The sequence below is a fragment of the Oryza sativa genome, chromosome 5, assembly GCF_034140825.1.
Source record: "Oryza sativa Japonica Group chromosome 5, ASM3414082v1".
NCBI lineage: Eukaryota > Viridiplantae > Streptophyta > Magnoliopsida > Poales > Poaceae > Oryza > Oryza sativa.
Window position 1 is genome coordinate 639,502 of NC_089039.1, and position 139,655 is coordinate 779,156.

General features: G+C 44.4%; 16 protein-coding genes and 1 long non-coding RNA gene across 21 annotated transcripts; 9 read left to right on the top strand and 8 right to left on the bottom strand.

Moving 5' to 3' along the window:
* The first annotated feature begins 1,130 nt into the window (after positions 1-1,130).
* On the top strand, positions 1,131-4,305 carry LOC107276386 (putative protein phosphatase 2C 46). Its single transcript, XM_015783003.3, has 4 exons — positions 1,131-2,601; positions 2,888-3,001; positions 3,190-3,454; positions 3,998-4,305. Exons 1-4 carry the CDS (start codon positions 1,315-1,317, stop codon positions 4,111-4,113), a joined length of 1,782 nt encoding a protein of 593 aa, XP_015638489.2. The 5' UTR covers positions 1,131-1,314; the 3' UTR covers positions 4,114-4,305.
* Positions 4,306-5,350: 1,045 nt separating this feature from the next.
* Positions 5,351-10,440, top strand: LOC9271801 (pectin acetylesterase 5). Its single transcript, XM_015782240.3, has 12 exons — positions 5,351-5,725; positions 5,823-5,905; positions 6,435-6,564; positions 7,192-7,271; positions 7,357-7,446; positions 8,023-8,147; positions 8,706-8,766; positions 8,843-8,893; positions 8,980-9,057; positions 9,140-9,245; positions 9,337-9,482; positions 10,058-10,440. The coding sequence occupies exons 1-12, from the start codon at positions 5,485-5,487 to the stop codon at positions 10,178-10,180; spliced, it is 1,314 nt and encodes a 437-aa protein (XP_015637726.1). The 5' UTR covers positions 5,351-5,484; the 3' UTR covers positions 10,181-10,440.
* Positions 10,441-11,503: 1,063 nt separating this feature from the next.
* LOC4337598 (E3 ubiquitin-protein ligase XB3-like) lies at positions 11,504-14,977 on the bottom strand. Its single transcript, NM_001402476.1, has 8 exons — positions 14,696-14,977; positions 14,535-14,594; positions 14,299-14,370; positions 14,087-14,208; positions 13,849-13,989; positions 13,628-13,735; positions 13,071-13,332; positions 11,504-12,945 (listed from the first exon to the last, which is right to left on the bottom strand). Exons 1-8 carry the CDS (start codon positions 14,876-14,878, stop codon positions 12,541-12,543), a joined length of 1,353 nt encoding a protein of 450 aa, NP_001389405.1. The 5' UTR covers positions 14,879-14,977; the 3' UTR covers positions 11,504-12,540.
* A 5,326-nt stretch (positions 14,978-20,303) lies between these two features.
* On the bottom strand, positions 20,304-22,450 carry LOC9270026 (probable clathrin assembly protein At4g32285). The gene has a single exon (XM_015782476.3). It carries the CDS (start codon positions 22,262-22,264, stop codon positions 20,519-20,521), a length of 1,746 nt encoding a protein of 581 aa, XP_015637962.1. The 5' UTR covers positions 22,265-22,450; the 3' UTR covers positions 20,304-20,518.
* Positions 22,451-29,768: 7,318 nt separating this feature from the next.
* Positions 29,769-31,908, bottom strand: LOC4337599 (dof zinc finger protein DOF3.6). Of its 2 annotated transcripts, none has more exons than XM_015782769.3 (2): positions 31,613-31,908; positions 29,769-31,240 (listed from the first exon to the last, which is right to left on the bottom strand). In XM_015782769.3, the coding sequence occupies exons 1-2, from the start codon at positions 31,691-31,693 to the stop codon at positions 30,263-30,265; spliced, it is 1,059 nt and encodes a 352-aa protein (XP_015638255.1). In that variant the 5' UTR covers positions 31,694-31,908; the 3' UTR covers positions 29,769-30,262. The 2 variants fall into 2 exon arrangements, with proteins under 2 accessions (XP_015638255.1, XP_025881094.1); XM_026025309.2 differs by lacking the exon at positions 31,613-31,908 and adding an exon at positions 31,380-31,607.
* A 20,870-nt stretch (positions 31,909-52,778) lies between these two features.
* LOC107281038 (uncharacterized) lies at positions 52,779-53,564 on the top strand. Its single transcript, XR_001545926.3, has 2 exons — positions 52,779-53,017; positions 53,252-53,564. It is a non-coding gene; the product is annotated as an uncharacterized lncRNA (long non-coding RNA).
* A 4,646-nt stretch (positions 53,565-58,210) lies between these two features.
* LOC107277489 (uncharacterized) lies at positions 58,211-59,463 on the top strand. Its single transcript, XM_026025557.2, has 2 exons — positions 58,211-58,705; positions 58,810-59,463. The coding sequence occupies exons 1-2, from the start codon at positions 58,211-58,213 to the stop codon at positions 59,461-59,463; spliced, it is 1,149 nt and encodes a 382-aa protein (XP_025881342.2).
* A 1,186-nt stretch (positions 59,464-60,649) lies between these two features.
* Positions 60,650-63,183, bottom strand: LOC9267034 (uncharacterized). The gene is made up of 3 exons (XM_015782114.3): positions 63,092-63,183; positions 62,828-62,928; positions 60,650-61,501 (listed from the first exon to the last, which is right to left on the bottom strand). The coding sequence occupies exon 3, from the start codon at positions 61,451-61,453 to the stop codon at positions 60,950-60,952; it is 504 nt and encodes a 167-aa protein (XP_015637600.1). The 5' UTR covers positions 61,454-61,501; positions 62,828-62,928; positions 63,092-63,183; the 3' UTR covers positions 60,650-60,949.
* A 364-nt stretch (positions 63,184-63,547) lies between these two features.
* On the bottom strand, positions 63,548-64,564 carry LOC4337600 (cysteine-rich repeat secretory protein 55). Its single transcript, XM_015782112.3, has one exon. The coding sequence runs from the start codon at positions 64,523-64,525 to the stop codon at positions 63,707-63,709; it is 819 nt and encodes a 272-aa protein (XP_015637598.1). The 5' UTR covers positions 64,526-64,564; the 3' UTR covers positions 63,548-63,706.
* Positions 64,565-66,993: 2,429 nt separating this feature from the next.
* Positions 66,994-69,702, top strand: LOC4337601 (pentatricopeptide repeat-containing protein At2g35030, mitochondrial). Its single transcript, XM_015784575.3, has one exon. It carries the CDS (start codon positions 67,181-67,183, stop codon positions 69,164-69,166), a length of 1,986 nt encoding a protein of 661 aa, XP_015640061.1. The 5' UTR covers positions 66,994-67,180; the 3' UTR covers positions 69,167-69,702.
* A 4,574-nt stretch (positions 69,703-74,276) lies between these two features.
* LOC4337602 (ACT domain-containing protein ACR9) lies at positions 74,277-78,105 on the top strand. Of its 2 annotated transcripts, none has more exons than XM_015784577.3 (6): positions 74,277-74,662; positions 75,478-75,696; positions 75,790-75,895; positions 76,027-76,366; positions 76,692-76,976; positions 77,048-78,105. In XM_015784577.3, the coding sequence occupies exons 1-6, from the start codon at positions 74,434-74,436 to the stop codon at positions 77,201-77,203; spliced, it is 1,335 nt and encodes a 444-aa protein (XP_015640063.1). In that variant the 5' UTR covers positions 74,277-74,433; the 3' UTR covers positions 77,204-78,105. The 2 variants fall into 2 exon arrangements, with proteins under 2 accessions (XP_015640063.1, XP_015640064.1); XM_015784578.3 differs by having other exon boundaries at positions 75,481-75,696.
* A 6,235-nt stretch (positions 78,106-84,340) lies between these two features.
* On the top strand, positions 84,341-88,783 carry LOC4337604 (cation/H(+) antiporter 20). Its single transcript, NM_001420038.1, has 3 exons — positions 84,341-85,667; positions 87,149-88,087; positions 88,170-88,783. The coding sequence occupies exons 1-3, from the start codon at positions 84,456-84,458 to the stop codon at positions 88,551-88,553; spliced, it is 2,535 nt and encodes an 844-aa protein (NP_001406967.1). The 5' UTR covers positions 84,341-84,455; the 3' UTR covers positions 88,554-88,783.
* Positions 88,784-89,014: 231 nt separating this feature from the next.
* Positions 89,015-91,592, top strand: LOC4337605 (actin-depolymerizing factor 7-like). Its single transcript, NM_001420040.1, has 3 exons — positions 89,015-89,191; positions 90,889-91,154; positions 91,257-91,592. Exons 1-3 carry the CDS (start codon positions 89,189-89,191, stop codon positions 91,405-91,407), a joined length of 420 nt encoding a protein of 139 aa, NP_001406969.1. The 5' UTR covers positions 89,015-89,188; the 3' UTR covers positions 91,408-91,592.
* A 333-nt stretch (positions 91,593-91,925) lies between these two features.
* Positions 91,926-94,660, bottom strand: LOC4337606 (uncharacterized). 2 transcript variants are annotated; one of them, NM_001420063.1, is made up of 3 exons: positions 93,681-94,660; positions 92,447-92,718; positions 91,926-92,358 (listed from the first exon to the last, which is right to left on the bottom strand). In NM_001420063.1, the coding sequence occupies exons 1-3, from the start codon at positions 94,020-94,022 to the stop codon at positions 92,190-92,192; spliced, it is 783 nt and encodes a 260-aa protein (NP_001406992.1). In that variant the 5' UTR covers positions 94,023-94,660; the 3' UTR covers positions 91,926-92,189. The 2 variants fall into 2 exon arrangements, with proteins under 2 accessions (NP_001406992.1, NP_001406988.1); NM_001420059.1 differs by having other exon boundaries at positions 91,926-92,370.
* Positions 94,661-110,999: 16,339 nt separating this feature from the next.
* LOC4337607 (probable histone H2A.6) lies at positions 111,000-111,871 on the top strand. The gene is made up of 2 exons (NM_001420065.1): positions 111,000-111,288; positions 111,368-111,871. The coding sequence occupies exons 1-2, from the start codon at positions 111,073-111,075 to the stop codon at positions 111,620-111,622; spliced, it is 471 nt and encodes a 156-aa protein (NP_001406994.1). The 5' UTR covers positions 111,000-111,072; the 3' UTR covers positions 111,623-111,871.
* Positions 111,872-112,437: 566 nt separating this feature from the next.
* Positions 112,438-115,758, bottom strand: LOC4337608 (soluble inorganic pyrophosphatase 4). Its single transcript, NM_001420064.1, has 9 exons — positions 115,524-115,758; positions 114,376-114,520; positions 114,262-114,290; positions 113,959-114,024; positions 113,744-113,851; positions 113,431-113,496; positions 113,221-113,341; positions 112,861-112,942; positions 112,438-112,763 (listed from the first exon to the last, which is right to left on the bottom strand). The coding sequence occupies exons 2-9, from the start codon at positions 114,509-114,511 to the stop codon at positions 112,721-112,723; spliced, it is 651 nt and encodes a 216-aa protein (NP_001406993.1). The 5' UTR covers positions 114,512-114,520; positions 115,524-115,758; the 3' UTR covers positions 112,438-112,720.
* Positions 115,759-131,386: 15,628 nt separating this feature from the next.
* On the bottom strand, positions 131,387-137,675 carry LOC107276788 (type I inositol polyphosphate 5-phosphatase 8). 2 transcript variants are annotated; one of them, XM_015782966.3, is made up of 11 exons: positions 137,470-137,675; positions 136,641-136,697; positions 136,455-136,536; positions 136,265-136,351; positions 135,822-135,918; positions 134,974-135,090; positions 133,763-134,240; positions 133,438-133,646; positions 133,222-133,333; positions 132,951-133,105; positions 131,387-132,025 (listed from the first exon to the last, which is right to left on the bottom strand). In XM_015782966.3, the coding sequence occupies exons 2-11, from the start codon at positions 136,668-136,670 to the stop codon at positions 131,800-131,802; spliced, it is 1,593 nt and encodes a 530-aa protein (XP_015638452.1). In that variant the 5' UTR covers positions 136,671-136,697; positions 137,470-137,675; the 3' UTR covers positions 131,387-131,799. The 2 variants fall into 2 exon arrangements, with proteins under 2 accessions (XP_015638452.1, XP_066167159.1); XM_066311062.1 differs by lacking the exon at positions 137,470-137,675 and adding an exon at positions 136,963-137,063.
* Positions 137,676-139,655: the final 1,980 nt, after the last annotated feature.

Below are 139,655 nucleotides of genomic sequence, written 5' to 3' on the forward strand. Positions count from 1 at the left end.
AAAATCTTAGACATATTATTTTGGACCATTACATTATATCTTTTCAAAATAAAAAACATATATAAAATATAAGAAAAAAAATATGACCATTGTAACTTTAATCGGTAAAACAATTATTTACATCCGATAGACCAATCCTTAAAAATACAAATCCATTCCACCTCTCTCCCATACATAATCACTCGTCTCTCCACGATATCTGTACGTACATGCAAGATATATATCTTGCATATAACAGAATTTTAAAAAATTACCATCGAGACAATCGTCAAGCTACTAATGCAAAGGTTGTTTGATTATTATTTGTCCAGATGATAATTTGATCTAACTGGGTTAATACATTTTAAATTTTTTACACTCTATCCAAACATCCATTCTATTCCATACTATATTTTAAACATTCATTTCTATCATATTTATATACCATTTTCTTTTCTTTTCTCAAAATCATTTATATACCATTTTCTATTATTTTCTAAAAATCCTGTGTTACAAAGGAAACCCTAAATTCTTTCTAATAACAACAAAAATTATGATAGTTTAAATAATATGCCCGCGCAACTGCGCGGGCTACCTTCCTAGTTATTAACTAAATAGTAAATTAAATACACCACCAACAAATTAAACCAGAACAATTAAGTGCTGCTTGTATTGCTCGTCAGATGGTGGGTCACGAAACTCAATTGAAAAGAAGGGTACAGTAGTGTTCCGCTCTACTCTCAGTAAGAAGATGGTAATTAAGTGTGATGGATTTGATCAAGTGAGATTGTGCTTGAAACTTACTGACAACAGGCGATGGCGATCGAGTTTGACCTGAACACAGTTGATGATACAAATTTGGCATTTCACATGTGAGACTTAATATAACAATCGATATATTAATTTCACTTCATCACTAGCTACAGGGCGTCACGACACGTCGTAATTAAAATTAATTAGACCAGCTCGCTAATTAACTATACTCTTCGATACAAAGTCAACTCCATGCGCACAAGCTAGAGACGAATGCGAAGAAGAAGAAGAAAACTTAGAAGATGCAACTATATATCAAACATATATATAACGAGATATATATAGTATTAGCAAAGAAAGAGAGATAAATTAAGGGATATATAGATATATTGGTAGATCCTTTTGCAAGGTCAACTCCATAAACAAAGCATTGATGCAATGGCAATGTCAACGCCCCTCCCTCGCCGCCCATTTTTGCCTTCTCCCGCCGCGCCGCCGCCACTTCGATCCCCCCTCCGATCGATGCGCGCATCGGATCGCCGCCGCCGCCGCCGTCTCGTCTGAGTCGTCCTCATCACCACCATGGGCAACAGCTTGGCGAGCCTGGCGACGCCGTGCTTCGCGGACGCCGCCGCCGGTGGTGGGCGCGGGCGCGGTCACCACGCCGCCGGCGACGACGCCGTTGCGTTCGACGACGACGACGCCGCGGGGGGCTGCAACAGCATCGGTCACATTCTGAGCTTCGATGGACGCGATGCGCCGGCGTTCGCCATCCATGGCGTGTTGCTGCCGTCGAACCCGTCGACGATGGCCTCCACCGGCGGCGGCGGCGGCGGCGGCGCCTCCGTCCTCAACGACGGCGCGCTGTCCATCGGGTCGTCGTCGTTCGACAGCTCCAACTCCTTCTCGTTCCGGACGCTCCAGCCGCGGCAGTACTCCGGGCCACTGGAGTACTGCACCACGTCGCCGTCGACGTCGGGCGCGTCGTCGTCGCGGCAGCTCGGCCCGCGCACCGACAAGCAGATCCTCAACGACATCTACGCCAACCGGCAACGCCGCCGGTGTCAGGGGTCCAAGGGGCCGCCGCTCCTCGGCCGCCTCCGCAAGGCGGTGGCGTCGCTGCTGCGCGCCGGGCCGTGCGGCTTCCCCGAGCAGGAGGAGCCCGCCGCCATGATCAACGGCGTCGGCGTGGTGAGGAACGGCGAGGAGAGCATCAGCCGGAACGTCGACGCGGCGGCGGCGGACGACGGTGCGGAGAGGGTGCAGTGGGCGCGCGGCAAGGCCGGGGAGGACAGGGTGCACGTGGTGGTGTCGGAGGAGCACGGGTGGATGTTCGTCGGCATCTACGACGGCTTCAATGGCCCCGACGCCACCGACTACCTCGCCGACAACCTGTACGCGGCCGTGTGCCGCGAGCTCAACGGCGTGCTCTCGGAGGACGAGCCGGATCCACCGGAGGCGGCGGCGGCGGCGGGGCGGTGCAACGGGTGCGGCGGAGCGGCGCGGCACCGCGAGGTGCTCGACGCGATGGCGCGGGCGCTGCGGCGGACGGAGGAGGGGTACTTCGCGGAGGCGGAGGCGCGCGCGGCGGAGTGCCCGGAGCTGGCGATGATGGGGTCGTGCGTCCTCGTCGTGCTGATGAAGGGCGCCGACGTGTACGCCATGAACGTCGGCGACAGCCGCGCCGTGCTGGCGCACCAGGCCGAGCCGGACCTGTCCCACGTCGTGCTGCCGCGGGGCAGCCACCACGATGGCGACGGCGACCTCGCCGGCGTGAAGGAGGCGATCAAGCGGCAGTTCGACGAGTGCGAGATGGGGGAGCTGGCGGCGCTGCAGCTCACCATGGATCACAGCACCAATGTGTACAAGGTTATTATACTCCCTAGTATTCACCATTGCATTCAGGGTTTAATCTTTCGGTTTGGACGTTTCTATTGAAGGGTGCTGAGATACCAACATTTTGAAAAAAAATTACACAAATTTAAACAAAATATTGCCAAATTCACAAGAAAAAAAATAAAAAATTTGGCTGAAACTATATCATATTGTGGGGAGGGGTCTGAAATGACCGAAATTTTGAAACTCTGATTGCATTGACATTGTATTGGTTGGTTCTGATGGAACTAATTGATTGGATCGCCATTGAAATGTGTAGGAGGTGAGAAGGATCAGGAGTGAGCACTTGGATGATCCTGGCTGCATCACCAATGGCAGGGTGAAGGGTTGTTTGAAGGTGACAAGAGCGTTTGGAGCTGGCTACCTAAAAGAGGTGTGCATATTTGTATCTAACTAAATTTTATTCTTAAACCACATATTAATCCTTTAGTGACTAACTATATCAAGCCTAACTATAGAAGAAACTAACTGTAATGACTAGCTTGCGTACATTTCAAGTTAACTTTGATCAAAGTCAAAACAACTTATAATCTGAAACGGAGGGAGTATTTGGTGTTGCAGCCCCGTTGGAACAAGGCTCTACTAGAGGTGTTCCAGGTGGATTATGTGGGTAGCTCGCCGTACATCAGCTGCCGTCCGTACATCCGACACCACCGGTTAGGGGCGCAGGACAAGTTCTTGATCCTCTCGTCGGATGGTCTGTATGACTACTTCACAAAAGAGGAGGTGGTGGCACAAGTGGAGGCCTTCACCGCCGGCTACCCCGACGAGGACCCTGCCAAGTACCTCAGCCACCAGATTCTCCTCCGGGCCGCCAATCAAGCTGGTTAGTTTTACTCTCTATATATAAACTCCCTCAATCTTAAAATATATAACACCGTTGACTTTTCGTATAACGTTGGACCATTCGCGTTATTCAAATTTAGTAATTCTCTCAGTATCTCCATTACAAGAAAACCGACAATAGAAAAATGTGATACTTCCTTAATAACCGTAAAATCACTCCTTCTATATATGTTGCTATTTAGTTGGCAATGCTGTTTGTTGTTGTTTTAACTTTGACCAATAATAATCGTAATAGTGCTTGTAAATTTACTAAAATGAATGGTCAAAGTTTGAATGTAAATGATGCTTGATGACAAATTTTTAGGAACTGAAGAAGTAATAGAACCTTTCTTTCTCATAGTTATTGTAGAAGAAAACATACCTGAAATAGCTTGTTAATTTTCTGGTTACCTCTATCTTGTTAGTTGCACTCTAATCAAGTCTTCATTTTTTTTTCTTTCAGAGTCAAGAACATGTAATTGTTTACTTATTATTACTTAGGGTTAATATTGATTTTAATTTTTTTGATGCATTATTTGTGTAGGGATGGGGTTCCATGAGTTGCTAGAGATTCAGCAAGGAGATCGACGACAGTACCATGACGATGTCTCCATCATTATCATCTCCTTGGAGGGAAAAATTTGGAGATCATCACAATGAACTAATCCTGTCCATGTACTAGTGATTAATCTCTACCACCAATATTGCATTGGTAGCATACATGATGCAATCTACAATGTACAAAGGATCAATCAATCACTGAGGGGGAGTAGCACATGCAATTTTTTTCCCCTCTTGTAAGTCAAAATCAATCACAAATCAATGAGCAAGTTTTGGCGGCAGTTTATTTTTTAATCTTGCTTCCATCGAGTTTTATGAAGGGATTATACATGATACTTCATTTTAGGATTTCTGTTTTGATTCTCTGTGTACTAGGTTAATATAGGTTGCGTTTAGTTCCGTGTCCTAATTTTTTTAAGTATATGGACACACATTTGAAGTATTAAATATAGACTAATAACAAAACAAATTACATATTCCGACCACAAACTGCGAGACGAATCTTTTGAGCCTAATTAATCCGTCATTAGCACATATGGGTTACTGTAGCACTTACGGCTAATCATGATGTAAATAGGTTCAAAAGATTTATCTCGCGATTTACATACAGCCTATGCAATTAGCTTTTCTTTTTATTTACATTTGATGCTCCATACATATGTCCAAACATTCGATGTGATGAAAAAGTTGCAAGTTTGAAGAAAAAAGTTAAAATCTAAACACAGCCGTAGTAGTTTTTTTTATCTCACCTTCTATATAAAAAAGGGAAACAAACAAAAGAGCTTTATCAAAATGACAATAATTTGTATGTAAGCAGAAGACAGAAAGACACTTAGATTTTATACTTCGGAGATTTGATCATATACCTTCTTTTATATCGAAAAGGTAGGCAAAATGTGAGAAAAATGAACCAAAAAGCAGAGCTGTTCCCATAAGCAGTTTTCCCTCATTGGCCTAAAAAAATAAGTCAAAGCTAAAATTTTAAATTTTAAAAACTTAATTTTGAAGATGTTTTTAATGTAGTTTCTTTTTAGCACTGACTTATAGATCAAACACGTGTATAAAAGTTTTACCCACATTGTTTTGATTGCTAATAAACCGTTACGACTTGGGTAACTGACGAGGCTTAAAACCTATGTTACTTAAATAAAAAAGTATTATGTTTTCAACAACATATAGGAGGGAGCTATGTAAACGGGTTTGATTTGAAATTAATTCATCTAAAAATGTTTGAATTCCTCTAAAAAACGAAGGAGTTTGAATTGAGTGCGAGCAGCTCACTTGGAAATTGGAATGTCCCAAGCTAAAACAAAAAGAGTGAATCCACTAGTGTAGTGCTCCACTACACTCTTGCAATAGCAGAGCAGGGTATATAAAATCTGGCGAATCGAGAGGAGGAGGCGATCAATTCGATTAAATTCACTAAAATTCAATTCGAATTCAGATCGAATCGAGGGATCCCCCATCCCCATGGCGTCGCCGACGTCCTCCGCCTCCGCGCCGGCGAGCCACCACCTGCGCCTCTGGTGGCGCCGCCGCGGCCGCGGCGGCGCCGTCGGGGCCACCTTCACCGTCGCGCTCCTCGCCGCCGCGCTGCTCCTCGCCCTCTCCTTGTACGCCTCCTCCCTGCCCCGCGCGCCTACCACGCCCTCCTCCTCCTCTAACCTCGTCGGCCTCACCCTCGTCCGCCGCGCCAAGGAGAAGGGCGCGGGTCAGTAGTCCTCTCACCTCGATTTGATCCCCTTTCGTGTTTTGCAACATAGTTGGTCAGGTGGAGTGTGTTTATGCTTTTGAGTGTGATTTTGCAGTGTGCTTGGATGGGAGCGCGCCGGGGTACCATCTGCAGAGAGGCTCCGGCACTGGATCTCAAAACTGGCTCCTTCACTTGGAGGTGAGCAGCCTTTTGGATCTAGTTCTATTGATTTAGATACAGAACCATGAATAATTAGTTTAGTTTAGAGGACAATGCATGTTTCGTGGGTTTCAAAACCCTTGAAATTTAAGCGCTGGAATAACTGCACTTTCGAGTAAGAGTTGCTCATGTTGTTCATGTCATGGTATGATCTATAAACACTCCGATTATGATAGCCTGACACAAACTTTAGGCATGATTTAGCTGTAGCTGACTCGGTGTTGATGAAACAATGGGCCTAGAATGGTTTTGCAGAAAACTAATGTTTGGAGCATATCAGCGTATAGCAATGCGCTGGTAATGGCACAGTTAGATTATTCATGAAATGATAGTGTTGTGGTATCTAGAGGGCTTCTTATTTTTACCATTTTTAACTAATGGATACTTGCTAATTGATGCTCCCGAGCTTCAGTTTCTTGTCTGCCCAGTTTTTCTTGTTTGCGTTATTGTCTTTGCCATTCTTGTCAGCTTTTCAATTTCCTGAATTATCGTGTTCCATGAGCTTTAGGGCGGAGGCTGGTGCCGGAATCTGAGGTCATGTGCTTCACGTCAAAAATCGGTGTTGGGTTCATCGCAATACATGGAATGCCAGATTGAGTTTGCTGGGATCTTGAGTAATGACAAATTTCAAAACCCAGGTAGCTACATTTTATTTTTATACTAGCTGTCTGCTCCTTTTATTAATAATGTGATCCAGTATTCAAACTGCTGTATTGCATCATTAGTACAATCTACAGTGTGTACAGTAGTCCCAGGTAGCTACATTTTATTTTTATACTAGCTGTCTGCTCCTTTTATTAATAATGTGATCCAGTGTTCAAACTGCTGTATTGCATCATTAGTACAATCTACAGTGTGTACAGTAGTCGTGCCTTCTGGTAAAATAATCATGTCCAAATAACTCGAGTTCTGTTGTTGCAACAGTTTTTTTACAACAGTGTTTTCAGCAGCATGAACAAGTCCTCATTGAGACTTTGAAAATTTCTTGGATAGTTATTTACTTACTGTATTTTGCAGCTTAACCTATCGTATCATATTTTACTGATTGTTTCTGACATAAATAATATATTTCACCATCATCTGTATATAACTAGCAGTTCATGCATTTGTATCATGTGTTCAAACAGAACTATCCATCTAGTATTTACTTGGTGTGAGATCAGGCCAATTGTTGACTACAGAACAAATTCCTTGCTCCTTTCAGGAGTAATATTTTTGAACTCCTAAATACTGGTAGTCTCATTCAGCTTGCCTTCCATGTGCAGATTTTTACAATTGGAATAAAGTTAAGATAAGGTATTGTGATGGGGCATCATTTTCTGGAAACGTCAAGAACGAATTGCAGGTCTGATTTGCCCTTTTTTTTTTCAATAGATGTTCTTAGTAACTCAGTATTTGTTCTGACATCCAGGTATTGTTAATCATTGCAGAATGGCACAAAATTCTTTTTCCGGGGCCAGCGTATCTGGGAGGCAGTAATGAGCGAACTTCTACTAAAGGGACTCAGGCATGCCAAACAGGTAATTCCTAGCAAGCACAACAATGTTCTTTTTTATTATTTTTCAAGCGTATTCATGATTCAAATGCATGAATCAAACATCCATCTTAATGTTATATTGTTGCCCTGCATGGATATATGCATTTTTAGCTGAGGTTAACTGGGTAAAAATATTCTAAGAACAGAATAGGTCCTTTTGGCTCATTTCTTTGGTAATCAATTGAATGACACAAAGTTTCGGTGTGTTTCTGAAGATATTTGGCAATCAATTAAATGTTGTTTACTGAAATATAATGTATTCCAAAGAAACAATATGGCTGATTAGTGATCGATAAATAACATGGACCCGCTACATATGAAGTATTGACAATGGTGTCTAACTTTACTTTTCTGTGTACCCAAGGGATCTCTTCACCATTGTCTATGAAGCTCTGTATAACTACTTGCTGATCTTTACTGTATGTTTTTCTTACCATAGTATGTATTCACATGCTTACAAAATGACCGTATATCTTGATCTAATATACTATGCTGTTTTCCATATAAGAAATTCAACTGTTGTACTGATGGTGTAATGCTGATATTTTCCAGCTTTCAGGCTTTTCTAACAGGATGCTCTGCTGGTGGGCTAGCCACTTTCATTCACTGCGATAATTTCCGTACACTGCTACCAAAGGATTCTAGGGTTAAGTGTCTTGCGGATGGTGGATTTTTCCTCGATGTGTATGTTTCCAAATCACCTTTGCACGTGCTTTGTGATTTTCAATATTTTTTTCATGCATGCATGAAGTACTTGCTAGATATTCTGTGTCAATCTGAGTATTTGCAGCTGTAGGCACAAATAGTAACTAGAAGACTTCAAACATCCAAACTATTTGAGTGTATGAACATTGAAAATCTTGTACTGACGTATATATAAAATGAAATCGTCCAACGAGATGATATTGTGTTATTCTTACTCCGGTGTCTTGTTATAAAATCATTCCTGGACTGGGCCAACTCGAGGTGGTACATATGCATTCATTCTGACCTTTCAGATTAGATTTTTTTGGAGTTTGCACTTCCTCTACGGCATCACCTAAGTCACTAGTTCATTTCAAGGCATTAATTGTCAGCAAGCAAACATGTTGCACACTCCTTCAGCACTAGCTGATCAGGAATAAGAAAGTATATTCAATATGCCATTTTTTCAGAGAGAAAAAAATATACTGTAATAGAAAATTGTACTGCATTATCTTCAGCTTCTATCTATCTCATTATGTTTTTTTTTCTCCATTACAGAGAGGACATTTCTGGGCAAAGGACCATGCGAGCATTCTACAACGATGTTGTCCGTCTTCAGGTCTTTCCCTTCCTTCCTCCTATAAAGTTATCTGTTTCCAATACTCAAATCTCTTTCTCGAATGTCCTTTTTTCAGGATCTGCGTGGAAGGTTTCCCCATTGTGGTCCAAACATGGATCTGGGCCAGGTTAGTCATGGTATGCATTTATATCAGTAATCTTGCTATCCCTGATCTTATGCTTTACTAAATCCTGGCCATTAACTTTGTTCCAGTGCTTCTTCCCAAGTGAAGTTGTAAAGGACATCATCACCCCAGTATTTGTTCTTAATCCAGCGTATGATGCTTGGCAGGTATCCTTATTTCCACCACTAGAGTTCTCCAGTGTTGTGTAAAACTATCAGTGTCAAATATTCTTAAAAATTCCCATTTCAGGTGCAACATGTGTTGAGTCCAGTAGCATCTGACCCTCAACATTCATGGCTAGAATGCAGACTGGATATTAGCAAGTGTGATTCGAACCAACTTGAAATTCTCCAAGGTTGAGTCACCTTGTGTCTTATTATATAATTAACTTATCCGCCTTTCAGGATTTTGTAGTCATGTTTTTCTATATGAAACATACTTTGCAGGTTTTAGGAAAAAGTTACATGATACTATAAGTGAACTTAAGCACAAAAAGGACTGGGGCTTTTTTATCGACTCATGCTTTATACACTGTCAGTCGTTGAACTCCTTGACTTGGCATTCTCCATCTTCTCTTAGAGTCAACAACAAGGTAATGCTTTCATCCTCTAAAAAGAAAACAGAAAGAAAAAAAATGTCTACAGTTCAAGGAACATTATATATTATGTCAAATTGACAAATTGTAGGTTAGCCTGTGTTGAGGGCTAGCCTTTGCAAATTTATGGTGACCGTCAGCTGACTTAACATCTAGTATTTACAGTGATGATGTTCTTGAGATTATTTATGTGTTTTAAACTATTCGATGTACAAGAAAGAAAGGTGTCCTGTTAGTCACAAGATAAGAGTGACTCTATAAATAGTTTGCCGAGGATTCAGCCTATAAAAAAACAGGAAGAAGCTCCTCAGCAGTCAGCTGTGCTACTGCTGTACATGAGTACATCGTCTAAGCCCCATAAATATATTATTTAATGTAACATCACAGGACATCCCTTTGTAGGTCATCTGTTGTAGATTGCATGTCTCCACTACGGCATTACCTCATGTTAGTTTAATTTCCTGCACATGATACTTACTGAGCTAACCATGAAGGTGTCAGTATTCCTCCAATCTTCTTGGTTTACTTCTTCAATATTTTGCTCGTGGTCTAACGTTGAATCTGCTGAATAGACCATTGCAGAGGCGGTTGGAGATTGGTTCTTTGACAGAAGAGAGGTGAAGGAAATTGATTGTGAATATCCCTGCAACCCGACTTGCCACAACTTGGTTTTTGCCAAGCCTTTCAAGGCATGATGAAGTTCTAAACACGTTTCTCTTTTTGCCATGATATTGTAAAACAGGAAATTTTATATCAATCATCGGTCATCATGTAATCTTCAGACTCGTCGGGTGTTTGACACCCAAAATCATACATCTGAGATAGTTAGACTGGCCGAATTTTTTTTCCACGCAATTTATGTAGGATTATAAGTAGTTTATTCAAAAGTAGAATTGTATGTGCTGTACTTCACAACTTGTTTTCTATAAAATAAACAAAAAGTGTATTTCTTGTACTGTTGTAGTATTGCCTATACATACATGTCTGGTCAATCTACCCTATCATAATTTGGACCCTGTACCTGCCATCAATCAGCTTAGATATTTTAATTTTCCATACGATTAACGTAATGATTTCTAGCTCTTGAAAGCAAACATGTCGTTTTCTTCTGACCTTTTGACCTTGTTCTAATAATATGCGTGGCATATTGATTAATTGAGGAGATGATGCAATTTAACTGACAATTCCATCTCACGAAAAGGCCAGCCATGGGCTGTCATTTGAGATAGATGGGCATCTAACCTGTCATTATCCGTTAAGCAGTGGGATTACTGATCGTTTCCATTACAGGGACGCGCACGAGGCAGCCTGAGAAAAGAGAAGGAAGCTAATGAAAACGAAAGCGGCCAAGACCAAGAAAACGAGTCGACGGTGATGCCGCGTTAGGTCGCTCATCAACAGTTGTCTCTCTTTCCCTCCATTTCTGGTCCAGCCATAAACACCATTAATACCGTTTTTTTATCCTCTTTCCAAAGGAAAATTTGCTCAATACTTGACTGAAGTTAACATGACATTGTTCATCACTCGTTTTCAGAAAAGAAAACAAAAAAAAAAGAGAGGGGACATTATTCATCACTGTAGTGGTAGTGTGCCTATAGGCACGTCACTGCTCTCCAGGAACAAAACGACACAACCATTGTCTCCTAATTCAGCGTCTATTGGGACCCAATGGGAGCACAAGTAAAAACAGCCATTGGGGCTGAGTGATGAGCCATCAGAGAGTAATTAATCGCACTTTGAAATTATTAGTTAGTTTCTGTCACATGATGAGGTGTGGCACCAAGATATTTTTTGCTTGAGTGATCATATGGACTATAGAATGGCCAAAGCTTCACAAATATCTGTCCGTGTTATCGTCAGTTCGTCACAAGAAGCAAAAGAACTACTAGGTCGATCACCAAGCCTGACGTGGAATTGCAGCCATGACTTGGAAGGTTTCCAAATTCCAAGTTGTGTGCTGTGTCCTGGTCAAAACAAACTACAGTAGCACTTGGCTTGTGTCTCATATAGTCATCTCCTAGTCCTTAAACTCTGCATAACAACAAAGCTTTTGCCACAAAAATTCTTGTTATCTCCATGAATTTCTTTCAATCTAAACCCAATCCACACGGCAGACTTCAGTGTTAATCAGAGTTGGTCCTCAGTCTCACCTAAACCTATGATGCTAAGTCCATCTTTCCAAGTGAAATGTAGTGGTATGATTTGTCGATAGAAAAATTATGCTACTCCTGGATCTCACAATATCACTGCAGGTAGGAGCACAAGAGAAGGTACAGATCGCAAGGACAACCATACAGCTACAGGCAACAACAGTCTTCATTTTATCAGCCTGAAGAAAAGAAACAATCTGATGCTGATGCCATCACGAACGAACGAAGGAAGCCAATTACTAGCAGTAACAATCCGGCTGTAACAGCCGGACGACGATGGACAGTGGCACTGACAGAGACAGTGACACGCCACCACAGTTCAAAGAACCGGTACACACTGGAGTACGGTACATACAATGTCATCACATAGGCAGAGACCGCAGCTGCTGAATTCATGGCGATCCAATGGACCACCCTGCTGATGGCTGCAGCATCACCAGGACATGAACTCGCACCATTATAACACGAGACAAGGGCCAAAAATGGGGGCATGATTCATCACACAGAGGAGGAGGGGTCAGGCCGGCGCAGAGCTCACATGCCATGGCAGGCTAACTTTAGAGGTGACGAACATGAACCCCGTTTCACATCTCTGCTGCATGCATCCCTTAACCACACCAACACTCACTGTGTGATTGATGATGAATTGCTCTCACTCACTCACTCACTCTCTCTCTGGTCTTTCAGAGCTCCTATGCATATGCTAAGCTTAACCCGGCAAGCCGAAAAATAGGGTGGGCACACAGACAATGGGGAGTGGAGGGTTCTACTTATTTAGTCCCTATCTATTTAACTTTCCATGGATCAAAGTTGCTCCAAATTAGCCATTGGATTTTCATCTGGGTTTCTGATACCAACGGATGTTTTGAGGATGATGCGGCGATTGTCCGTGCGTTGTTCTGCTTTCATAGATCGTGCTCAGGCTTGTCCAGGTTGCTGCTGTCACTGTCCGCCATGCGGCTCGAGCCACGGCCAAGCTTTGAGAAGGAGCCCATGGCCGAAGGTAGCCCTTTGAAGCTGCTGCTGCCCTCACTGAGGTTGTGAGATCGACGCGACCGCTTCCGGGTGAGCTGCAGGGATGACGGCTTGTCAGGATCACAAGCAGACCTTGTTTGGGCCACCACCAGCCGTGAGATGCTGCCCCGGCAGAATGGGCAGGCCGGTGAGGGCGGTGTCAGGGTCGTCGGATTGGGTTTGTTGTGACAGCACAGTGCCAGCGTGCACGGTGCACACATTTGATGTCCACAGTCTTGCACCTCAATGGTGCAAGCCTGGTCGAAGCAGATGCAGCAAAGCTCCGTGTCGCTCACCTGTGCCCAAATGATCAACACAGCCATTCAGTCATCATGCAAATGCACAGAAAGCTAAATTACACAATGTGTTTATGGGATCCCAATCTGACAGATAACACTGAAATTGTTCAGCACTCAAATACCTCTGAGCATGCATCGTCATCGGCACTGTCATCACCGGGCGAAGGGGATGGCAGGGAGTACTTTGTGCCATTCAGGATTTTCTTCTCCCTCTCCCTGTTGGCTTCCATCAGAGCTGCTTCCAGGAGAGCCTTAGCTTCTGGTTCAAGCTCACTGATGAACTTAAGTGGGGATGGCCACACCATGGGCTCTGCTGATGTAGGGTTCAGCAAAGCTGCACATGCTCCATGGTTCCGTTTCAGCGCAACAGAATAGGGAATTCTCCTGGGGAAACAAAAACCATTAAAATTAAAATCAGTGGCAGAGCATGGGCAATTCAGCAAAAGGACAGGTCAAGTTTGAGAAGAACAGCAAGCTCATGTGAATTCAGCAAATGGTCAGCGAGTTCACCTGTTACTACTTGCTAGACTGAGGTCTACTGTCTAAGAACTGCAGGGATTCTACTAAGCACCTAAATTCAACACCTGAACTTCACTAACAACTATGCTTGATAGCACATCAATGTTTTCTTCTATATGCGCCAAGACAAAAACTGAAGGGGGAAAGATCTAGTTCTCACCCAGCCGAATCCCTTTGGAGCCGATCAGCTCCCCAGGCAAGCAGCTTCCTGATGCAATCCAAGTTCCCGCTACGAGCAGCCAAATGAAGCGACGTGCTTCCAGGGAAGCTGCATCAAACAACACCACCACACGAATCAGCACTGGTAGCAAGGAACCAACAGAGCTGAACAGCTGATCACCAAACATTAATTTGGGATGCCACCAAGATCAGCAGCATTACCCATATGATCCTGTCAAAGCCGACACAATGGCGCCGTTCTCCAGCAACACCTGCACGCACCCCGGCCGCCCCTGCCTGGCCGCGAGATGCAGCGGAGTGGCGCCGTGGTCGTCCCTGACGTTGACGAACCGGGCGAAACCCCTGCCAAGCTTCGACAGCAGCAAGTGAGCTCACAGAGACATCCAGAGCTATTCTATAGCTGTACCAAAGCCACACGACAGGATGAGGATGATCTCACCATGAGTCGGCCACCGGCGTGGTCTGCGCGGCGGCGAGGATGGCCTGCAGGCAGTCGACGTGGCCGTAGTACGCCGCGTGGTGGAGGCAGGTCCTCGCGTGCACCGAGTCGAACATCAAGATCTGGTGCGAAATCGTAACTGTTACTGATTTTTTCAAACAGAATTACTACAGTATTATCAGTATACTGATTTTGCAGTTCTTTTCTCTCACATTTGCGTCGGCCTGGAGGAGCTTGAGCACGCAGTCGATCTTGCCGTGCATGGCCGCGAGCATCAGCGGCGTCTGCAGCATAAGCAGAAGAAGAGCAAAGCAAGGTGAGAAAACAAAAGGACAAGACGAGATCTTTCTTTTTCATTCAAAATCAAAATATGATATTTTCAAGCAGATACTAGTAATTCGAAAAACAGTAGCAAAAAAGAAGAGAGATTTTGGTGGGGATCTCGCACCTGCTTGTGCCGATTCACCGCGTCCGGCGGCGCCCCGCGATCCAAGAACATGGAGAGCACCTGGAAGAAGAAGAAGAAAGAAAACAAGAGAGAAAGGGTGAGACAAGCAAGTCCCGGAGACCGAGGGAAGAAGAAGAAGAAGAAGCAGTGAGGTGAGCGACCTCGATGCGGCCATTGGCGGCGGCGATGTGGAGGACGGAGAGGCGGTCGTAGAGGGTGGCGCGGCGAGCGAGGGAAGGGTCGGCGGCGAGGAGGGCGGCCAGGGCGTCGAGGTCGCCGAGCTGCGCCGCCCGGAAGAAGTCGTGCTCGTCGCCGGTGCGGGCGCAGCTGACACCGTGACCCATGGCCGCACCTCCCTCCTCCTCCGCCGCCGGCGAAGGCGCAGTGGGTGGCGCTGCCGTGGAAGGAAGGCCGAGAGTGAGAATGGGGAAAGGAAGGAGCTCAACGCCTCTTTATTGACCCTTCTTCCTTCTTCACTCTCTCTCTCTCTCTCTCTCTCTCTCTCTAGCTAGTCTCTCCCTTTCTCTCTCCTCTCTTTTTTTTTAAAAAAAGAAGAAATATTCAAAACAGGTAGAAATATCTTCGAATTATTTATTTGAGCCTTTCACTGAATGCTGAAATTTTTTTCATTCCTCGTAACTGCTACCCCCCCCCCCTAATTTATGACTCTCTTCAACTCATTTTTACAATTCAGTTTGCAGTTTTTTTTTTACTTTTTCCAATTGGATGAAAATTGTACGGATAGGAAAAGTATCCATATTTCAAAGAAAAAAAAGGGTCTAAAGTTTCTTCGATTCCCTGTGATTAGTCTCCTCTAAGAAAATAACGTGGGTATCACTTTACTTTTGAGAAGTCTCCTCTGTGTTCTTTCGGCCAGTGATCGATCGATGCTCTTGTTACCTAAACCGCAGGTGAGATTAGATTAGGTGCTAATGCTACTACTTTGTACTACACGCCTACCGTTGCTCTCTGGTTATCGTGGACCCTTCTTTCCCTTCTTCAAAGGCAAGTCTATGTAAAATGTCTCTAGCTAGCCTCTCTTATTTTGTGTTGCCACTGCACTGCACCACACAACCAGACTGACAAAAAAAATAACCAGGTTGATTGGCTTATTGGGCTCATTTGCCAAGCATTTACAGTGGCTAAAATTGTACTAGTTCTTTTTTGGGTAAAATCATGTTTGTTGTTCATATGTGAAAGTAGATTAATTTATTGTTATTTTTAACATTACCAAGTTTTTCATTGTCGAAATTTAAAGAGGCAACATAGCAAATACGCCATTACCAACGCAACCCCTGCTAAATTCTAATAATTCTAAAATTTTCCTCTTAAAACCCTATCAAAATTTGAATAGGCCTCGAACCAAGCACTAGAAACAATTATTTTCTTTCTTTTTTTTGCAATTTTTTTTGTAAGTTGTAAATTGAACGAGTCAAGCAGTTTTATTTGATAAAGAAATTGTCACCCGCTATATTTTATTTCCCTCTATTTATCCACTACATCATCATAACCTAAGCAAAAGAGATTTAAGAGACATACCCAAATAAAAAAGAAATGTCGTAGTAATCTTTGCCGAATAGGAGAAAAAAGATTAGTCATCATTTCTTTTATATTTTTCCCCAATAAAATGAACACGCGTGTACTCTTAAATCAAAACTAGCGAGATCTTTTAAATCTGCTTGCGTCCTTCATGGATTAGGTAATCAAGAAAATACACTCAAAACTGAAAAACAAAAGTGAGGAGTCGTGATCTTTGGGGATGAGTCGGCATGTATGATTGATGAAGCCATGAAGGCAATCATCATGGTTTATCTTCTCTTTTTTCCGGTGTGGTGGAAATGGTTTTATTGGACGTATATATTATTAGTGGGCACAAATCAAATTATTGCGAACTTGCAAGGAGACGTGTGTGTACAAGAAAAGGAGAGCAGATGGTAAACGTAGGACCCATCACTCCATGCATGCGTGGTACCATACTACCATTAGACATGCAAAGCTCCCTTTTAATTAGCATGATCATACATAGTTAACTTAATTTGTGTATAATATTTTTCTTTTTTTCCTCCAAATGGGGGTTGTTGCAAGTTTGAAGGAGAATGATTCCCTCCATTTTCAAGGCGACATATTGCAACTTTGCAAGCAATGTGGCTCAAAGAAGGGAGCACTTTGTAAAAGTAAATAAAAGTCTTTTTTTTTTGGGTAATGTAGTGTGTCGGTGCTTCTTTCTTTCCGGCTATTATTATGTTGGAACTGAATTATTGAAATGAGTTAATTAGTGGATAGCACAAAACTATTGTGAAATTAAATGCTGATTTCTAGGTAAATTAATTAATCGATCATGGAATCATCTATCCCGTACATATTTCCTCTGTTCTAAAAAAAAATAATTTGAGTGGGGATTCAACACCATTTAGAACGATGAATCTGGATAATCTTTTTGAGTGGGGATTCTAGCTTGATTTTTTGTTGACAAGAGGGAGTACATGCATTGGGGACACGAAATGAAGTTTTTCGAGATTGAGCTGTAAAGGCTCACAACTCGTACAAGAAGAAGAGTTTTGACAAGAAGCCTTGATTGATCGTTTGATGTGATCCTTACTCTCGTTCTGTTGTGTTTTGTTTTTCTTGCCCCATGTCCGATATATGCATGCAGAATCGTCCCATCACAGATTCGAAATGGGGCATTCTACTGGAGATCCACAGTTTTGACAATGGTATACTGTAGTAATTGCATCGTTTTGGTAGTAGAGTTTTTTTTTTAAATGGAACATTTGCAGTTATTGTTAGCTGGGGTAAAGGACTGCAATTTGCAATTTAAAAGGAACAGGATTAGATCACGCTAACCAAACCATATGGTGATGACAGTGTGGTAAGCAGGGTTGAACATGAGAAGGTATTTTTAGCTCCTCAAACAAACAAATGAGCTCCGTTTTCTTCTCTAAATCATTTGCTTAAATCTCTACTCAAGAATCCAGATCTCTAAACAATACTTTAGTTAATTTCAAAGAGGCCCTACTGATTTGTCGGTTTGCATCCAAAGATGATGGGCAGGGAAGATCTCCCGTGGGTAGGAGCAGAAGCAGAGCATGGAACAACGAGCTAAGCACATGTCATGTACACACCCATTTCTCATTTCTTATTGATTAATTGGTTCGCACGGTTCAGAAGGTTAAGTAGGAGTAATTAATTAATGGGTACACACATCACTGTGGCATGTACCTGGACAGATGAACCACTGGCCCCACATCATTTTCCTGCCTAGCTACTTGCTTAATGCACATGCTGTGTTACATAATCCATCCTACTTGGATGAGCCAGGTTAGTTTACTGACACCATCTACTTAAGTTATTTTTGAGCTGATGGATGCATGGTCTAAATGATTCACTAGTACTATGATCACATGTAGCCATAGATGATAAGCATATTTCTTATTTACCCAAACTACCCAACCAATCTTATTATTAAATCTTGAGCAGTTGCGCCGTTAAAGTTAGCTGCTTTAACTCAAATGGATTAACCTTAGCTTAACTTGCTGACGAGAGCCTAGCTAGCTCCATGACCGTGCAACAGTGAATGATAAAAGAGAGATATAATCAAATTGTCGTCAAATTAACTGCAGATCAGAGATGCATCGATCACAGCCACTTGTGAGTAGTGTACGTAATGTCAATTAGCAGAACACTACTGTTCCAATTGGGCCACTATTAGGGTGGACCTAAGCTTGCCTAGTGTGGTCTCTTGCTGATATATAGAATCAGTTCCAACCACTGGTTATTGTTACTGTGGCCCCCCATCTCTCTTGCACTGATTCCACTGATCATCGATCCCAATTATATATGTATGTGGCACGTTTTATCTCATCACATTTCTATTTTGGTAGTACTGATTAGTCAAATAGAGATTAGAAAATTAAGCACATAATACATGTTTTACATTAATATTGTCTTAGTTTTTATATGGACTTCTGAAATTAATATTGATTTTGTGAACTATTTGGCTTTTTAATGAAAGCTGGGCGTATGCATTTCCTCTAAAAAAATAATATTGATTTCTCAGTTTTCTATGCAAATTAGGGTTGGCGAAAGATGGCTAAAAAATAAAGTAGAAATAATATAGTATGATCTCAACAAAAACAAAACCTACCAATTTTCGGAGTCTCTCTGAAAACATGGACAATGATTTGGTGGGGGAGATTTACCATTTAAGTTTTCCTCAATAAAGTTTGCTTTTGATCTTTTATGAAAAAACTAAAGTCAGAGGAAAATATCTTCGCCCGGGTAGTACGCGTGGCATGCATAATGCTGATGGATGTTTCATTAGCAAAGACAGTCACAACCAAACAAACTTTTGGTTTAATTAAAAGTAAACCCGGGATTAGAATATATAATAACATCCTTATATATTGCCCAATGCTTTCTGTTAATTAGTAGTAATGGTTTCGCAATCAGGTTGATGACATGAGATGCTCGAGAGACTGACACGTCCATTACCGGACGGACCATTGGTTGTTACTGATGTTAATGTTGTTCTGTTCACAAGGATTGGCGAATCGAATCCAATGAAGCGTGATTATGGTGGTTGCTAGATCTACTTGTAATTATCAATTATGACTCACTAATCACTGTAGTTTGGATGCTAAAGTTGAAAGAATTGGTGCTAATGGCTTCGGCTCACCAAACATTGGTAGGTTTCGATGCTGACATCTCTGAAACAGGAATATGGTTTTACATAGGTGAAATCTCTGAATTTTTACTCAATTTTGCATACTCTGATAATCTGAATCTGAGCTAGCATTCCATTTGAAAATCACAGAAATAACAGGAATATTGATCGTTCGTAGCATTTCTATCAAATCCCGCATAGTTTATGGATCTTAAAAAATAAACAACAAAGCTAGCTAACACATTGAAAATTTCAAGTTCCATTCAGGAGATCGGGCTATCAAGCTCCAATCCCTTGTGCAAATCATTGGTTACCAATTGAGCCCAGCCCATGAAAGACGGATAGGAAATTCGGCCCATTTGAACATATGAGCAAACAGCAGCATTGTCACCTCTGAATGAGTGATCAGAACGAAATCAAAATTCTCAAGAATAGCATATGGCATCATACGCGCTCCTCTTTTTTTAAAAATTTTTTTTTTCAGAGAAATGTATTTTTTACCCAACCTCTATATCCAACCGGATATATGCAGCCATTTAAATTAGAAACTTAGCCCCACAAACAACCCAAATTCGCTCATATGAAGATTTGAGCTCAAGACTTTGAGGGTGCTAATTAGCTCACTGCAACCACTAGGATCATTTGTGCTCCTCCATGACCCGTTCTAGTAATTAAACACTGTTCCGTATCAAGAATCCACGATCCCTTCAGACAAAGAAAAGACATTCTCCAATGGCATTTTCCTGAACCCTTGACTGAATCTCTGAATTGTTCAGTTTAAAAGAAATTAATGCAATGCCAAAGTTGCAAAAAGAACCAACCAACCATTGCTGCAGAATACAAATCGCAAATGCGTTCGTGTTCAATAATCATAACTGAATTTTTATCATTTGAGAATATGTGTAGACAGCAAAATTGCAATGTAGAAGTAAAAATATAGCATATGGAGGCATCCCATGATCCGTTGTAAACATTGAGCTGCATCACGAATGAATTTATGATCAGGCCATCAGGGAAAAGAAACATTTCTCCAATGGCGTATTTCCTGAACCCCTGACTGAATCTCTGAATTTTTCAGTTAGAGAATGCAAATCGCGAACGCGATCGAACTCGATAATCAAAACTGAATCTTTTATCAGTAATGTTTTCATGTACACTGTATAATCGATCGCAAACGTAGTATACGTATACAAGCGCTCATCGCTTCTCTTTACGAATCAATCAAACCCAATCAATCTCGCAAGAGCGGATTACTACTTCTTATTCACAACTTGATCGAACTTGAACTCTCATCAATGGCGCGCGGATCATGCCATCTTGCTCAGTAGTAGCCACCGTACGCCGACGCCATGGGCATCCCGTACTGCACCGGCATGGCGCCGGCGGCGAGCCTGTCCATGGCGACCTGACCCTGCATGCCGCCCTGCCTGTACTGCGCCCACATCTGCTGCTCCTGCACCAGCAGCTGCTGCTTCCTCTCCATCTCCGCCATCTGCACGTACGCCGGCGGCGGCACGCCCATCGACGCTGCGAACGGGTCGCCGCCGGTGGTTCGCGCCGTGCCGTCGGGCGCCGGCAGCGCCAGCACGGGCGCGCGGCGCGGCGCCGCCACGCTGCTCGCGCTCCCCGTCGCCGCCTCGTGCGCGCCCACCTGCTGCCGGACGGCGCCCTGGTCGTACATCCCGTGCAGCAGCAGCGGGTCCAGCCCGCCGCCCATGGACGCCTTCTGCCGCGACAGCTTGCTCGCCGTCTCCACCAGGGCGAGCTCCCACTCCGCCTTGCCGGCCTCCGCCGCCGGCGTCTGCCACGCCGACGTCACCTCGGCCGCGTCGTCCGACGGGAAGGCCACCCACCCGCCGTTCTCCGTGCCGGAGAAGAGCGCCAGCGCGAGCTTGTTCTCCTGCTCGTCTTCCACCACGGGTTCCCTGAGGTCGACGAGGTCGCCAGTCTGCGGCGGCGGCGGCGGCGGCGCCATTTGTTCTGGTGCAACTTTCTCCGGCGCCGATCGCGATGGCTCAGCGGCGTGATGCTCCGGCGCCGGGAGCGCCTTGATGCCGTTCATGTCGAGCTCGTCGCTCTGGGCAGTTTGCTGCTGCTGCTGCTGCCATGGAGGCGGCGAGCTGTGACCCGCCCTGCCGCGCTCTCGCACGAACTGCTCGAGCGTCTCGAGGAGCTTGTCGTCGATGCGCTTGACGTCGGCGAAGTCGGCCGGGCGGGCGAGGCGGACGTCGTCGCACCAGCCGTAGAAGGCGAGGAGGTCGTCGGTTTGCTTGGCGGTGCTGACGTGTGCCTCGAAGACCTTGACGCAGTCGGGGTAGTCCATGTCGAAGAAGCGGTCAAGGAGGACGGCGAGCACGACGGCGACGTCGGAGCAGAGCTGCGTGCTCTCCTTGACCACCGGGTAGAGCGTGGCGAGCACGACGCGGCTTTGCCTCGCGCCGCCGGATGGGCGGCACGCGAGGACGCGGTCGAGCAGCTGGCGGAGCTGCAGCGCCCGGCCCAGGAGCGCCTCGGTGTCCATCTCTTGCACCGTCGCCGCCGTCGACCCCCGCGGCGGCGATCCCGTCTCGTCGGCGAAGCGCACGGTGCGCGGCGCGGGGAGGAGGGATATGAGGAAGCGGGCGCGGTGGTCGAGGTAGAGCGCGTAGGCGCGGACGAAGGCGGAGTGGTCCCACGACGCGGAGTGCGCTTCGTCGCGGAACTCGGCGAGGAGCGCGAGCATCGGCTCGCCGCGGCGGCCCGCGGGGCGGACGAGCTCGTGGCGGAAGTGCGGGTCGCCGTCGGCGACGAGGCGGTGGGCGAGCGCGAGGCACTTGGCGGCGACGACGTAGTCGCGCGTCCTGGAGAGGCGGCGCGAGAGGGAGGCGGCGCAGGCGGCGGTGTAGGGGCGGGAGTGCGCGGTGAGGGTGACCACCTCGCGGACATGGCGGTCCTCCGCGGGGGCGTCCTCGTGCGACGTCGCGCGGACGATGGCGACGTCAAGCTCCGGCGCGATGGCGGCGGAGACCTTGGCGATGCCGATGGAGGTCTGGTCCTTGACGGCGCCCAGCGCCTTGCGGATCGACATGGCGCCGGCGATGGAGCAGCGAGCAGAGCAATGGGCAGTGGCAATGGCGAGCTCGCGACGAGGTGTTCATCCGGTTCTTGACGACGTAGGAGGACGCGGTTTTTGAAGAGGAGGGAATTGGTCAGCAGAAGATCGGACGGCTGAGATGGGAGGAAGGGTGGAGATGGACGGACGAGATGGATTCGGAGAGTGGGTGGCACGTAGGAGTGGAGGGGGCACAAGTCAAAGGCGTGGCCGGCGGGCGCTGACACTGGGCCCCATCGTTGGTTCGCTGGGAATTTAGTTGGAAAAATATGAATACTATTTGATTTCTTCTTGAGGAATTAAAACTCGTGTTGTCTTCACTCGTTTGGACCGGAAAAGTACACGTTTTCTTTTTTCTAATTTCGATTTCTTGTCATTTTGTTTGATGGATTTCTTCTTTGTGAGGTGCCTTCGAAAGGAAGGTAGAGAAAGTACCAGGAAAAAAAAAACTTGGAGAATCAAACGAGTTGATGGGTGGGAATTTTTAGTTTTTATCAAGATAGCATATATGGATCAATCAGATGATACGATTCCATATTCGAAATGTGCGTATTACATACTATGGATTTGTGGCCAGGCATGCATTCACAAAATGCAAAACATTTCCACTAAAAAAACAAATAAAAACATTCACATGGAAACTGATCGAGAAGTTTCAATTACGAATGAAATTGATCGGACGTTTCATTCTGATGAAGGGCCGTGCGGCCCAGTAATGGGATGGGCCTCCAGTGGGCCCACAGCACTCTCGCATGTATAGTTGGATAAAAGAGCATTTATTAATTAATTTGGCCATATCATACATCACACGATAATTAATCGTATAATCGATTGTCTAGCTAGTTACTTTAGTTAGCGTTTAATCCTTCAGCTAGGGAAGGTAAGAAATTTTAGAGCCTGCCTGGGAAGGTAAGAAATGTTTGCACTACTAAAACTTAAATTCTTACCTTCAGCTAGGGAAGGTAAGAAGTTTTTTGAACAGTACAAGGTCTATGGTCGGTGGTCCTCTTCAAGGAGTTTTTTTTGGCAAAGCTATAGCTATATCCACTTCAAAAAATCTTATTAGCCAAACAGTCTAGATTGAAAAGGCTCGTAACTGTACTTCACATAAACAAACTAGTAGCCAAACGTGATGTTTCTCTAAATTCTTATTAGCTACTCCCTCTATTTCATATTATAAGTCATTTGTATTTTTTACTAGTCAGCATTCCATGATCAAGACCTACATGCACAACAGCGCAATTATAAAACTTTGTTAAGTTTGACTAAATTCGTAGAAACAATTTTATAGTTATATTGTTGTGTATATATGTAGGTCTTGATCCTAATTTTTGTGGGCCTCATTCTGCTAAATTGCAGCCCAGGAATGACAAGGCCTCGAGTGGGCCCTTAAACTACACCCTGATCATATGTCACTTATCGTGAGCATTAGTTTAATTTAATTAATTAATGGGGTAGTGACATACCGCTCTGTACTAAAAAAATCAACCGAGTACCATGCGAATTTAGACATATTTCTGTTAAATTCATTGTACTAGAATATATCATATTAATTAATTAGTTATAGGTTTTTTTTATACTGAGGGAATAATTAATACTACTCCATACTCCTGCCTAAATATATTAGCTAGCGCCATGAGAAAGATATATGTATCAATCGGGTAAATTGAAACAGGAGAGAGTTTTCAGGGAAAACTTAACGCTAATTTGGACTAACAAACAATACATTCATGCATCCATCTACCCTATAATTTACCAACACAGTATTACATTCCTCATTCCTCGTTGATCGGTCAGGATGCCCTCTCACAGATCCAACGCCTCACGTCGCTCCCACCTTCTCCCATCCGCGATTCTCCCTCTAAACCGCGATCTCTCTCCCTATAATCTCTCCACCTAACCACGCCCCACCGCACCTCTCCCTCGCGCATCGCCTACCCTAATCGCCGCCTGCCGCTCACTCCCTCGCGCTCGCGCTGCCTCGCAGGTCCGCCGCCGCGCCGCTGCCGACCTAGGTCCCCCCCACGGCGACCAGGCAGAGACGGACGCGGGCATCCATCGCCTCATCGGGCCCCTCCACTCCCTCCCCACCTCGCGCCGCCGGTTGACGCGGCGCAGCCGGAGCCCCCCGCAGAGCACGGCGCTGCATCACCTTCGCCCGCGTTCGTTTCTCCCGTACCTGCGGAGGCGGGTCGCCGACACCCAGCACCTCCGTCGACGCGACGCTGCGGCCTGTCTGCGACTCCTCCTCCTTTTGGCCCAGCTACAAAATAGCAAACGTATGCTCAGCATTTCACCTTCATATGCTTCTATTTTTGGGAATCCTTTTGCTAAATAGTCCTTCCACCCTTGAGGGTTTTTGTTCGGTCTTATCCGCTGTGTACTTGAAGGGCAAATGTATTATTGTATACTGCATAACACAATCAATGCTCTCGAAGTTTATCAATGCTTGAGGATCAACAAGTTATGGTCTAAATTTTAAACCATAGAGTTTATTACTTTCAATATTCCACTATGTTTTCCAAATTGGCATGGTGCGATTGAGAAATCAAAATGATGTATATGTTTTCATGCTGCTATTGAGATATCAAAATGATGTATATGATTTCCATAATTTCAATATAAGATCGCAGCATTGTGAATTGGTTTCAACTAATGTTTGTTTATATTTTGTCTGTTAGATATGGATCAAAATGCTTCTGCTAATGAAGGTCGCTTTGCCGCCAAAGATATAACAAATAGAAAAATCAATATGTTTTAAGTGCATAAGACAAGAAAAATGAATGGAAATGACCTAAGGGAAAATTCGAATTCGTGACATGCCTTTATATAATTTTTCTATTCGTGACATCTGAATCTATTTTAAAGTTTTATTAAAGACAAATATAATTACACCGTAGCGTTTAGCACGGGCATATTACTAGTATATAATAGGGTAAGAATTAAAGAGATACGCTTTTACTCTATCCGTTCTAAAATATAAGTACTTTTAGAATAGTGCAAAGTCAAATTTTTTAAATTTTAACTATTAATAGCAAAATATTAAAAAAGATTAATCATATAAATTTGATATTATTATATTTATCATTAAACGAACTATCTTAATATACAACTCTTTAATTTAAAATATTTTACTTTTGTAGATATTATTGGTTAAAGTAGCATCTCGAAGACCGTATCGAGATCAAAAATGCTTATATTTTAGGACAAAGGGAGTATATATATACTTGATCTTCCCAAAGTGATTTACACTAACTTTAAAGCATAATAGTTAATTTGATGATGGATGAGTAGGACTAGCTTCTTGAACTGTTTTTAGATCTCCAAATTAAACACATATTTATTAATTATATTTATTACTATCCATTACTGATTTCAACCAATGTATTGCGCGCGCTGCAAGCCTGATGTAATGGTGCTTAAGGCGAAAGAATATGCCCATATATATTATCGATCAGATACCATTATGTGAGGTTTTTTTTCCTCCGATTAATTAATTAACACAAGTATCTACACATGAAGGTACGTTACAAGCAAAATTAATTACTCACGTTCTAAACATAATTTGACTTGTTAAGATTTCAGTAAAAGCCGGGCTCCCGAAGGTTTTTCTCTTAAAAAATATAATTTGATATTTTAGGATATATTAGCACCTCTTGTATCCCGAAGAAAATTAAACAGCTATCTAATTTTGATGATGAGCGTTCATTAATATTCTATGAACGACTTGTATGGCAGATGGCCTCAGTACTGAGCCAATTTTAAGTGGTGTTTTAATACTACAATTAGTACTTACCAAGTAGTAATATAATTCAGGGCATGTTTGAGGAAGCTTCTAGTTACAACAGCTTTTTCCAGAATTAGAAACTCCCCAAACAGTACAGCTTTTTATACAGATTCTAAAAAACTATCGTTGTAGTTGTATAATCTAGAAAATAAACTAGAAAACAGAAGCTAGCTAGAAAACCTATTTTTTTTCATATTCTCATATGGTAGCAACCAACTAGATGCTTCTTGTAATGTTAAGCTCAAACATGCTCTTAAAACATTGAGATAATCTTTTCCTAGTGAAAAAGGACTAGGAAGGACCATATCTCTAATGTACCCGATAAACACTGGGTCGATAGCCAAAGCGTAGAGGGGATAACATTTGAAATTGGTATTTGCATATACCTCTCATGCATGCTCTTCTCCTAAATATATATATCAAACTAATTTAGACATAGATAGGGCATGTACAAAGGTAGAGTCGGATATGAGCTCTACGTTATCTAGAGACTAGCATCCTACAACAGTTAGAGACAATATGGTCTCTAATCATTAATGTATCAAAATACTTTTTATTACTTTTCTTTCCTTTCTTTCACCACTATGCAACAAAATTTGCTCTAATAAATGCTAAGAGTCGACTCTTAGCCGTTGTCATGCATAACAACTATACTCCTTCCTCTTTCTTTCATGTCACCAAATTTACTTGCATGGCAATAGAGAGAGACCACTAATAAACACCATTGTACATACCCTTATTAGTTAGCTTACTAGCTAACTAACAACAGTTTATTTATAAAACTAATACCCTACATTTTAGCTTGTAATACACTACACTTTCTTTAAGAGATTATATTACAAGGAAGATACTTGAGGAAAAATGATTTTTCCCCAAAAGTGAACCCTGATTCCTTGAATGAACTAAAGACGCGGGGACACAACCCCAGAGATGTTGATCAAGACAGAGAACACTGTATTCCAGACTGATTGATTATATTCCCAGTGATTTTACATCCACCGTACCTGCATCCTCTCTCTAGAGATGTCATTTTTAGTTTCCCTAGATATATATACTTAACGAACCAGCAGCAGCTGCAGCTGGCACATTCCAACACAATCTATGCATGCATGCATGAATCGAGATACCATAAAGAATATATGTGTGTGTGTGTGTGACATCTAGTATCTTGGATGCATGGGTTAAATCATCATTATTCCTCAAGAATCCAAAAAGGAACTACTAATTATATGTACATCGATCGTCTCTCTCTCTATCGATAGATGCATTAGAATATTATAGCTAACTGTTAACTCCAAATCATCTATAACTAATATAATAGCCCATTCATACATTATGTATCTATAAAAATATACTACACCAATAATACCCGGTTCCACCTTTCATACACACACATAACGTCTTAGAGTCCGTGTTGCAGCTGGCTACAAATCTGTAGCCCGTTTTCTTCCCTATCTTCTATTTTCTTCTCGATATGTGATTATAGCTGGCTTATAGCCTGCTATTGTACTTGTTCTTAGACTAGCTAACTACTACTTAATTAGCTTGTAGTAGTAGAGATGAGATGAGAGGATCAGTAGCATGCAATAGTATGGTGTTGGATGAGTAGTTGCATGTGCATGGTGACTTTATTCTCCCAAAGGGGAGAACAGAAATGAAGAGAGAACTGGGGAGAGGAGAGGAGAGGGGGGCCTAGGCCTTCGAGAAAGCAAAGCCAAAGCAAACCCAAAACAAAGCTATCAAAGCAAAGGCAGTGCAGGCAGCAGCAGCAGCGAGAATCTGATTCCCTGCCCCTCCCCTCCTGCGAGTAACATGCCATGCATGCGTCCCTCCCAGTCCCTAGCTATATTTTTCCCTTCAATTCACTATCGATCATGCATGCTGCTAATTCCAGATCTATCTATCTTGGACCAGCTAGCTACCAACCAATCTAGGATTACATCGTCTCTCATCAGTACGAGTACTGTTACTATCTCTCCTGTTATTAATCACTACTCAGTACTGATCAGTCTCGCTCTTACCTAACTTAACAATGCATGCTAACCTTAGCTTAGCTTAGCTAGCTCCAGTACTAGCTACTTTATATCTCCATATATATAGTATTAGTTAACCTAAGCTAAGCTAGCTAGCAACATGATGCATGATAATGATATCCTCAGAATATAGTACTGATTCATGCATGATAGAGAGTAGTAGTAGTATGATCTATCTTCTCTCTCTCTTTCACTATCTCTTTTGCGTGGCACACAGGCACACACAGAGACACACACACATTCTTTCGTACGCTCCATTCACTTTTCTGTGCCAGTCTTGTTGGCAGCAGCTTGTGCTTTTGGGCACAGCATTCCATCATCTGCTATCTCTCTCTCTCTCTATAGGCAGCTCTTCCTTAGCTGCTTGTGTTGTGTGTGTGCTAGAGCCATAGACATCGTCGTCGTTGAGACGATGAGAGAGTACACACGTAGTCCCTGAAAAAACACCCGGCCGGCTAGCTGGCCACACAAACACACAAGAGCTATAGCAGTAGCAGTGTAGTACCACTGAACCAGAGCATGCACTTCCTTCTTCAGCTCATCTTCTTCCTCTTTCTCAGTGCACTTCTCAAACTTCCATGCACACACCATCACCAACACAACGACGAAGACTGAATAATATTATATATACTCTCTCATCTCATCTCATGCAATGTCCTCCATGAAACTCGCCCTAGCTACATTACATATACTTCTCTTCCTTCCATTTACATAGTACTCTATTGGACACTACTGCATGCTTGCCTAGCTATCTGCTATCTATACATACTGTGTACGGAGTAGTTACTAGAATGCATGCATGCAGTGAATTTCAGGTGCATTTGTGGTGATTGATTGAGCTCAGAAGCTTAATTATCTGTGTGGTATGCTTATTAATTACTAAAACTAAGCTAGAATATATGTATGTAGCTTTTTGTCATTTACATTGATCTCAAATATATAGGAAAATAATATATATATATATATATATATATATATATATATATATATATATATATATATATATATATATATATATATATATATAGGTTGGATATTATATTAAAAAGTAGCATATATATGAAGGCAACTGAGACCAACTTAGCTTAGCTAGATAGGAGTAGTATATGATTTGAGCTGATCAAATCAAAATGGCCCTCATGAAACACTAAAGATCAATCTGTGGGATATCTTCACACTTTAGTACGTTCTATCACTGTAAAAGGAGCAAAAGGTAAAGGTAAAAAAAACAAAAGAGCCTTGCTTTTGAATGGGCCTTCTCAGCCCTCTTTGACTACACCCTTTAATTTGTAGTCGCAATTAACATTGCAATCCTATTGCCAAGCCGTACTACGTGTACTATACACCGTAGAGATTTACATATATACGTTATGTTCAAAATGTGCGTGTAATTAAAATTAATAGGGCATATGCGAAATAGACTACAAATTTGTTAATAGACCTTATGCGATATAGGTGGTATTGCATGTTTGAAATAGTTGCATATATCTTACTTAGAGACGAATTCATGCAGTAGCTAGCTTAGCTATAGCTTCTAATATATTTCTGATCCTCAGGTCATTACAAAGACATAAATTTATACTGATTGTTGCACCAATAGCAAAATTAAGAATTGAGAGAGAAGGCATCGATCATCACACGTAATATATAGGAGAATTAATTGACATATAATAGGAGTTTCCATTAACAAAATGAACAACAGTAGTGGTACACATAACGTACGTGGCCCCAAATGCACGAGAGAGAAAAAAAAACCCTAACATTTAAAAGAAAAGAAGAAGAAGAAGAAACACATCAAGTGAGATTAGATCATGCATGCAAAGCTAAACTAGCTAGAAAATACTAGTACTACTTTTGCATGATCAAAATTAAACACACACTCCTCCAGTCTTCATTGGGACACATCACCTAATTGCAAGTGCAAAAAATGCAAATGCCTCGATCTCGATCTCGATCGATCGAGATCAACCATCCTTAAACTTAATTTGGTTCTATATCTCACACCACCATCACCATCACCATCGATATGATCGATCACACGCCCTATTATGAATATATATCTAGCTAGCTAATCGTAGAGAGTCTGCATTATATTTGCAGATCTCTGCCATTAGCTAGCTAGATTGTGATTAGTTATAGGCTAGCTCTCGATCATTACAAGAGATGGTTACCTGTGGTTGCACTGGAGTAGGAGGTGTATCCTCCAGCGAGGTGATGATCGCCATACATGCCCCTTGGGTAGCCTTCTCTCTTCGATGATGGCATCGCATGGTGGAGCTCTCCACCGTCTTCGCCGCCGCCGCTGCCATGGCCGTCGCCGTCTAGGCCTAGCTGGAACATCCCCGGCATTGCCATTGCCGGCGGTGGCGCCGCCATCGCCGCCTGGTGATCCATGGCGTGGAAGAACGGGAAGCTCTGCATCTGCTGTAGTCTCCATTGCTCGAGGCCGGTGGCGGCGCCGACGGAGTAGCAGCCGGCCGCGTCGACGGGCGGTGGCTTGCCGGCGGCCGCCGCCATGCCAGAGAAGGTGGAGCCGAGGCTCATGGCGTCGAAGTCGGCGAGGCGGAGCAGCGGCGGCAGGATGGAGAGGTTGCCGCCCAGCATCGCCGGGAGGGCGGGCGCGTTGGGCGTGGCGCAGGTGGAGGACGTCGTCGTCGTCGTCGTCGACCCCGCTGGCGTCGAGCCGGCGGTGGTGGTGGCGGCTGAGGCGGAGCCCGCCGCGGACGCCGGCTTGGGCTTGGCGCGCTTGGCGTGGCGGCGGTAGCCGCCGCCGACGGGGACGTTGCGGAGCGCGCCGCCGCGGGTCCAGTAGCGGCGGCAGGCGCGGCAGAAGTGGCGGGGCTGGGAGAGGGAGTAGTTGTTGAAGTAGCAGAACTTGGTGTTGGTGGAGTCGCAGCGCGGGCACTTGAGCCCCGGCTCCGGCAGCGGGATCCTCGCCAGCCGCGCCCTCTCCGACATCGACATCGGCTTCGCCGGCCCCACCGCGCCGCCTCCGCCGCCGCCATCGGCAAGCGTGCCCGGAATCATTGACTGCTGCTGCAGAAGCTCATGGCTATTGCCGTCGCCGCCGCCGCCGCCGCCTCCACAACCGGCGGCGACCTGATGATGCTGGTGGTGGCCGTGAGCATGTTGCTGAATTAATGAATCAAACCAAATCAATTAAACACAAGCTTAATTGTATATATATATTAGCTAGAGATCGACAAGAGAAGCATCTAGCTAGCAAGAAAGATGGAAGAAGAAGACGATTATTTGGGCAGTAAGTATATACCAAGACAGTGCTCCGGATCGGAATATTGAGCTAGCCCTAGCAAGTATTCTCACATCTCTTTAAATTTTTCTTTTCCAAATTTTAATATATATATATCGCCACAACTTTGTAGCTTTTATTTGTGCTCTTGCGCAAAAGAGAATGAATAAAATCTCTTGACGGAAAAGAAAGAGAAAGAAAGAAAGAAAGGGGATGAGCTAGGAAGAAGATGATGACTGGAAATTGATTATTACCTGCTGCTGCTGCTGGTTGTGGTTGTTGTTGTTGTTATCATTCCAGCTCGAGGAATCCAGGAAGGCAGGGGGGAAGATCATGGTGGTGGGTAGCAAGTGATGCTGAGCTGAGCTGAGCTGAGGTCTGGTGACTCTGGAGAGAAGATAGAGAATTAAAGTGCTAGGGTTTGGCAAGGCCTTGTGTTTTTCTTTTCTCTCTCTCCCTAGCTGCTGATGCCTGATTGCTTTCCCTTCTCTTCTGCAGCTATAGCTAGCTACCTTGTATTTTGTTTGTGGTGTATGTGGCCAAAGTTGGAGAGATAGTGGAGGGAATCAGAAGAGAAGAAAGCTAGCCAAGACTAATAACAGGTGAGAGAGAGAGAAAGAGAAAGAGAGACAAGATCAGTGAGAGTGAGGTGGAAGGGATAGATGAGGTAGCAATTAGCAGGGAAAGAAAGGAAAGAGAGAGAGAGAGAGAGAGAGGAAAAAAAAAAGGTGAACATGTCATGTACCACCATCCTTCCTTCCATGTATCCATCCTTATTTTTTGTGATCTTGTGGGCTTTCTTCTTTGCTATGCTGACTGCTGCTCTCTCTCTCTCTCTGGTTTTCTCAGGAAGAGGGACACCACCGTGCAAGTGATGACAGCTACCCGTAGAGATCCGACTCCAAGTGGATGGAAGGCCGGCGATGACTTATGTGAGCTTTTAGAGATCTAGGAATATGCCCACCTCATTGTCAATAAATTTAAACTGAATTTAAATTTAAAAGTTATTAATTCAAACTCAATCATGTATTGACCAAATTAAAAACAGCTAGTGTACACACACATATATGCAAATACAAGCCACTGTAATTCTTATATAAGTCTATCGCGAATACGTAGAGCACGCTAACACAGTCGCCATTAATTCCTTCTATTTTCAAGGAGTAGATCGAGATATGTAGGGCCTTTGTTAAAATGCTCTAAACTATATTTAGGAAGTACACAAATAGCCATAAAGGCTTTTCAAGTAAAGTAGTTTATAGTGTAGTAAATTATTGTCCTCAAACATTTTACAAATTATTGTGATGCATATCTAAATATAGGAGAACTTAACAAGAAATATGTCAAATTTTGGCTAGTAAAAGAGACAAAATCATAGCTCGATGTTTACATAGAGATTTTTTCTTTATTTCCATCGATCGTTCCTTAAAATGTTTGAGACTTTTTTTTTTATAATCATGTACTTTTGATAGTTTGGAGGGGGACTGCCGGAGAGCACCGGAGGACTACATCTTAATTGATTGGTTTTGTCTTATACATGACATATCATGTTCAAACTTCCTCAATAATTATTGTCATTTAATTGGCGACACAAATCTCAAATCAAATACATATATACCAACATGCAATCCTCCATTTACTAGATATTAATTAGTACTTTCTCCGTTTCAGGTTATAAGATGTTTTGTCTTTGGTCAAAGTCAAACTATTTTAAATTTGACTAAGTTTATAGACAAATACAGCAATATTTATAATACTAAATTAGTTTCGTCATATCAATAATTGAATATATTTTCATAATAAATTTGTCTTGGTTGAAAATGCTACTACTTTTTTCTACAAACTTAGTCAAATTTAAAGCAGTTTGACTTTGATTAAAGTCAAAACGTCTTATAACCTGAAATGGAAGGAGTACCTCGCAAGCAAGTGCATATGGAGATGGTTAATTACAAAATATAACTATATGAGTCATAAAAGAAAATATACATAGTAACTAATACATACAACCCCTCATCCTCTCTCTAGATAACTTTTTCTCTTTCCTCCCTCTCTTCCCCCTCTCAAGTAAAGGAAAAAAAAGGGGGGAATTTTACTAACTCTCTTCAAGTTCTACAGGATGTCCAAGAGACAGGACACATGCAACTACCAACTTCAGAGCCTCAATCTCATGTTGGCCGGCTAGCTAGCTACCATGTCTAGACCCCACAGTACATCCAACATTTTTGTGACATTTTGCATGCAACTCCAAGCAACTGGGGAGAGAAATAGTCTTGGGCCTTAATCTAACTAGCTTACTATAGCTTGAGTATTATACTTGCACTATTTTTATGTACACAATGTTATAGGATCACCAGGTGAATAAGATTCAATTTTTAAGTTTGTAGTATAGTGTTAATACATCTTGTTTTGCCTGCTGCCGGAAATCTAACAAATTAAAAGTTTATTCGAACTAAGCCTTATTGTTCTTATTAATGAGAACAGTGATAACAAGTTGATTCGTCTGCTCGTACGTCGCTAATTGCTTGTTAGCTAGGTACTATATACCAGGTACGTAAAATTAAGCTTTGCACAGGAGCGATTAGCTAGCAATTAGTACGTAAAATTAATTGCTTGTTAGGAAAAAAATAGGGTCGCTTAGCAACTACAGTTCCAACAAGAAATTAATCAATTGTTTAACTAAAATTGTGCATTTTGATCGTGGCCTATAACTAATAAGGACGTACGTACAATGCAACTTGATCAAATATATAGTCGCACCAGCAATCAACTGCACGTACGAAGAAATCACTGTATAAAATGGGCCCAGATTTTTGACAAACTTGCAGTCATTTTTATGTTTACAGGTAGGATATGCCAATCATTCGTTAACTCACGTGCGGTTAATAATTTGGACCATTTGCTTTGAGATTCAGCGGTACAATATTTAATTGCAAAACTAAATATGATTTCCCTAATTTTTTCCTTTTTAGCTGTTGTACCATAATTGGAAACCTAGAATTTTAGTGAAAATTACTATTTCAATCAAATACTAGTATATACGTACCTTCAATATACTGTAGGTAAGAAACAATAGGAACCGTCATATCGATCGGCTTAACTTAAGGAGCATAACTTAACTGGTTAGATTCCTGGTGATGGAACCAGCCCACCCGGATTCAACTCTTAGATTTGATATGCACCCCTTTGACAGTGAAGCGTCTATGATGACTTCGTCAACCCTCACGATACCGTTGGCCTAGTCTTCCAGGATACTTATAGAGGTCGAGGAGTACGTGTATACGCTCATAGAGGGTGAGTGTGAGTGAGTGTGTGTGTGTGTGTGTGTGTGTGTGTGTGTGTGTGTGTTATGACTTATGAGTGTGTCGGAGGATGAACTCCTCCGGCGGGGGACCATGAGAGCACTCCTTTTTTGGTTCGGCCGGGGGCAACAGGTGGAGGTCGAGGAACTGGAAAGATTGGGAGAAAAAGAGGGGGGGTTGGGCCCCCTTACTTAGGGTGAGACACAAGGGGTTTATATAGTTTCGGGCCGCTAACAAGCGTAATACTCTACTCCTGTGTATGATGATTTTTTTGAGCTTTGGAAGTCTCTGAATCTCTGGTGTACAAGCTAGGGTTGGGTGTCCTTACTCTCCCTTCTTTTTTTTCCTCACTGGACGTCCACTCCCCTTTTATACTTTAAGGGGTTATTACATGAGTTCTATGCGTCCTCTAGTAAGAGAAGAAACATCCTCTAGATTGAACGCGTGTCTCGCGCTGCATGCGCTACAGCTTGGAAATTCCCTACATCAGTAGTCGAGCGGGCCCCACCAAATTATGCCGACTGACGCAAGCCGACATGGAGGAGGATCCCTGTCGTTCTTCGTTTAATGGATGTAGATTTGAGGCTCGTATGCGCTGGAAACGCCATCCCGGGCGCTGCACCTCCTGTCATCTTGATGGGACAGGGCATACCAACCGCACTTCGCCTGACACCTGTGCGACCGCGCGTGGCTTGCCGCTGTCCCGTCCGTTGTTTCAACCGATCACGTCCGGTCAAGATTCGGTCAGGCGAGCGGCACGCCACATTTAATGCGGCGAGGCACGCTTGCCCGGCCCACTCTGCCCACATTAAATGCGGTTAGGTGGGCGCGGAGGGGTATCCACGAATCATTTTTGCATGGTGACCACGTGTTTACCACCCTGAGGGGTCGGGGCAGCCCGACCCCTCGGGTTAGGTACGGGCGGCTTCCACTCGTCCACGGGCGCGACCCCTTGGGGTGAGCGCCACGTGGATGCCAAGGGCGGCTCCTCCCTTCTAAGTTCGGTACTCCCGGTACCCCCGGGCCCATATCACCGACAGAGTGCATGCGTTTGTATTGTGCTTCTATACAAACTTGAGGATGATGTGGACTTAAATATGTGCTTCTTTACAGGAGTAATTATAATTAGTGGGATATAACTATATTTATAGAAATAGAGGAATAGCCTATATTTCCCATGCAATTGCATTGAGCTAGATTAAATCTTATTTAAAAGTATAATTCATTTTTGTATGTGCATGTCTTGTTTATAATATATATATATATATATATATATATATATATATATATATATATATATATATATATATATATATAGCTGTACATATTTTGTAGGATTGTCTAGTAATTTCTATCACCTGAAAATACCCACAAATTTCAGTCACTTTTGGACAACCTAGGTCGAGGCAAGATTAATGCGTAACCTCCTCCTCCTCTCTCTCTCTCTCTCTCTCCCCCCCCCCCACCTATGACACTGGCCAGATCGAGCAGCCTAACGTATTGAGCTCCGCCGCCACTCCTTCCCGTCCCGGCAAGACCCCCTTTTGCTAGCATTGATGAGCCTCTCCGGAACCACCCTTCCCATCACGTCATCCCTCACCTTATCTTCTTCTCTCCACCACTCATTCCCATGCCATCTCCCTCCTCCCGATGCCCAAGCAGCACCACTCTCTTCCATCTCCCTCCCCTCGCCACCTACCTTGTCGCCCACCGCTCTCCTCCAGCCCCACACCACCAGCAAATCCGACACTGCTCACCCATATCTGTCGTTGTACCACCACAAACCACCTTGACACTGACTTCATGGCCATCCTTCTAAAGTCGTCTGGCCCTACCTTCCTGCACCACCTTCTGATCCTGAAACCCTAATCTATTAGAGTTTCGATATTGTTGCCACCACCATGAAGTTGTCATCGCCATTGCTAGTGAGTCCTTCATGTGAATCCCGCTTTTCCTAACCTCTCCCTTGGCTAGATGTCGAAGATGACTCCCTTGTTGTTGGCTGAGAGTAGGGGTGGACAGAAAAGACCGAACCGAAATAACCGAGACTGAGACCGAACTAATCGAGGCAATGAATTTCGGTCTTCATACTCAACTAACTGAATTTTGCTTGGTCAATTCGGTCATAGGCCTCAGCTAATCAAGATGACCGAATTGAATGAGTTTAGCCCAATAGGCCCAGAGAGGAAGCACTAAATCCCCATGTCCCACATGCACATACCAAGCCGCTGGCCGATTTGACATTTTTTTTTATTTTGTGTGATTTTTTGGACATGCTGTTTATATGTGATCTATGTGTTTTTTGGATCTGCTTAAATTTTGGTCATGACCGAGACTGAGACCGAATTTCGGCGTTCATTATTTTGCAATGCAAATCGATCGGTCTTCAGTATTACAGGACCGAAGTTTTCTAAAAGAACAAAGACCGAGACTGAATTTGCAGTCAGACCAAATGCCCACCCCTAGCTGAGAGAAGGTGACTGAGATTTGGGGAAGTCTCAGTGACATGAAAGATACTTCCTCCGGTTTCATTTTAATTAACGTTTTGGACAATGCATGGCACGGTCTACAAAATATATCTTTGACCTTATTTTTCTATTATAATATACACAATAAATAAATACATGTTTACTTTTATTATAGTGCTTTGAAAGACAAATCTATATATGTTGTCCTAGTTTCTTTAAACTAAATATTTTTTAAGTTATTGATGGTCAAAGTTATAAAAGTTTGACCTCAACCTTGTCCAAAACGTCAATTATTATAGAACTAGAGGGAGTACCAACATACCCCTATTTTGTATTAAATTATATATAATACGAACCTGATCACCATCATGATCAAATAGTATAGATCTTTCTTTCTTTATTGATGTGGTAATCTCTAGGCCTTCTCCTGTCCCCTTTTAATTTAGCAGTCCCTTAACAACATATATACTACTAATATATATATATATATATATATATATATATATATATATATATATATATATATATATATATATATATATATCACTGGTGGAGAAACCATCTTTGGTCGGTCGGCCAAAATACACAATAGTCCCGGTTGCAATAAAAACCGGGACTAAAGATATCTTTAGTCCCGGTTCAAAAGGATAGAGTTTTTTTTTTATCTTTAGTCCCGGTTGGTGTTACCAACCGGGACTAAAGATAGATCTTTAGTCCCGGTTGGTAACACCAACCGGGACTAAAGATCTCTATTATCTTTAGTCCCGGTTAGTGTTACCAACCGGGACTAAAAATAGATCTTTAGTCCCGGTTGGTAACACCAACCGGAATAAAAGATCGGCATGCGCAACATGGGCGGCGAATAGTACGAGACCAGATCGAGGAGGAGGAGGAGCAGTTAATATATTCTATCTCCTCCCTGGCCTTATCTCTTCCTCCTCCATATCTCTTCCTCTTCTTCCTCCTCTCCTTTTAACTTCTCTCCTCCTTTTCCTCTTTCTCCTCTACCAGCGCCGGCGGGCGGAGGGCCTGGCGGCCAGCGGGCGGAGGGCCTAGCGGCCGGCGGCGCGGAGGCCCGGGCGGCCTCGCGGGCAGGAAGGGGGGGGTGGCCCGGGCGGCCTCGCGGGCAGCGCGGTGGCCGGGCGGCGCAGCGGCCCAGGCGGCCTCGCGGGCAGCGCGGTGGCCGAGCGGTGCTGCGGCCCGGGTGGCGCGGTGGTTGGGGGCGGCGCGGCGTTGGGCGGTGCGGTGGCGGGCGGTGCGGCGAAGGGCCAGGCGGCCTCGCGGCGGGCGGCGCTCCGGCGGCCGGCGGCTGGCGGCCGGCGCGGCAGTGGCAACGGGCTTTTTTTTTCTTCTTCGTTTTAGAATTTGTGATTCGGATCTGTGTATTTGATTTGTGTGTGATGTGAATGTGATGTATCTATGATGAATTTTGTAAAATTTGTGATGTATCTGTGATGTATCGATTTGGGGAGTTGAGGATTTGGGGATAATTTATTTGGGATTTTGGGAAGGGGATGGGGTGAAATCAATATAATGAAGAAAAGAAAATAATAATGGAGCAACCGGATCTAGCTAGTCTAGCTCTATCTTTAGTCCCGGTTGGTGTTACCAACCGGGACTAAAAAGGCTCTATCTTTAGTCCCGGTTGGTAACACCAACCGGGACTAAAAATGGATTTTTACTCCCGGTTTTTTCACCCGGGACTATCTTTAGTCCCGGTTGGTAACACCAACCGGGACTAAAGATCTCTATTATCTTTAGTCCCGGTTAGTGTTACCAACCGGGACTAAAAATAGATCTTTAGTCCCGGTTGGTAACACCAACCGGAATAAAAGATCGGCATGCGCAACATGGGCGGCGAATAGTACGAGACCAGATCGAGGAGGAGGAGGAGCAGTTAATATATTCTATCTCCTCCCTGGCCTTATCTCTTCCTCCTCCATATCTCTTCCTCTTCTTCCTCCTCTCCTTTTAACTTCTCTCCTCCTTTTCCTCTTTCTCCTCTACCAGCGCCGGCGGGCGGAGGGCCTGGCGGCCAGCGGGCGGAGGGCCTAGCGGCCGGCGGCGCGGAGGCCCGGGCGGCCTCGCGGGCGGGGAGGGGGGGGTGGCCCGGGCGGCCTCGCGGGCAGCGCGGTGGCCGGGCGGCGCAGCGGCCCAGGCGGCCTCGCGGGCAGCGCGGTGGCCGAGCGGTGCTGTGGCCCGGGTGGCGCGGTGGTTGGGGGCGGCGCGGCGTTGGGCGGTGCGGTGGCGGGCGGTGCGGCGAAGGGCCAGGCGGCCTCGCGGCGGGCGGCGCTCCGGCGGCCGGCGGCTGGCGGCCGGCGCGGCAGTGGCAACGGGCTTTTTTCTTCTTCTTCTTTTTAGAATTTGTGATTCGGATCTGTGTATTTGATTTGTGTGTGATGTGAATGTGATGTATCTATGATGAATTTTGTAAAATTTGTGATGTATCTGTGATGTATCGATTTGGGGAGTTGAGGATTTGGGGATAATTTATTTGGGATTTTGGGAAGGGGATGGGGTGAAATCAATATAATGAAGAAAAGAAAATAATAATGGAGCAACCGGATCTAGCTAGTCTAGCTCTATCCCGGTTGGTGTTACCAACCGGGACTAAAAAGGCTCTATCTTTAGTCCCGGTTGGTAACACCAACCGGGACTAAAAATGGATTTTTACTCCCGGTTTTTTCACCCGGGACTAAAGATAGTGATCTTTAGTCCCGGATTGGTAGTCCCGGTTTGAAAACCGGGACTATAGGGGGGTTACGAACCGGGAGTAAAGCCCCTTTCTCCACCAGTGTATATATATATATATATATAGGCTGGCTTGGCAAAAAAAAAAAGGGCGTCATTCCGTGTTCTTTAGAATAATCTCCTGTCACTATGTGGTGAGCATTGTGCACACTACATATTGATTGATCGATGGATCGATCATTGTAAAGAGATGATTACGATGATTGCTTGAAGAACAAAGAAAGCAATGCATGCATTGTGCATTCCTTCTGGTCCCCAGTGTTTGTGGAAAAGGAAAAGCTAAGGTTGATCGATCGTCTCTCTTTGCCTCCCTCTATTATTATCAGCGATAAATCTGCACATTATAAACTGTAGCCATCGATCGATATATATCGATCTGTCGCTTCTTCTTTCTTACTCCCTCCGTTTCAAAATATTTGACACCGTTGACTTTTTAGTACGTGTTTGACCATTCATCTTATTCAAAAGATTTAAGTAATTATTTATTCTTTTCATATCATTTAATTCATTGTTAAATATGCTTTCATGTACACATATAGTTTTATATATTTTATAATTTTTTTTAAATAAGATGAACGGTTAAACATGTGCTAAAAAGTTAACGGTGTTAAACATTTCAAAACGGAGGGATTACTATATATTGTCAATTGCAATCCTGTAGCAGCTATAGATTGTCAATTTGCAATCCTGTAGCAGCTAAACTACCATCGAGCTAGCTTATTGCCCAATTCAGCCTTGTTGTTTCACTCCAAAAAAGCAATCATCACGCACAAGATAATTAATAACCGTACCATTAATTATTGTTATTTCCTTTTCAAGATCGACAAGGATTATATTTAACAGTGAATGGATCAATAACTTGCGGTCCTATAAATCTGAATTAAATTAAAGTGGGTTACAGATATGGAGTTGGTCCCGGCCCATTTGAGTATAGTGGAGTACGTACTGTGTTGTACGTACGTATTAATTGTGTCATGGGCCCAATGCATGCATCACCCAACTGGGCTGGCTCGACCGGCCCACAGGGCAGAGTCACTGACAAGTTGCCCCCACCAATGACTCTGTCACTAGCTAGTATTCCCTCCATCCGAAAATATAAGGGATTTTCACTATTCACGTGTAACGGTTTGACCACTCGTCTTATTCAAAAAAATGTGCAAATATAAAAAACTAAAAGTTATGCTTAAAGTACTTTGGATAATAAAGTAAGTCACAAATAAAAATAATAATAATTTCAAAAATTTTTGAATAAGACGAATGGTCAAATAGTGCAAGTAAAAAGTCAAAATCCCTTATATTCACGGATGGAGGGAGTAATAAGGTAGTATTTGAAGACCCAATTATTATATACAATGCAATGCAAGTAATTAAAATTAAGATGCATGCAATGCATGGTTAATTCTAGTTTACTCGATGAATTAATCCATTGGATATATATCCCCACACCTGCCGACAAATATATAGAGAAAAACCAACGACCAATCATACACATATGATAATGTTGATTCCCTGATCGGCAGGATATATATATATGTGTGTGCACGCACATATGTTTGCAATAATTGTAGGAGCATAGTTATATATATTGCTTGCTCGTGTAAGTGATCTCCAGATGCACACGTGAGAATGTCGTTGAAAACTTGCAGGTTTTATATGTCACTCACAACCGTCCGACCAGGGCAATCGATCGAACTGATCCAAAAACATAGTAGACCTGCTGCCCATTTGAGTACCTCGATCGTACTCGATCCCATAGCACACAAAGATCGATATATGCACTTGAATGATCATTTTACATTGCAGAAAAAGAAGTATTCTCTCCGTTCTAAAATATAAACATTTTTGGATTTTGACATGGTCTTCGAAATGCTACTTTGACTAATGATATCTATAAAAGTAAGATATTTTAAATAAAAAGAGTTGCATACAATAATAGTTTGTTTAATAATAAATCTAGTAACTCAATTTTAGGTGATTGATCTTTTTTTTTTTTGCTATTAATAGTCCAAGTGCAAATATTTGACTTGACACTATGCTAAAAATAGTTATATTTTAGAACGGATGGATGGAGTATGAGATATGCAATTAATATCATCTCTTTGTTTCATATTATAAATCGCTTCAATTGATTTTTTTTTATAACCTTTTCTTATGTTTGATCGATTTTAATAAATTTTTAACAATGGCTATAACACTAAATTAGTTCCATTAAAACTAACCTATAATATATGTTTATGATTAAATTTTGATAATATGTTTGTTTTTCTAAAAAGATTGTCATATTTTTGTATAAATTTATTTGAATCTAAAAAAGTTTAATTAAAGCGACTGATGTATATATGCACAGATCATCGACAGTTTCAACTCAAAATATATTCCACAAAGAAATTAATGTACGAGTATTTGTATTTACTATGTTCTTTGTGGAATATATTAAACGATGGTGTTCTATAAAAAGAAGGCACTGCTTATTAATTATAATTATATGCATGCATGTTTTCAGTTTAATTTCAGTTTAGACAGCGTCCATATTTTCAATTTAAATTTGTATGATTATACAAGATGCAGATCAAGAAGGATCGTGATATACATGTTAGATTTTCTTTAAAAAAATACACACCAAAAAATGACTAAATATATTATCAACAGCGTTTTGGTATATATAATATCATGAGCACCGATTTTTGAAGAGCTAGCGATGGAATTAATTTTTCACAAGGTCTATGCTATCCAAGATTAGATTTTTTTTTTCCTACTGTAGTGCACCACTAGCGTACGTTAGTTAACCGAGACTCGCGATTAATTAACACTGATATTTTAATTAGTGCTAATTATGAAGTTGCAGTACCTCATATTGTACACACCTGAAAAATTAATTAATGCTCATAATTCCAAAATGTTGATGTTTCGAAAGAGCACGTGTACAGGCATGGTACAATTCGAGACATACACCGTGCTCCAACTAACTCCAGTTGAAAGAAACCTTTGCTACTTAAAATTAAATGATTGCTTTCTAAACGACAAACATGTTGCTTTCTTAATAGTTATAAAAGTAATATTATACAGTTTTCTTATACCCCACAGAAACTATTTAATTATTAGACTTGGGAGCAAGTGTTTTACAAAAGCCTCACATACTTTCAAATATTTAAGAAAGGACAGGGCTGGAAGCTCTCTAGTCCACATCGATCATATGGCACATTCCTAGAATTGCTTAACTTTTTTTTTTAGAAACTTGTGAAGTTGTGATTCAGTATTTAGGACATGTTTAAAGGTAGAGGGGCTCTCAAATACTTCACATCAGAGAAAAACAGCACTCATACAAAGAATAGTCTCTTAAGTTGGCTCTTTATTATTGATAGGGTTAATTTGATGGATGCCATTGCAAATTTGTTCAATTAAGAATACGTCATTACTGTTCGTGAAATTGGGTGGATGCCACTGTACTATTTCAAAATTAGAACAATGCCATCCGTCATGAATTTTGTTAAACACCTCAGTTAGTTTCAACAGGCCACCTTTGTCGCCCCGCTGCTCATCGTCATGCTTGGTGTGCCGCCGGTCGACCTTGTGCTAAGCTCGCCGTGGTTGCCGGACTTGCACCGCTGTCTTTGCCAACGCTGCGTGCAACGCCCGCACCTTGTTGCTACCGCCGGAGTTAGGTGGCGCGAGGCTCGGCCGGTGCTCAGGTTCGTGGTGACCTTGATATGCTGGCCATGCATTCATGGCCCGCTGCAGTGCCTCCACTACTACAGAAATCCTAAATGGTGCCGGTTGGGAAACCTCTTAGGTGCTGGTTTTCCCAACCGGCACCCGGAAGGCGGCACTGATTAGCCAGGGTCAAAGGTGCCGATTCCATAACCGGCACCTTTGAGACGCACAGGAGCCAAAAAAAACCAGCTCGATGCATCGGCTCTGGATCGAGCAGCTCCCCATCCCATATACAAGAAATCATGATTCATCATCACAAAAATTCATCAACATCAATTCATCAATATCAATATCAATATCAACATCTCACTTCTCACCATCACATAAATTCAACATCAGCATTAATTCATCAACATCACCATCGATTCATCAACCACAGCATCCCCACACAAATCACAGAAATTGAAGACTCACCATCAAATTGCCGCCGACGCCGCCTCTAGGAGGCCGGATCCAGCAGCCCCTGACATCTAGGCAGCCGGATCCAGCGTGGTGCGGCGAGGAGGCTGCGAGGAGGATGGAGGGGCACAGCAGCCGCTACCGCTTCCGTCGGGCTGCCGCTGCCGCTACTGTTGCCGAGGTGTGCCGCCTCCTATCCGGTCGGATCTGGTGGAGGGGAGGCCGCGGCCCCCTCCGCGGGGCCGCCGCCGCTACCGCCACTCCGTCGGACGAGAGAGAGACGATAGGGAGCGAGCGAGCGAGAGAGAGAGACGGAGAGCGAGAGAGATCGAGAGGATAATGTAATGCCCCGATTCTCGTTCGGGATTAAAAATCATTTAATAATGCATTTTCTAGAAATTAAATAAAAGCTAAAGCAATTTTATCAAGTGAAATAATGAGGGAATTTAAAATTTTCCTTTAAAAATCATTGGCCGAGAATATTTTGTAATATTCTTTGTGCCCTAAAATACTCTCTGAAATTTCCCGCGAATTTTCGGAGCTCGAGAAATAATTTTAATAGCACAAAGATCATTGAATCAATTAAAATAAAAAGAAAACAAAGAAAATCCCCCTTCCTCTCTTTGGGCCATTTTCGGCCCAAGTCTTCCTTCTCTCCCGCGGCCCGCGCGCCCCCTTTCTCTCCCTCTCGGGCCGGCCTCCTCCCTCGGCCCGCTCAGCTCTCTCCCTCCCTCAAGTCTGTTCCGCCTCCCCAGCCGGCCTCTCCCTCCCTCTCTCTCTCCGACAGGTGGGACCCGTGGACCCCACCTGTCATCCCCAACCTCCGGCCAGCTCCAACCGTCGGCCACGCCACCCACTCCCTCCGCCGATCCCGCACCTCCCCTCGTCCCAACCGGCGTGGACTCGAGACCCCTTCCACCTCGCGACCACATCCCGCCCCACTCCCCCTCTCTCCCCGAGGGAATCGACGCCACGCCGAGCCGCCACACCCGCCACGATGCCGCCCCACTCCGTCGCCGGTTGCCGCCTCTCCCGGGCTCGATCCCGCCTTCCCTCATCCGTTTCCCCCATTTTCCCCAAGCCGCTGCGCCCTCTCTCGCTCTCCCCGCGCCGAGCCCACGCGCTGCCGCTCTCCGGCGAACTCCAGCCGCGCCGCGCCGCCGCTCCCGTCCACCCCGCACTGCGCCGTCGCCCTCCCCGTTACCGCAGTCGCCGTGCGCACCCCGTCCACCGCTCCTCTTCCCCAATCCACCGCCGCAACGCCGCTTCCACCGCCACCCCGAGCCACCTTCGCCTTTAGCCGCCTCCATCCGCTCCCCGCCGGCGAGCGCCGCCTCGCCCGGCCGTGCTTTTGCCTCCAACGGCTTCGCCGCGTCACACCGCACCCCGGCATCCACTCCGTCCTCCCCTTCCACCCCCGCAGCACCATTCCCACCGTGCAAGCCGAAACCACCGCCATTCACCGCCTCCAGCCGCCCGCTACTGCCGCCCTAGGGGTCGCCGCGCCGTGCCGTTTGTGTCGTCGGCATCGCTGTGCCGAGCTCTACCCCGACCCATACTCCATCTCCCCTCTCCGCCTCCGGAACATCGCCGCCTCGCGCACCACCTCTCTCGCGCTGCCGCCATCTCGCCTCCCTCCGTCGGCCGCCTCTCTCCGGCGTCGCCCCGTGGTGAGCACCCCGGTTTCCTCCTCCTCTCCCTCCTAGCGCCGTGCGCTGCCGCTTCTGTGCGTGCGTCGCCGGTGCGTCGCCGCCGCGCCGTGTGCTCGACCGGCCGGCTGCCGCTGCCCTGCTCGCCCGGGCCGATCGGTCCCCTTTGCCGCGCCTCCCTCGCGTGCGCCGCCACTCCCCGCGCCGTCGCCGCCGGTGGTCGCGTTGCCGCGCGCCATCGCTAGGTCGGGCCGGCCTAAGCCGTGCCCGTGCCCAGCCGCGCCACCCCGTGGCCGCCCGATCGGCTTGGGCCGATCCGGACCGTCGGTTCCCGTGGACCGGCGGTGGACCGCCTCGGTGGTCCCGGTCCACGGTGGACCGGCGCCCTTGTGCCGCTGACCGGTGGGGCCCACTTGCCGGCGCCGCCCCTCCCCTTTGATGACGTCAGCAACCCTCTTTTCCTTTGGAAAAATAAATGATAATTGCGTCATAATTCGTTAATAATTCTAGAAATTCATTTAAATGGCTCAAAACTTCTAAAATTCATATCTAATTCATTCGAACTCCGAATTGAGCCGTTCAACTTGCAAAATTCATCTAAAATTGAGCTCTACATGTTTGTTTACTTTTTATGTACTGTTTCCTTGGTTTTTATTAGAGTTTTTCCTCGTTTTGCGTGCCAGCGTGTAGTTCCTGTCGTTTCGGAAGATCGCGTTCGCAAGGATAAGAGTTCAGAAGCTCCAAGTGAAGAAGCAAGGCAAGTCACACATTCCCCTTGAGCATGTTGATACCAATTTATAAATGTTTTACTCGTTACAAATAAATATGCATGTTTTGCTAATTACATGGGATCCGGGTATTACCTATCTGCTCGCTTGTGCCATGTTTACTTGATATCTGTTCTTTGTCAACCTTGGGTAATGAATCGACTAGCTCATGTTGCTTATGTAACCTAGCTAGAACTATATGCTTAGCCATGCTTAATTACCACTAGCTCAGTTGATGGGATAATTACAGTATTAGACCTTTTTAGTATCAGAATGAGCTGCGTGCTCGAGACATCTGGCCATGCTTCATGGTCGTAATTATCCAACTAAAATGCGACTGAATGGTGGGCTGTGGGTGCATGGTTTTGCTAGTCGCACCCATGGCAATTAAGGACCGGCTCGCGGGATGCCCTGGAAGAACTTATCGTACTTACCACAAGCCAGCGTGGGCAACGGCTGGGCTTGTAGTGTAGCTTTCCTCTAGCTGACGCATCCAGGCAAGGGTGGGCGTGATGGAGCGGGGCGGGCCCTGCGACGGCCTCTGTCGCTTCCGGATTCACCTAGGCACGAGAGGGGACTGCCCGTTGCCCGCTGGGAACGGGGGTGAAACCTGAGGTGTGGTGTGCTTGGTTAGAGGGGGTTATGCGAAGGGTCCTGTCACGGCCTCTTTCCGGTATGTCGTGGTGACATGTCGGCGCACGGTAACGTGTCGTGGGGCTGTGTCTTGTGGGTACAGTTGTACACCTCTGATCAGAGTAAAACTATTCGAATAGCCGTGCCCGCAATTATAGGCGGTCGACCAGATTCACCGTGATTAGTCCCACCTTAATAAATCGACTCAATGCACTGTAGTCCAGGTGGGTTGGTTGGGCCTGTTGATCAGTGGAGATTCAATATTACTTTAATTACTCAATTGTTTTACTGTTTTGCTCAATAAAATGTTTTACAACTGCCTTTATGCAAATAGCCACAAACCCCTCCTTGTATCCCCTTGCACGTCTGCATCGTTGGTGTGGCTTGCTCAGTACGGTGGTTGTACTCAGTCTTGCTATTATTCCCCCTTTTCAGAAGTGTAGTGCTTCTGAGCTGAAGACGAAGTTAGAAGACCAAGGCTCAGACCCCAGTTGAGTTTTGCCTGTGGAGTGAAGCTGAAGCTGAAGCCCCGCTAGGATCGCCTTTTTCCGCTGCTGCCGTTCTCTTTCGGTGTGAGGACTAAGTGCCTCTTCTGTAAGTATTTACGTTTGGAACTGTATATTACTTGTCGTTTTGTGTGCCCTGGCTGGTCCTGGATAGGGATTTAATAAACAAAATAGTCTGGAAATTTGGGCTAAATTTCTGGGCGTGACAGATAAGGGTGCGGTCATATGGATAAGACCACTCGATCGGCTCGGCTCGGCTTGGTATAAGTGCTAGTTTTACAAAAACCGACACCTATAATTTATTATAGGGTTGGGTTTTAACAAAATCGACACCGGTTTGTTTAAAAAACGGACACCTATAGGTGTCAGTTTTTCTTTAAAACCGGCACCTATAATTGATAAAGGTGCCGGTTTTTTACGATTTCAACCCGCCGAAGTGGAAAAAGACCTATAAGTGCCGGTTTTAACACTTCCGGCACTTATAGTCCCGACGCCTATTTGATGTTTTGTAGTAGTGCTCAACGCTAAGAAAAATAGGAAAATTAAGCGACAGTAGGTCAAGAACAGCATACCATTTTCTTCCCAAAATTACAGTATCAATGCAGTAATTAATACTGAAAAAAATGGATCGAGCAACTCACATCTTTTTCAATAGGATAAGATAGATCGACCAGTCCTCCAAACAGAGGATTAAACCAGGTAAAAGTCCGAATTACACCCCTGAACTATCGAGTGGGTACAATTACCTCCTCGACCCGAAAACCAGATATCTTTCGCCCTTTCCCTAAGCGCGATTTTGATATGAGATTGCACACATGACGTCAACGTGACAATCCAGTCAACTAAAAAATACAGAAAAAAAAACATGGACCCACTTGTCATCTCTCCCTCAACATATCCCCTCCCCTAACGTCTCTCCCCTGCTCTCTCTCAGGGAGGTGTACACAGCGGCGGGGGAGCTCGCTGGGAGGCGTCCACGGCGACGACCGAATGGGAGTTCGCGAGGATGCATCACGGTGGCAGGGGAGACAGGAGGCGCTCGTGGTGGCGGGGGAGCTCGCTGGGAGGCGTCCATGGCGGCGGGGAACGGGAGCCCAATAGGTCCTCCGCCTCCGCCGCTCGAGTTCCGTCGCCCCGTCGCTGTGCAGCGGCGCGTCCGACGCTCGCCACTCCCAACTACCTCCGCCATCGACCGTCGCTTGTGCTCCATTACCCCATTGCTGCTTCCCCCTCCTGTCCCCGTCCCCGCCTACCACCTACTCCGCTCCCTCTCCGCCGTTGCCTCCGCCACCATCCCCGTCTGTCGCTACCGTCCACGGCTCCCCGTCCACCGGCTGCTCTGATTGAGAGAAGGAGAGAAGAGAGATGATTAGGGAAAGAGAAGGAGAGATAGAGGATGAGATTGACAGGTGAGGTCTATCAATTTAAAAAATGAATTGCTGATCGGACTGGCATATAGGACCAAAACCACTACGGTTTAAGTCAAGGACGTAATTCGTCCGGTATTAATAGTTGAGAGTGAAAAATATCTGGTTTTTAGGTCTGAGGGGTAATTCGTACTCACCTAATAGTTCAAGGGTGTAATTCGGACTTTTTTCATTAAACAATAATAAGTAAAAAACTATAGAATTCACACAAACCATAAACCAGTATCACGCTGAAAATCAAATCAGAACCTGCATCTCGTTTGCTTGATAAACAATTCAATTTCAACCCGAATAAAAAGTAATTTCTGGCCCAAGTCAGCCCAGCTAAAAAAATCATTTTCACCAACCTATAAACGTATAAGGTCATATGTAACCATATAAAACATTGTTTAATTACGAAGAAATTAACTAATCAGGTAATTAATTAACCTAGCTGGTTTTAATTTTAGCCGTCACCATGGCGGAGGACGACGGCGGCGTCGGCGGCGGCGACGAGTGGAGCGGCCTAGATCCCTTCTTCTACGACGAGGCGGCGGCGAGAGCGGACGGCGAGCGAGCGCTGGAGAGGCAGCGGGAGAAGGAATAAGTCCACTTTACCTCCCTCAACTCATGGCCGTGTATGAATATCATCCCTCAACCGCAAAACCGGGTATAACTCATCCCCCAACTCTAAACACCGTTGCAAATCAACTCCCCGGACGGTTTTGGAGGCGGTTTTGTCCTACGTGGCAATTGACTTGATTACGTGGCAGTTGATTTGCTGAGTCATCAAACGGGACCCACATGTCAGCAGTCTCCACCTCATCTCATCTCTTCCCCTCTTTCTCTTTCATATCTTCCTCCTCTCACCTTCTATCAGCAGGGCGGCGACGACGGCGCAAGGGGGACGAGCTCGTCGGTTGGCCACGCCGCGCGCGGGGAGTGGCCCAGCTCGAGCACGCAGAGGAGGCGGGAGGGCGCCGGGGCATCGTCTAAGAGGGGGTCGTGGAGGACGAGGCAACCCCTCCAAGTCGCCGGCCGTCCGCGCGTGTGGAGGATCTCGCCGGCAGTGCTCGCGCTGGGAGGATCTCGTCAGCCGGCCGCGCGCGAGGGAGGAGCTCGCCGGCCGTCCGCGCGCGGGGAGGATCTTGCCAACCGTCCTCGCGCGGGGGAGTAGCTCGCCGGCCGTCCGCGCACGGGGAAATAGCTCGCCGGCCGTCCGCGCGCGGGAGAAGCTTGCCGGCCGTCCGAGAAGGAAGCCACTGGGGATGTCGCCGAGCGCCGGGTTGTGCTGCAGCATGAGGACGGAGAGGCTCCGGCACGGGGACGACGGTGGCATTGCCAGCAGCTGCGCATGGCGGACACCCGCTCCGTGTCGCGTGCACGCTAGAAGAACTCCGCTAGCTTGTTTGCTGCTTGCTCATGTTCTTCGACGATTTCATGGTCTCTGATTTGTTCTGTTCGTTCCCCTTTCTTGTTTCGCGTGATCGCCAGCGTCTTCTCTGAATTCGGCAACCATCATATGCTACTTGTCTTGCCGTTGATCTTGCTGCTCGATTCTGTCGCCTCGCCTCCGCTTCTTGATTTTTTCCTTTCCCGTTTCTTGAAGGGAATCATGGTGACTGGTGAGGGAGAAGATGAGATGAGGTGGAGACTGCTGACATGTGGGTCCCGCTTGATGACTCAGCAAGTCAACTGCCACATAAGCAAGTCAATTGCCACATAGGACAAAACCGCCTCTAAAACCGTTCGGGGAGTTGATTTGCAACGGTTTTCGGGGTTGGGGGATGGGTTATACCCGGTTTTGCGGTTGAGGGATGCTATTCATACACGGCCATAAGTTGAGGGAGGGAAAGTGGACTTATTCCGCGGGAGAAGGAGCGGAAGGAGGCGGAGCACAAGGCGTGGCGGGAAGCCTGCGACGCCGCCAGGGACAAGATCCTCGCTCGAGTACGACCCCAAGCATGGCTGCCGGGCCGGCATCCGGCCCGACTACCCTCGGCCCAGGAACGGCCGGGCCTGGGCCGTGCCGCCCATACTATACCATTGAAGAGATCCGTGGAAAGCCCTGGATCACAATGCCATTACGATGGAGTCCTGTATAATCAAGGTCTTGTTTCACTTTGCATCACATTCGTCGTCTACATGCTCATCAGCTAGCTAGCACCAAGCAGACGATCGTTAGACTTAAGATTAAATTCCAAATAACATAAGTTAGACAATTAATCGTACACTGACTAGTAAAGATCATTGTACAGTCTGTAATCTGTTGCAATGAAGAGCCATATGACTGATGTTATACTGACTAAAGAGCGAGAACAATATTTAAAATAATCACTTTGAACAAGACAAACTTCCAGATCATAATCCTTAGAGACATCCCCTAGCAATCATACTTGCACCCCCATGTTAAAGTCAGGGCAAGTTACAGTAGTGATGATCACCAAGCATGTTGATGCCGCTGCAATTAACTAACTTGCAGGGATGACGGACGCCTGCTAGCTAGCCACTGCGGACGGCAGGCACTGGAAGGTCGCGGCGCCGCAGCCGCCGCCGTCGTTACGCCTGCAACAATGGGATGGAGATGATGATGCCATGAAGGGAGAGAGAAATTGTCATCTTGCTCGTCTTATTCATTGCCTCATCGGTAGCTAGCTGGTAGCAGCAAGGCCAGCACCAGCCGTTGGCAAAACTGTTCGCTGATTGACGCCGCCGCGCGGTGGGCCGCATCGCCGCGACGAGCAGGGTGGGCGCGGCCGTCACTGCCGCGACGGGACGACGAAGCCGCACGCCACCACGGCCTGCTCCCTTCTTTTGGGCCGTGCTTGTGCCGGCCCGGCACGAATAGGCCCATCAGACCACTGGGCCGTGCTTGGGCCGCGTCGCTGAAGAGGCGGCCTGGCACGAGACGCGCCGCGCGAGAGGAGGGAGTAGCGAGTTTTCCTGTCCCCCCTTTTTTCGTTTCTGTTCGGTTAGCTTTTTCTTTTTTTTTCCCTTTTTTTCTTCATTTTTCTCGTTTCTGTTCGGTTTGGTTTTTTCTTTTTTTTTTCTGGTTTCTCTTCTGTTCGGTTTTTTTCCCCTTTTTTAAGATGCATGAATACAAAATTTGTATTCGTACGTATGCAAAGTTTGTATACGCGTATGTAAAGTTTGTATAAGCATATACAAACTTTGTATACGTGATGTATTTTTTTTAATACGTATGTATATAAAATTTGTATATATCGTATACAAAGTTTGTATATATCCTATATAAACTTTATATACGTCGTATATAAACTTCATATATGTGTATATATTTTTTATGTGTTAAAAACATATTCATAAAAAATTATATGTATATACGTATGTATATATATATATAGTATATGCATATGATGTATAGATACATATAGACTAGAGACTAGAGGGGGCTGACTGACCGCAAGCGCGCGGGAGCACGCGGCTGATCACGTATCAGCGCCCCCCGTGCTGGCCATGTCGGGGCGGCACGGCTCTATTTGGCACGAAGCACGCTGTGCCGCGTCGTGCTAGCCATAGTTATTAGGACCGGATCGGACCGGCGGTTCGACCGCTAATAACCGGAACCAGAGAGTGCAGCGGCTCGGTTCACTTCAAAGACCGTCTGTGCAATCGAACCGCTAAAAAACGCTCGAACCGGCCGGTTTTTTACGGAACCGGCGAACCGGACGGTTTTAACTGAACCAGGCGGTTTTTGCATTTGGACCAGTTACCCCTCATCTTTCTCAGTGTGACACAACAAAGGCAAAGGGTAAGATTGTAAACACGCAATTTTTAGGGTTACAGCCCGTGGGGAATAGGATTAGATTCACATTGGCGTATTCTTCTCGACTTCTCGTCCCTTCACCTTCGGTGGCGGCGGCGGCGACGAACTGCTGTACCAGCACCGCAGCACGGGCGCACGGCAGTCCAGCTCCGGCGAGCGGCGGCACCATCTCCACTTCTCCTGTTCTGCAGTCTCCAATCTCCATCGAGTAGCGCTCAGCTCTTCCAAGCTCCAAATCCAGTCTCCAACTCTCCATCGACGCAAGCTTCATCCATGGCAGATGGTACGTTCCTAACTTGCTACTGAAATTGCTACTATGCTATTGCCAGTTCCGTTGGTAGTGAACTAGTTAAGATCTATTGTGACGATTTTATTTCAGATCTTGATTTTTTAGAAGACACAAATTTGTTACTTTGCTAGTTGTACTGAAGAAATATAATGCATATATACTTGTTTTACTGAAGCTTTGATTTTTTTTAGATAAATCAATATTAGTAATTATTTGTATTTTTGACAGCAATGGATTCTTCAGATACTCCAACTCCTGTTGATGGGAGTACACCTACATCTACTGCTCAAGAATCAGCATCAGAACCAAAGACAAGAAGAAAGACTGACATTGCTTGGGCCTATTGCACGCATATTACTCAGGGAGGGGAAAAAAGATCAAATGCATGTACTGTGACATGGTTTGTGGCCGGTTCAATTTGACCGGTTCAAAACAATCGAACCGGTTTTTGGCGGTTGAACCAATGAACCAGTGAACCGACGTCCTCGCTGGTTCAATTACCGGTCCGGTCTTAATAACTATGGTGCTAGTTCAAGTCCCAGCTCTACATGCGTTCGTGTGTTGAGGAGATGCTGCCGCCGTCGTCGCCGCCATGCCGGCCGAACGCACTGATCTATCGCATTCCGCACGGGGGAGGCTAATAGGCGGGTGACCGCTCCTAGCGATCACCGCCCGCCCCTCCCCTGTACGCTCCCTCCTCTCCCCCTTCCTCCTCCCCTTCTTCTCTTCCTACCACAGTACACCATAAAAATTAAAAAAAATAAAAAGACAAAGTTGAAAAAATTTATGTATAGAAATACAAATACTGTATATAAAAAATATTTAAATTTAAATTTAAATTTGAAACGGGTTTGTAAACTTTTGACTTATAAAGTTTGGGTCTATAAACTAATATTTGAATTCAAATTCCAATTCAAATTTGAAACGGGTATATAAACTTTTGACTTATAAACTTTGGGTTTATAAACTTTAGATGTATAGAAATACTATGTAAAAAAACATTTTAATTCAAATTTAAATTTGAATCGAATATATAAACCTTTGACTTATAAACTTTGGGTTTTTAAACTTTAGATGTGTAAACTTGATAAAAAAGAAAATCAGGTGGAGGAAAGGGAGGGGAGACGGACTGATCGCTAGGGGCGATCGATCGTCCCTCAGCAATCTCGTTCCGGACGCGTGCAGAACGAAAGCCAGTACGTCGCCGGCGCGCATGCACTGCTCGATCGTGTACGTTCCGCGCGTACGTGTCCAGGACCAGGACATGCATGCATATATGCGCTGCCATTAATTAATTAACCATCAGCTAGCTGCTTGATTTATACTACTCTCTCCTGGATTTTTCACATTTTGGTCCTTTTGAAAAACTTATTTCGCAAGTAGATCCCTAGAAAAACTTATCCCAAAAATGGTCCTTTTTGGGGCGCCAGAGTGGCTGGCGCCGTCGTTTAACAGGACGGCGCCAGCCTCTTTGGCGCCGTCCCACCGCCGACGTGGCGGGGCGATGCTGAGGTGGCTAGGGGGAGTGCGCCAGAGTGGCTGGCGCCCCCCCCCCCCCCCGAAATTTTTTATTTTTGTTTTATTTGTTTGATATTTTTTTCACGCTTAGGGACACACAAGAACCAACCATACAAAAATTGAACTCAAATGGACGTAATATGTGACATGTAGAATTTTTCCTCTCCTCTCCTCTCTCCGAACTAGTGCAAAGGAGAGAGATGTGCAACTTTTTTATTTTTATTTTATTTTTTTGATATTTTTTTCACACTTAGGAACTCACAGGAACCAACCACGTAAAAAATAAACTCAAACGGACGAAATATGTGGCATGTGGAATTTTCCAAAGCTCCACCGAAAAACTTCTCTCCTCGAAAACACAATCTTGCAAGCGGAATTTGGAGGTTTTAATATCGCCGAACCCGGCAAAGCTGGGGAGAATCGGATGTAACAGAATCGGATGTAACTTTTTCTGTAGATGTCCGTGCATATATTATTTGCCTGATTCCGAGTCCGTATGAGAAAGTTACGCCTATTTTAATACATGGCATATTTTGTCCGTTTCGGTAGAGTTTTGGAAAATTCTACATGTCACATATTTTGTTCGTTTGAGTTTATTTTTTATACGGTTGGTTCCTATGTTCTCCTAAGTGTGAAAAAAATATCAAAAAATGAAATAAAAATAAAAAAAATTACATCTCTATGTACTGTTTAACTTATATATGTCATTTCATGTGGTTATATTTTGAATTAGATTAAGTAATTTCATATAGTGGTAGAGTGCATTATGTTTAACATGCTGATCAAAGGGTTTTACTAAAGGAGTTATGGTCTAATTTTAGTGAAGGTGCAAAGTAGACTAAGTGGTATGCTAGATATTTTCAGACTTAGCTAAGTGGTAGTTCGAGTTTAAATTTTTTTTGTGGTTGGTTGTATCGTGATCCTAAGTGTGAAAAAACATCCGAAAAAATAAAATAAAAATGACACCGTTGCAACTCCATACAGAGAAACAGGAATGGAGGCGGCGGCGCCAGCCATGCTGGCGCCCTCCTCCCTAGGGCGGCGCCAGCATGGCTGGCGCCCTCCTCCTGCCACGTCGGTTCGCGTGCGCCACGGTGGCAGGAGGACGGCGCCAGAGAGGCTGGCGCCGTCCCGTTGGATGACGGCGCCAGCCACTCTGGCGCCCAAAAAAGGACCATTTCTGGGATAAGTTTTTTCAGGGGTCTATTTGCGAAATAAGTTTTTTAAAAGGATCAAAATGTGAAAAATCCAGCTACTCTCTCTCTGTCTCTTTCATCCTTTTCTAATCAAACTTGGTTTGACCAAATTTATATAAAAAAAACATAGCAGTATTTTCAACACAAAACAAATATATTATAAATATATTTAATGTTGTATTTAATTAAACTAATTTAATATTTTAGATTTTGCTAATTTTTCTATAAATCTTGTCAAACCTAATCAAATTATGACTTGCAATATGAAACGAAGGACTAGTAGGAAAACTCTATTCATCCTTAGGGGATATCCCCTCTTTTTTCATGTCACTTAAAAGTTATCAAAAAAAATTTAAAAAAAATTTAGTATGATAGATCAATATGTGATATTTAACTTCGCAAGCATGCATATTCAAATTCAACTTGTACAAGTATAAACAAAAACAATAAAATTGACCGTGAATAGAACGTGTAGTTCACGGTCAAATTTGTTATTTTTGTTTCGAATTGTATAAGTAGAATGTTGCCTTGTATGTTTGCGAAAAGATATATCATATATTGATCTATTTTGATAATTTTTTTAAGAATTTTTTGATAATTTTTAAATGACATGCACAAAACTAGTGACGTCCCCCCTTAAAAGGAAAAAAAAAAGCACTTGACGGACTAGTATATTATTACAAGCGCCGTGTGTGCATGCTTGCATGCATGTGATCGGCCGGGCACGTAAAGTGACGCGCGGCTGACGTCATAATATTCCATCAGGACATTTAATTCTTCCTGCTTTTGATTGATTAATTAACTAGTGGAGTAATACGGTTAGTGTTGCTGCTTGCTTCCTTAATACTATTTTTTTAGTATTATTAAGTAGTGTATTCATTTATGTGGCTAATTAATACCATCCAAACTCAACTAGGGGAGGTAAAAAGTTGTCCACTGTAGTTCAAGGAGGCCCACATTGTCAGTGACACAAGGGCAGAGGTTTTGGGTTTAGCAAGGTAACCCGAGCCGAGAGAGGGGTGGGTGGGCGTGGTGTGTGTGTGCGCGTGTCTGTGCCACCTTGTGCTCTGCTCCTCTGATTCATCAAGAAAAAACAGAGGAAGAAAGGGAGGAAAAAAAAAAGCAGAGTGCATCCGGTGAGTTGGAATTGGGCGAGCGCTTAGATCTATCCATCCATCCACATGAACTGACCACCACGACGACGACGACGACGATTTTTACCAGAAATGCTTTATTTAAGACGTCCGACCCGGAAGAATATACCGGACGGGACCCTCACATTTAACTAAGCAGAGAAACAAAGTAGTACTCGATAGAAGCATACATCAGCAAACTTTTTAGTTACGCATGTGTAAAGGACTCACACAATAGAATAGTTATTTTTTCAACCAAAGCCAACAACCAACAACCATTTGAAACATTAAAATTTCCTTTTCTCTTAAACTATTTATCTAGTCTGTAATCTGATCTGTTGTATTTATGGCAATTAAATCTTCTTAACAAGACCTCATATGAATATATTTCGATAAAAAAATACATATGTTTCAACCGTTAAAATCAAATGTTTCACGCATGAGAAACAAATGTCTCAATTTTTAATTCGACTTTGTTGCACATTTAAAGTTTTGTGTTGCAACAGATTATTAAATGTTGCACATCCTATTATCTAGGTATTTCAATAAGTTTTTTCAAATGTTTCACTAGTTTATTTGCAAATGTTGCAATAGCGTTCTTTTGATGTTTCAGTAAATAGGTATGATGTTTCAGTACTTATAACTCAACTGTTTTATTTATGGTATAAAAATGTTTCATATGTTTTTTCAACGTAATATACTCATGTGAGATCTTGTTATAAAAATTTAATTACAACGATATAATTAGATCATAGATCATATAGATAGGTTAGGAGAAAAATCATTTCAAAAATTGCTAAAGAGTGTACATGTATATAGTAGGAAAGAGATGGTGCATAGTGCATGGTTTGCGTGAATCCTGTTATCTGCTCAGAATTGCAACGGGTAGGGCTTCCGATCTTTTGAGTTTTATCGGACGTCCGAGCTGTAGCCTTCTCCGGTTTTTTACTTTAATAGTATTGATATCTAATTTGGAACTTTTATTGGCATGATGGTTATATCTTGTATGTTGCTATCTTATGCTCTGACAAGAATTCTAAAGCAATTAGAATTTTAAAAGAATTATTATACGACTCCTTATGTATTTTTAAAAGTAAACGATCTTGAAAACCGACTCAAATACAAATAATTTATCAAAATATCAGCGGAAACATATTTAATTTTTATAATAGTAGAGATAGAGATAGATATATAATTAAAAGTAACGTCCACGCATCGTACGTCGCTACGAATAATAAGAACTCTTAGATCCGATATATATTACATGGGTAAAGATAAAGAAATATATGTGCGTAACATCCGTTAGTTCGGTAATAAAATTAGTTGACGTACTGGTTCTCATGGCGGAGGACGACGGCGGCGGCGACGAGTGGAGCGGCCTAGAGCCCTTCTTCTACGACGAGGCGGTGGCGAGAGCGGACGGCGAGCGAGCGCTGGAGAGGCAGCGGGAGAAGGAGCGGAAGGAGGCGGAGCACCAGGCGTGGCGGGAAGCCTGCGACGCCGCCAGGGACAAGATCCTCGAGTACGACCCCAAGCATGGCTGCCGCACCTACACCCGCTTGTGGTTCTGCAGCTCCATCCTCTTCAACCTCGACGAGGAGTCGCCGATCGGCCCCTTGTGCCGAACCGTCGACCGCGGCCAGCCGCCCCTCCACCGAGCCGGCGACAGCAGGCTGCGCATGTCGTTGAACGTCCTCGCCGTGAACATCGTCTCCTCCGACGTCGGCTACCCCGTGCTCGTCTACGGCACCGTCATCGCCAGGGATGTCATCGATCGAAAGTGCCTCTACCTCTTCCGCCGCACCACCGACAATCCCCAGCTCATCACCTCCAAGGCAAGTACGTCATCATCATTATCTAATCTAGCTGATCGATCGATTGATCACTTCTTGTTCTTGCATAATTGCAATATTGCATGATGATGATGATGATTATATAGGATGAAACGTTGGTTTTGACCGGACCAACTCGATCAATCGAGGTGTCCGACTCCGTGTTCTTCGAGGTGAATCTCAAGTTGAAGGAGGAGGAGGATGACGGCGATGTCGTCGTCGACGACAGAGAATTCAGCAAAGGGCTAATCGAATTTAGAAGCCTGAGCATGCCAAGAGGTGTCGAGGATGTGGTCGTCGGAAGCTGCAGCACGCTGGATAGCAGGCTCAGCACGGTCGAGCTCTCCTACGCCTACATCGGAGGCGCCGTCGAGGCCGCCGTCGACGTCACCCTGCGCCTGCCTGCCGCCGCCGGCGCCGGCCGCCATCGTCGCTGCTTCCATGGACAGATCACTGCGTGCAGCAGCAGCATCCCGGATGCATCCATTGTGCTCTACGACAGCAGCAAAGTGAACGCGACCAGCAATTCTTCAGCTGGAGGCGCCGCCGGAGACGTCGCCGTCGATCTTGCCCGCCGCGTCATGGCCGTCCGTGCGGCCGACGAGCTCGTCTTGACGCTCATTGCTGCTGCAGGCGATGCTGACTGCCACCATTATCGCACAAATGTCGAATTCACTCCAAGGATCTGTGGTTCAGAGAGCCTTGAAGTCAGCATCTGCGGAATTAAGCTGCTCATCAAGGTTTCCTGGTCTGCATTTTAAACAAATTTACTGACATCAAATTTTCTTTTCAGTAATCAAATTTGTGCAATGTACAGCATTAGTTAATTACTTGTTCATCAGTTATTACTTTTGAACTACGGTAAACATCGTCAAAGCCATTCATCAACCAGTTCTCAGACTCAGTTGCTACAATGCAACTAGTTACATTTTTTCGACTCAACTCAGGCAAGCAAACATCTATCTCAACGAGCTAGCTAATACTACCTGACTAATATAATTATAAGCACAGCAGAATAACAGACCTGATGATATAAAGAAAGCATGTTAAGAGGTTCAGATTTGCAGGCCTCATGTATACAACTTCTCCCTCTGATACTGCAGTGTCTTGTCATCGAATTTGTTTTGAACTGAACCTTTCGGCTGGTGTATAGTCTCTTGACACTGATAGTAGTGAAAGCTGTTTAAGACTCCTAAACTTTAATTGAAAGTAGTTTCGGACTTGAGTACAAAACACATTTTTAGAAGTATGATGGAATGCTAGTTTGTTCAATCAGCTGGTAAAGGGGAACAAAAATTGCTAGTCAGAACGTTTCAATCAATTGAATAAAAATACTAAAGGTTCCAATGGCATTGCTCCAGTTTCGTTTTCAATTAATGACATAGCAATCTGCAGAACAGAGCAGAGGTAGATACTTAGAAAGGTTGCATTGACAGGTGTACCACAGTTGGTAATGGTACATAACCTTATCGGCTTGTTTGGCAACTTGAGGGAAGAGGATTGGGAGTTTACACGAGAAAATTGATGGTGAGATTAAGATGGGAATTTGATTTTTCATCTCAGTCTCTTGTTTGGTAGAGGTGGTGGAAATTGATAGGGAGTTTAGTTGGAGATTAGATCATTAATGAAAATGGATGGTTGAGATTTGTTTAGGCGAAGTAAAGGAGGAATTCCCTCCTAATTACCTGCCCCTACCCAGGTATTGAAAAGGAGGGAGTTCATTCCTCAATTCCCCATCCCCATCCCACCAAAATTCCCATGTCCCCCAACCAAACAAAACAGTTAATAGCCTCATCCTTTTAAACTCCCAATCCCTCCTAGAAACTCTCTCCAACCAAACAGACCGTATAAGCATGGAAATAGAGGAGATAATCCTGTGTTTCCAGCAACTGCACGACATCCATATAAGTTTACAGACAATCAGCACGTAGCAACCAATAACAACAATTGAAACAGGAAAAATAAAAATCTCCATAGAAACATACTTAGCCCATAGCCCATATTTACACTACACATCACCAAATTCAGCAGGCAAAAAATATCAGACAACCAAATGATGAAGAACTCTCTTCTTCCTTTCTTTTTGGCAAAGACAAAGGCACCATTTGTCCATTTGCCGTTTTTCAGTCTACAGCCTAGAGAGCCCTCTTACTACAATAGAAGGCAATGTATCAACTCAGGTTGATTACATACACAAGATATGCTGAAACTTCTATGTGGTATCACACCTAAGATGTTCAGACAAAATCATGATGACGGTGACTGTGGTGGCTTTGTTGCGTCATTGCCTTGCCGATGTCCTTTACCCATAGCTTCTTCCTCCAAGTGCTCTTTCAGACCTTCTTTGTAGGACTCGACATAGTTCTTCAGTGCATCTGTGTAGTTTGAGGCGCGAGCCATGTACATCCGCTGTAACGCAGGCTTGGCTTTCTCTGCTCCACCCTTTAATGCGCCGAGAAGGTCCTCAACCGTGGTAGGCTCGCTGCTTCCCTCCTCAGTCTTGATGTCGGGTTCCTCTTTGACCTTCTTGTAGTCATTCGGTCTGAGATCAGGGCCAATGTCTCTGACCCAAGAAGCCCCGTACAGCCTGGTTGCCTCCTTCAGAATACACCACTTGTCTTTCAAGGTGAGCTTTGGCCGCTTCTTGATGTGTGGAGGATCTGGCAAGGATGAAGGAAAAGCAATCTCCTTGAGATCATATCTGACGTAATCATACAACTTCCTGCAAACAACTCTGAACTTCATGCCCATTGGTACTGCAGTGCCTCTCTCCTTTGTGTGGTCTGACAACAGATTAACCTGCAGCACAATGAAAGGTTCACCATAAATTTTTTAGCTCCCATGTGTTCTAGATTCTAACATGAGACATCAGACATTTAAAAAATGCAAGGTGGAATTGGTATGAAATGCCAAAGCCGACCAAGATTTCAGCATGTAAAGTGACTAGGGAGCTAGCAATTCATCAAGCTGTGCTAGAGGAAAGGTACAGAGACAACTTGTTAACATTTAAATCTTCAAAAACTATCTAGTATCCATGTCTACAATTAGCTAGAAGGGATAAATGTCACCATGTCAGCATGTTCCACATTCACATTTTATTTCTCCTCATGAGCTTCTCGCCTTGTAAAACACCTCACAATGATTCAACACAGAAAAACTCAAGAGTCACAATGATGTCAGAGAAAACTACACATAGTGATCAGTGGAACACCTGATGAAAAGAATTGAACACAAGGAGAGTTTTTGGTGCTGCAAAGCAGCAGCTTTTCTTGACCTTATATTGCAACTTAAATAGACAAAACAGAAACTAGATCATGTCCTTGATGCCACGAGTGCCACGCCCATCCACTTCTTCTGCCATCCCAAACGTCGGGGTGTGCTGCACCATGCACTAACTAATGACCCATTCCAGCATGAACATGCATGCTTCGAGCTACAAATGTGCACAACCAACTAACTCCACCATGCGCTGACTCAACAGAACAAGAAAGAAATGAACCACGCGCACAAGAATTATTTGCTAACAAATGATTGGAAACTTATACTATCAGTCATATATGTTGGTACCAGTACTAGTTAACTACCTAGTCAAAGTTTTAGTTTCAGTAACAGCATGTAGAACTAGCCCTATATTTTTATTCAAGAGGCAGAAATGTTTTGTTAGAACTAGAATATACAAAATTGACACAATTATAGGGAGCATATATATACAGCATAGAAGCTATAGTGCTCAGTCATGCAATGTGGCATTGATTTCCTTGAACAACCCATGTCAAAAGCAGGGAAATATTCGTGTAGAAATATACATACATATCACATTAGCACCATTAAAGCTAAAAACATAGGAACCCATGTCAGAAGCAAAATAGGATCATTGCTCAAACTTATATTGTCAAGATCGAGCAGAAGTTTAGTAGGCAAAAAAAGCACGAAGAGGCCGAAAGGCACCGAGAATTTACTCCGTACACGAGATGATTTCGATCGGAATTTGAACACAGTACATGTAATAGTGCATCAAATTCAAGTTTCTTCTATGAATTAGCGCATCTAATTAATGTCAAACTGCTAATTTAGAAAAAGAAAAAAGAAAGAAAGAAAGAGAAGGGGAATAGGTTGGTGCCGCACCGGTCAGTAGCGAGCGGAACAGAACCCGCGTGCCACCAGCAGACGACCGACGGCGGCGTCGGAAGATGGGAGGAGATGAAATGAGAGACCCGCCGGCGATCCTGCAGGGGGAGAGCTGATTTATGAGTAAAAAAAAAAAAAAAACCGGAAGCGGCGGCGTGCTCGCAAGGCCGGACTCGGAACCAGAATCCGCTGGCGCCAAGCGGCGGAGAGGTAGATACGAGAAGGCGGCGTGCGGCGAGGTGAGGTCGGAGATATACTGACCGTCGTCGCCGTCGTTGGGAGCGGCGCTCCAGGCGGAGGGAAGCGGCGGCGGCAGCGGCGCTGGTGAACTCCCGACCTAAGGGCACCTCGCTGAGACGCTGACGTTTCGTCTTGGGCCTACGTACCAAACTTGGGCCGGTGGTAGTGGGTTGGACCTCATCGAGGCACATTTCCATCTGATTTATTTGTGGGCCTTGTGAAGCAGATTATTCATCAACAAAAAGTATATTTTACCTCCCTCAGCTATAGGCACGTCCACGTTGCAACGATTTTTTATTCAGTTTAGAGTAGGGCGATGGCACCATTAACTTTTGAAATAACGTTGGATCATTCATGCTATTTAAAACATTAATATAAATATGTTAAAATATAAATTTGTTTGAATAAGACAAATAATCAAGTATGATGCTAAAAGTCAATTGAATCATCTATTTAAAAAAAATAGAGGAAGTAGACTTTTTCGTTCATCTGGCGAATTATTTATTTAGTTAATTATGAGATAAATTGGATTACAACCGTAAACATATAAACCTGCAATGCGTCTCCTAGTAGTAATATATGGGATTTTTTGATACCCTTATTATATATATGGCCATTATAGAGAGTTGAAATAATCTACGGATTCAAGACGACCCTGTCGTAGTCGCCGGCGGCGGAGGCGGAGGCGTCGGCGCTCTGGCCGCCGTCGAGCGGGAAGAAGAATGGGTAGGTCTCGTAGCGCGCCATGCAGCTGCTGTACAGCACGCGGCATCCTCGCCGGAATCGGCAGTAGTTGGGCATCTCCGCCACCGCCTGCGCCACGCACAGCCCGCAGTCCGCCGCCGTGATGTCGCGCGTGCACCACCCGAGCCCGTAGATGGTCACCCCGTCCTTGAACCTCGCGGTCTCCCTCGCCAGCCCGCCGCCCCCCGCGTCGCCGGCGTCCGCCGCCACGCGCGCCATCACCTTCCTCTGCGCCTTCTCGAACGCCTCCGGGTCGGTGGCGTTCTGCGTGTTGAGGAGGATGAGCGCGTAGCCGGTGTCCGGGAGGCCGACGAAGTCGGCGTCGTCGTAGCGCGCGAAGCAGTAGTCGTACCAGACGCGCGCGTCGGCCCTGCCGCGGCAGGCCCCGGCGAGCTGCCTGGCGGCGGCGGAGGCGCAGAGCGCGCAGTCGGGGGCCGGGATGTCGCCGCGGCACTGCGCGAGGCCCCAGATGGCGGAGCCGTCGCCGCCGCGGCCGGCGGTGGCCGTGGCGTAGTAGCCGGCGGAGGCGCGCGGCACCAGCTCGGAGAGCACCTGCGCCACGCTCGCCTGCGCCGGCGCGCCGCTCAGGTTCCTGGCGCAGTACGTGTTCACCGGGTCCACGGCGGCGCACGGCGCCGGCACAGTCGCCGCCACGAGCAGCAGCGCCACCAGCACGGCTACTAGTGGTGAACACGACGACGCCATCGCCATTGATGGACTGATGACTTGATTGTCAGCTAGCTTGTTGGTGGATTTGAGTGGCCTCGATCGCTAGCTTGTTATATGGAATGGAATGGATGGCTGTGCTTAGCTTGGTCCAAGCTAGTGAAGGTGAAGCTGCAGCCATGGTTGACCAAGGTAGCTAGTGCATGGGCCTGCCTCGTCGATTTTTTGGCTGCGACAACGCAGGCTCATGCACAAACTGACGAACCATTTCATTTCGACCCATTGGATGCATGCTGAAATTAATCAGAGATGCACATGTGTCATCTTCTAGATCCCTCACTCATTTTGGTCTCCATCGACATACATGGTCAACTAGCAAATTAATTAAGTTTTTTTTTAAGAAAGAGAGTAACTAGTAGAGCAAATTATGCATTGCCAAGTAAGTATATCCTTATCTCAAATAGTTTGGCTACTATATATACATCTAGAGTATATATGTTTGGTCAAACATTTTAGACTTCAGTTGCTAGCGTGAATATATAAAACTAATTTTCTCTTCAAAAAGATGTACATTTATTGTTGCAGTAGTATATCTCTGACGACCTCTTCTCTAGCAACAAGATCTCTAGGTAATTAACACTTGTACACATTCAACTCGACCAACCAGGTCTGCATTTCTAGAGGAACTATAAACTGCAAGCAACTCTACAAAATGGAGTATATACGTAGCAGGTGCAAGTGTTGTACGAACCATTCATGCTGGCACTTGATCATTGATCACCATTTTCGTTACCTTGATATTAATTTCAAGAATTTTGTTACCTTGGTTCTACTAGTACCAGTAGTACTTAGGCCGGGGCTTCTAGTGGTCTACTGACCAAGTAAATAATGCAGCATTTGTTGACACTTAATTAGGACGTAATTATTAGTGCTTGCTCTGACCAGTTACGACGCCGATCTGTGTCCATATCGGTGGCGACATCATACTGGTCAACGTTTATTAATTAATTAGTGGATATATGTGGAGACTATCCCGCTTAATTGCATGTGCTAACGAGCGATGGAGACATTTGTTAGGTCGCCAGTTTTACCAGTCTGCCACTCACTCGCTCAAGTCACTATCTTAATCTCTCTGTCTCAAACAGATCGCAGGATAATTACTCCTTCTGGAAGCAAGAAGCTTCAATCTGTTTTCGTAGGAACAAAATTAATCTAACTGTCAATAGGGGGGAAAAACACTCTCTCACCTTTTGTGTATGACAGCAACACTGAAGTTCCTCACTGACCCGGGGAGATTTTCATTTCATTTCAAGTTACTAGCATGGTAGTTTGATCTTAGCTGCCTGCAGTGTTCTGCAATGTATGCTCTTAGTTTGCGTTGCTGCTATTTTGTTCTGCACGCAGAAAGGCCTTGATTTCTCTGAAGAACTGGTGGTGCTGGCTGGATTTCTTCAGGTAAGATATTTGCATTACCTTCATGCACAGTATATATGTCTGAAGAAACAAACGAGCAAAGTTTACATATATGGGGGGAAATAATCTGAATGCTGTATTATTGATAGATAAGTCTAGGTGAGATTATTTGCAGGGCTTGATATGAACATAATTGCACGCGCGTGTGGAGGAGAAGGGGCTTGCAAAAGACAGCCAATATTGCTGAGATCAAATATGCAACACTGTAACTGATCGATAGCACAACTCTCTTAATTTCTGAACATTTGGGCTCTGAAATCAAAAGTGGGAGCCTAATGCACACAGTTCTCTTAATCTGTAATTCTCTGAACATATATGTGTGTGAAAGTTTGGTTGATGTTATCTTGATCGTTCCAGTTCCAGAAGTATGTGTTGATCGAACGAGGAAGAAATTTTCAATTCAAATCTTGCCTGTTCCTATTCTCCCAGCGAAAAAGTGTGAAGAGAGTAAGGAGTTCATACTATTTGCATGTCGAAGCTTAAAGGTTATGGTCATACATATTTTCGTTAACTACGGATGAAGATTTACAAATAGACTTCAATAATTGTTTACTCCTTATGTGTTGGTTTTGTTTCGATGTTGTCGGATTGTTATGCTCTCTTGAGAGAATTTTGTATTAAGCGGTTGTAGCTTCTTTTGAAGTAAATGCCGAAATTTTTTTATATTATCTGAAAAAAAAAATTCCTCCAGCGAAAAGTCTCACAGACAATTGTTTCCCACCCAATTGGCGTTGCGCGTACTCAATCGGATTACTCACATTGGTTCCCGAGTTGGATTGGTAGCGATCCACCTAGGGGCTGTCTTTCGAATGAAACATAAATACGAGGGCTATTTCTGAGAAAAGGCCGCACAAACTTGGAAATACACGTTGACCAAGTTCACTTGCCTGTAATAACTCTTTTTAGATATAATATATAATATTTTCTTACATAGGTTTGTATATAATCTCTCATATTTCTCAAACTAGAGGTGAAAAAGTCATTTTAAGTCACTCTCGCTGACATGACACTCTAAATAGGAAAAAAGCTATCTCTCCCATGGTGTTTCCGTAATAAAAAAATTAGAAGAGTGGTATCTCGATAGTGCCACTCGTAAGAGTGGCAAATAGTTAAAAAAAACCCATATTCCTTCCGTCGTCTCCGACTCCGAACATCCTCTCCGGCGGCCGGCGGCCATCGTCGTTGCCTCTCGGTACTCCCGCCCATGACCGCTGCCACGACCTAGCAATGGGGAGGCTTTCCTGTATCAAACGCCTTCCTCGATTCGCTCTCCGGCGCGGCGTCTCCGATGCTTTCCTCCGTCCCCTTCTCCGCACCGCATTCCTCCTCCGCCGCCGCCGCCGTCTCAGCACCGCGGAGAGCACTCATCCTCCGCGGCGGGGACGCTTCCGTCGGGACCCCGATTCTGATGAGAGCAAACTCGTCTCCCTCGCGCGGCAGCGTGGGGCGGCGGCCGCTCGCGCCATGTTCGACGGAATGCCGCGCCGGGACGATGCCGTCGCGTACGCCGCGATGGTCGGAATCCACCTCTGGGACCGGGACCTTCCCCACGCGGAGGCGCTCTACCGTGCGGCGCCACCGGATTGCCGGGGGATCCATCTTGACACTGTCATGCTCGATGGGTACGTCAAGGCAGGCCAGGTCGACCGTGCCCGCAGGCTGTTCGACGGAATGGCGGTGAAGAACGTGGTCGCCTGGACATGCATGGTCTCTGGATATTGCCGTGCGGGCCTTGTGGACGAAGCGCGCCGCCTGTTTGATTTGATGCCATACAGGAATGTTTTTTCGTGGACGACAATGGTGCAGGGTTATGCACACAATGGGATGCTACGGGAAGCGAGGGAGATGTTTGATAAGATGCCAGAGAGGAACGTGGTTGCTTGGACAGTGATGGTTAAAGCCTATGTTGATAATGGTTGTATTCAGGAGGCTTTGGAGTTGTTCAACAGGATGCCTCAGATGAATTCATATTCTTGGAATGCCATGGCAACCGGTCTTATGAGTGCTGGGAAAGTGGATGACGCGGTTCAGTTGTTTGATAAGATGCCACATAAGAATGTAGTCTCTTGGACTATAATGGTCACTGGCTTGGCACAGAATGGTTTTGTTTCTAGGGCAAGAGAGTTCTTTGACAGAATGCCAAAGAAGGATATTCCGGCATGGAATTCAATGATCACTGCTTATACCAATGATGGCCAAGTGAATGATGCACAAAGGTTGTTTGATATTATGCCTTCAAAGAACCTGGTGACTTGGAATATCATCATTGATGGGTATTCCATGAATAATCTGAAGGACGAAGCTTTGAGGTTGTTTCTTCTTATGCTCCGCTCAGCAGTATCTCCTGACAGCACTACATTAATTAGTGTCTTAGTAGTATCTGAGAGCACAATGGAGGTTAGACAAATTCATGGGTTGTCCACAAAACTGGGGTACCAGCCCGAAACTAACTTAGGAAATACTCTGGTTTCAATGTATTCTAGAAGTGGCGATCTGTCATCTGCATGGCTTGCTTTCAGGAGATTGAACGAGAAGGATGCCATAACATGGACATCGATGATACAAGCTTTAGCAAACCATGGGTGTGCACCTTGCGCCTTGCAGGGCTTTGCCCAAATGTTAAGGTGTGGATATAAGCCCAGCTCAACTACCTTTACTGCTGTGTTGTCAGCTTGTAACCATGTTGGATTAGTGGAGAAAGGCCGAAAAATATTCAAATCAATTAGCCATGTTTATGGACTAGGGCCAACCATTGAGCACTACTCTTGCCTTGTGGATCTCCTAGGTCGAGCAGGGTACGTGAGGGAAGCCAAGGAAGTGGTTGACGGTATGCAGCGGGATATGTGTGATGAGGCCATTCTAGGGACGCTTCTGGGATCTTGCATGACACATAATGAGGTGGAGGTAGGAAGAGCTGTGGGTGAGGATCTTGTCAAAATTGACCCCTCTGGTTCAGGAGGCTATACGCTTTTGGCCAATGTTTTTGCATCTGGTGGGATGTGGAATGAGGTGGCAAGTGTGTGGAAGATTATGAAGGGAAGCAAAGTCAAGAAGACTCCTGGTTTTAGCCAGATTGAAGTAAACGCAAGGAACCATGTTTTCTACTCAAGGGACCAGATGCATTCACAACGTACAGAAATTTATGAGATGCTAAATAGTAGGCTTGTCCCTCAGATGAAGGGTTCATCAAGTCTAGGAACTGATTTCTACTGATCAAAATGATTTACTATATGCTTTAGAGTCAAGCCCAAAAGGCTATCAGTACAATCCTGATATTCATCCTCTGGCTAGTATGGAAAGAAGCAAGGCAAAGGTGTTCGAAAACAGGTCGTCTTCCATGCTCACTTCTGGGCTACAGAAGCTGCAAGCGTGGCGAGACAAAGTGGCATGGAAGTTCAAAACTTCTTTGTGAAATATTAGCCTTTGATTTTTTTTTCCTCAGAGCCTGTGTGCTGCTGTTTCACCGCTTGGGTTGGGTAGCTATGTAACCAGACTTTGTTTGGGGACAGCTCTCTTTCTAATGACATGATATGCAAGTTTTTGCATGTTATCCCCGCCCTCCCAACACACACACACCCTCCCACCACCCAAAAAAGGTTAAGTAGGTTATCGAGAGTTGATCTGATCATGTAAGAATGATATAGACTAGCCCGGCTGACAGATATCCAAAGGTTTATGTTACCTTGATGGGGCTGTTAATTATTTTAGGCAGGACAGAAAAGGTTAATACCATCATATTCAGGAGTCTACCCGGGGTGATAACTTGATATTCCAATGTAGCACATTTCTTCTAAGGATTCTTTCGTGATGTATCTATTTGCATATTTAAGTAGCTTTCCCTTCGGTTTTTTGCATTATCGAACAGCAACCTGCACACAATGTTTATGTAGTGAGTTCGTTTTTGGTCTACTTAGAAAAGAAAAGGAACTTCATTTCAAAACTGATGTAGTAATAAATAATGTCTGTTTTATATTTTGATGCTTCAGTTACATTTTCAAATAATTTTATGTCAGAGTAATTTCAGTTACTTATTCTGAGATACACTTATGCTGTTCCCAGGTTTATGGTTTTGATTTTTCCATAGATAATACCCTAAAATATTATAATAAACTGATGGTCTTGCAATGAGCTCTTGCACCTTCATACCTATGAAATTCTGACTATTTTCTTCTCTTAGAGAAACCAGCTATACAATTCATTATTTTTGTAGGAAACATACAGTTTTTGGCTTTGTTATCTAGTAGGTAAACTGCTCACCGGTTCTGTAAAACAGACTAAGTTTGATTCATTAATTTGCGGCTGCAATTTTGTTTACTCCATATTCTAGACTGGTTGTGTTTGCCTGTGAATTTTGGTACTCAGTTTAATCTAAGCTAGCTTCTGATTGTTATTATTGGAGTCATGTCTAATGTTGATACTGCTTGTTATGTTCTCCAGCATATGGCAGAAATTGATCAGCACCAAATACCGAGGGTACAGGTCACATTCACATAAAGGCGTCTGTTCTGAGATACAGAAGATGGTACATTCCATGAGCCTGTAAGTTTCACTGATCCCTATTTTGTTTCCTTGGATTAGGCTTGGGCACAATTGTTCACTGATCCCTAGATGTTTTTTTAGGGGGTTAGGCAGCAGTATATGGTTTAGCCATGACCAACTATATGCACCTGTCGCTGGATCCCAGAAGTTTTATGGATCAGGAGGCCACACGGGATACATTTTCTAGCGTGATCATGGAATACCTTTGGTAATATATGAAAGCGATTTTTGTGATAAGTAATTTGCATGATCTATGTTTAGATCTTATCGCAAATGGTGACAGGGCACCCTGCAAATTGTCTGGTCATGTCAGCTTGCAATAAGTACAACTTTCCTTTGTTGCCATAAGCAACTTGCAACTTGCCCTAATAAGATATACGAAAAGTATAGGCACGTGGGTTTTAGTTTTAGTCAATTAGGATTTTTTTTCTCCTTAGTTACTTACCTCAATTCTTTTTAGTGATCAGACAGTGTAGCTATCCACGATGTATTGATCTGGTTAGTTTTTTTTTTTTTTCTGATTGGGTTTATCTTGGAATCCCATCCAGGATTATGCCCTTCTGTAAGACAACCAAATGAGCAGTAGAAGTTGTTATCGTAAGACATTCAGGATTCTTTCTATTGCAACGACTAAATTCAGTAAGCAAGCAAATGGTATGCAAACAGATCTATGAGGTCAGGCAAGCAATAATTTTGTTCAAAAAGGAGGTCAGCAAGCACTAAGGTGGCGTTTAACTGGAAGCTGAAGTAGGGTGGTGATCAACATCATGCTGAACTGTTTGTGTGAAGAAGCTTGAATTCATCATGCTCCTGTAAATTCCCTCCATCCTTCATGATATTCGCTTTCAGCGGTGCTTCTGACCTGATGGTCTTAAGAAATGTATGCTTCAGAAGTTTCTCAGTTACATCATTGCGATTTATTTTCTCTTCCTTTTTTTTCTTGTATTTCCAATGCCAGATATTTTGAAAATGAATTACACAATCATGGACATCTGTATGAACACTGTATTAACTCACTGAAATTTGTTCGTCATGTTGTATCAGTGCAGATATGAGGAGGCTGGAGGCGCGTCAGAAGTCAGAACCTCCTTTATGCCGCCAGCTGTTTTCATAGCAGTGCTCATGTATATCTGAAAAGAGAATCGAGAATCCAAACCTTATCTTGCTTGATGTTCAGAATGCAATCTGTGGATTCCATCCATGCAGAATGTTCATCTCTACTACTGTATTAGATTTCGAAAAAGAAAGGTTGATTTCAGGGGGCCTTTTTTGTTGCGTTTCAGTGTGGCTACTGGTTGCATTGGTCAGGAATACTGTTACTTGAGGGGTGCTGCTCTCTCTAATCGTGATAACAACCGTATATTTTCAGCACTACTGTTGTTATCCTAATGCTCTCCATGATGCATGGCTTTATTCTTATGAAAAGTGGAGTAGTAGCTAACAAGGCCATGATCATGTAACAGGATAGACGGATGGATAGATAGATACTGGGGATGGGATGATGAAGAGCTGAGGAGCAGCAAGAGGCAGCTATGCTGGGAGAGGCCCCTTTCCAATCCAAGGTAACCATCTGCCCTGATTGCACGCAGGATACCTCTACAGGGACTAGTTTGTCACAGACAATAATTAACAATCAGATAGCGACACGCCGTGTGTTTTAGGCCGTGTTCTTTTCGGTTTATTCATCGTGTTAGTAAAACAGATTATTTACTTCACATTTAGAAAAATATGTTTTCTGATGAAACTTCTACCGCATTACTCAGATCACTTGTTTTTAAAATTGATTTATTTACCATTAAGTAGATACTGCACTCAATAATCTAAATGAAATATTACATAGTACCTTACTCCTAATCAAATATTGAATCCATAGAAACAAGAGCATTGCACTCCACTGTAAATTCAACACATGGTTTTTCTTGTATTTATTCAATCAATTAGCAGAAGCTAGCTAAGGTAGCCTCCAGCAGCTTCTGCATGCTAGCTCCTGGGAGTACTTCAAAATATCAGGCCGATGATTGACATATCTCTATCTTATCCTCCCCAGATGTCTGACAAGGGATAACAAAAACAACATATGCCGGTTCAATCCGGCCCCTGTTAAATTTGGCTACACGCCATCTTCTGTCCTAAACTGTGCCTAATTAGGGGCACACACACACACAATTAGTAGCATTAATGACTCACTGTTTGCCATGCGTGCAAAATCTGGAGCAGGTACCAGCTGATGACAACAAGGTTGGCCGCCTGATGATGCATCCCGAGAATTGCAAGGCTGTCCGAGGAGAAAAGGAAAGGTGAGTAATTCTTGGCCGAGCAACAGGGACACACAAGACGAGAGAGAGAGAAAGGTGAGTATCGGTTGCGTAGCGATCGGTCTACTACCAGGGTTTCCCAAACCGCCAGGGCCGGGGTTACCGCGCCCCAGCGGTAAGCACGGTTATCGCGGTAACCGTGAAAAACCGTATAAAACCGTGCAAAATTTATCAAAAATTTAAATTATTTTTTAAATTTATTTGAATTTAAGGAGGTTACCGCAGTATTTATATTACCGTACCCCACGGTAAGCCCGGTAACCGTGCGGTTACCGGCGGTAAGGGAAACCCTGTCTACTACTGGTCGAACGGAACCCACCCCAACGTGTGGCTTCGAGACCTGACAGCGAAGCAGTAGCACACAACATCTAGGGATCCACTTTGTAGTATCGAGTACTTTCTCCGGTTTCATTTTAATTGATGTTTTGGATAATAACACGGTCTACAAAATATGTCTTTAACCTTATTTTTCTATTATAATATATATAATAAATAAATGTATGTTTACTTTTATTATAGTGCTTTAAAAGACAAATCGTTGTTCTATTTCTTTTAAATTTAATATTTTTTTAAGTTACTGATGGTCAAAATTATAAAAGTTTAACCTTAATCTTGTCTAAAACGTCAATTAATATGGAACCGGATGGAGTAGTTTTGTTTTCTGGACAATTCTCGCCACATCTTTATGTTAACCACTTACTCCAATTTACATTGGCACTATTAACTACATCTTTTTAACAAATAAAATTACATAATACCTTTTCTTTACGATAACGTAGAAGACGTATACGCATGCGCACCACTCCAGCGTAATATACACTCGCACATCTATGAACACATATGTAGCATACGCTTAAATAGACGAAGACCAACGGTGAATCTATAGTCTTGGTAAAATTCTATTAAAAATAAACATGTTATTTGTAGTGAATCGAGTGATACAACTATAACTCTATCATAACAATATTGATGTTTTCCCCATAAAAAAGATGTATTTATATGAATATAAGTACCTTCTTTGTCTTAAAAAAAAGACTTCTAACTATATCTTGAACAGTCTCATGCTCAAATTTATACCTAGGAAATTGTTTCTTTTTTTTAGCATCGTAAATATAAAATCGATTTACCGTTAAAAGGGATGCCAATAGTAAATTGTTTGAAAAATAGAGCTGCTTGAGAAAATGTTATGCTGGATAATAACATAGTAGTAATAGCTTTAATGCTGTCCATAGCTAGTATTTTTCTATTTTTCTCGCTAATAAGGTTGACTAAACGGGGACCAAAAATGCGAGAGGAGGGGGGGACCAAGAGAGAGAGAGAAAAGCACCCGGTGGTTTCGTTCCCGCCTAGGCGGCGAACGGTCAATGGCAAGTGGGCCCAACCACCCCCTTGATACCTAAGCTGAGTCAGCATGTGGGCCCCACCTGCATTCCTCAGATAACACCCCCTCCTCCCCCGCCGCTCGCATCGCAAACGCCCCCCGATTTCTTCTCCAACTGAAAAAAGAAAGCGAAAATAAAATCGAGTTTTCTTAAGAGGAAACTAGCCTCGAGGCTCTAGCTAGCTAGGACTCCACAGGAGGAGGAGGAGGAGGAGGAGAGAGGGATCCGGAATCTCGCGGGGGGGATGCCGCCGGTGGGGGAGGTGGCGGCGGCGGAGGCGAGATCGGGGATGGTGCTCGGGGGAGGGGCGGCGGCGGCGGCGGTGGGGGGAGGGGAGGACGCGGTGGTGATGCAGGTGGCGGGGGCGGAGGGGCAGGACAGCGTCATCACCATCAACTGCCCCGACCAGGCGGGCCTCGGCTGCGACCTCTGCCGCACCATCCTCGAGTTCGGCCTCCGCATCACGCGCGGCGGTCAGGACTCCCTCTCCCTCTCTCCCTACCAATCAATAATCGCTCTCGTCTTCTCCTCCTGTCTTAATTAGGGCTGCTTGTTCGAGCCTAGGTTTTACCAAAATCTGAATTGCAGTCAAAGAATTGGAGACATTAGATTTTTTATTTATTTATTTTAGCATGATGTTTCGTTTTTTTTGGGGGGCTTGCTGGTGTTCTTGAGCGTGAGAGATTTTTTTTTTTTTGAGTTTTAGTGTTGCCCGACTGCTTCTCTTTCTCTGTCTTTGGAATCTGGATGATCAGTTTGCTCTTTTTATCTTTTTCTTTTCTTTTTTCTGTGCGGTGCCGTCTTTCTCGGAAAAGATTTCCAACTTTTTAGCTGTTTCCGTTCCAAGATATATATCGATCAGTTAAACTTTTTAGCTGTTTCCGTTCCAAGATATGTATCGATTAGTTAGACACAGCTCAGTTCCAATTTGTTTTGTTTAATCTCATCGTTATCGGATTTACCTACGCCAAGTCGCCGTCTAGGTTCATGTCGCTGTTGCTGTGTGCTCACTGCATTTCAGATTCATGTCGGCCTTACTAATCATTGGAGCTTCCATCTTAAAACATTAATTCTGTACTGCATCATAACCTGACGAACCACTGCAACTTGCAACTACTAGTACTTACTCATGATAAGTAAACTTCTTTTATTTAGTTTCAAAAAAACTATGTACTATGTACTTGCAAGTGCTGTGCACTGTTTCAACTGCTTCATCAAAACTATGTTCTTCAATCCTTCTTTTAATCCTTCCGTCAACATCTGAAATTCGTTTCTTTGGCAATTTTAGCAGATGTGTCTACGGATGGGCAATGGTGCTTCGTTGTGTTCTGGGTCGTGCCCCGCACGCCATCAATCAAGGTCCGGTGGGCGAATCTCAAGAACCGCCTCATGTCAATGTGCCCGTCAAATTACCCAATGACTTTCTACCCTGAGATCACCCAGCCAGGCCCCTCCCAGTTCTACCTTCTCAAGCTTTTCTCAGCTGATCGCAAAGGGCTATTGCACGGTGAGAACCTGAGCATCTCTTTCTACCTTCCAAACTTCAATGTTTGAAGTAGACCAAGCTGTGATATAATTACAAGTGCCATATGATATGCAGATGTTACGCATATATTATCGGAACTAGAGCTTATAATCCACAGAGTGAAGGTGTCAACCACGCCAGATGGCAGAGTTATTGACCTCTTCTTCATCACCGACGGCATGTAAGTTGTCATTGTTAAAGTTTAGGTCCTTTGGTTATGTTGCCACTTTGAACAAGCTGCTTGTGCAATATGCTGCCGAGCTGCAACACATAATAATTCTATTATATGACTGTTGATACTTATATGTGAAGGGAATTATTGCACACAAAGGAAAGACAAGAAGAGACTTGTTCGATGCTGATTGCTACCTTAGGTCCTTCCATAAGCTGTGAAATCCTATTAGCAGAAGGGTTCCAGCAAGGATTCTCTTCTCTCCCACCGACAATCTCTGAGGAGCTGTTCAGGTTGGAACTGGCTGATGGTGACAACTGTTCAAGGTCAATTTGTGCGGAGATGAAAAGAGTGCAGAAAGCAACCATCAACTTTGACAATACCCTGAGCCCCGCACACACACTGCTCCAAATTAACTGTGCTGATCAAAAGGGGCTCCTTTATGATATTTTGAGAACAATGAAGGACTGCAGCATTCAGGTACACGGAGATATATTGCCTGTATTGTAGTATATAACTAATGCCATGAATGCTTATTAATCTGTAACATTCAGATAATTTTGCAAAAGTAAGACTGGGGGATTTAGATGTTCTGGACATCTGAGGGTACTGTCACCTTAGAAATTACTAAGATATATTAACAAACAAGTTTCCCACCTTCTTGTTAAGAAAGTTTATAACCATCAAATGCTACATAATGATCTGTTATCTGTTATCTAGTCATGGCTTACAGGGGACAATAGTTGTTTATCAAAGCTGTCGCTAGTATATAGTTTGAATGTACCATAACTCAATACCTTTTCAGGTAACATATGGCCGATTCTGGTCAGACAAGAAAGGTTTTCGAGAGGTGGATCTTTTTATCAAGCAAGCGGATGGAAAGAAGATTATTGATCCTGAGAAACAGGATGTTCTCAGCTCACGCCTGAGGTCAGAGATGCTCCATCCTCTCAGGGTGATGATTGTCAACCGGGGTCCCGATGTAGAACTCCTTGTTGCTAACCCTGTTGAGCTATCCGGGAAGGGACGACCACGTGTATTCTACGATGCTACATTTGCTCTGAAAGCGCTTGGGATCTGCATTTTCTCTGTAAGAATCACAGAATATTCAGAGAGGGTTCAAAATGAATTTGTATTTACTCTCTTGCTTATGCATTTCAGGCTGAAATTGGGAGGCAGGCAGCATCAGAGCGTCAATGGGAGGTCTACAGATTCCTCCTGGATGATAGCAGTGAGTTCCCATTGTCAAACAGCCTTGTCAATAGGAACCGTATTGTCGACAGGGTAAGGAAAACGCTGCTGGGCTGTTACAACTGAGACTTGGTTTCTATCTCCACCAATCCAAAGCTCAAAGACAACTGATACAGTCAGTATCCAAACTGTTCCAGTTAATTACCAGGCGAACGCTCAGACTAGGACTACTCCAGGTTTGTCACTGCCGGTGATAAACTTGCTGCCATAACTGGCTGGTATCACTGCCTACAATTGCCAGTTTTCTGTTCATGTCATCATGTCATTGAAGGATATGTTACGGGTTTGTGACCAACTCATCGTGTTCAGTGGTGATGGAAGAAAGTATCTTTATGAAGGTCGCCTGCTTGTCATCTTCAGAAAGAGCTGGCAATATGTGTAACAAAGGAGCGGATGACATACCCAGAATATGTTATTTGGAGTTACATACTCTGAGCACTGTTGTAAATGGTTTCTGAAAATGACAAATGAGCATAATTGCATCTCCGTCTCCCAATTCCAATCCATTTTCACGTTGCTCACATGTTATGTCATGAAGAGAGAAAGAAAGAGAGGAAAAAGGCATATGTTTGGTGGGAGGAGCAAATCGGAGCTTCAATTATTGTGCTTTGTTTTGGCCAGGGTATTACTGGATGCTGACACAGATACATGAGCTTGTTGTAAAGTAGTGCAAGATGTGCCATCTGCCTCACCTGCCTTGCTTTCCTGCCTCCTTCCTACCTTCCTGTATGATTGCTATTTCTTGAGTAGATTAACCCTGTTCCCTGATGTGGGGTTTGTACTTGTCACTTTGTCAGCATTCATGCTAGTTTCTAGAGCTTAGAGCCCTAGTTTGTTAATGCAAAAGCATATTATAAATATATGTACCATCTGGTTGTAAATGACTCGATGAAATTCTCTAGTGACCACTATTCTCGTGTACATTGTTTTGAACCAAACACCTGAATAATTTGATCAGTAATTAATCATTCGCAGCTGCCACTGGATATCTATGATCCACCGAATGATTGCCTTGTTCTGTAATTCTGGCCCGTCTTGTCTGGTGAGAGACTTTGTTCATCCGGACCGCTTTGTAGTAATGTTAATCTGTTTTGGATAATCAATCAGGTTTAGTGATATCATTGTGTTCAATGTCATATTGGTATAATGGTGATGTGAGAGTAAATAGATATATGATTCATGTAACAATTTGTTTAGCAGCTGGTGGTTTTGAAAGACGAACAGACGGCGATACCTGAACCGTGGACGGGCCATCATTTGTTGTTGTTTACAAAAAAAGGCAAATTGCTGGCCAAGTTGCATCCATAATTGGAATTTGGATGCGTATATATCCTTAATTTGGGATTAATATGGGAGAGGGTAGGAATGGAGCCGCGACTCTATATCTACTAGCGTGTTGCAGCTGGGCCAGAGTTGTTCTATTATTGGGATTATCCAAGACAAAAGTCGGCAATATCCTATATAGATATGATTATCCGTGGACCTAATATAATACTAAGATGAAGAACAAAAGGACTTCTAGTTCATGACGATTAGTACTGTCCTTGTTTCCTGAAACTATTAATAAAAAAAATAGTACTACTAGTTTGATAATCAAGTGGTTCAAGATCAAGTGTGGTGTAGGTGCATGCTTGCTCTTTATTTCGTGATATTTGGGCGAGGAAGTGAGGATTAGACATGGCTAAGGCAAGATAGTACTCTCTCCGTTTCATAATATAAGGGATTTTAAGTTTTTGTTTGTACTGTTTGACCACTCGTCTTATTCAAAAAAAAATTAAAATTATTATTTATTTTTTTGACTTACTTTATTATCCAAAGTATTTTAAGCACAACTTTTAGTTTTTTATATTTGCACAAATTTTTTAAATAAGACGAGTGGTCAAACAGTAAAAGTAAAACTCAAAATCCCTTATATTATGGGACGGAGGGAGTAGTGTATTAACGAGGTACTACTAGTAAGATGCATCAATGATGATTACAACGGGCTCCCGTTTCGGCCCAACGAAAAGCAAAGTAAAGTGGGCCTCGATTGCGCCAGAAGCCCATCCCGGCCAACTAAAATGGGCCGCACGTCAGCCGCACAATTAATTAATGGAATAAGTTCACTTTGGGTCCCTCTATTTGTAGCCCAGTCCGATTTTCGTCCCTTGACCGCAAAACCGGGTACGACCCATCCCTCAACTTACCAAAACCGGGCAAACGAGATCCCTCGGCGATTTCGAAGGCAGTTTTGGCTGACGTGGCGCCTACGTGGTTTGTTTGACCTAGGTCTTCGCCCCACGTGGCATTAACGTGGCGCTTACGTGGCAATTATATCCCGGAAAAATAATAAAAAGTGTGGCCCCACATGTCAGCTGCACACAAAAAATAATTTAAAAATGATGGGGCCCATGTGGGCCCCACATGTCAGCCTCACTACTTTCTTCTTCCCTATCCCCTCTCTCTCTTCTTCCCTTTCCCCTCTCTCTCTCTCTCCTTCTGGGCAGTGGACGGCGCGTGTGAGCGGCTAAGCAGGCGAGCGCCGGTGGCTGCGGCGGGCGTGGTCGGCATCGCCCCCCGACCGGAGTGCCGCGGACAGCGCGGCGTATGCGCGCGGGTGACCGAAGAAGCGCATGCGCCGGGCGGTCGGAGTCGGCGAGCGCCGCGACGTCGGAATCGGCCGGCGGCGGGAGGATGTTGGAGAGCGGGAGGATGTTGGAGATGCGGACGCCGCCTACGAGTTCGAGGGGGCGAGGCTGCCCCAGTGGCGAGTTGGGGGCGGCAGCATCCTCCGCTTGCGCCCTGGGGCCCCGCAAGCCGCCGACGCCCCCATCCTCCGTGCGGCGGGGGCCAGCGCAGGTCAGGGGAACCACGCGGCGCCGGCGATGTCCTCCTCATCGTCCTCCCCCTTGGCATCGCCCTCCGCGGTGGCGCCGTCGCCGCCGCCAGGCTGGTTTCGGCAGATCGCGGAACGGCCGCCTCCACTCTCCCGCCCTGCTGATCGAGGTGCCGGCGAGGATCAGCCGCCGCCCGACCCACTTCGCCCCTCGGATCCGCCCCGCCGTCGCCCGCTCCGACTGCCGCTCCACCCTGCCGTCGTCCGCTCCGGCCGCCGCCCATGCCGCTCCGCCAGTTTGGAGAGCGAGAGAAGAGGGAGGGAGAGGATAGAGAGGGATAGAGAAATGGGAGGATGGCGTGTGGGTCCTCATGGGCCCACCATTTTTTATTGTTTGTGTGTGACTGACATGTGGGTCCCACAGTTTTTTTATCTAGTTAATGCCACATAAGCGCCACGTCAATGACACGTTGGACAAAAACCTAATCAAAAGGAGCCACGTAGGCGCCACCTCAGCAAAAACCGGACACAATACTACCGAGGGACCTAATTTAAACGGTTTCGTAAGTTGGGGGACCCGTTGTATCCGGTTTTGCGGTCAAGGGACGAAAATTGGACTAGGCGACAAATAGAGGGACCCAAAGTGAACTTATTCCTTAATTAATTTAGCCCATTAATACATTCATTAGCTTCTGTTCCTAACCATCTCCAATATTTTTTCCCCCATTTTTGTTCAGTAGAGTGAGAGATCAAGCAAGGTGATCGGCAAAAGGAGCAAACTCGAGCTTCCGCTGTTTTTCTTTTCTTTTTTTAATTCGAGTTTGATTTTGTGGCCTCCATGCATATGCATCTTAAGGAAACAAAATCAAGAGCGCTGGAGTGAATTATGGATAATTTTTGCACTAATTGTGTTTCCTCCCCTTAACATGCTGGTTTTTGTTCGTTTGTTTTACAGGTGTTGTGCTGAGTCTGAGAGTTTAAAGCTTTTGAGGACAAGATGGCCGCCATTAATCATGAAACTGGTGTCAGTTATTCGCTTGCTACGATGATCCAGAAATATAGAGCCCCTCAGCACAAACTAGCTGTCGGAAATGATAATTATATAAAAAAAATATCATTGGAAAGGATTTGGTTAGTGTTAAAGCTCCCCTTGTTTTTCACGTCTATGAATAATTTTGAGCTCCAAACCCCAATACTCAGTAGTTTTCTACTGCAGCAACAAATTCTTCAGAAAATTTAAACACAACCAATTAGATTAGCACTTAATATGCATAATACATTTCACTCGTGCATTCCAATTTATATACAGATGGGAGAAACATGGGTTCAACTCATTGATTTGGTCCCTCTGCTGAAATAAACATGCCACATTATTGTTCACTCATTGTTGATTCTGCTGTGCCATGCTTGTCTGAAACCGGAATGCACAAGTGTTCATCAGAGAGAGCAGTTGACCATGCATATGCAGCATGGCATACAGAGTTTAGATATGATATCCAGCATATGCATGATCTATGATTTTTATATCCTTGATTCCTTGTCTTTTTTAGGAATCAGTCGAGATGGAATCATGGGAAAAGCATTCCGTGGAAGACGAACAATCAATTGAATCTCATGAACTCTAAGATGGTTGGAGCGTAGGCAGTATGTCGACGTTTAATTTGATCTATCCCGTGAATGATCACATGTAACAACAGTTAGCTGCAGCTGAAATGGGCTTAAGACAATCGACAGATATATGTGTTGATTAGGCAGGTAATTGAGATGTTGATTGATTCCATGGAGCTTATTAATTCACATAAGTAGCTAGATTTTGCTTTACTGCTACTCAACTTGTAATCTCTCTGATCCGACCCCTTTTCCGTGGCATCTCACCTCGATCTCGTGCTAGCTTAATAAAGTTGTTCAACGCCACATGCATGCTTCTTCATGTGCATCAAGTGTTTGTACTTCATCAATACTTGCAAGGACTCTTGATTAAGCTAGGCTAATTCACAAAATTATAATTGGTATTTCACTGTTAACATGAATCTCTTTGCTCACCAATCTGAATCTGTTGCTTATCGATCTCAGGCAGTGTTAATCAGTTTGATTATGTCTTCAAGAAATTAAATACATCATGTGTGTAAAAATCAAGTTGGATGCTCCAGCTAGCTAGCTAGAATCTTGCTTCTACAACAAAATTGGAAGTGAAGTCAAATGCTATTAGCATCTACTAGCTATAAAGTAGTAATTTCCAAAGTAATTAACTTCCAAGGCACGATTATTTTGTCCCACATTGCAAGGCTGAGAAAGATGACAAGTGTTCATCGATCAAGATACTTCATGCTAGTTAGTGCTTAGTCTTGTTATTCTTATTTATTAATTATTGTGATGACGCAGTTTGAGGGAATCATGGTATAGTCTGAAAGTCTGAAGTTTACTGTGGAAGAGAGCCCTGTCATGTTGCTTTTGGTGAATGGTGCTGCGCTTTAATTAATTTTATGGGAGGTCAAAAGAAAATTGAAGTGAAACAATCATGAATATATGGTTGAATGAATAGATTTTGGAAGTGGACAGATGCTTCTCGTGTTCGATCGTCACTCAACAATTTGGTAATCACGCCTTAATTGGTCGATCGACGCCAGAATAACATGGCTAGTTTAATCTTACTTAATTTCGGGAATCGGATAATCTTATCGGTGAGCAATATTAGTATACAATCTGCTCCATGATGCAGGATAAATTACTTTTCAGATACAAGCGGATATAGTTCACTGTTGGTGGCAGATATAGTTAACTAGATTAATACTAACAGTTTGGTGATGATGCTCTCCTACGTGAACCAAGGCGTCATCTAGAACAGATTTTCTGAGATTTGGACTAGTAAACTTTACGAAAATGAAAATCTTGTAAAACCAACGTATTCCAAAGGAATCATCGGTGCATTTTCTTTTCCCAGTTACATGATAGACGCACACTCACCGACTCACGCAAACCATTACACCGTAACACTACGCTCGCACCTTTCAACACATGTTCAAAAAGACGGAAATCAGTGGCATATCCTTAATCAATATTAGTAAAATTTAAATTCTGCTAAAAGTCCACATATAAGTGTGATATTTTAGGTACTAGGATTTAAACCCAGGCTTTCCAGGTATATGTTCTTTTCGAGCAAATATAATACTGGATTATTGAACGTCTGAAACATGCTTCCCTTTTAAATTGTGCCATTGTTAAAGAAAAACTTTATAAGAAGTAATTCATTCGTTTAACCCCTTGAACAATGATCACAAATCATCCATTTATGTATACCCATTTAACTATTTAGAAAAAAAAATAAAGTCAGCCACTACTCATCTTTTCTAAAACTATAAGCATTTCTAAGCTACAAATCTACATAATTGTCTATGATTGTATGTCATAAGATTGAGATAGCGATTATACAACTTTTGCTAATTATGAATAGAGATTCACAAATATACTTCAATAAATATATACTCCTTATCCTATATTGGTTATTTGTTATTTTAGTTGGGTGTTTTTAATTTTATTTAAAATACACTTGTTTAGAGTGCTACGTTATAATAATAGGCTGTAGGTTTATTCTATTCTATTATTTTTGAAAGAAAAAAAAGCAATGGCTAGCGATAGATGGATAGATGGCGCACTGCGATGGCGACGAAAAAATTCAAGCAGGAGGTGGCGCCGGTGGTGCAGGGGAACTGGGCAACGTCTCCAACTCTAGTCTAGAGAGCTATAGCGGCGTGCCACGTGTCCCATTTTACCTATTACTAGAATACTAGATTATTAACCTGTTGCTTGTTTGTGGTTGACTCCTGAGAAAGTTGGAGAAGGTTGTTCATATTATTGTCAAAATAAATCTTATTAAATTTTTATAAGTTGACAATATCATTAAAATTTTAACATAATTTATTATGTGTTTAAAAAAATTTAACAACAAACTAAATGTAAGAATTTTTTAATAATTTTGTCAAAAAAAATAATATGGTTAAATATATCGTTGAACAGCCCCGTAGAATTAGGGCTAGTCGATTGCCATATAAAGAAATAAAAATAAGTAAAAGCTAACATTTAGCAATTTTGATGTTTTTAATGTGATTTTTTTCATTATTAACTTTTTAAGAGATAAAAAATGATTTAGTCGTTACGATTTATAATAAGCTTTTATCATTCGATGTGGCACTTACTTTCAACGCAAGTACTCTTAATTTTAAATAAACAAGTAAAAACTCTAACGAAAAAAAAAGCTATCTGATTTTGATCTCTCCATTTTTAAGTTATTTTTTTTGACTTTCGACAAGCTCCTACCGTATAGATTAAAAAAAAGAAAAAAAAAAACAGAGTCGCTTACATATATATGGCCCAGAGGCAGTGATTGTCACATCACATGCACGAGACACCCGCGCGCTCTCATTTTTTTTTCAACTACATACAAACTCAAATCCTCCTCTTCTTCGACCTCGCCTCCTCCTCCGCCGCCGCCGCCGCATTTCGCCGATGGGGATGTCCTCGCCGGTGACGGAGGCGGAGATGGCGACGGTGAAGACGTCGTCCAACGGCGTGTGGCAGGGGGACGACCCGCTCCACTTCGCCTTCCCGCTCCTCATCCTCCAAGCTCTCCTCATCCTCCTCCTCAGCCGCCTCCTCGCCCTCCTGCTCCGCCCGCTCCGCCAGCCCAAGGTCATCGCCGAGATCGTCGCCGGCATCCTCCTCGGCCCCTCCGCGCTCGGCCGCAACAAGGCCTACCTCCGCGCGCTCTTCCCGCCCTGGAGCGCGCCCGTGCTCGAGTCAGTCGCCAGCCTCGGCCTCCTCTTCTTCCTCTTCCTCGTCGGCCTCGAGCTCGACCTCCGCTCCGTGCGCCGTAGCGGCCGCCGCGCCTTCGCCATCGCCGCCGCGGGGATCTCGCTCCCGTTCGCGTGCGGCGTCGGCGTCGCCTTCGTCCTCCGCGGCGAGCTCCCGGGCGCCGCGCGGGCGGGCTACGCGCCGTTCCTCGTCTTCATGGGCGTCGCGCTCTCCATCACCGCGTTCCCCGTCCTCGCGCGCATCCTCGCCGAGCTGAAGCTGCTCACCACCCCCATCGGCGAGACGGCGCTGGCGGCGGCGGCGTTCAACGACGTGGCGGCGTGGGTGCTGCTCGCTCTGGCCGTGGCCATCTCGGGCAGCGGCGACCACCGGAGCCCCATCGTCTCCCTCTGGGTGCTCCTGTCGGGCGCGGCGTTCGTCACAATATGGATGGTGTTCGTCAAGCCGGCCATGGCGTGGGTGGCGCGGCGGTCGGACGGGCAGGGCGGCGGCGAGGTGTGGGTGGCGGCGACGCTGGCGGGCGTTCTGGCGTCGGGGCTCGCCACGGACATGATCGGGATCCACGCCATCTTCGGGGCGTTCGTGTTCGGGCTGACGGTGCCCAAGGAGGGGGAGTTCGCGGGGAGGGTGACGGAGAGGGTGGAGGACCTGGTGTCGGAGCTGCTGCTGCCGCTCTACTTCGCGTCGAGCGGCCTCAAGACGGACGTCGCCACCATCCGGGGCGGCGGGGCGTGGGGGATGCTGGCGCTCGTCATCGGGACGGCGTGCGCCGGGAAGATCGTCGGGACGTTCGCGGTGGCCATGGCGTGCGGGATGTCGGCGCGCGAGGCGCTGGTGCTCGGCGTCGTCATGAACACCAAGGGCCTCGTCGAGCTCATCGTCCTCAACATTGGCAGAGAACGCAAGGTGCCTCTAATTTTCCTCTTCTTCTACTCATACATGTACAAATTTACCTACTGGTATAATACCAAGTATAATACAATTATCTAAAAAAATACTAGCAGTAAGTACCATGTATTTTTGTTGATTTTATTTTTACAGATATTTTTGTTGATTTTAAATTTAGAGGGTTTTTTATTGATTTTTTTAGAGGTGTTTTAGCTGAATTACATACTCCGTACTCCCTCCAGTTTCATTTTAATTGACGTTTTGGATAATGACACGGTCTACAAGATATATTTTTGACCTTATTTTTCTATTATAATATATATAATAAATAAATGCATTTTTACTTTTATTGTAGTGCTTTGAAAGAGAAATTTTTATATGTTGTTTTAGTTTTTTTAAACTAAATATTTTTAAAGTTATTGATGGTCAAAGTTATAAAAAAATGACCTCAATCTTGTTCAAAACGTCAATTAATATAGAACCACAGGAAGTATCTTTTTAGAGGAGGTATTTTTGTTGAATTAGTTCTCCATTTTTAGAGTCAAAGTTATTGTTGAGTTGCCCTGCAATGAGAAATGGAAGGAGCCAAAAGAAAGGCTCTTGTGAGGACAAAAGCAGAGGTCACCTGTTACATGCTTCCTGTTGCTGTTCTACACTGTTTTTTTCCTCATTTTCTTTTTCTTTTCTTTTTTTGAGACGTGCTGTTTCCTGTGACTTTTGAGAAATTTTCTTGGTTTTGGAAGTATGAATGAATTTCACAGATGCAAACAACAAAGGTAGTCTGATCCACATGAATCTTCTCTTCTGGTTTCTGAATAGAGTGCATAGGGAAGTGGGACACACTGACCACACTGTTGTCAAGAGTTCAAAGTTCAATGTTGCATTTGATGATGCTTGCCATCCGTAGACCATCCAGAGTTGCAATGTATAGGTGCAGTAAAAAAGCAGCCTCTTCTTCAAACTGCACCATTCAGAGCTTGAAGATGAGCGGCGTGAAGTCGCTGACAGGTGGGCTCCATTCAGGGCTTGAGGGCTCCGCCGTCCATCTGTCAGTCATGCAACCGAGGGCGACGTAGCACTAAATAAGTCAATGCCATGCATTTTGATTTTTTTTTTGGGAACTATGCATTTTGATTTTGATTTTGGCTCCATCCAAGATATGGATTTTGAACCAATAAAAATGCATCCAAAACGAGTGCAAAATTATTACCCATCCGTTTCAATTTATAAGACGTTTTAACTTTGGTTAAAGTCAAATAGCTTTTAGTTTAACCAAGTTATAGAAAAAAGTAGTAATATTTTCAACCTAAGACAAATTTATTATGAAAATATATTTAATTATTGATCTGATGAAACTATTTTATTATTATAAATAATACTATATTTGTTCATAAATTTAGTTAAAATTAAAACAATTTGATCTTAATCATAGTTAAAACGTCTTACAATAAAAAATGGAGAGAGTAATGAGTAATGTTTTGTGTGTTGGTGTAACACAGGTGCTGGACGAGGAGACGTTTGCGATCCTGGTGCTAATGGCGCTGGTCACCACCTTCATCACCACCCCCACAGTCATGGCCATCTACAAGCCGGCGCGCAACGCCGGCCGCCGCCGCCTGCACCACCGCAAGCTGCATGGCCCCTCCGCGCCGTCCTCACCGTCCGCGGCTGCCACCGCCGGCGCCAAGGAGCTGCGCGTGCTGGCCTGCATACACGGCGGCCACGACGTGCCGGCGCTGATCAACCTCATCGAGACCATCCGCGGCCACACCCAGCCGCGCCGCCTCGTCAAGCTCTACATCCTCCGCATGGTCGAGCTCACCGAGCGCACCTCCTCCATCCTCATGGCCCGCGCCGCGCGCCGCAACGGCGTCCCCTTCCTCCGCCCTCGCCGCGGCGGCGGCGACCAGGTCGACGTCGCCTTCGACACCTACGCGCAGCTCGGCCACGTCCACGTCCGCCCCATGACCGCCGTCTCCGCGCTCCACACCATCCACGACGACGTCGCCGCCGTCGCCGAGGACAAGCGCGTCTCCCTCGTCGTGCTCCCGTTCCACAAGCGCCACCCGGGCCACGGCCATGGCGACGACCTCGGCCCCGAGTGGCGCGCCGTCAACCGGAGGATCCTGCGCGAGGCGCCCTGCTCGGTCGCCGTCCTCGTCGACCGCGGCTTCGGCGGCGGCGAGCAGGTCAGCTCGGAGCAGGTCGCGCACGGCGTCTGCGTCGTCTTCTTCGGCGGGCCGGACGACCGCGAGGCGCTCGAGCTCGCCGGGAGGATGGCCGAGCACCCCGGCGTGCAGGTCACCGTCGTGCGGTTCGTCGACGGCAAGGAAGGTAGCGAGGAGCACGCCGAGGTGACGCTGCGCCCGTCGAACACCAAGAACGCCGACAAGAGCTACACCTTCTCAACGGCCATCGTCGACACCCACAAGGAGAAGGTAGGTACATCCCATCATCATCCATGGCGCAGCCATGATCATGAACAGCTAATGAGGTTGATGAAATTACACGGCGGTGCAGGAGCTGGACGAGGCGGCGGTGGCGGAATTCCGGCAGAGGATGGGGGCCATGGTGAGGTACGAGGAGAGGGTGGTGGTGGGGAACGTGATCGAGGAGGTGGTGTCGATCGGGAAGAGCCGGGAGTACGGCCTGGTGGTGGTCGGCAAGGGGCGGCTGCCGTCGGCGATGGTGGCGGAGCTGGCCGTCCGGGCGGCGGAGCACCCGGAGCTGGGGCCCATCGGCGACGCGCTGGCGTCGGCGGGGCACGGGGTGACGTCGTCGGTGCTGGTGGTGCAGCAGCATGACATGAGCAACGCCGACGAGCTGCCGGTGTCCATCGTCGTCGACGGCCACGCCCACGACGACGGCGAGCTCGGCGGCAACAAGGACATGGCCGAGCCATAAAAACACAGAAAAATCATTCACTAGCTAGGATGATGACGACGATGGTGATAAAGATAAATTACTCCTGTTTAATTAGCTAGCTTGTAATCGAATGGCAGAAAAAAATTTAAAATAAGCCAGATTTGCTAGTAGTATCATGCAAGCTTAAGTACTTTACACGTTTGTAATTTGTATATAACGTTCTTCAAATTACTTTCAAAAATTAATTTGAACTGTGTACTTTGCTTTTGAAATTGGGATACTCTCATACTCGTATAGTATGTAACATGAGACCACCACCATGGGCCGAAATGAGTGGATTGTATTGGGGAGGCCCGATGGAAGAAAGGGCGGCCCATGAAAAGATGCGGTGGGGCCCAACACACGGGTAGGTTATGTGGTGAGTGGATGACAGGTGGGCCCGCGGTCGGTCGGTGCCACCGAAAAGAAAATAATAGAAGAGGAGAAAGAAAAGGAGATGCGGCGAGCAAGCGAGCGTCCATTCCACGCGACTCCCCAACACAAATACCACCACCACCTCCCACACCCACACCAAGCGCAGAGCTCCAGAGAGAGAGAAGGGATCCATCGACGCGCGAGCGCTTTGCTTAGATTCCTTCGTCGCCGGCGAATCCGTCCCCTTCGCGCCGCCCGCAATGGTATACCCCCTCCGGCCTCATCTCATCTCATCTCATCTACCAGCTAGTCATCTTGTACATAGTAGGACTGTTTGCCCGCCTGCTGGTTCTTGATGCGTATGCGCACAGTAGTTTCTATCTTAGATTCGTAATCTGTTCGTCACACGTTTGTTGTAGATCTTAGTGTGTGTTCGTTGGTGAGATATTCACAATACCACAAGTGTTCTTGCTTTTTTTTCAAAAAAAAAAGAAAAATTATTGCTGCCTGGGTACTTTCCTTGCATCCGTTTAGTGCTACTATTCGGCTAGAGTGTTGGCAGTTTTTCCCTAGCAACAAAGATCTGTTCCAAATGCGCGAAGTTTAGTATCGATTCGGTGTCATAGTGATGAATGAACATGTGGAGTTGTAAGCAGGTGCCTTCAATTTTGCCATGGATGGTACAGGCCGTACAGCTAGAGTTCTTGATTATTATTTTTGTTGGGTAGAGTATATAGTTGGATTATATCCAGCCTTAGCTGAGCCTAACCTTTAGCTGGTCCTTCAAAGATTTTGTATATGGGGGGCGGCCGTAGTTGGCGACTACCTGGCTTGTGGCTCCCATTGCTTCTTCAGGAAACCCTTAGTGGCTTGTTTGGCATCTTGAGGAAAGGGGATTGGGAGTTTACACGAGGGAATTGATGGTGAGATTAAGATGGAAATTTGATTTTTCATCCCAGTCTCTTGTTTGGTAGAGGTGGTGGAAATTGACAGGGAGTTTAGTTGGAGATTAGGTCATTAGTGAAAACGGATGGCTGAGATTTGTTTAGGCGAAGTAAAGGAGGAATTCCCTCCCAATTACCTGCCCCTACCCAGGAATTGAAAAGGAGGGAGTTCCTTCCTCAATTCCCCATCCCCATCCCACCAAAATTCCCATGTCTCCCAATCAAACAAAACAGTTAATAGCCTCATCCCTCTAAACTCCCAATCCCTTCTAAAAACTCCCCCCAACCAAACGGGCCGTAGGTGTCAGGGCACCTAACATTCTTGAAAAGCTTATTGGTTTTATTTGAAGGAGTTATGTTTGTTTTGTCACACAGCATTGCTCTAGTAATCAGGTATGGAAAGTCCACAAGCAAGAATCGGGATCTTGCCTACTAGTCGTATGTGAATCGCATGTCTCTATTGATTGTTGCTCATACGACATGCCTAAAAAGGCTTGCTTAATTAACTGATGACGAGATGTGTGAAAGGGAATATGCATGACCAGTCATCATGTTGTTATTAACTATTTATGCGATTTTCACCCTGATGTTTGGTCCTCAGTCACGTTATCAACCTTTTGTTCTCCATAAGCATTATTATCATTGTCTGATGTGGACCTGTGAAGTGTTCATTACTTATCAGGCTGTGATATATGGACATCTCGCCAGCCGAGCTTGCGATCAACATAGTAGATCCTGTCACGGAATTCAGTTTGTTAGACAGCCTTTATCCTGCCAGGCATTTGCAGTGAATTGTGTTTTAATTCAGATTGAATATTTCAGCCAACCAATTACAGCCAATCTTACTATAAATAGTCATGGACAAATCATTTACTGCTTTCTGCATCCTCCCCTGTTTTTAATTAGTTGCTCTCACATCATGTACTTCCACAAATGTATCAACTGCAATATTAATATATGTAACGAGCAATGTTGAATTTATTTAGCTTGACTGTCTGCCTTGTTGTTACCTGTAGGCGAATGCAGCATCTGGGATGGCTGTGGACGATGAGTGCAAGCTCAAGTTCCTGGAGCTGAAGGCAAAGAGGACCTACCGCTTCATCATTTACAAGATAGACGAGAAGAAGAAGATGGTTGTCGTGGAGAAGGTTGGCGAGCCCGTACTGAACTACGACGATTTTGCCGCTAGCCTCCCTGCCAACGAATGCAGATACGCCATATTCGACTACGATTTCGTGACCGAGGAGAACTGCCAGAAGAGCAAGATATTCTTCATTGCATGGTACTACTTCCGCATCTCTCTTATCGGCTTCTCACAATATTACAACATCACCTGAAATGTAGTAGAAACTCTCGCTGATTGATTTTATATGCCAATGCAAAGGTCTCCTGATACATCGCGCGTGAGAAGCAAGATGATCTACGCGAGCTCCAAGGACAGGTTCAAGAGGGAGCTCGACGGCATTCAGGTGGAGCTCCAGGCGACCGATCCAACTGAGGTTGGCCTCGACGTGATCAGAGGCCGTGCAAACTGAGCATTGTTTTGATGCTGCTACCTATAAAAGTATGAGCTTCAGATGAGAATTTAGAGAGCTCCCCTGAGGCAATGGGTTATGACTTTGTTATCATCTTAGTACTACTCCTATCTAAGGGACGGTGTAAGGCTGTAATCTATGTGCGGTGCAATGATAAGGCTATCCTTTCTGCGTTTGATCATGACATCTCATCGCTGTTCGATTCTTTCTCGCTGGCGTCTGTTATGTTGAATGATGCAATTCTTCTGTAAGATTCCGCCTTTACCGAAATATCTCTAGTATCAAATTTAAATTGGAGTACGGATCCTCTTTGAACATACGGATCTATTTGAGATAATTTTGTCTGATCATCAACGAGAACTCGGAAGCGTGCCAACCTTGTGGGTCAATTGTAACGATAAAGCAGGGAGAATATAGTTCCCCCTTTTTCCTCTGATGATGAAATGGCAGGAGAAGTGTAGTTGAGCCTGCTGTTTTGGTGAAGACTGAAATGGTATCAGAAAGTCAGAATCCACTATAACCAATACAACAGCAGCTGATATATAATCATTGATCAAGGAAAACAACTGCAGCTCATAGATTAATGCTTACTAGCTTTGTCCATCAATACATACAAAAACCAGTCCAACAGTCATGGTAACTGCTCCAAATCAAAGCACGCCAGAAGTTCTCTTAACGCCTCACACAGCAGGAAACACAACAACAAACTGGATTTTATTTATCTACACATCCATCATATTTACATACCAAGGGAGAATCCGCAGGACTCATTTTCCTTTCTTTCAGGAAGCCTCAGCAGTGGAGAAATGCATTTTAGCAGCCGATTCACGCAAAAAGCTGCTTCCACATTTGGCGTCTTGACTGCTGATGCCATAATCCAATATATCGGTCTCATGTTTGTTGAGATCGTCTGGTGCTGAATTACTACTTGTGGTTTCAGCATCCTTGAGCCTATCAAATTCGCTGTGCATGAATCAGTTAGAATTTACTTGCATGTTTTGTGATGATGACAAAATAGCAGTGAAGAAAGCAATTTTACCCAGGAGCTTGGAGCACTGCTGAACTCTGGATAGCATTCTGGTGGTTTTTCTTGGACCTACCCTTTTGCTTTTGTTTCTGCTTCTGCTTATTCTTGTCCTTCTTCCGGGATTTGGACCGACGCTGGTAGCTGTTATTCACTGAATGACATACAGATGTCACTGGGGGGTCATACACGTCAGGGGCCCATTTGACGTGGCGACTTTCAGTTGATGAAGCCATCCCATTCTTTTGGCGGCTTCCTTTCATAGCAGATATGATCTTCAAAGTTGGCTGTTGCGAAGGAAAATGAGGCAACGTTAATAACAGAATAACAACAAAAGCGTTCCTAATAGCCACAAGGTTCCACGAGACAAATAGAAATAGGCCAACGTGAGGAGAAGAATATACTAATCAATTTCAAATGCAAAAGAAATGTTGGTTTGGTTGCTTGCACCATCAAATCCCAACTATAACCATATATATGCATAGAGATGTATACCACGCATGCCTTCAGCAGTACTATGGATGTGGTAACATCAAAAGGACAAGCATAGCAATTTATTCATCTCAGCAATATACCAATAACATTATGCTTATTTGATCTCTTACCTATAATAAGAGCAACAGGAAAGAATGGAAGAATATCATAGCATTCATATCTGATGCACGCTTTCTAAATATAGCATAAATAATAAGCGATAAATTTACATTACCACAAGAAATATCAACTCAGGCAATTAAGTCCAAATTTATATTATTATGACATGCAACAAATTGATCAGTGTTAACATCAATCCTACTGTTATTGGTGTCATTTAAAGAAGGCATTTGCTAATATAGACCAGCTATGCAATTCCAAGTCTTGGACTTGAGACACTCTACGGATAGTGCAAAAACAACCAGAGCTTTTTCCAATAATTTTTTCAAGTGGTTCAATATATTGTTGCTTTTAGATGACAGGAGAATAAAACCAAAAGATAATAATGTATGGATATTAACGATATTGAAGCGTTTCGATCAAACCATGTGTTCAGAATGAATATAAATCAAACATAAATTTGGTAAGTTAAAGTAGACATAAGCTACTCCCAGACAGCAGCTGGAAACCATTTTGCAGCAACTATCACTATAAGAACAACATCCTAGAATTGAGTTCAAATACACTTAATGAAGGTTAAGAAGATAACTATTAGTCCGAACATATAACCAATTTCTTATATATGATATGCTGTTTATGAAGATTAGATACTCACGGGCAGTGACACGGAGCGCTCATAGGTTGGCACATCCTTGGGATTCTTATCTGCATCACAGCATGAACCCTGCTGCTGTTGTGCCTCGCCGCTAGAGGGCGGAAACGTCATGCACTTCTGGAAGCCTTTCTTCACCCCCAAGCTGGTGGTACTGGAGAAATCCATGTACTTCCCAGCTTGTGACAAATTATCGGCATTCTCCGCCGCCACTCCAGAAGTAGCATCAGCCAGCGCAGAATGCTTCTCAGGCAGGCTCTTGCCGCCGTCTGCGCTACCCGATGAGGTGCCGTCGGATATCACTTCCGACACTCTCCCGAGATCACCACAGGAATGACCATCCATCAAGCAAACAACCTAGCACTCAAACCCTAACACCTCAAAAACCACAGTGAGCCGAGCTGATCCCCTGACGCTATAGCGCGGCTAATCCGATCCGATCCAACCCAATACAATCCAAACCAAACCAAACCGAGTGAGCGCGTCCAACCGATCCAACACAAATACTTGTAATTAAATCCAAATCAGCACGGGAAGAACAACAACAATAATCAGAGAAGTGTATCACCCTATAGCTACGAGAAGAAAAGGGGAAGAAATGGGAGGGCAACGGGGAGCAGGAGAAAGAGACGGGGAGAAGAGAGATTGGATGGCGTTAGGAGGATGAGAGGAGGTGGGGATGGAGAGACCAAGGCTTAAGGCGGTGGGAGCAAGCGGAGGGGAGGACGAGGGCGTCGACGCGGAGGAGGCGGCGCAGGGGCGAGGCCCCCTGCTCCGACGAAGGCATCGTGGATCTCCGCCGCCGCCCCCGCCGCCGGAGAGGTTGGTCGCCGGCGCCGCAGATCTGGAGCTCGGATCGGAGTCGGAGGAGACGCGTGCGGGTGGGTGAAGGGATGATGGGATTGGGGATATTTTTTTTCCTCCTCTCTCTAAAAATTCTTTTTTTCCTTCTCTTCTTTCCGAATACTTCTCTCTTGACGGTTGACGCAGTGTGTGGAGGGAGGGGGTTATATATACTCCATGACATCCGGGTGGATAAGGGGACACGTGTGCACGCGCTTGTCTGTAAGGCCCTGTCCAGGAATTTTTTACACTGTCTTAAAGAAAATCTTTACTTAAAAAAGGCTATACTATCCACTCCGATGAGATGATTGTGCAAAAAATAGAACGACTATTGTAGTGAGTACCTTTTTAATCCTATTTTTTGTTTCAATAACTCCTCTTCAGTTAACGTGAATTACCAGTACTACAGTATAGAAGAGATTGTGATACTATCCAAGCTATTTCTGTGAGTCCTTAAAATGGGATGACTGAAAAACTTTTTTTTATAAACATTAATTGGTCGTGTATTAGCAAACAATATATATATCGGTTCATGATGCATTGCCAGAATAGTGCTACGTCATAAGCAGAAAGACTACAAGTCATAAATGGGTTACCTACCCACATAATTACAGACAGGGACCCAACTCTTAGGCCAAACCGAAGGGCAACCAGAATGGCGATAAGTGCGATTAGGTACGCGAGAATTGGTGGTGTACATTGATGATATTGTTATTATCCCTCAGCCCGAGGAACAACATCTCCTGAATCTGAGGAAAGCGTTCGCAGTATAAGTTTCAAATGAATCCTTTGAAATGCGCCTTTGGTGTCTCGGCTGGTAACTTTCTCGTATTCTTAGTCCGTCAGAAGGGGATCGAGAAAATTAAATATAAACTAATGGTTTGCAAAATCAATGCTTCGGCCCTTCGCCTATAGGCGGCTTGGCGGGCAAGCTACCGAAGCGACTAGCTTCTACCGGAAGCAAAGCTTTGTAGAAGCTTCTAGAGGCATGAAGGTAGGAAGGCCGACCACTACATAAAGCGTAAGCAAGCACTTGCCTTTCAGTAAAGTATCCATTTTTTAGTGGTCCTTGCATTCACTCCTCCAAGGAGGTGGGAATTCATCCATAGTACACCTATCTATGGAAAAGTTCTTTTGAAAGATTTCCCTAACACTTATTCGATAGGATATTGTTGATGCAAAAAACACACACTGGCCTGGAAGATCTGCTTAACTCTTGTGCAGGTCCAAAATTTCGCTTTTAGGTTCGTGAGCGTGCCAGTTGATTTGATCCTGCAATCAACAAGAAAGAAAGACAAGAGAAACACGGTTAAATCCATAAACGATAGCCGATCGGCTAGTTGCCGATGATATATCATTTATCTTCAAGCCGATGTCATGTTTGGAATTGATCGACAGTCATGAATAAATAAGATAAGACTAAATCTACTCGATCGGCTGTAGATATTAACGACATATAATCATTCCTTCGATGTATATTTAGACTAAGTGATTGGGATAGATCGGTCACCATGCCGAGACAGTATAAATCACTTAAGTCGAAAGATACATTAAAGCAATGATTATATAGACGTTTAATAGCATAGCCGATCAGATAGATCTAGCATGTATCGGCTAATACTCCGATACCACTTTATACTAAGATATTAAAACATGCAAAATATATTAAACAAGAAGCCTAATATACCTTAATGCAATAAGATATTAACATAAAGGGCAGACCTAGCATATCAATCAAGCATATGAGATATAAAGTTGCTAAATCAGGTAAGATCGGCTGAAACCCCGACACTATCTCTATCGATAATCTTAAAACAAGCCAGATATTATAATTATGGATATTACTTAATAGATCGAATCCAACCGATGCAGCATTAAGCATAAAGATAAATATGAGATCTAGGCAGGATGATGAAAACCTCTAAAAGATGGTTGATACACGATATAATCTAGATTAATAACGAGACATAACTCTATTGACTACTTTCTAGTAGTATAAAACAACCGATAACAAGTTATATAGCGCAACTAACAGAGATTGCAAAGTGTATAAGATAACTCGACGAATTACATAAACAGGATTAGAGTGTCATAAAGATGGAAGCACTAATCCCAAGAACGCAAGCCGTCATGACAAGTTTACCTCTAGTTGAAGATCGGAATCGATGCAGCTCAACCCGAAAGTAAGAACTCGTCGAAATAGAAGAAAGTGAAAAGGGTGGCGATGCGCCGAAAGTGTTATTGAACTGTTGTTGTAAATTACATGGGGTCGGGTTATATTTATACCCGAGATACATGATAAGTCCATGCCGGACAAGTTCCTTATCTCTAACAAATTCTAAGATACAAGTCTTTACGGTAGACTTTTGCCCAAACATATCTCTAAAGAAACTATTCAAAATATTCTAATTAATAGATACAATTGCCTTATCTGAGAGCTTATCCCCATCGTGGCAATCCTTTCGTAACACTTTGATCGACTTCAAACACGGTCCCACAGCCATCTTAATAGAATCGGTTGTATCGGCTATCCCTTGTCCGATCTATCTCAACCGATGCAGACTCTAGCCAATGCCTCCGCAGCCGATACGCACTCTGTTCTTCGATCACAATCCTTTGCCGAATCCACTTCGATTCCAATGCCGAACCTGGTCCATTACTTACCAAATTTGTTAAGTCGTTAACAGATATGTAATAACGCAAGCCTGAACCTTCTTCTTTTACTATTTTATATAAAATTGGTTTTTTTTACCTCCCTTCCCTATTTGACTCTCAAACTAATTGTCTATGTTACTTATGCCAGTAAGATAATAGTGGAAAAAGAAAAAAAATATAACTACCTTGAACCGTTTATAAAATGTCTTGAGTGAATCGCTCCTTACTTTTGTCGTCTCACTTATCGGTTTTCTCTCCTTTGGTGGTCTCACCTTTACTGGACATGAATGAAAAACATATAACTAGATAGCTTATATCATTTTTTTTCTTTTTGCCTTCTTTTGAAAAACTTATGTTTACATTTCGTATATCTCTACTTAAGTTAGAGTTAATGATTGAAATTTTTGGTCTTAGTCATTGCAGTATTGGTCTTAGTTGGTTCGTATTAGTTATTTTTCCACACCCCTACAATTGGTTCCTCGAACACGGCATGAAATTGACAAACCATTGCATGTTGGGAAAAAGTCCATTTTGACTCAATTAGCTATATATACGTTCTAATTCATATCCCACAACCACAAAACACAGTATAAAAGCTCCCTCAACTACGAGATTAATTTATATCCTCAAACGCTTTTGAAAGCGATTTTGTCGTGCATGGTATTATGTTGACGGTCCACTCAGGAAAAAACATCTTAGTTTCTCCTCCATCTTCTCTATATCCCCTCCTCTATTTTGTCGTATATATTAACACCTATGTGTTTGGCGGCATCTTCAACACCTGTGGTAGATTCAGGATATTCGTGTCTTACCTCATGAAAGTGGCTCTCCGGGCCACATTGTCCTGAAGCTCTGCTCCAAGCTGTTTGACAGGGTTCGTGGTGTTCAACCCGACCAACTCGAGGAGTTCATTCTCGAGAGGTTCTTCACCACTTGTAGAGGAAAGGCTTGGCTGTTGGAGCACATGGTACATGGTCAGCCAGGAACGCCCAAACTATTGTGGTCACCATTGACGCCATCCCAAACTCCACCCTCGTGGCTCTCTCTATACGGTGAGTTTCTTGCAGAACTACCATGGTACACATAATCTTTACCCTCAACAGTAGTGCAACGGTTCATCGGGAAGACGAGCCTCTTCTTGTGTACCGTTGTTCACATATCATCATCACGTTCTTGATTCAACCAGAGCACCTTTGACAGTGTTGTCTTCACCGTTAGATTCGTGCAGCTGCGATCTACTTGCAAGACATCGTGCCCTCACTGGATTTTTTTTTGAATGCCACCACCGCGCGGGGAGGGGGGGGGACTCCCCACCTGAATTAGAATTAAAGGAAACTCCAAAACTGTACAAAGCCCTCATTGGATTCCATCGTCAAAACCGCTCAGAAGGCAAAATGCAATATAATGGATGTTCGAGGGAGGCAAAATGGACTGTATTTTTGCCTGTGTGCCACCGCCATGAATTTCGTGGGCCAGATTAGTTGGTGGGCTGGGTCACCCTTCCACATCAATTCAGTCGCGTCGCTAGCGTCCGGCTCCATCGACCACTCCGTCAAGTTCTATTCTTTCCCAGGTTCTTAGATCTGACTGCCCGTGATGCAATTTTTCCTAATCTCGGTCATTTCCATGGCCATATTTGTGAAATTTTGCTTCGGATTTCCTTCCAGAGGAATAATGCTTACAGGAACTAATTCAGAGGAACACAATCCTTCATGAACAAGAACTCTACTACTGGATCGGAACCATAGAGGAAAATTTAGAAGAATTAACATCACAAAGTTCTTCCAAGTGCGCGCATGCATCACAGAAGATGAGGGAAACAACATCACTGCATTAGACAAATGGTTAAAGTGCAAGGAGAAGACAAAGCGGACGAAGAGGAGGAGAGCGCAGGTCGGCGCATGAAGCATCTAGGCCCCCGTTGTTAATTTTGGTAATTAATGACAAACGCTAATTGTGGACTAACCATTGCTATTGAGATAATATTTTAAGTTAGGTCCATGTCATGTGTGCGCATGGATGACTATCGATGGATTAAAATTGACGGCGCAAAGCAAAGAGAAAGAAGACGGTAAAACTAGTGCTTTAATTTAGAATTGATCGAGGTGTAGGGCGATCAAATTTGCTAGTTTATTTTTTAGTTTCGCCGTACTATTAAGAGAGGTAATGACCTAGCAAAGAGATGATTTTAATTGCCACATTAGGTCATTGTGCATTTAGACTTGTGCTCGCTTTTCATCACACACACAATCACTTGGGATTTCACTGGTTTCGGCCTGACCAGGGGCGGTCAGACCGGCCACATAGTGGCGGTCTGACCGGCGTGCCCTGGCCGATCTGACCGGCCACGAGACGGTGGTCTGACTGGTGCATAAGGCCGGTCTGACCGGCGGCACATGCGCGGTCAGACCGGCCCCCTGGAGGCCGGGATGGTGCTGCTCGGGGTGGCCGATACAGAGCCGACGGAGCCGTATTCGGTCAGACCGAGCCGATGGCGGTCTGACCGAGCCGAGGCCGGTCTGACCGCCCACTCAACGCCGGTCTGACCGGCCAGGCCGATGGGGCCCTCTGACAGCACTACAACGGCTAGTTTTCTAGCCATTGCAGAGTAGCACGGTCTGACCGGCCGCATACCTCCGGTTAGACCGGCAGAGCACAAAGTTGGGGGATTTCGCCCCCAACGGCTAGTTTTGGTTGGTGGGAGTATAAATACTCCCCCTCCAGCAGCAAGGGGTCTCTCTTGGCATCCAATTCAATTGCATACACCCCTTGCACCTTTCTCACACCCACTTGAGCTTTGTGTTCATCTATCTAGTGTGTTAGAGGGTTAATTAGCCAAGAGTCAAGTGCATTGCTTCCATTTGTAGAGCTAGTGTGGCACTTGATTGATCATCTCCACGCCGGGTCATTGCTTGTTACTCTTGGAGGTTGCCGCCTCCTAGACGGCTTGTGGAGGAGTTGCCCGGTAACCTCTCCGAGAAGATTGTGGAGGAGGCCCGGCGCCGGTTTGTGAGTGGTTTGGAGTTCACCATCTTCGGAGTGAAGGAAGAACAACCCTAGTGATCGAGGCTTGGGTAGTCCTCTCCGTGGGCCGGCTCCCGCCTTGCCCACCCCTTGACGAAGGGGGCGTGCGGTGGCTTCGTGGTTGAGCGGTGGAGTTGGGCTCGCCTCAACGGGGAGTAGGAAACCGACGAGTTTCCGAACCTCGGTGAAAAATCTCTTGTCTCCTTGTCTCATTTGATTGTCGCATTTACATTTGTGCAATTTACATTTCTAGAGATATACTTGAGATCATATCACCCTAGGATTGCTAAACATTGACATAGGAGTGTGATTTACTTTCCTAGAGATATAATTGAGCCATTATCACCCTAGGTTTGCAAAACATAACTTAGTTGCTTAGTTAGAGTTCACCCTCACAAAGCCTAGCAACTTAGGTTAGTTTTGATTAGGTGTCATTTAGTTTTAAATCGCCTATTCACCCCCCCTCTAGTCGACATCTCGATCCTACAAGTGGTATCGGAGCTTGATCTCTCTTGATTAGGCTTCACCGCCTAGAGAGAAGATGTCGAACGAGGTGAACCATGTAGGGAAGGCTCCCATGTTTAATGACACAAACTACTCCACTTGGAAAATTAAAATGTCTACTCACCTCAAAGCTATGAGCTTCCATATTTGGAGTATTGTGGATGTAGGCTTTGCTATCACCGGCACGCCCTTGACGGAGATTGATCACTGCAACCTCAAACTCAATGCCCAAGCCATGAATGCTTTGTTCAACTCTTTGAGCCAAGAGGAGTTCGATAGAGTGAGCAACCTTGAGACCGCATATGAGATTTAGAACAAGTTGACGGAGATCCATGAGGGCACAAGCGAGTACAAGGATGCCAAGCTTCATTTCCTCAATATCCAATATGAGACATTCTCCATGTTGCCTCATGAGAGTGTGAATGACATGTATGGGAGGCTCAATGTCATTGTGAATGGTCTCAAGGGGTTTGGGGCAAACTACACCGATCTTGAGGTTGCCCAAAAGATGCTTAGGGCTCTACCGGAGAAATATGAGACCCTTGTCACCATGCTCATCAACTCCGATATGTCAAGGATGACACCCGCAAGCCTCTTGGGGAAGATCAACACCAATGACATGTACAAGTTGAAGAAGAAGGAGATGGAGGAAGCCTCACCTTCCAAGAAGTGCATTGCTCTCCAAGCCGAAGTTGAAGATAAGGGCAAGGGCAAGGTGAATGAAGTCAATGAGGACTTGGAGGAAGAGATTTCCCTTCTTGCTAGAAGGTTCAATGATCTCTTGGGAAGGAGAAAGGAGAGAGAAAGTGGCTCCAACTCAAATAGGAGAAGAAATAGAAGACCCAACAAGACTCTCTCCAACTTGAGGTGCTTTGAGTGTGGTGAGAAGGGACACTTTGCTTCCAAGTGCCCTTCCAAGGATGATGATGGAGACAAGTCATCCAAGAAGAAGAGTGGAGGCTACAAGCTCATGAAGAAGCTTAAGAAAGAAGGCAAGAAGATTGAGGCATTCATCGGGGAATGGGACTCAAATGAGGAGAGCTCCGCCTCATCCGGGTCTGAGGAAGAAGGTGGTGATGATGCAAGCTCCAAGAAGAAGAAGATGGCCGTTGTTGCCATCAAGGAGGCTCCATCACTCTTCTCTCCACTTTGTCTCATGGCAAAGGGCTCCTCTAAGGTAACATCTCTTAGTGATAGTGAGAGTGATGATGATTGTGATGATGTTTCCTATGATGAGCTTGTGAGTATGTTTGAGGAGCTCTATGCTTATAGTGAGAAGGAGATTGTCAAGTTCAAGGCCCTAAAGAAGGATCATGCTTCTTTTGAGGCTTTGTATGAGGAGCTAAAGACTTCTCATGAGAGACTCACCATTTCTCATGAGAAGCTTAAGGAAGCTCATGACAACCTCCTTTCCACTACTTAACATAGAGCTCTCATTGATGTTGGCATATCTTGTGATTTGCTTGATGATAGTGCTACTTGCCATATTGCTCATGTTGCATCATCTAGCATTTCTACCTCTTGTGATGATCTTGTAGATATGCCTAGCTCTAGCTCTAGCTCTTGTATTTCCATTTGTGATGCCTCACTTGTTGTTGAGAACAATGAGCTTAAGTAGCAAGTGGCCAAGCTCAATAAGAGTTTGGAGAGGTGCTTCAAGGGTAAGAACACTCTTGACAAGATTTTGAGTGAGCAACGGTGCATCCTTAACAAGGAGGGACTTGGATTCATTCCAAAGAAGGGTAAGAAACCTTCTCACCGTGCCACTCGTTTTGTCAAGAGCAATGGTAAGTATTGCTCCAAGTGCCGTGAGGTTGGGCATTTGGTGAATGATTGCCCTGGTGGTAAGCCTCCTAAGACATGCATGTTTGATTCTCATTATATGCTTAGGAAGGCTCATGATGGTAGCATTGTTGCTAGATATGTGGGTTCCCCTATACTCGATGGTAAAAAGAATGCCATTTGGGTGCCCAAAGCTTTGGTCTCTAACCTCCAAGGACCCAAACAAGTTTGGGTACCTAAAAGAGCTTGATCTTCTTTTGTAGGTGAACTACCGCACCGGTGGGACCCATTGGGTGCTTGATAGTGGATGCACTCAACACATGACCTGTGATAGGGCTATGTTCACCACATTTGAAGTAGGAGGGAAAGAACAAGAGAAAGTGACATTTGGAGACAATAGCAAAGGAAAGGTAATTGGGTTAGGTAAAATTGCTATCTCCAATGATTTGTCAATTGATAATGTCTCTCTTGTTAAATCTCTAAATTTCAATTTGCTTTCGGTTGCTCAAATTTGTGATCTTAGCTTGTCATGTGCTTTCTTCCCGCAAGAAGTTATTGTTTCTAGCCTTCTTGACAAGTCTTGTGTGTTCAAAGGTTTTAGATATGGAAATCTTTATTTGGTTGATTTCAATTCTAGTGAAGCAAATTTGAAAACTTGTTTAGTTGCAAAAACTTCATTGGGTTGGCTTTGGCATAGGAGGCTAGCACATGTTGGCATGAATCAATTGAGCAAACTTTCAAAACGTGATCTAGTTGTGGGCTTGAAAGATGTGAAGTTTGAGAAAGATAAGCTTTGTAGTGCTTGTCAAGCCGGCAAGTAAGTTGCATGTTCTCATCCTACTAAGAGTATCATGTCCACATCTAGACCATTGGAGCTATTGCATATGGATTTGTTTGGCCCAACAACCTATAAGAGCATTGGTGGTAATAGTCATTGTCTTGTGATTGTTGATGATTATTCTTGCTATACTTAGGTGTTCTTTTTGCATGATAAGTCTATTGTTGCTGAGCTTTTCAAAAATTTACAAAAAGGGCCCAAAATGAATTTAATTGCACTCTTGTGAAAATTAGAATTGACAATGGTTCCGAGTTTAAGAATACCAATATCGATGACTATTGTGATGATCTTGGTATCAAACACGAACTTTCCGCTACCTACTCACCTCAACAAAATGGTGTAGTGGAGAGGAAAAATCGTACATTGATTGAGATGGCAAGGACTATGCTTGATGAATATGGTGTTTCCGATTCCTTTTGGGCGGAAGCCATAAACACCGCTTGCCATGCAACCAATAGGCTTTATTTGCATCGTCTCTTGAAAAAGACTTCTTATGAGCTAATTGTTGGGAGGAAGCCAAATGTTGCATATTTCCTAACCATGTTTATAAACTCTCAAAAGCTCTTTATGGTTTAAAACAAGCTCCTAGGGCTTGGTATGAAAGATTGAGAAATTTTCTTTTGTCAAAGGATTTCAAAATTGGAAAAGTTGACACCACCCTTTTCACAAAAATCATTGGTGATAATTTCTTTGTGTGTCAAATTTATATTGATGACATCATATTCGGTTCTACTAATGAGATATTTTGCATGGAATTTGGTGATATGATGTCTAGGGAATTTGAGATGTCTGAGTTGAGCTTCTTCCTTGGACTTCAAATAAAGCAACTCAAGGACGGGACGTTCGTGAGCCAAACCAAGTATATCAAGGATGTACTCAATAGGTTTGGCTTAGAGGATGCGAAGCCCATCAAGACACCTATGGCAACCAACGGGCATCTCGACCTTGATGAGGGAGGTAAACCGGTAGATTTAAAGTTTTATCGTTCTATGATTGGTAGCTTGCTTTACCTTACCGCATCTAGGCCGGATATCATGGTTAGTGTTTGCATGTGTGCATGGTTTCAAGCTGCTCCTAAGGAGTGTCACTTAGTGGCCGTGAAAAGGATTCTAAGATATTTAAAGCATTCCTCTACTATTGGCTTGTGGTACCCAAAAGGTGCTAAGTTTAAGCTTGTTGGCTATTCCGATTCGGATTATGCCGGTTGCAAAGTGGATAGAAAGAGCACATCCGGTAGTTGCCAAATGCTTGGTAGATCCCTTGTGTCATGGTCATCCAAGAAACAAAACTCCGTAGCCCTCTCTACCGCCGAGGCGGAATATGTTTCGGCGGGTAGTTGTTGTGCCCAATTGCTTTGGATGAAACAAACATTGTTGGACTATGGCATATCCTTCACAAAAATCCCACTCCTATGTGACAATGATAGTGCCATAAAGATAGCCAATAACCCGGTCCAACATTCTAGAACCAAGCATATTGACATACGCCATCACTTCCTAAAAGACCATGCTGCCAAGTGTGACATAGTCATTAGCCACATAAGAACCGATGATCAACTAACCGACATCTTTACCAAGCCACTTGATGAAACCCGCTTTTTCAAATTGAGAAATGAGTTAAATGTCATAGATTTCTCTAATGTGGCTTGAGATGGTGCACCATGGTTGCTTCTTTTTGCATTATGTATATTTGCTCTCATTTGCTCTTATGCTTTGGATTTATTGCCATTTGGTTCTTCATTGCGAAAATGGAGCATGTCACATTAAGGGGGAGTTTTGCACTCTTACATGTGCTCTACTTCCTTTTATATGTGAGCAAATCAACTAGTGGTGCTAGTAGTATTTTCAAAATGCCCAAGTCAACATAAGTCAAAACTTTTGCAAAATCAATGTAATTTGAAAACTATTTCTTGGAAAATGTTTCAAAAGGTTTCCTATATGTTTTCCAAGCCTCACATTGCAAGAAAAATAATTTTTGAATAAAAATGCCATTTTGGCCCTATTTTGAAGAAACTAGATTCTTAGTTTTGGCCAAAATGAGATTTATCCCCAAAATGAGATTGAGAAGGAATTTGAGAAAAGTTTCAAAACAAATTGGTAGAGAAGAAGATTTGATATGTTTTTGGTATTCAAACCTATTTCAAAATCCTAATCATTCAAAAGTTATTTGAAAATCAAATTCGCCCAAAAACCCCTATAGACCATAAAAGGTCACCTCCTAGCACTTAAGTGAGTTTTGTTGCAAATCTTCATAATTTTCAAATGTTATGAATGGTTGGCAATATTTCACCTCACACATTTCAAAATTGCTCCAAAAATCAAATTTTTGTTGAATTTTATTGTGTGGGGGTTGCCGGCTTGTGCAAGGGCTGTGCACAGCCGGCGGGGGCCTGGCGGTCTGACCGGCGCTATATGCACGGTCTGACCGGCAGGTGCAGCGGTCTGACTGGTCGAATAGGGCCGGTCTGACTGGCCGAGGTGGACCCAGGCATTTTTGCCCCTTTTCTTCTCCATCCCGCACCTACCCTCTCCCATCTCATCCCCATTCATCCCCAACTCGAAAAACTCTCTCTCTCTCTCTCACCTTCCCTCAAACCCTAACTCTTTCCTCCACCAAATCCCCTCGGTTTGACCGCGGATTTCTCTCCGGTTATACCGTAAGTGATTCTCCTCCGCTTCCTCTCTCTATTCCATGGATTAGTTCGTGTTTTTGTTGAGTTTTTGATCCATGGCATGGAACCCTAGGTGAAGCACGAGGTGTTCTTTGATTTGCACCAGTAGAGGGTAGTTTCTTGGTGTGATTCATCCCCTTCAACCGGTAAATCACTCTCTCTCTTGTGCATTCTCTCAAATCAATCTATTTCACCCTAGGGCTATGGGTAGTTATTCCAATCTTGATGAACTAGGCCATACCATTTGATGTTCTAGTTCCAATCTTGAGCTATATTGTTCTAGCAATTTTTAGACTCAAATGTGAAGATGTGAAAATTTTTGGATGCTTGAACTTGTGGGAGGAGGTCTGCCCAGAGCCACAGGCAGTCTGACCGTGGGTCAGCCACCGGTCTGACCGGTGTGTGCGCCCGGTCTGACCGGCCGGCAGCCGTCGGTCTGACCGGCCACCAGCGGGCGGTCTGGCCGGCCTGATGCCGTTGGTCTGACCGACCCCATGGGTGGTCTGACCGGCCTGATGCTGTCGGTCTGACCGTCCTACTGGCTGTGGTCTGACCACCCCTCCATAGGATATAGGCAAATTTTCACCTCTCCAAATTGTTTCTAGAATTATTGCTAATATCTATCATCCTTTGCTCTTTGACAGTGATGCCTCCCCGCACTCGCCATGGTCGTCGTGCACCCACTCCGGATCCCGTGAGTGAGCCTGAGGAATCGAGCGGAGATGAGTACGCTCAAAGTGATGAAGAGGTTGAGGCCAATGTTGAAGGGGCTAGTGAGGAGGCTAGTGGAGATGATGACAGTGGAAGTGGAGAGGATGAGGATGAAGGAAGTGATGATATGCACATTGATCTCTCCATCCAGTTTGTTGTGAACATGAGGAATCTATCGCAGTACACCATCTTGAGGCACCATGATCAGTTTTTTAGTCCTCGGGACACCCCGGATCCCCGTTTTCACACCGCTTTCTAGAAGAGTGTGTATGAGCAGGTTTATGCAGGGAAAGCTTTTGCAGAGCATAAGTGGATTTCTTGGAGAGACATCAATGAGACTCTAGAGTTTGAATGCTTGCAGGATCTCTTCAAGACTGTTGGCATTGACCGAATTGTGACTCTCAAACAAGACTACAATGAAGATTTGATCCGGCAGTTCTATGCTACAGTGTGGGTGGCTGAGACTATAGTGAGATGAAGTGGATGTCCGACACCCTTCAGTGTTCTATCTCCAGGAGGCAATTCCGGCGGCTCCTCAATATTCGCTTGGACTTTGGAAATGACTTGCATGAGGAGCACACCCATAATCCGCTCTCCATAGACTATCTATCTCAGTTTTATGAAGATGGAGTGCGGTACACACATGGGAAGGTTGCCGGTCTGAGGACTATCCCCAGTGTGGTTAACAGGATTGTGAGAGCTACCATCCTCCCTCGCCTTGATAACAATGATGATATTAGGGGGGTGGCTTGGCACGTCATCGATGCCATCATTCAGGGCCGTCAGTTCGATATTGTGTCTCTCATGATGCAAGAGATTGCCATCTCCAAGGAGACCTTTACTCAGGGAATCTATTATGCCCCTTACATCATGAGGTTGATTCAAGACAAGCTTGGGGCTGCTGGGCAAAATTTGAAGAAGCACAAGCAGTACAAGCCCCGCCTTCAGCTTGGAGCTCCCCGTGCTCCTAGGGCGGCGTCCTCCTCTCATCCTGGAGCTAGCTCAAGCTCAGCACCTCCTCCTCCTCTTGGGCATGATCCAAATGCTTTCTTCCATCCACAGTATGCTTATTTTGGAATGCAACCCAACGAATACTTCAACCCGGTACTTGGGGCTATTAATACCCTAAGTGAAAGCATTCAACGCTTGTCTACCAGGCATGAAGCTTTACATGAGGATGTTCGTGGCTTGCACACGGATGTTGGAGACTTGAATGCTTCCGTGGGGAGATTGCACACTAGAGTGGGTACATTGGATTCTCGAGTCCAAATGTTGGAGAGCTCCCAAGCATTTGTGTATCATCGTCGTCGTGATGCTCCTCATCCTTCCACTTCGGCACGTACTCCTTCTCCTCCACAAGAGTGAAGACCTTTTTGGTGCTTGATGCCAAAAGGGGGAGAAAAGAGTGATTTATGTTTTGTGGGTTGGGACTAGTAGTAGTGAGGATAGTGCCCTCATTTCTAATAGGCTAAGGTGTTTTGGGCTATATTTTGTATGGGTATGGGCTATTACTCTATATTGTGTGTTCTTTGTCGTTTTGTTAAACTCTATGTCATTTGGACCCTTCGTGGTCTTGTAATAGCCTATGTTTATTTGTGAGCCCTTTTAGGATGATTTGTGACTTTTGTGATTTGATTGGTTAAGTGATGTGAACTTGTGCGATGATGGATGGTGTATGCGATATTGCTATATATGTGACCATCTTATGCTCATGAATGAATATTTCTTGAAGTTCACATTGAAATATTGCTTATGTGTTTGTGCTTATTGGAATGTGAAATTGAAATGTGCATTGGCTCCATATTTGTTGTCAATGATTAATATGCATATGTTTAGGGGGAGCTTTTGATTTCCATTGCAATATATGTCCATGTGATCTATGTTTGATTATATATATATTTGTGGTGTTTGTCATCAATTACCAAAAAGGGGAAGATTGAAGCATCAAGTCCCCCGTTGTTAATTTTGGTAATTAATGACAAACGCTAATTGTGGACTAACCGTTGCTATTGAGATAATATTTTAAGTTAGGTCCACGTCATGTGTGCACATGGATGACTATCGATGGATTAAAATTGACGGCGCAAAGCAAAGAGAAAGAAGACAGTAAAACTAGTGCTTTAATGTAGAATTGATCGAGGTGTAGGGCGATCAAATTTGCTAGTTTATTTTTAGTTTCGCCGTACTATTAAGAGGGGTAATGACCTAGCAAAGAGATGATTTTAATTGCCACATTAGGTCATTGTGCATTTAGACTTGTGCTCGTTTTTCATCACACACACAATCACTTGGGATTTCACTGGTTTCGGCGTGACCAGGGGCAGTCAGACTGGCCACATAGTGGCGGTCTGACCGGCATGCCCTGGCCGGTCTGACCGGCCGCAAGACGGCGGTCTGACCGGCGCATAAGGCCGGTCTGACCGGCGGCACATCCGCGGTCAGACCGGCCCCCTGGAGGCCGGGATGGTGCTGCTCGGGGTGGCCGATACAGAGCCGGCGGAGCCGTATTCGGTCAGACCGAGCCGATGGCGGTCTGACCGAGCCAAGGCCGGTCTGACCGCCCACTCAACGCCGGTCTGACCGGCCAGGCCGATGGGGCCCTCTGACAGCACTACAACGGCTAGTTTTCTAGCCGTTGCAGAGTAGCACGGTCTGACCGGCCGCATACCTCCGGTCAGACCGGCAGAGCACAAAGTTGGAGGATTTCGCCCCCAACAGCTAGTTTTGGTTGGTGGGAGTATAAATACTCCCCCTCCAGCAGCAAGGGTTCTCTCTTGGCACCCAATTCAATTGCATACACCCCTTGCACCTTTCTCACACCCACTTGAGCTTTGTGTTCATCCATCTAGTGTGTTAGTGGGTTAGTTAGCCAAGAGTCAAGTGCATTGCTTCCATTTGTAGAGCTAGTGTGGCACTTGATTGATCATCTCCACGTCGGGTCATTGCTTGTTACTCTTGGAGGTTGCCGTCTCCTAGACGGCTTGTGGAGGAGTTGCTTGGTGACCTCTCCGAGAAGATTGTGGAGGAGGCGCGGCGCCGGTTTGTGAGTGGTTTGGAGTTCACCACCTTCGGAGTGAAGGAAGAACAACCCTAGTGATCGAGGCTTGGGTAGTCCTCTCCGTGGGCCAGCTCCCGCCTTGCCCACCCCTTGACGAAGGGGGCGTGCGGTGGCTTCGTGGTTGAGCGGTGGAGTTGGGCTCGCCTCAACGGGGAGTAGGAAACCGACGAGTTTTCGAACCTCGGTGAAAAATCTCTTGTCTCCTTGTCTCATTTGATTGTCGCATTTACATTTGTGCAATTTACATTTCTAGAGACATACTTGAGATCGTATCACCCTAGGATTGCTAAACATTGACATAGGAGTGTGATTTACTTTCCTAGAGATATAGTTGAGCCACTATCACTCTAGGTTTGCAAAACATAACTCAGTTGCTTAGTTAGAGTTCACCCTCACTAAGCCTAGCAACTTAGGTTAGTTTTGATTAGGTGTCATTTAGTTTTAAATCGCCTATTTACCCCCCTCTAGTCGACATCTCAATCCTACAGCGCAGTAGATACCCCGGGCAAGGTCGTCGCGGTGGTCGTTCGACTGCCCCCCGCAGCGGCTGCACACTCTTCTCGCCGCCGGCCGCCGCCGCCGCCGACACCAACTGCTACTGCCGGCGCCCCCTTTCCTGCCGCTCCTCTCCCCAACCACCGCTACTCTCCGCCGCTGAGCTCGCCATCGTGCCAGCCGTCTCTCTCCCCCTCTCCCGCCGCCGCCGCCCCTGCTCCGCCGCTGGCCGCCTTGCCTGCTTGAGAGGAGGAGAGAAGAGAAGAGAAAAAGAAAAGAAAGGAGAGATGTGGGGCCTACACCATTTTCTCTCACTTACATGTAGGCCCTACATATTTTTTTTATATTTTTTGCTGACTAGGATGCCACGTCAGCAAAACCGGGCGCAAATATTGTCATGGGACCTTCTTTGAACGGTTTGAATGAGTTTAGGGGTGAACATTTCTGATTTTATGGTTGAAGGCCTCAAAAAATCTCGCTGTTAAATTGAGGGTCCTCCGGTGAACTTATTCCTAATTCAGTCGCATGGCCCAACCAACACCGAGGGTCCATTTTGAGACACCAACACGAAACAGGCGCACCTGATTGGTCCGTCGCGTGCTCCCACGGATCGCCCCCCCAAAACGAATCCCCACCGTTCCCTCCCATCTCGATCCGACGGCGCGCACCCCACATCACGCGGATCGCCAAACCCCCGCGCCTATATAAAAAACCACCAAGCGCCAGATTCAAAATCCTAAATCCAAATCGGCGCCGGAAATCCCTTCAAATCCCCCCCGAATTCCGCTCCATTTCACCCTCACGTTTCCCGGAGATGGACGTCGGCGTCGGCGGCAAGGCGGCGAAGAAGGCGGTGGGGCGGAAGCTGGGCGGGCCGAAGAAGAAGCCGGTGTCGCGCTCCGTCAAGGCCGGGCTCCAGTTCCCCGTCGGCCGCATCGGCCGCTACCTCAAGAAGGGCCGCTACGCCCAGCGCGTCGGCACCGGCGCCCCCGTCTACCTCGCCGCCGTCCTCGAGTACCTCGCCGCAGAGGCAAGCCACTGTTTATCCCTTCCTCTCCCAAATCCTTCCAAACCCAGCATGGTTGACCGGGATCGTGTTGTTGATGCAGGTGCTGGAGCTCGCCGGGAACGCGGCGCGGGACAACAAGAAGAACCGGATCATCCCGAGGCACGTGCTGCTGGCGATCCGCAACGACGAGGAGCTCGGGAAGCTGCTCGCCGGGGTCACCATCGCGCACGGCGGCGTGCTGCCGAACATCAACCCGGTGCTGCTCCCGAAGAAGACCGCGGAGAAGGCCGACAAGCCGGCCAAGGCGTCCAAGGACAAAGCCGCCAAGTCCCCCAAGAAGCAGGCGCGCTCCTAGCTTCATGTCCTTCCATTCATTGGTCACTGTATATGCAGTACTTAGTTTGTTCGATTCGAGATTAGTTCGTATCACTAGGCATTTAACTGGATGTTTTCGATTTTAGCTTGCAAGACACTAGGGTAGTTCTAATGAGAAGATGAAGTGTCTCGCTTTGTCTTCTGGATCCCATGTGCTTCAATATGTGGTTTCTCAATTGAAATTTGTTTGTGTTCAGTAAGTTTAATAGCCTGATTGTGAATCTGATCTAAAAGCATTAACTCTTGATGATATTGCTACCGCAGTTACTTTGATGTGCCCTTCTGGGATACTATGAGATTTCCCATCATTTTGGGAATTGAGGACTTGTTCATTCCAAAATGAACTTTACCTAATTTTAGTCTTTTTTTTTGTAGAGTAACAAACTAAACAAGTTTTTACTATTCCAAACTTAAACAGAATTTGATAATTGTAGAGTCTTCCACTCACAAAACTTCATCAACACTTGGTAAGTATCAAAATTTGGCATTGCCACTTTTGCTTTACCAACAAATGGTAAGGTTTATTTTGGCAATGAAGTGAACAAATCATAAACTGTTCCATACATGCATGCAATCAAATGGGTCCAAGTTTTGCTGTTTCTTCCTTCGGTTCACATATGACCAGGCACATTTGTAATAACTATAAATAACAAATTACTTCCTCCGTTTTAGGTTATAAGACTTTCTAACATTGCCCACATCCATATATATGTTAATGAATCTAGACATATATATGGATGTGGGCAATGCTAGAAAGTTTTATAACCTGAAACAGATGTAGTACTTGATAATAAATGAAAAAAATATGCAAATCTTTGCTCGAACCATATCAATAGAATCAGCATAAAGTATCATCATTCACCAATACTCCATATCGTAGTGGCACCGAGGGCCATAAAAGGAATATCACTCTTTGTTGTGCTACTAGTAGTTTCTACTTGTGCTGTTACTACTTGAAATGTGAATAATACCGGTGTATATCACACACCAACAAAATAATAGTATTTGTTCATAAGGTGATAATATCTCCACAATTTTCGTCAACATCCATCCTCTCGGTCCAGGAAGCGGCACAAGTCTACCTCCTCAAGCCCTCCACGATGTAAGTAGCATAGAGATCCCTGAATGGCAACATCAACATGGTTAAGAGTCAGCTTGATGTGATTTTACACAAACATGTACAGTATGTTGTAGTACTTATGCAAGTGAAGTACTCACATGGAGTGCTTTATGGCCTCATAAGCAGCACTTGCAGGCAGGAAGTCATTGACAGCAACCTCCTTGTTCTCATTCTTCTTGTCTGAATGTCTCGGTTAAAGAAACCATTCGGTCTAAGAGGTGACAAGTGTTTTGAAATTAGCATGATCCTGGGACTCCCAAGAGTATTTAAGTTGGTGTGTGGTTGACCATGTGTGCATATGATACAAGACAGTTGAGATATAAAATAGTGCCAAATGGCTTTCAGAAAATGCACATATGGGAACAACATATTGGTGGAGTTCAAGGTTAGGACATGAGTTATTGCCTAGAATTCATTTAGAATGCAGAACTTGATATTAAGTTGATAAAAAAGGATACAGTCCTCAAAAAAGCGCCTGATTTCAGCCAAGCGGTGAGGTGGGAGCTCCTTGATATCATTGTAATGCTTGTACTCAGGATCATCAGCACAAACGGCAATAATCTTGTCATCTGCCTCTCCCTGTTCAAACAAACATGGGGTCAGAATAGAAACATGGGGATCAGAATAGCATTTCGCTGGACTTTGTAAATGTTGGAATGAAGCCAAACCTGGTCAATCATAGGCATGAGACCAATGGCCTTTGCTCGTAGGAAGCATCCTGGTATAACGGGCTCCTGTTTGAACAAAAATTAGAATTTAATATGGTTCCCCAAACAAAAGGAGTGAGATGTGAATATAACCTAATAGAATGATACTATTATTGGACAAGAGGTAAGCCAAAGCCCATGATTTCACATGGCTATATCAAGAAAAGTAAACCAGAATTTACATAATGGCTGAAGGGAAAAGAAACTTGTGCACTGTTTTTCTTAAGAGTACAAGCAATAGGATTCTAGTACCAACTAAAATACAAAGACATACCTGCATTATAACCAGCACATCCAACGGATCACTGTCTTCACACAGCGTGCGAGGAATGAATCCATAGTTGTGAGGGTACACAACTGATGAATAGAGCACACGGTCCACCTTTACATGTGCATACAACCAAATGATGTACAAAACATTTTAGAGTCACTGGAAAAATATGGTTTCACTAAAAAAAATGATGAATCAATTGAATCGCCTTGTTTTACCACTATCAGTCCAGTTTTCTTGTCAAGTTCATATTTAACCTTGCTGCCCCTAGGAATCTCAATGACCTGACAAGTGACAGAAAAGAGACACAATTTGTTAGAGTTTTTCCTCTCTTTTCTTTTTTCTTTTGGTCGAGAAATTCTTGGTGTAATGTGAAATACCAGCCAGCACATTAACTCTAAAAGTTCAAAATGAGAGGCGCTTCAAAAGGGCTATGCTATTGACATAAGTTTCCAATAAGAACATGTATCAAACTAAATCTGGGAGAAAAAACAAATGTGAATCTGTTATGGTGGCCTTACGCAGTTGAATATAGTTGGTGCACCAGGTCCTGCAGGAAGAAGTCAGGAACCTATAAGTAAGTTATGAGAGAAATATAGAAAATTGATGGTTTGTCAAGATGAAATGTCATGTACCAATCTCAAGATCATGCCATGGATGTGCTGCAATAGATCTCCGGGACATAGATGACAGTATCCTTTCATTCAGAGCAGGGGCCTTGACGGGGGCTGAGCCTGTCTTCTTCTCCACGGCTTCAACAGCGGGAGCCATGGCAACAACCTGTGATGGAGTACAAAGGTTCGTAATTAATTCCGTTTCAATATAAGTCCAGTTAATGAAATCAGAAATCCAGGAACAAGCTGAAAAAATGTCAAATTTTGAAGGTAAAAAATGATTAACTGCACAAAAGAGATCATAGGACCCAATTGGCCCACCAAAAATCAATAAGAATTGGCAACACTAGAAATCATTGTCAATATTTTGTATTCCATGGATATAAATATCCCAGCTATTTAGACAGACGTAATCACATCATTACCAAACGAATAGGTTCGACCAGAGCAATCGTAGAAAATCAGACAGAAACTATAAAAAGCCTTGAAGAAAAAAGAAATGGAACATAAGTTATGATGAACCTGATGCAGCATGGCAATATCGTAGAAAAAGAGCGCACAGTAGGTGGTTGTTTAAATGTGAGATTAGAAGGTTCTTCCAGAGCAGACTCTTTCAGAGTTGTATGATTTGACATCATCGAGTTAGGCTGTACTCCTAGTTTGAATGACTTTTAGAGAGCAAAAATAGTGGACCATTTGTTTGTCCTATTCCAAGCTGACTTCTTCTTGAGTTACCAATTGAAATGTAAAATATATTTACAGTATAACAGGTAACTACATTAGTCTGACAGTTTACACCAAACAGCGATTTCTCCCCCATGGGTATAAAATGAGCAATTAGTGTGAACATGGGGCAGAATATGACATGGTAGGGATGAAAAATGAGGAGGCCTTGATTGGCGGAACATGTCTGCGGCACAAGTGCGAAAGATTTCACCAATTACCTTAGCATTCATTCAAAACAGAGCAATTAACACACGCATGGAATGGAATAGTATGAAACCATATGAAAACGTAGTGCAGATACCAAATTTGGCTACAGAATCGCAGGCAAACTAGATCGAGCAACACGGCGGCGTGGGCGTCGATCGAAGAAACAGGAGAAGAGAATGGGGGATCTAGTAATTTAATTAAAATGCATACATAGATAGCACTACGTAGTTACGCACCTTGGTAGTAGGAGTAGGAGTAGATCTGAATCTGGGGACGAAGAGGCGAGGCGGCGCGGTGCGAGGAAGAGGAAACCCTAGAAGGCACGAGAAGAGAAGAGGCTTTGCCACGACACACAAGGAGAAGGGGGGATTGGAAGCTTTTAAAGAAGAGCAGGAGCAGAAGCAGGAGGAAGATGAAGACCGACAGAGAGAGAGAGAGAGAGGAGTATTGTACTTCCCGCTTCTTTGGTCCTCGTTGCTTGCTCCCCTTTTTCCCATTTAAAGCCGCGCCTTTTCCTGACTTGTTAGTAAAAATGTGAAGCAACTTTGTGATATTTGCAACCATGCCCTTGCTAGTGCCTACCGGCTAGGTGTGGGACGAGATTTGCATCGGCGCGAACTTTTCGACGATGGGGCCCACAGAGAGCGAGCGAGTGGGTGGGACCAGAGAGAGAGAGAGAGTGGTGGATGATGGAGGCGTCGGTGGGGCGATCGGACGGCGAGGAGGGTGTCGGTGGGGTCGTCCTCCCCGCAGAAGCACAAGAAGAATGGAATCGGGTGCAAGGCAGCCTTGCCTCGGTGTTTCTGCGCGTGGAAGCCAAGCCCTCCCATTTGCACGTCTCCATCGGCAGCATGAGAGATGCGAATGTGCGATGAGCATGAGCATGAGATGCGATGCGAATCGTGTTGCTGCTTTGCTTTGGTGAGGGCAAGCTTGTCAGTATACCGATTCGTATCCTAATATCTTATGATACTATCAAGCTAAAACGATACCGATCCCACATAGTGTCCTAATTTTCATAGTATCTCGATCCTACTATTCATTACTACACAATCCTATAAAATCTTATGTGGTATCCCGATTCTACGATCCCTACGATACTATAAAATATTATTTAAAATAACATGGTTTGAAAATAATGTAACTAAATATGCTCAAATTTATATGAAAATCAATTAAATATATCAAAACCAATGTGGTTTCTCTTGATAAATGTCTCTATTTGCATCATATATATCATTACTATATTTTTTTTATATAGAATGGCTATATATAATTAATATAAATATTAATTAAACTTAAAAAAAAAAATCTCATAGTATCCCGATACTCCTGATTAGGTGAGGGTGCCTCCATATTTTTCGGGGTGAGGGTGTTGTCGGTCCGGTGGCCGGTCCCGCTCCTCAGTTTGGTTGCAGCGTCCTCGTTTTGTTTGTTTTTTGTTTACACACAACACACACTACTAGCTGTTCAGGCTGGCGGCCGTCGGTGCTCGCCTAGATAAATCACTTGTTGACAAATGATGATGGTACGTATTATTTCAATGTGACCACTCATTTGTTGTTTACTTATAGATTTCTCTCTCTTTTATTTTTGCAATATCTGTTTATTATACATAAATACAAATTAATAAGTAGTTCAACAAACTATATATGATTATCTTTTCTAGTAGTAATAACAATTAGTCATTTGTTGGTGCGCTCCGATCGTTGGCGCGCGCGCGAGTTCCTCGTGCGCTAGCTAGTTTAGCAATTGCCACCAATTGGCTTCCAAATACACGCAACGCACATATACCACTTTTTTTTGCATGGTTAACAAGTCCATCGATCGATCAGTCAGACGTCACGATTGCCGATTTGCTACTGCTTACCAACGCACGCGCTACTCGATCCAGCTAGCTGCAGATGAAAAGCAACTGTCACGCCGTCTCACCGATGAATCGATCTGCATCCATCCATGCGCCAAGTTACTACTACGACTACAAGAAAACCTGCATTTGCACGATCTGGGGACGCAGTGAGCAAGGCACTAGTGCTTGTTTACGTTTGCAATTAACTCCAAATTAGCTCTATCCTACACCATCTTTACCTAAATATTTGACGCCGTTAGACTTTTTTAAATATGTTTGACCGTTTGTTTTATTAAAAAACTTTTATAAATATTATTAAAAAACTTGAGTAGTAGTAGTATATTTAACGATGAATCAAATGATAGGAAAATAATTAATAATTGTTTAATTTTTTTAAATAAGACAAATGATTAAATATGTTTAAAAATAATTAAAGGCGTAAAATTTTTAGCGACGGAGGAACTATATGTTACTGGAATTGTAGTATCCAATACTCTTGGACAGCATATGCCGATCGAATCGATATATATGCGATAGCTTCTCTTCTGCATGCATGCGTGGTCTACACGCGCGTTCATCGATCGACGCTGCTCACTAGTTTTCTCTTTCTTCTTATTCTCTGTTTTCTTTACAACAGAGATATAGTTTAATTAACGAACTTAATTTTATAATTTAGTGCGTGCCGGCCTGCTACTCTCGCTCCATCCTTTTAATTTCTTATTAATTACACTGACTCGTACTACAATCTACCACTCTGTATGTGTGTTATATTTCTAATCTCAACGATACAATTAATTAAGTAAAGGACTAAGTCGACTTTGCGGTGGAATTAATTTAAATATATCTGGCTAGCTAGCTGCTTCAACTCTGTACTACTACCTTGTTAGATTACAGCACAGGGCAAGCTGTTTTCTTTTGACTCTTTTTCATCGTCCTGGTTTACTTACTCCATTAGACTAGTACTATACGTGCTAAGTACTACTAGTTCCGTTACTGAAGTCAGATAATACTTTGTATTACTCCCTCCGTTTTAAAATGTTTGACATCGTTAACTTTTTATTACGTGTTTGACCATTCGTCTTATTTAAAAAATTTAAGTAATTATTTATTCTTTTTATATCATTTGATTTATTGTTAAATATACTTTCATGTATACATATAGTTTTACATATTTCACAAATTATTTTGAATAAGACGAACGGTCAAACATGTGCTGAAAAGTCAACGGTGTCAGACATTTTGAAACGGAGTAATATATTCTAAGCTTGCATCATCGGTTAGTTTCAGTTGACCATGAATCTTCTTGTCTGACTCTAAAACATGCATGCATGTGCCTCCTGTTAGCTCCCATCTCTTTCTTCTCTCTCCATTTTATATTATAGTTATATTATAATTTCTTTTAACTTATTTCCCTAAGTCAATAATATTTTCGATACTAACCAAACATATTATTAAAATATATTTTTAATATAACTAATTATGTGTTGTAAGAATTGCTACATATTTTTCTACAAATTTAGTTAACTTTATAGACTAATGAAACAGAGAGGGTGTGTAGTTATTACAGGTCACAGGAAGCGAGCTGATTTTGCAGGATGACGCAGCAATTAATATGCTTTGGCATCTCCTCGATCGGCATACTTTTCCAGTCCTCTTCCATCTGTTCATCACATTGTATAATACTCCCTGTCTTCTCAAATGCGCCTGTTACGTACCTGTTCACATTTAAATCCTGAACACATGCACTTCTAATTTTTCCAGAAAAAAATAGAAATACTTAATTTAAGAAGATGATGTATTATCAATGAATGCTGTGCAGTGCAGCTCTGGAGAACATTTGTCGAAACAAGATTTCGGCAATAATAAAAGAGGGTGGCTATCAAGCTAGTAAAGTGGATGGGTTAAGAGACAAGGAATTTTATACAGGTTCAGGCCTTCTTATTCAAGAAGTAATACTCTACTCCTGTCCGGGGATGATTCCGCCGAGTGTGTTATTGATTGTATAAACTGGAAAAAAAGAATCGTGCCCCGAGAGGCACACGGACCCCTCCTTATATAGGGGAAGGAATCCGCTTTACAAAGTACAGTCCATATCCCTAACGGAGTATGTAATTACAAATAAAATACAATCGTAACCGACTAGGATCTCAGGTATTTTCTTGACATACAAGTTAAAAACTAACCCGAGTCCTCATAAAGATATTCTATCTATATCTGGTACCGTATACCCGACTAAATTATAACTGTCATGTAGATATGGGGTATCCATAATCTCCACAGTAGCCCCCGAGACCTTTGCAGTCGACGAAATAGCCATCTCAGAACAAAAAACAATAATCCGAGTGCTTCAATTCATCCTGCTCCAGCCTGTCGAGTGCTAAAATCAAAGACTGTGAAGGGCGAAAATAAAACATGGTGCATCGAGTAGATGCACCTAATTAGGTGTAGCCCCCCGACTATGTGGTTAGTCGAAAAACTAAATATGTAGTCAAGAACGGAGTGGTTTTATAGCGAAGCATGCATGGTACTTAGTAAAATACCCAGCCGACTTCTTCTCAACTTGAACATATCAAGGATAAAAAAAGGGCCGAGTGATAAACACTCAAAAGGTCCAAAAATAGACATATTTGATAGGACACCGAGTAAGAAACTCTTAAAAGGATTCACCAAACATGATAAAAATCATGGTAATCAACGAGTCTAATAGCCTAGGCTATGACCCTTACCATAACCAAAATAAGCATATAACATGCTAAGAGAATGACTATTAATAACCAGTCATCTCAAATCAACCCAAACAGCTTTTGCAGCCTAATAAAGCTTACAAAAATGGTATAACACCTTTCTGTCGGGCACCTTTTTATTTGCATCATAATAATTCCAAAGAATTACTAAACCGCGTTAAAAAGGATCTTAGCAACATCGGGCCACATCATTGTGAGCACAAATTGCCAAAGCAAAAAGCGCCTAAGTCCCTAGGGATCACAACGGGCCACGCTGATTATAATATTGGGCTGAAGTACTGTACAGGCCCAGGCCCATTAGTACTCCCAATACCCTAACAAAGCACTAAAGTCCAAGCGTCGCTTCGTCTTCCCCGCCGAGACTCTCGCCATTTCCCCACTCCTTGCTACAGTAGCAAACCGCACCGTTGAAGCTAGGGTTCATCAATCCGCTTCAATCCATTCTCAAAAAATCCCACGAAACTTCTCCGCGTGTCCACCGCATCGATTTCTCATTCCCTTCCAGCTATACCTTGGACCAAATCTAACAATTCAACTCCCATCCATGTCGGAGGAGAGAGAAAGTTTCGAGAGTCAGTGGGCTCCCTCCGATGTAACGGAGGAGAATCTGAAAGAAATGGTGGCGCACGGCGTTCTTCTGACGAAGGAAATCATCGGGTGGCGGCCAGCGTTCGGCGAAGCATTCCCGACCCCCGACACACACGAGATTGTGGTACTCTCACTTCTTCTATGGCGGATTTTCTCTTCCAACCTCAAGATTCTTTCGGGGAATTCTGAACTTCTATGGAATTAGCTTGCATCATCTGAATCCAAACTCTATAGTGCATATCGCCAATTTTGTTCATACCTGCGAAGCTTTTCTGGGCATTAGGCCTCACTTCGCCTTGTTCCGCCGCATCTTCTTCCTCAAACCCCAGCCAAATAAGAGCAAACCGTGTGTTGTTGGGGGTGCTGGTTTCCAACTCAGGGGAACACTAAGCCAAAAATATTTCTCCATGCCCTTCAAGACCTCAAACAAAGGCTGGCACGCCAATTGGTTCTATGTTCAAAATCCTGAACCAGCCCTTCCCGAGTACTCCTGTCTCCCTCCGGTCTACCAAGATACATGGAATTCATTGCCTACAAGAGATGAGGCTGCCCAAGCAGTAGAACTGATGGAGCGCATGATAAAGCTGAAAGAGCAGGGTTTGCAGGGAGAACAAATCACTCGGCATTTCATAAAAAGCCGGTTAGCTCCAATCAAAGAAAGATCCCGCACAGCTTTTGAGTTTGACGGCAAACATGATCCAAATCGCGAAGATCCAGACTCTCTTAACTTTAAGGTTATGAAGGAGAGGATGTACAAGATCTTCTCGAATGCTATCGTCGTCAGCTATTCGCACTTGCTGCCAGTCGTGCCATTCAATACTTTCAATCCTCCTCCACCGGTATGTAATCAAACATTTCAACTTTTCACAAAGTATAACCTTGTCTTTTTGTTGAATCAATTAACAATGAAGGATATTACGCCCAGGAATTTGCTTTGATGAAGTCGGATCCCCCAGTCGTTCAACGCCAATCACCCCACCGCCAAACCGGTCAAGGGAGCGGGGGTCCCAAGGTCCATTCTGAAGCCCGGCCAGATACCTCCAATCCAGCCGGCCAGCCAGATTCACGCAAAAGGAAGTTGGTGTCAAGTGACGACGAAAGCGACACTGCTAGAAAGCCTGGAGACCAAGAGGCAACCAAGAAACTGCCGAAGCAGGCTACTCCAAGGAAGAAAACATCCAGTCGTCCTGTGCCAAAGATCAGGAAGTCTTCTAGGTACAAATCATATAACGATCTCCCTTGCATTGATACGCACCTAGTGCGGAAATAATACTGATAATCAAACTTGCAGGAAACCATCTAATATAGATCCTTCTAGAAAAGACTTTGACCCGACCAGCAGGGAAACGAACTTAAAAGAAACCGAGCCAACTGCCGAGGATCAGCCGAGTGACAACCAGCTCGCAATCGATAATGTAGGATCTGGTGATCAACCCCCGACCGGAAATGAGTCGGCCGAAGCTGGAGCCGGAATTAATCAGGAGCCCCCAACTGAAAACCAGTCGGACACTAGGCCAAGCCAAAAGATTCCAGAAGTTGGTGCTGGGGCAGACAGCCCCTGTAGACAAGACACCAGTAACGACCCGATGCTAGGGTCCCTAGTTAAGACGCAAGAGTCGACTCGTCCCCGTCCGGAAATCATCACAGGTAAACACCTTGCCTGAAACCGTGTTGATCCAAATGACTCTGATCAATTGTCTAACCTTTGTCAGTGGATACATTAGGACCAATGATTGGTGATGAAGAAGAAATTCCTCGTATACAAGCAGCTGAGGACACGCGCCCTCCCATCCTAGTCAAGTGGTGGGACGATGATAGGCAACCTCAAGGAATCGTAATAAACAAACAAAAAGAAGATGAGGAAGTATGCTTGCTGAAAAAGGCACTCAGCCAGGCCACTCGCATTGTGAATGTAAGTTCATTAATGCATAGCTTTAATTGTCCCCCTTCATATTTTGCTGAAAACGCTGGTAAATTCTTGCTGCAGAGAATCCATCTTAGGAATGAGGCAAAGACCACGACTCTTGAGAAATTAGTTCCCCATCTTGGAACTCTTGAAGCCACCAGAAACCAGTTACATGAAGTCAGAGAGCTCGCGAGGAAAATTGAGCATGAACTGAGGAATAGAATCTCTGAGCTTCAAGAATCCAACTATGAATTGAGTGGTTCATCAAAAGGTACGCACAAATTCTGCCCAACTAACTTGTGCCGTTATCTTTGTAATCTTGATTAACTAGAGTCAATGTAGTGCAAGCTGCCAAGATATCTCAACTGGAGAAGCAGATTCAAATTCTGGAAAATGACAAGGCAGAACTGGCAAGACAGAGGGACTCGGCTTTAAAGGAGGTTGAAAGTACCAATAATCATTACCTCAAAAGCCATTATCTTCTATATGCTAATTCATTAATGTGAATCTATTGATGCAGACCGCAAGATCAAGTCCCAGGCACAGTTTGATGTCTTAGTTGACAAGATCAACAGGCTTGAAAGGACCAGGGATAAAGTCGCTAATGCCGCTACTTCACTCATCCAAGCCATGTTCTTCAATAACGCCGGTCCGAGTACACTTGATGCTGCCGAAATCTTCGACAAACTGAGAGTCGCTCCGGATACTTACTTCAAGAACATCAAAGAAGATGGAAGTATGGGAGCAAGTCTGGCGTTGGCGATGACCAAATCCCTTTATCCAAGAGTTGACATTGATGCCATTGATGGCTTTGCAGACGGGACGAGCAAAGAAGCTGCTCTTGACCTCATCAATGATGCGCAAAAAGCCACTGACAAGATTGCTGCTGACGTGGTTGAGAGATTCCAAGATGTCGACCTTCGGCCGACTGGGTCTGATAATTCTGATGATGAAAAAACTGATACTGATTGATATAACAATGATTTTGACGATTAATGATGATGGAGGCTCAACTTGTACAATACTGATGAATTTATGCTATGCTTGGTGTTCCATACTTAGCTTCTGATTTCTTAAAAGCCTTTGTCAAGCCTTATTGAGCCTAAAACCCGCAAAAGCTATTAAAAACCTTCAGTCCTCATTGACTAAGTCGAAAGACCAAGCAGGGCAATGATAAATTAAGTAAGCAAATTGAATTGATAAAAATCACACTCCATTATTATCATGGTAGTCCCCCGACTGAAAACTTCAAGGAAAAACTTGAAGTTAGCAGTCAAAGAGGAAAGATACAAACGAAATGCTTAAGCATAAAATCGACGAAGGTGTTCAATATTCCAAGAATTGTTGATAAGAGTACCGTCTTCGCGCTTGAGTCGATAAGAACCTGGCCGAGTGACTTCAGCAATTATGAACGGTCCTTCCCATAAGGGAGATAACTTGTGCCGATCCTGTGTGGTTTGAATTTTCCTCAGAACCAGGTCGCCGACTAAAAAGGCTCGCGATCGAACATTTCGATTATGATAACAGCGCAACCCTTGCAAATACCGAGTCGACTGAATTAAAGCTGTTTCACGGGCTTCTTCTAGTCGATTGATGTCGTCTACTCGGCCCTCTTCATAGCGCTCCTCGTTGAAGTTCCGAAATCGTAGTGATTCAAATTCCACTTCGCTCGGCAACATTGCTTCTGCACCATAAACCAAGAAGAACGGCGACTGGCCGGTAGCCCGACTAGGAGTAGTACGTAAAGACCAAAGTACGGACGGCAGCTGATCTACCCACTTGCCAGCATAGAGACGTAGTCGGTCGAAAACTCGTGCTTTTATCCCTTGAAGTATCATGCCATTGGCGCGCTCAACTTGTCCATTACTCATGGGGTGTGCCACGGAGGCATAACAAATTTTAATACCAAAGTCGTCACAAAAGTCTTTAAATGCTCCGCGAGTGAATTGAGTGCCATTATCAGTGATGATCCGATTAGGTACCCCAAACCGATGCACAATGTTACTGAAAAAATCTCTAGCTTTATCTGCTGTGATCATGATGACCGGTTTAGCTTCAATCCACTTGGAGAATTTGTCAATAGCCACAAAGAGATGCGTGTAACCGCCGACTGCCCTTTTAAACGGGCCGACCATGTCAAGCCCCCAGACCGCAAACGGCCAAGACAACGGGATGGTTTGCAACTCTTGGGCTGGCAGATGAATTTGTCTGGCAAAAAATTGACAACCTTCGCATGTCCACACAATCTTGTCAGCATCAGACACAGCTGTAGGCCAGAAAAAACCTTGCCGGTAAGCTTTGCCGACAATGGTCCGTGCAGCAGCATGATTACCGCAAATACCAGAATGTATATCCTTCAACAATTGTCTCCCTTCTTCCAAAGACACACAGCGCTGCAGTATTCCTGATGGACTTTTCTTGTACAGCTCAGTCTCATGAATAATGTAAAGTCTGCTGCGCCTGGAAATCCGCTCGGCTTCATTTTTGTCTTGAGGGAGTTCTTGTTTGGTCAAAAATCTAATGAAAGGTTCTCTCCAGTTGGCTTCGATCATGCTTACGCCTTGAGTATCCATGGCTTCAATTGTTTATTTTCTGGGCACGGTTGGTTCGTAAAGATGCTCAACGAACACATCAGAAGGAGCCGCTTCCCGTTTTGAACCAAAATTGGCCAGTCTATCTGCTGCCTCATTATCGTGTCGAAGGACATGGGTGAGCTCAAGTCCATCAAATTTACCTTCCAACTTGCGTACCTCTTGTCGATAAGCAGTCATATTATCATCTAGACAAGACCACTCTTTCATGACTTGATTAACAACTAACTGAGAGTCTCCACGGACGATTAGTCAGCGAATGCCTAGAGAAATTGCAATCCTTAATGCATGGAGTAGCGCCTCGTATTCCGCCACGTTATGGGATGCAGAAAAATGTATCCACAATACGTAGCTCAATCTTTCTCCAGTCGGGGAAATTAAGACGACCCCAGCTCCAGTGCCTGTAAGCCTCTTCGACCCATCAAAATGCATAGTCCAATATTCCATCTTTTCCTCTGGCATGTCTTCTTGGCACTCGGTCCACTCGGCAAGGAAATCAGCTAAAGCTTGTGACTTGATCGAAGTTCGTGGCTTGAACGATATGTCCAAAGACATCAATTCTAAGGCCCACTTCGCGATCCGTCCGTTTGCCTCGCGGTTATGAAGTATATCCCCGAGTGGAAACGATGTGACCACCGTGACCGAGTGACTTTGAAAGTAGTGAGATAATTTCCTGACGGTAATTAAGACACCATATAATAACTTTTGAACCTGAGGATATCTCGTCTTGGAGTCGGCCAAAACCTCGCTAATGAAGTAGATTGGTCGTTGGACTTTTTGAACATGGCCTTCCTCTTCACGTTCGACAACCAAGACCGTGCTCACAACCTTAGAGGTTGCCGACACGTATAACAGCAGCGGCTCTTGTGGATGTGGCGAGGCCAAAACTGGTGAAGTCGTGAGAAGTTTCTTGAAGTCTTCAGAGGCTTTTTGTGCTTCGGGTCCCCACTGGAAATTGTCAGTCTTCTTCAGCAGCTTGAAAAAGGGCATCCCCCGCTCGTCGAGTCGTGAGACGAACTGACTGAGCGCCGCCATGCAACCAGTCAGCTTTTGGACGTCTTTTTGGGAGCTTGGCGGTTTCATGTTGAGGATGGCGTTGATTTTCTCCGGGTTGGCCTGTATGCCTCTTTGAGATACCATAAATCCGAGCAACTTCCCTGACGGTACTCCGAAGATGCACTTTTCAGGGTTTAGTTTCATCCTGAAAGCACGAATGCTTGCAAAAGTTTCTTCTAAATCCGCGATCAGGTCATCCTTCTGCTTGGTCTTGACGACTACATCAACAACATAAGCCTCAACATTGCGACCGATCTGAGTTGAAAAACATTTTTGAATCATGCGTTGATAGGTTGCTCCTGCATTCTTCAATCCAAAGGGCATGGTGATGTAGCAGTATACCCCAAAGGGCGTTATAAACGAGGTCTTCAAGCAGTCGGATTCTTTCAGTCGGATCTGATGATATCCCGAATAGCAGTCCAAGAAACTGAGTAGCTCGCAGCCGGCCGTTGGGTCAACCACCTGGTCAATGCGAGGTAACCCGAAAGGATCTTTAGGGCAAGACCTGTTGAGGTCGGTGTAATCGACACACATGCGCCATTGTCCGGTCTTCTTCCGAACCAGAACTGGGTTAGCCAGCCAGTCGGGATGAAGGACTTCCTTGATGAAGCCCGCTGCTAACAGCTTGGTTAATTCCTCCTTGATCGCGTCCTTCCTGTCCTGTGCAAAACGGCGGAGTCGTTGCTTGATGGGTTGGGCGTCTTCCTTAACATGTAAAGAGTGCTCAATCACCTCTCTAGGAATGCCCGGCATATCGGATGGTTTCCATGCAATGATATCTTTATTATTTTGAAGAAAGGTGATGAGCGCGCTTTCCTATTTACAATCTAACTCAGCGCCTATTACAGCAGTCTTATCAGGATCGGAGGGATCTAAGGGAATCTTTTTCGTCTTAGCATCGCTTTCTTCGATCTTCGTTAGCTTAGTTGCAGGCACTTCTCCCTCGCTTGCCGTGGTCGCGTCCAGTCGGATCGCTTCGCGAGCAAGAGTGATCTCGTGGGTTTGGGCCATCTCGCAACTCTCTTTGTCACATGTGACGGCCTGCTTAATGTCGCTCCGTAGTGATATGACTCCTCGAGGACCAGGCATCTTCATCATCATGTAGGTGTAGTGTGGGACGGCCATGAATTTGGCTAGAGCCGGTCGTCCGAGTATAGCATGGTATGCTATCTCGAAATCAGCGACTTCGAAACAAACGTTTTCTGTGCGAAAATTCTCCCGAGTGCCGAAGGTAACTGGAAGAGTGATCTGGCCGAGTGGTGTAGCTGACAATCCTGGGATAACACCGTGGAAGGGTGCATTACTCGGCTTTAATTCCATGCGAGGAATCTGCATATCGTCCAGGGTCTTAGCGAAAAGGATGTTGAGTGCACTGCCACCATCGATGAGAGTCCGTTGGAGCTTGACATTGCGAACCACTGGGTCTAGTACCAGGGGGTACCGCCCCGGGTGGACCACTCGGTCGGGATGATCCGAGCGGTCGAACTTGATTGCTATTTCTGACCACCGAAGGTATTGGGGTGTGTTAGGCTGAACCGCATTGATCTCCCGTTCTGTTAGCTTCTGCTTTCTCTTAGATTCATAAGCCAGGGGTCCGCCGAAGATGTGATTGAGTTCTTTGCGATGATCTTGAAAACCAGTCGGGGCATCGTCTTCATCATCTTTCTTATTTGATGTGCCTTGATCTTCGTCTGAGGGCTTACGTGCGTTCTTGACGTATTGCTCCGCAAACTGTTTGTAGACGAAGCAGTCTTTGGCCACGTGGTTGGAGTTGGGATGATGCGGACATTGGGAGTTCATTATCTTGTCGAAGGTGTTGACACGGGGACGTTGTCGGGAAGATGGAGAGGTTGTTGCCACAAGTTCTTCGGGCTTACGCTTGTGATCCTTGTGGTTGTTACTTCCACTTCCTCCTGCGGTCGGCGTATCCTTCTTTGGCTTCTAAGTGGTGCCCGACTGCTTGGACGCCGTAATAGCATCTTCGGCTTTGGCATACTCATTGGCTTTTTCAAACATCTGCTTGACCGTCTTGGGAGGTTTGCGTCCGAACTTGCCGACTAGGTCGTCGTGGCGAATGCCTTTAGTAAAGGCGGCAATGATGACGTCGTCGGTGATGTCGGAGATCTTGTTGCATTGCTCAGAGAAGCGTCGAATGTAATCTCGAAGAGATTCTCCAGACTTCTGAATGATGTTGTAGAGATTGAATTGTGTACCAGGCCGTTCAAAAGTGCCTTGGAAGTTGGCGATGAAGTGGTCGCGTAGCTCTGCCCATGATCCGATCGTGCCGCGGGGTAGCCCGTGAAGCCATGACTGGGCAGAATCCGCCAGGGCCACAGGTAGATAATTCGCCATGGCTTTGCTGTCTCCTCCTGCTGCGCGGATTGCGAGACCATAGACGGTGAGCCAAGACTCAGGGTTGGTGGTGCCGTCATATTTCTCGATTCCAGTCGGCTTAAAGCCGGCTGGCCAATCCACTCGACGCAGATCGCTTGTGAAGGCAGCAACTCTGTCCACATCATCGTCGTAGTGATCCGGTGAATAATGGCCTCTTGCTGCACGGCGCTGGTTGATGGTGTCGCGAAGATCGATGGGGCGCCTTCAATGTGGAGAGTGTGGTCGTTCGATTCGACGCTCCCTATATCGTTCAGGAGGCGAACGAACAGACCGTTCATCATGTCCCCTACTACTGCGACTAGATCCGGCGCCGGCAATGCTGAGGCTTGGCTGGTGATAGTCCTGAGATCGAAGGTGAGGGACTCAGCTACCAGTCGGGGTGCGGGTGCTTGCGGAGTTGGCTGGAACCGAGGCAACGATCATGGTCTTCGTCTGGTTCAAGATGTTGACAACATGATCAGCTTGGTTGAGTGCGTCTTCCTTGAGGAGAGTGTCGAGGAGAGTGATTGCTGCAACCGCATTCTGCTAGGGGGTGCGAAAAACCGCTGTTCCATCGACGTCTTGTTGCCCAATGAGCTCTCTCGCTCGTCGCCCAGATTCCAAGGCGCGCTGCCGTCGATCTTCAGCCTCCTTTGCAATCCGTTCGCGATCTTGTTGCTCACGCTGTAGTCGTTCTCGCTCATGTCGCTGTCGCTCTTCCTCCAGTCGGCGACGTTCAGTTTCTTGTCGTGCGCGCTCTTGGTCCGCTTCTCGGGCTCGGCGCTGTTCCTCCGTTTCGTTGTCAGCCATGAATACGCCGAAGAAGAGAGGCGCGTAGTTATCCTCATAGCTGTCGTCGAAGTTGTCGAGGTCGCCGTGGTCGTAGTGGTAGCCGAAGTCGTCGTAGTCGAGTATCTCGGTTGGTCGAGAACTGACGCCGGGGAAGCTGAGGTAGCCATCCAACTCTTCCGTCGAGACTGTCCCAAGAGGTTGGAGTATAACTCCAACCTCCCTGGATCTAGATTGGATCGGGGCTGAAGCCAGAGCTCGCCTAGATCTTTGAGTGGGAGATGTCTTGGCCGTAAAGACAGCGGCCAAATCATCAGAAAGTTTCATCAGGATTGAGGGATAGGACCCATCATCTTGATCTGGTCGCTGAAGAGTAGATCGGATCTCGTCCGAGTGGTTTGAAGCTGACTCGGGAGAGATGATCTTGGAGTAGGCCTCGGCCGAGTTCGGAATACCGAACGGCGCGGGGACCTGATCTCTCCCCGACTGGTTCGAATCCGAGTCAAGGAGAGAGATCTTGCCGAAGTCGTTGGTGATGAAGTTGAGGCTGCCGAACCGGAACGCCTGCCCGGGAGGGAAGGCGAAGTCGTCGATGCCAGAAACGGATCCCATCGCACTTAGTCGGCAAAAACTTGACGCTTCCCCTACCTGGCGCGCCAACTGTCGAAACAAGATTTCGGCAATAATAAAAGGGGGTGGCTATCAAGCTAGGAAAGTGGATGGGTTAGGAGACAAGGAATTTTATACAGGTTCAGGCCTTCTTATTCAAGAAGTAATACCCTACTCCTGTCCGGGGATGATTCCGCCGAGTGTGTTATTGATTGTATAAACTGGAAAAAAAGAATCATGCCTCGAGAGGCACACGGACCCCTCCTTATATAGGGGAAGGAATCCGCTTTACAAAGTACAGTCCATATCCCTAACGGAATATGTAATTACAAATAAAATACAATCGTAACCGACTAGGATCTCAGGTATTTCCTTGACATACAAGTTAAAAACTAACCCGAGTCCTCATAAAGATATTCTATCTATATCTGGTACCGTATATCCGACTAAATTATAACTGTCATGTAGATATGGGGTATCCATAATCTCCACAACATTGCTAAAAAAGAAGAGGGCCGAAATATTTTCTGGACAGATGGTCTAAAATTATCCTTTGATCCACACATTTGACCAATTATCCTTCGATCCACCATTACTATATGAGTTCTAAAATTAAGTATGAAATCTACAATTCCTTTGACCCATCATATACAAGCTGTAGCTATCTAAGTTTAAACATTTTTATTTTAGTATAATAACAAGTCAAAATGGATAACCGATGTAGTTTTATGAAAATTTTGTAACGTAATATCCGAGGTTATTTGCCAAATATCAAAACTCATATGATTTTATGTAATTTAGACCATAATACCTGTGACCCAACGGAATTTACTCTTGTCTTTTGGGATAATAGCCAATGCAGTCCTTAAAGTTTTGGTTTGGTATCAGTTCAGTTCCTAACTTTTCATATTATTCAAAGAAACTCTTAAACTTTATCATATGGCTTAGAATAGTCCTTGGTTCCACCGAAATCATTATATGAACATGCCATGTCATCATCCATGCAAAATCTATAATGGATTGTCTAATTTACCCTAACGTGTATGATAGAAAAAAGACAAAAAAAAACAAATATAAGGATGAATTAGATATATACCATAGGAAAAAAATACTTTAAGAGATCATGTTGGCTATTCTCTCTCTTTTTTAAAAAAAAAAAGAAAGAGAAAGAGGCGACACCGGACGCGTCTATCTTTGTTATTGGCGTGGAATTGGCGTTGGTGCTGCACGCATGTAATGGGCCAGCCAGATTACACACACGCACGAACTTGATGTAAGCAAAGGCCTAGTAGATACATCGTGCCGGGCTTCCATTTTTGCGTTGGCCCAATCCAACTGCCCTTTAGTTAAGATATCGGCCCAGTTCGCTAACATTAATTGGGTCCATAGATAAATCGTGGTGAGTTGGACGCATCAACAAAATCAAAGGAGACGGCGGCGCCGTGTAGGGTGGAGGCTGATCACCGGCGGCCGGCGTGGGTTGTGGCTTCTCGCCGGCAACCCCCACCTCGGACATCCACTCATGTGGGACCACGACACTACACTGGCAGCCCCCCATCATACATTCTTGTTCGTAGTAACTAGCAGCCCATCAAAAACTCGAATACTATCCACTTTTGATAGTAATATTTCTAAATCTGAAAAGTTTTTTTTAAAAGTTTATTTTTTTTTATCCCAATTCATTCTAAATCCCGTTTAATAGTACTCCTACTAGGATTAATCTGTACAGGGGTACAATTACTAATCAAAGCTGCAGATGCCAGCCCGTAGTCTGGCAGCAGTATGGGCAGTAGACAAAACTCCATTCCGTTGGGTATTGGGTTCCCAAGAAGAATGTCCCCTGTTCGTGTGTCAACACTGCGCTAGTCTACCCTCTCTCCTCCATCGATTCGCCACAAGCTTGTCTGCTCATCCAACGGCAATCTGTTTGCTCTCGATCCGGCAGCCCTTCATCGATCCTGGCAGGCTAGTGAGTAGGCATACTACATGCTCATCTACGTGTGTGTGTCAGAATCTGGATGAGCGGAGGCCGATGCCAGCTGCTGCTTCAGGTCCGGCGGCCCGTGGGCGGAGGAGCAGGAGGTGGAGGTGGTCGGACTTGGCGTTGTTACCGCCGGCGGCGAGCTGCACGGAGAAGAGGGAGTTGACGGGGCGGTGGTCGGAGAACCGCGACTCCCCGCGCGCGTACCGCACCTGCTCCATCCCCGAACCGCGCCACAGGATGCGGTCACACCTGCATTTTTAGGGTCAGTTAAGCCAAATTCTTCGTGTTACTTCTAGACTCATAGTACTAAAAAATATTATATTTTATACCATACATTTTAATACTAATTAGGAGTATAGCAATATTTAGAGGCAGATTAATTAGCAGAGCGTGACAAGGACTGCACACCATGGAGTCTACTCTACTCTACCCCAGGTCTGATCAATTGTATACTGGAATATAATTAAGCTAGTGCTAACATTCTGTGTGTATAGCTAGTATACGTGCTAATCAAATTCAGTTGGATGGAGGGCATATATATATATATATATATATATATATATATATATATATATATATATATATATATATATATATATATATATATATATATATATATATATATATATATATATATATATATATATATATATATATATATATATATATATATAACCTTCTGTTGCTCTGAATATTCCCAATTCTGTAGTACTCGACAGTAACTCGATTGATTGGTCACGATTTGTAGAATCTCATTCTTAATTGTTGCAATGGTGACGGAAACATGCATATCATCATATATCATGCATATCAACATGCAATGGTGATGGAGAGTATTGCGGATGGATTAAGTCAAAACTGTGCACGATCTAGCTATTAAGGAGGAATATATGCAGGAATCAGTATGCATGTGCCTGCGTAGCAGCTACCTCACGTAGTCACATGAATGACTGACTTAATGATTCATTGCATTCAGCCCGCCCTAGCTACTGCATCATTATTCTCATGCATTCTTTTTTTTGGATCGATCGTGAACCATGCATGTGATCTCTAGCTAAATCCTATCTGATCCCTATTGCAGGGGTTATTAATGTTAGTTAATTTGTCTGAACATAACAAGAGTAATTTTGTTTGTGACAGTAATGGTAGGAGAAATTTAATTACATTTACATACCATGCCGGGGTGCGCTTCTTGCTGGCGGAGGAGGTGAAGGCGGCGGCGGCGGCGTAGGTGTCGGAGTCGGCGAGGTATTTGTACGTCGGCGGGAAGCTTATCTGCCCTTCCTCCCATCCCCCGAACACCCGCCCGGCTCTCTGCTCCACTCGCAACTGCAGCAGATTCACGCAGCCATCAAATTTTTAGCTTACATGCATGCACGATTATTCATCTCTGAATTTGTACTGCTTCAGTTCTGAGCTTCAGATTTACTGTCATTGATTCGCACCTGATCCTTCTGCAGCAATGCTTGCCAGTCGTTCTTGTCGAGCAGCTCCTGCGTGTCGCCGCTGCCGCTGCCCGTCAGCCGGTAATTCAGATCACCGAGCCATATGATCTTGCTGCAAATATAATCATGCAGTTCAAAAATCATTCAGACATACATCCATACAAGATCAAGTCGATCAGGGTCAGGGACGACAGATGGAATTGTTCAGTGTCTTACTCATGCTCCAAGATGGTCTCCGGCGACGGCACCGCCGCCGCCGGCGCGGACAGCCGGCGCCGCCGCGTGAAGCGCGTCCTCTTGAGGATCTCGACGACGTCGCTGTTCCTACGCACCTCGTCGCCGTCCTTCTCGCCGGACGCCAGGTGCGTGCACACGAAGCACATCGTCGTGCTCCCTTGCACCGTCAGGCTTATCGATATCGACCCCTTCATCATCACAAACCAATTCCAAATTAAAAACAAATTAATTACGCCACAATTTGATCATCATCTTATGAATTGATGAAATTGATCGGCAAGTAATAAGTTCACAGTTTAATTACCTTATTACCCATGTAACCCATGATGCCCCTGCCAACACAAGACACCCTGAGACTTGTGATACATGGCATCAGGTCAGCCAGGACCCACACGCAGAGGAAGATCCCCACCATCTGCTTGCTGGCAGCTAGCCGGTACCCTTGCCCCGCCGACCTCAGGTATCGCGTCGCGACATCCGTCGTTTCCTCCTCGCTGCTCGATTCTGGGTTCGAGGTCGACGGCTCGCTGTCGTCGTCTAGCTCTGATACCATGCTGAGTCTGTCCTCCATCGCTAGCAAGTCCGAGAAGCTGACCCTATCGTTTTTGGGTCGCTCAGGACTTGCTTCAGTGGCATATGGGTAATTGCTAGGAAAACTATGGCTTCTTTCAGAGGAGGAAGGGTTTAGAGCTCGGCGAATGAGATCGAGCCACTTGTATGTGGGCCCCTTATCCTCAGCCCCAAGGACATTTCCCGCATTCAACGGCACTATTTCCTGGAACCTGTGGCATGATAGTAAAGAACACTTACTTAGGATAATCAAACTTTAGGCTTACCGATACACAGACAGATTAAATGATTAATTAGTAAAATCCCTCTGGAGTCATAGCTGTTGGTCAAATGGAAATGCATCATTGTGTCACTGTTTCATGGAACAATGCCGTCTTGTTTATGTTGATCAAGGCATATGTCAGGAATGGAAGGAAGCAAATTAATTACTAGTAGCACCGTTAGTATAATTACATCTCCTGGTGAATACTCCAGGTGATGGAATAATCATGATTAGGTCCTGAAATCCAAAACACTGAAACCCATGGCCATAGCTCTGCAGCTATGCTAACCTACAGCTTCAGGTGACCGTTCCTATGTTAAAAGAAGTAACAGAATGCCATAATTCTGGTCAGTACGGAGTATGGGTTTACACTGAAATCCATAGCAGTTTAATTAACCTGCTAGCACACTGTTTCATGATCTGAATCATCAGTAGAATTTTTTGAGGTTCACTTCTGAATATGGGCAGCCCACTATTTTTGCTGCCCATCTTCACAAGTCAATACTACTCCATCCTACCAGTTTGTCCTACCAGTTTCTGAAAGCAGTGTGTTCCATCCTAGAATCCGAGGTAATTAAACAAACTTAATTACATGCAGTGAATTAGTAGGATTGAAGATAAGATATAAAGATGCAAATGCAAATCACTGATGATAATACTACAGCAACTAGATGAGTGCATACCCAAGAACATAGATGTGAGCAGGGGAGGATGCAGGTTGCTGGTCCAGGAGCCAGCTTGAGATGTCCAGCCCTTGATCCGGTGCTCTTCCTCCCACGTTCCACGTCCCCACGAACATCCTGTATATTTATACGTACATACATAAATAATTATACTTTCATACGCACGATGTACAAGTAGTACAATACACGCATCTTCGATGTACAAGTAGTACAATACACGCATCTAACACCATCATTAACACATTATCTAGACCCATCAGCTAGGTTCAGTTGGACTACAAAACTGTCTTACTGCAGCTAACTATACTGTGTGTAGTGTGTACTACTGTCCATGGATTAAACAACCAAGATAGCCACGAGATGCCAGCCCCAAAATATTCCCAAATGTTATCCACTAATTCGATATTCCAGCTAGCTATCTAGGCCCTGTTTAGTTCCAAAGTTTTTTTTTTTCCAAACTTCCAACTTTCCATCACATCAAACCTTTCATACACACATAATTTTTCTATCACATCGTACTAATTTCAACTAAACTTCTATACTTCAGTGTGAACTAAACATAGCCCTAACCGATCAATTCGTTTGAACTGAACTCGACACAGTCTCTGAACAAAGTGCGTGCTGAATCTTGCTCTCCCGTTGACATGACAGGAAGAGAAATTCAGAACGTGTTCATGCATCCCACAGCCTGTTATTTTTGTTTCTTGTTCATCTCACTGGCTAGCTCCATACCTCTGGATGATGTATGCAGTGTGGTGATGTAAGAAATGCACTCTCCATCGGTACACGCAATCTGAATTCTGAAATGAATACATGTAGTCGTAGTATGTGTATTCATGTCGACTCACCTAAGCTCCTTGGGAGGTTGACACGAAGAACTTGATGGGTGTGAGCCATACCGGGCAGGAGGTCTCAGATTTTCAGAGCTCTCCACCAGCCAACCACCTGTACATGAATATGAAAAAAAGATTAAAGAAACCAAGTAAAAAGAAACAAACCAAATTGACCTCAATTACAAACATCTGATTTTTTTCTTCAGGTTGTGCAAGCTAGTAGTAGTATTACTGCTAGTATGCAGATGCTCTGCAAAAGCTCAGAGTTGAGTTCCATCTCGTGAAGTAGACGTGGAGAAACAGTAACTATGTTCTCACTTTTTGATACCTTTTGAAACATGAAGATTAATAAAGAGAGGAGCAGTTCTGAAGTTGTTGCTGTAGTACTAGCATTGCAGCAGCAGTTGTGTACTGCTTTGTAAATCTCTTCCCGTCAGAAGAGGGAAGTTGCATTGTACCTGACAAATCTCTTCCCGTCAGAAGGCTGCCATCTTTGTCCGAGCAGCTCTTCCTCCTCTCTTGCCTCCCTTGCGCAAAGCTCTCGTCTGATTAAACACATCAAATTAGCACTGAATTCCATTTTTTGGTGGAGAAAACATAAAAGGATGGTTAATTATTTATCCATCTTGTTTTGAGATGAAAGCTTACTGATGCAGTCTGAATGAAACTCCTCATTCTTCAGGTTGAGCCATTTCTTCACCACCGTTTTCGTCCTCGGCCATGACGATGACTGCGCAAAATATGAAAAAAAAAACACACCCCGGTAAATTAAACAAAGCACAGGAGAGAAATTTCAAGAAATGATGTTGATGCAATTGAGATCAAAGCTCCAACCTTTGGGAATCTTGCATTGCCTTTCCTCATGCTTCACCACCTTAGCTTGCTCTCTCCCTGCCAAACATGGACACGAGACATATAAAGAGAAGCTCTCATGTGTCTGAATAAAAAAAAAAGTGCAGAGACATGCATATATAAATAAAAGTGTAGATCTCCCCAATGATCGTTCTTTAGTTGTAAAGTATAGTACTCATGTTATAAAGTGTTTGGTTGTTATATCATCAGTAATCAATCTATTGAATGCAGGGGAAGTAGTGGTAAGATCGACTAAACTAGCAGCTTGCTCAGCTGGAACTTGAAGACTAATAAGTTAGGCTACCTGATCAAGAAGAGAGGAGAAGAGAAGCAAAGGGAGAACAACAAAAATATATGTGAAATGGACTGTGGCAGTAGTGCACATCTGCCAATCAGGAATGGGAGCTTGAAATCTGCATGGATTAAGAAACTGATCATAAACAGAGATGGTCAAAAGGCAAGTAGGCACGCAGGCATGTGTATATCTCTTTCCCCTGTACGACTGTACCCATTGATAGATAGATAGATAGAAGATGCCTGCCCAACTTTAAACTCCGCGTGGGAGAAATCAAGATTGTGACTTTCTGAAGAGAAAGGAAACCACAAAAGATAAAGAAAAGGAAAAAAACGAGGCATTTTTCTTTTCAGTTTGCAGGATGATCCTATGAGGCTAGAAAGCTTATGGATACATGTACATCTTAGCTGCCTCTACAGTGTACTACAGCATGTGGATATGGAAGCTAGAAATGACTAGGAGAGGAACAGCAAACAGCTGTTAATGGCGCAAGAAGAGTATGCATGTGAAACTTACTGATCAGAGGCTGCAGCCTGCGTGTGGCAGAGCTCTTCGTCTTCCTGAGCAACAATGGCGGAAGAGAGTGAGAAGAGAGGGTGGTTAGTGAGCTTTTGCTTGATTGGTAATGGCAGGTTGGAGAATTAAGGGTAACTTAGGAGAATGGGTTTGATTCCTTGATGGTTAGGAAGAAGAAGAAGAAGGGGTAAGAAGTGGGAATGGTGGTGACAGAGGAGAAAGAAGAAGGGTGGGGGTGGGAACTGCCTTCTGCCTTTATAGGTAGGGTGTGCCCTGCCCTGCCCTGCCATGTGGGCCCCACACTCAGCAGTTGCTCCTCTTCACAGGTCCCCTCTTGTCTCACTGATAGATGGGCCCACTATAGAAGATGTGGTCTTCCTGTTGACACTCTTTGATTCTTCAAAATTGGTAAGTCTTCAGAGAAAATGTTGCAACCTAATTGCTACAGTACATGTATAAAGTGTCATCTCCTAAAAACACTTACTTCTTCCCTCCTAAAATATAATATTAACTTATATCTATACATTTGGATAGGGTTAATGTCTACTCCCTCCGTTCAAAAAAAGAATCAATCTAGAAGGGGATGTGACATCTCCTAAGTTGATGTATGTGGACATAGGGGGTGTCCACATGTATTGTCCTAGGAGGGGTCACATCTCCACCCATCCTAGGTTGATTCTTCGGAGGGAGTAGATATTTAGCTAAAAATTACTATATTTTATTTACATTTAGTACTTCCTCCGTTTCACAATAAGTCATTCGCATTTCTCATATTTATATTAATGTTAATGAATTTAGATCTATATATTTATTTAAATTAATTAACATCAATATGAATGCGGGAAATGCTAAAATGACTTGCATTGTGAAACGGAGGAAGTAGCATATATAAACTACGGGAAAATATAACAATGTGATGGTGAAGTTGTGAGTGAATAACTTCATTCACCAAGGTTTAAATACCTATGTTCATATATTTTATACAGTATTTATAATCGAATTTTTTTATGAGGCTAATAAGTTGGTAGTATCGGGTCTCTATGTGAGTGTGTTGTCGTGTGTGTGTAGTGGAGTCTGCTACGTGCGCGTACGCTTGTAAAATGAAAATGAAAAATCGCCTCGCCTCTAAAAATATTCAGGTTTGCAAGTTGCAATTTTTGCATGCACACAGCTTGCCTGCCAGCCTACGTAGGCACCGTTGACCGGTCAGTGTACATCGTGATATATCACTTTATATGATCCAGCGTGGCACGCGACGTTGACTGTACCTGCACTTTTCTCTTCCTTTCCTTTTTGCAGTTCCACGCATCATTTCATAGCTAGCTTCTGGCTGGCCTCGATCCAAGCTTTACATATGCTTGATCATGCATTATGCAGACCTTCCACATGATACTATTGAGTGCAGTGACTACCGTTTTATGTAGTTTCAGAATCCTTCTCCAAACATGATTAGTGATTATACAAGGAAAAAATTAGTGGTCGAATTACAGACCTTTTCTTCTTTTTTTTTAAATAAACCTCAAAAAGAGGATAGGGAGACCATATTAAAAAGAAAAAAAAATCTGACAATTGCACGATTAGTTAAAAGGAAACCGGCAAAACCTACATGGTTAATTATAGACTCACACAGTGGTGTTTTAATTACTGATTTTTTTATGCAAAATTAAACCAGATTACTAATCCTATAATCGGTATTTTTGTGAATAAAATAGGACTGCTAGCCACTTGGTCAGTTGCTGAATATATGATCAGTTGCTGACAGCTAATATAATTGGTGCCTAAATATCATGCATGTGAGGTCACTGATCAGCTCGATCGATAATATCACTGATTGATCAAAGTCAGACAAGCGCTGATCAGCTAAGCTAGCTCTTTGTGCTATCTTGTAGGAGCATCAAGTTAGTAGTGCGGCAGTAGTAGGCTACTATAGCACGACGTGCTTGGCACTAATACCGTATATGTTTTAGCTTAGTACAATTACTCAGTTTATTAAGATGATCATTAGATCAGATGAAACTGACATTACCGATATATTAACCGCTCAGACGGCCGTCTCTCGCCGTATATCAGTAAAGTAATTTACACCTATCTTAAATAGTAGGAAAGAGTAGACATGAACATGTTAGAGTGCGTAGCTCGGCCCATCAACTATGGGCCACCTAGGTCATATTGGGTCTGCTCTGGCT

Coding starts and splice junctions, on each gene's coding strand:
- LOC4337598 (NM_001402476.1), bottom strand. CDS start 14,878: ATGGGTCACGGTGTCAGCTGCGCCCGCACCGGCGACGAGCACGACTTC. Junction 14,595..14,695: donor CCGCCAATGGCCGCATCGAG/GTCGCTCACCTC, acceptor TTCTTCTTCCAG/GTGCTCTCCATGTTCTTGGA. Junction 13,736..13,848: donor GCTTTGACAGGATCATATGG/GTAATGCTGCTG, acceptor TGTTTGATGCAG/CTTCCCTGGAAGCACGTCGC.
- LOC4337600 (XM_015782112.3), bottom strand. CDS start 64,525: ATGGCGATGGCGTCGTCGTGTTCACCACTAGTAGCCGTGCTGGTGGCG.
- LOC9270026 (XM_015782476.3), bottom strand. CDS start 22,264: ATGTCGATCCGCAAGGCGCTGGGCGCCGTCAAGGACCAGACCTCCATC.
- LOC4337605 (NM_001420040.1), top strand. Junction 91,155..91,256: donor AAGATATTCTTCATTGCATG/GTACTACTTCCG, acceptor GCCAATGCAAAG/GTCTCCTGATACATCGCGCG.
- LOC4337606 (NM_001420059.1), bottom strand. CDS start 94,022: ATGGATGGTCATTCCTGTGGTGATCTCGGGAGAGTGTCGGAAGTGATA. Junction 92,719..93,680: donor AGCGCTCCGTGTCACTGCCC/GTGAGTATCTAA, acceptor CCTTCGCAACAG/CCAACTTTGAAGATCATATC. Junction 92,371..92,446: donor GCAGTGCTCCAAGCTCCTGG/GTAAAATTGCTT, acceptor ATTCATGCACAG/CGAATTTGATAGGCTCAAGG.
- LOC107276788 (XM_015782966.3), bottom strand. CDS start 136,670: ATGAGGAAAGGCAATGCAAGATTCCCAAAG. Junction 135,091..135,821: donor CAACCTCCCAAGGAGCTTAG/GTGAGTCGACAT, acceptor ATAAATATACAG/GATGTTCGTGGGGACGTGGA. Junction 133,647..133,762: donor TGGGTTACATGGGTAATAAG/GTAATTAAACTG, acceptor GTGATGATGAAG/GGGTCGATATCGATAAGCCT.
- LOC9271801 (XM_015782240.3), top strand. CDS start 5,485: ATGGCGTCGCCGACGTCCTCCGCCTCCGCGCCGGCGAGCCACCACCTG. Junction 6,565..7,191: donor TGACAAATTTCAAAACCCAG/GTAGCTACATTT, acceptor TTCCATGTGCAG/ATTTTTACAATTGGAATAAA. Junction 7,447..8,022: donor GACTCAGGCATGCCAAACAG/GTAATTCCTAGC, acceptor TCCAGCTTTCAG/GCTTTTCTAACAGGATGCTC.
- LOC4337607 (NM_001420065.1), top strand. CDS start 111,073: ATGGACGTCGGCGTCGGCGGCAAGGCGGCGAAGAAGGCGGTGGGGCGG. Junction 111,289..111,367: donor TCGAGTACCTCGCCGCAGAG/GCAAGCCACTGT, acceptor TTGTTGATGCAG/GTGCTGGAGCTCGCCGGGAA.
- LOC4337602 (XM_015784577.3), top strand. CDS start 74,434: ATGCCGCCGGTGGGGGAGGTGGCGGCGGCGGAGGCGAGATCGGGGATG. Junction 74,663..75,477: donor CCTCCGCATCACGCGCGGCG/GTCAGGACTCCC, acceptor TGGCAATTTTAG/CAGATGTGTCTACGGATGGG. Junction 76,977..77,047: donor TTGGGATCTGCATTTTCTCT/GTAAGAATCACA, acceptor TATGCATTTCAG/GCTGAAATTGGGAGGCAGGC.
- LOC4337608 (NM_001420064.1), bottom strand. CDS start 114,511: ATGGCTCCCGCTGTTGAAGCCGTGGAGAAGAAGACAGGCTCAGCCCCC. Junction 114,291..114,375: donor ATGGCATGATCTTGAGATTG/GTACATGACATT, acceptor TTCTTCCTGCAG/GACCTGGTGCACCAACTATA. Junction 112,943..113,220: donor CAGGCGCTTTTTTGAGGACT/GTATCCTTTTTT, acceptor CGAGACATTCAG/ACAAGAAGAATGAGAACAAG.
- LOC9267034 (XM_015782114.3), bottom strand. CDS start 61,453: ATGGGCATGAAGTTCAGAGTTGTTTGCAGGAAGTTGTATGATTACGTC.
- LOC4337599 (XM_015782769.3), bottom strand. CDS start 31,693: ATGATCTTCCCCCCTGCCTTCCTGGATTCCTCGAGCTGGAATGATAAC. Junction 31,241..31,612: donor ACAACCAGCAGCAGCAGCAG/GTAATAATCAAT, acceptor TCATTAATTCAG/CAACATGCTCACGGCCACCA.
- LOC107276386 (XM_015783003.3), top strand. CDS start 1,315: ATGGGCAACAGCTTGGCGAGCCTGGCGACGCCGTGCTTCGCGGACGCC. Junction 3,002..3,189: donor GAGCTGGCTACCTAAAAGAG/GTGTGCATATTT, acceptor TTGGTGTTGCAG/CCCCGTTGGAACAAGGCTCT. Junction 3,455..3,997: donor CCGGGCCGCCAATCAAGCTG/GTTAGTTTTACT, acceptor TTATTTGTGTAG/GGATGGGGTTCCATGAGTTG.
- LOC4337601 (XM_015784575.3), top strand. CDS start 67,181: ATGGGGAGGCTTTCCTGTATCAAACGCCTTCCTCGATTCGCTCTCCGG.
- LOC4337604 (NM_001420038.1), top strand. CDS start 84,456: ATGGGGATGTCCTCGCCGGTGACGGAGGCGGAGATGGCGACGGTGAAG. Junction 85,668..87,148: donor ACATTGGCAGAGAACGCAAG/GTGCCTCTAATT, acceptor GGTGTAACACAG/GTGCTGGACGAGGAGACGTT. Junction 88,088..88,169: donor TCGACACCCACAAGGAGAAG/GTAGGTACATCC, acceptor ACGGCGGTGCAG/GAGCTGGACGAGGCGGCGGT.
- LOC107277489 (XM_026025557.2), top strand. CDS start 58,211: ATGGCGGAGGACGACGGCGGCGGCGACGAGTGGAGCGGCCTAGAGCCC. Junction 58,706..58,809: donor CCCAGCTCATCACCTCCAAG/GCAAGTACGTCA, acceptor ATGATTATATAG/GATGAAACGTTGGTTTTGAC.